We start from the raw sequence: 138762 nt of genomic DNA, 5'->3' as shown, positions 1-138762 counted from the left end.
TTCACCCATCTAATTGACCCACATCCTTCCTTCCAAATTCCCCACACAGGCCTTCTCCAGGTTATTTAACGCTTTTACTCAATTAACAATGCGTGCAAATGATGTCAGCTAAGAGGGCTTCTACTACATGTTGAAAAGTTCAATAAGATATTTTATCGAACCCAATATGTCCAAAATATTATCATTTTAACATATGATTAATATACATTATTCGTGAGGTATTTTGCATTTTTTTTCCATTCTGAGTCTTTGAAATCCAGTGTGCATTTTACACACAACTAAGCCCCAGCCAGCCACGTTTCAAGGGCTCAGTAGTCATGTGGTCAGTGGCTACCACACTGAGCAGTGCAGTTTTCAATCACTAGGAATTTACAGAAAAAAATGTTTTGTAATTCAGAAGAAACACTACCTATTTTAGGCCACAGCAGAACAACTTCAGGAGAGAAACACCTTTCATGGGAGGCTGTGACAAAGGAAACTGATCTTTTTCCTCAGGAGAAAATTATGTTTGAAGTGAGACCTGGCAGATGGAAAGTGTGTGCGTGACTGCTTAAGTCACTTCAGTCGTGTCCGACTCAGCTGGAGTGAGCTGCCAGGCCCGCCTCCAGAGACTCTTCCGGACCCAGGGATTGAACCCGCATCTTTTATGTCTCCTGCATTGGCAGGTGGGTTCTTTACCACTAGCGCCACCTGGGAAGCTTGGCAGACGGATAGGCACGAGGCAATCAGGTAGAAAAGAGCAAGGACCTGTGGGTTAAAGCGCCACCAAGGGAGCTAGTGTCCACATGCAGACTGCAAGGCCAGAGGGGCTGAAGGTGAGATGGGGGAGGAAGAGGACTGTGCAGAGAAGGCTCCTGAGGGAAGAGTGGGGAGAACCCGAGTTCCCTGGGAAGCGGACCACGGTGGAGGTTGGCAGGCAGGCCATGAACCAGGGGGTGCTCTTGTCCCCAACGCCTGAAGGAGGCGGGGGAGAAGGCAGGGTTGGGCAGAGGGAGATGCAGGCCTTGCCATCTCCATGGGGACCTATGAGGCTCCTCCGGAGAGGAACCCAGGTCTTCTTGGGCCTGTCACCAGAAATGGGCTCCCCAGGAAGGGGGCCTGCCTTGGGCCAGCATTCACCTCAGCAGAGAACATTCTTTGACTTCAGTTTCTTTGCAGAACAAGAGTCGAGGTCTTCTGAGAGAGAAAAGGAGGAATGGTTGCAGTGGGAAGCACCATCAGAGATCTTAGGAGAATAAAGGATTTCTGAAACAATCCTTGAGAAGACTGGGGAAGGGATTTGATCAGGGGCACCCAGGGGAACTGCCAGGCAGCTTCAAGGACTTATTTTAGGTTGGCAGGTGAGTTCAGGCCCTTCGGCTAGATGGGTCAAGGTCGTGATCTTTTGTGTTCACCCAGCTCTGCCCATCACCTGGGCTGAGTGCGTGGCCATAGGCAGGGCTCTGCACCAAGACATAGCCATGTGGGTCTGCCCTGCCTGGCATCCAGGCAGGGTGATCAGGCGCAGCAGCAGAGGAAGACCACAGCATGTCCATCTGCCAAATGGGTGCAGCTGAAGGACCGAGGGGCAAGGGAGTATGGAACACTATCAAGAAAGGTGGTTCGTGAACTAGGCAGGATGATACCCGCTGGAAGTCACTTTGCCTCTTCTGAGTCCTCACTGCCCCTCCCTGGTGGTTGTCATTATTTCTGTTTTTTGTCGTATCTTTTTATGTATGCTTTAATTCCTCTCCTGTATTTGCAGCTCTCTGAAGAGTTCCAGCTCCCACCAAGCCCTCAACAAATATTTTCTAAATGTTCTAGAGCAGCAGTCCCCAACCTTTTTGGGACCGGTTTCGTGGAAGACAATTTTTCCACAGACTGGGGAGGGGAGGATGGTTTTTGGATGATTCAAGTGCATTACATTTCTTGTGCACTTTATTATTGTTGCATCAGCTCCACCTCTGATCATCAGGCATTGGATCCCCAAGGCTGGGGACACCCTGTTCGAGTGTTGTCTTCTGGTTTTATTTTGCCTCACCTACACTGACTTCATTATAGGTTAGCCAAGTGTTTGTTAGTGGGTGAGGAGGGGAGCCTGGATCCACACTGTAGGTTCCTCATTCATTCATTCACTCAACAGATGTTAAACCATAACCATGAACTAGTAGAGACAGATTGGACCTGGTTCCAGTCTTTTAGGATTTAGTGTTTAGTGGGGAGAGGGACACACTAAGCAAGTAACCACCTAAAGAGTATATGACCACAAACCATGAGGAACATTCTGAGGGAAAAGAATGCCATGTTTTATGAATGTCTCTAACGAAGGGATCTGACTAGATGGGTGGTCAGGCAGAGAAGATTTCCCCAGGGAAATGAGGTTTGAGCAGAATCTCTCCAGAGAGAAATAGGGAGATAAAATATAAGAATATGAACAGAATGAGGCTAAAATTATTGGCTGGCATTTGCTATCCAGGCTCCATGTTGAACACACCTCCAGTCTGCACTCCCCCTCATCAGGCAGGTTTCAGAGGCTTCTGTTGCATCCACTGAGACACTGCATTCTAAGCTCAGAGGCCATAACTACAGGGTGTGTAGGGTGCATGCCTGAACGTGACCTCAGCATCTTTCAAAGTTTCAGGAGGTCACCTGTGGGGAGTGTTGGAAGAAGGAATGCCACCTCCCAGGAAAGCTCTTTGACTTTTCTGGTTCTCAGTTACCAACTCTAGCTGCTTCTGGCAGAACTTTCCTTCCCAACAAGTACAGTTGGTCACTATATATTGAATCTAGAAAAATCAAGCCCAACATATACTATTAGGGCCTTATCAGTTATTTTAATTGTCAACATACTGTGTTTACTATTATCGTTAAATCCCATAGAACTCTAGAGTTTATTGAAATAGTGTTGTTTTTTTTTTTCCAAATGACTTGAAAGACAAAAAAAGTTATTAGGTAAATTCTTTTGTTAAAAATAATGTAAAAAAACCCCACAAATACCCAATGTAATAATAAGTGAAGGGTCTCATTAGATTATGGATTTTTTTTAGACAATTTTAACTTCTAGGTTGGTTGGTTTTTATGACCCACCTGGCTCTTGCCCATAATCTGGTCATTCCTGCTCAAGGAATATTGAAATATTGAAATATTCACTCTCTCACCCCAGAGAGTGAATGGAAGCTGGTGGCTACCAGGATTTGAGTTTGTCCTGCAAAGCTACAGTTAGGAAAATGGCTTATTAAAACTCCTCTGCTTGTAAACTGCCTTCCCTGCTTAAGCTCATTTTCATTCTATTTTCTTTATTTTTTTCCTGTCTTTAATTTTATGCCTTCCTAGGTTCACACAGCCTAGTTGTTTTACAGGAATATGGAGTTAGCTCTTGTCCAGTGCCAACTGGCTAAGGCTGGATGGGACCACTGACCCTAAAACTGGGCCTGTGTAGGTGCCTGATGAATGACATCAGAGGATTGGGAAACTCCATCCTAAGATCCTGCTAAGTGCCTTCATTTTTGGATGTGCAGAAGTATGTAACCCAAATATACCCGTGCCTTCTCCCCTGCCTCCAATCACTTCTCCACACACCTGAGACCTCCCTGCTTATCTCATAAGTATCCCAGCTCCCTCGACTTCAGAGAGGTGAAGCTGAGACTTGTTCTCCCAGCTCTTCATTTGGCTGCCTTGTAATAAATTCTTTCTTGGCTGGGAAACTTGGCATCTCAGTCTTTGGTTTGCTGTGCATTGGCCAACAGACCTACTTTGGTAACAATATCAGCTCATTCAAGTCACTGCTAACTATTTTGGATCATAGAAGTTTGAAAGATCTTAGATCTCTCTCTGTAAAATGGGAATTAATACACTTACTCTGAGTATTAATTTCTTATTGCTGCTGTAACAAATACCACACATTTAGTCGCTTAAAACAATGCAGATTTATTATCTTACAGTCTTGAAGTCAGAAATTTGAAGTCAGTGTCAATGGACTAAAGTCAAGGTGTCAGAAAGCCTACATTGCATCTGGAGGCTCTAGGAGGAAATCTATTCCCTTGCATTTTCTAGCTCCAAGAGGCTGCCTGCATTTCTTGGTGCACAGCCCCTTCTTCGATCTTCAAAACCAGGAGTGATTGGTGGAATTGTCATCTTGCTACATCCCTCAGACATTCCTCTATCTGGACAAAATCTCCCTCTGTCACCTTTGTGATTACATTGGGTCCATCTGGATAATCCAGGCTGATTAAGGTCCCCAAGTCAAGACCCTTAATTTGATGACATCTGCCAAGTCTGCTTCACCATGTAAGGTAACATGTTTGCAGGTTCTGGGAATTTGCACATTGATGTATTGGGGGGGTGGGGTCATTAGGGTGCTATAACAGTGTGAACTGTTGCATTTGTAGCAAATATGTAGCCATGGACAAATTTTTAATAATGGAGTGAATATAATATATAAATCACACAATGCTCAGAAATTGTAGTCAATGAAAAGAAGCTATCCAGATAGCCCCTTATAAGATGAATTTTATATTTAAAAATTTTGTTTGGACTTTATCTTAAATGCTCTTTTTTTCTGTTATGGTATTTTAGTTTCTTTCTTAACTTTTTTTTTTTTTTAACAAGGTTGGGCACACTCTCCTTATTAGGAATCACTATTCATCAAGTTACACTGATGTAACCGGAAAGAAAAATCAGGTCAGCCTAACGTTTGAAGAATATGAAAGCCAAAATTCAAGATGTGGGGGAGAAACCTGGGTTGAAGCTTTTGGAAAATTTAATTTAAAATTTGAGGTCAATTTTCTCTCTAACAGAAGGCGCCGTTACCAGACGTTTTCTTTCCGTATTTAAGGACATTTGCTTATAAGTATTCAATTATCTCCAAATATTTTTAAAATATACTCTTCTTTTTTTTTCATTATGAAAGAGAAAACTGTAGTCTTAGAAAAATCCTGGGAAGTGATAGTTATGCCTCACCACCCACTCTTTAAAATCAGTGAACTGGTTTATTGCCTCCTCTCTCCAGCACTGAGGTGGTATCTCTCCCATCCTCTCTCTCATTAGTCTGATCTGCTTGGAAGATGGGGCTAAGCCTCGTAGTTAAGATCATCTGTTTGTCGTTCCCGCCCAGCGTGTCGTCCTCTGGCTCCATTCCTTCTTTCTTTGTTATATAAGGCAAGGTTACTGGAGAAGTTCTTCAGGCTGGAGAAGCTGTAACTGCAGCTTTTTTTTTTTTTCTTTCTTTCTTTCTTTTCATTAAAGGCAGAACTAAAACCGAGGTGAGTCGTTTAAAATGAGACACTTAGCATCTCTTGCCTGGTGGGGTGCCCAGGTTGTGTTTTATTTCACAGATGCCTAATTAACCCCTGTTTATCAAAGCCAGAGGATATCAGGTAAAATGCAGCCGCATGAAACCGATCCTTGGAGGGATCTATGTTGTAAAGTGTGAAATCAGTCGCTGATGGACTACTTTTGTGGTCACCTTAAGACTTTAGCATCTTGGAAAAGTTGGCCCCAGAAGGGGGTACTTTTCTTGATGAAGCTACAGGAATTGGAAATAGTTCACTGAAACCTTTGTGGGTTAAAGATATAAAGGACTGTGGCGAAGTCCCAGTGGTATGAAGGGACGCGCTTCTGTGTTGTCCAAACTGGATTTCCCTGCAGTGATTTGTAAAAGCCGAATCGCTAAGGGCGGCGGGTCCCTCTGATGAGTACGGGCCACCAGAGAGGCCAGCCCTGGCAGTGTGCACTGCCAATGGGGCGTGAAGCAGACACATCTCCAGGCTTTTGTTCCCTAAGCAGACCAGCTTGGGCAGGAAATTCATCTGAGACTGCTCTGAATTAGAAACTACAAACTTATGAATGGTCCGTCTGCTCACAGGCCAGAGCCGTTGAATCTCTTGAGTCCTTTAACATTTTTCTAATTGCATCAATGCGTCCAAAAACAAAAATTTTTTTTTTTTTTTGGCCGTTGATTTTAGAAGAAATAATTAAGCGGGATGAGCCACATAAATGATGGCTTTACCTAGTTCCTCCTTTAACTCTAAATTGCTGGAGGAATTAATAAAAGCTCACAAAATCTATTAGTCTAAAAATCCATTACGAGTGGCATAAGAAAGGCAGGCAGCAATTGTTAAAAGATGACTGTAAACTGGAAGGAAACTGGTCTCTCTGAGGAGCCGGCACAGTATACAGTGTCGCGTACCTCGCCTCCATCTCCCAGTCACTGGCATTAGAGGAATAAGAATCAGGGTGTGCAATCCCCATAGGTTCCAGCCCTGATTTCTGAACTATTTCACTTGGTCTTCACAGCAACCTTCATGGGTAGCTATTACGATTCCATTTTGTAGATGAGCAAACTGAGGATCAGAGAAGTCTGACCTGCCCCAGATCACACAGACAAAGGTAGACTTACTATAAAGTAAATGAACATCAGGGCCCCCACTTGCAAGGGCCCCAAGAGGGTGGTAGTCACATTGTTAGGGGGTCAGGACCCCAGTGGGGTGGGGTGGAAACAGATTGTAATCAGTGAGCATCTCTGCATAAATGTTTCTGATAAATTGTCTAAAGAGATCTCAGAAGGCAAGATTGAAATCTCTGGAAATGTGTTGTGATTTCCTTCTTCATTTCAAAGAAATATTCAATTCTGCTCTCAAGTTTGTGTTCTTAAAGAGAAGCCCCTAAGCTTTGGGCCCCTTAAGACCTACATCTGCCTTTGAAGATAGGCGATGAGAGGTAGAACTATGTTTTGAACTTCTGATTCCAAAGCCTGTTCTATTTTCAGACCATGTAGAAACAGAGAAGTATAAACAGAACATCAAGTTAAAAAAAAAAAAAAGCTGGATATGAGAATTGTAATTGTAATAATGTAAAGCTTTTGCTCTTATCCAAGCCCCCATCTTTGGGCTTGGAAGTCCTGTGCTCTGGGTCCACAGCTCATCTTCCTCCACATCACATTCATGTCTGCTCCCTCCCAGGACCCAGGAAGGGCAACACACCAGCGCGTGGTTGATAAACATCAGTTAGCTCGTATAAAGTAGTAAATGTAATTTATACTTTCATATTGGTTTACTGTTCACTTTCTAAAGGAGAAAGTGCATGATGTCACCAGGGAGACACACATAAATAAATGATGACATCTATACTTCCTGTAGATCTTGTGGGAACTTATTTGTGATTTTGAGTCTTTTAATCAGTCTCTTTTGCTGTTACTCTTCACGATGTAGTGATAAAGGCTTGCTGATGGAGAAAGAGTGGCAAAGGGAAGTATTTCCCTAGGCCATGATACAAATGAAGGAGATGGGGACGTACAGGCAAACACATAACCGTGCCAACTGATCTGTAAAGTGTCCATCGATGTCACCCACCTCAAGCAGCTGCTATACATCCTAGAAGTAACTCATCTCCCCTTGCCACACCTACCATGCTGCCTGCATTGGTGCTCACCTAAGCTCTGCTTTCTTTCTCCATGTGGGGGGCGGGCTGTCCTAGGAGCTGAATAGCCACCCTAGCTGGCTGCGCTTGCAGATCCTTCTCTGCCCATCATCTCTGGCTGCTGGATCACTGACTTCCTGGTTAACCTGATCATTATCATCATCCTACAACAATGTTGAAATATTTCCATGTCTGAGAAAACACGGCCCTCCACATCTCCCATTTCTTTGCAGAACTCCAGTTCCACGCTCTCCCTCTTATCCAACAAATCTTCACCTCGCCCCATTTGCTGTCCTAGTCTTATTCTCCTGACCTCTTAAGGACACGTGACAGAGCCTGAGCCAGTTCTTTCTCTCGGCCTCTGGGATCCTTCTGGTTTTTCTCCCTTCTTACTGGCTTCTCCTCGGATTGCTTTCCTGTCTCCTCCTTTATCCAATTTCTAAATACTGGAGTTCCCAGGCCTCAGCCCGGGACTCCCTTCTCTTCTGTACTTTCTCCTCCTCTAGTTCATGGCTTTAAATAGTATCTATAAGTAAATGAGAAAGTTGTCTCCAGCATTCATTAAAAACAAAATTTTTTTTGCTATACAGTTATAGAAAAATGTGTGAAAATCAGAAAATATGATCAAAAATAGGAAGATAAAATCAGCCATAAACTCAATATCCAGAAATAATGAGTTAACATCTTGGTATACATACTTTTTCTATGTACATGTATATAAATGTATGTATAAATGTATATATTTTATATAGCAAAGTAGAATCACATTATATATATTACTTGGAAACTTGCTATTTAAGAATGTTTTTGTGGATAGCCTTTGATGCCAAAAGACACAGGTCTCCAGCATTGTCTTCAGTCGCTACACGGTTGTGTGTTTTTTTCTTTTTTTTTTTTTAATAGTATGGCTATTTCCATGATCGAGGTAATCTGGAGTTGTTTCCAGTTCTCTGCTGTTGTGCAGAAAGGTGGTGCTGCGGCTCCTTAGCAGTCTGGGCCCGGGTCCTTCCTTGTGAATTGCAGTCCAGGCCGCTGGAAACTGCTGAGTCAGAGGCGCGTGCACGTGTGAATCATGAGTGCCGGCGCCTGGTGAGTCCCAGACTTCGGACACCCGCTGACATCACCTGTTGGTCTTCAGGCCGAGGGGCGCCCGGGGACCAGACCCTCGCGCGGAGCGGGCCCCAGGGACCTGACGCCCGGTGGCGGCTGCAGAAAGGCCTGGGCGGGGCGGCCGGGGGCCTTTGTGCGCACCAGACACCAGATGGGACTCGAGATGGGGAGGGACCTGTGAGCAGGTCAGATGGCAGGCTTTCCACAGACCTGCTGCTGCTGCTGCTGCTGCATCGGGAACAAGCATTTTGGCGGGAAGAGAAAATTCTTAAAAAAAAAAAAAAAACAGAAGTTTTCCCTGTGATGGGCCCTGTGGACAAATGTCTTTTTGACTCCGTGTGTGCTTGGGGGCGGGACTGCCGCTCAGAACCCGGCTCTTTCCTTCTGAGATAAAAGCCTTGTGCGCTGTCAGATGTGGACCCACAAATGGGGTGGGGGCGGGGGGGGGGGGGGCGGTTCCATCTGGCCTTTCAGGGAACGGAGCGATATCTGCGCTCCGGTGAGCACGGCTGGCCGTTGTTAGAAGGACTCAATGCACAGGATGTCAAACAAGGGGCGGGTTTGTGCGGGATCCAGGGGGTGTGCACCGGCAGAGAAAAAAGATGGTGGTGAGGAGGGAGGGACACGGGACCCCCAAGGCGGATCCCCCGATTTACATCTTAGCCCAGTGTTCATGAGAAGATGGGGCAGGGGGGCTATGTGTGTATATGAGATGAGGGGCGGGTAGAGGAAGATGGAACGGAGCCTTCTTCCTCTATCTGTAGCCACAGGCCCCGGGGCCTCCATCACCTGGGTGTCCCTTTCTAACTAGAATAAATGTGACTTACTCAGGCCAGTGGCAAAGGCCGCGTTGTTTGGGTCTGAAAGGAAAGCTGAGATCTAGCACGCCGCTGTCTTGAGTCAGTAGACAAGTGGGGAGGGACGCTGCGTGAAGACTTCTCTCTGTCTTCTGAACATCTGCTCCCCGGCCTTGCCCTCTCCAGGTCTAAGCGTCCCTGCAGAGGCCCCTGTTGTGCCTCTAGACACGGTGTCTAGACCACAGTGGTGTCCAGCACGCCCGCACACCTATCACTTAAGCAGAGAGCTGTGTCTGCAGCCCAGATGTGCTGGCAAAGGCCTGGGGGGAGGATGAGAGGACAAGCAGACCAGGTGAGGGCCGGACAGGACCCTACTGGGGAGGGGAGGCGGGGCGGAGGGGGCCAAGAGAGGACACGCATGGGGGCTCCCAAACCCTTCCCACACTTTGCTCAGGGCGAGCCCACCTTCCCACCTAACCCTGCATTTCTCAGAAATAATCCTTATCCACTGTGAGCACTTCATGGGGAGGGACTGTAGCCCCCGCATACAGTGATTCTCCACAAGGACGCAGAGGACGGAGAATCCCTCCTTCTCACCTCCTCTGGGAAGCCACCGAGCGTGTCTCACTGAGTTCCCACCGCAGAAGTGACTTCACACCAACTTCTGTGTACTTTGGCCTCGGCCAAGCAGAGTCAGTTCCGTTTTCTTAGTTTAAAATTGTCTTCTAGACAGTTTAAAAATTCCATTACATTTCTGTTTTTCTGAGTGAAAACAGGCTCTCAGAACACTCACTGGACTGGGGGTTCGGTTCATGGGTGGAGATGTCCAAGCTGGGTCCCGTAGGTGGGCTGCCTGCCTCTGCTGTCAGAGGTGCTGCCACCCCTGCGCCTCCTGGGAGGCCCCTCCTATGGTCCAGAATGAGGCTGGAGCTGGCTGTTCCTGCACACAAAACAGCCTTGTGGACAAGGTTCACAGACAAGCCCTTGCTTCCAACAAGGGTGGGAGGATGTGAGGGATCCCTGGAGTAGGCAGTGACAACCCACTGCAGTATTCTTGCCTGGAAAATCCCATGGACATAGGAGCCTGGCATGCTGCAGTCCATGGAGTCGCAAAGAGTCTGACATGAATGAGCGACTAAGCACTTTAGCTCTTACATTTGATGTATATTTAAAAATTCTCTCCTCTGGCTTGGCCGAGAGCAGCTGGACAAGTCATTCAGCCTTCCCACTAAGTAAGGGGATTGGCAAGATGGAGTCTTCAGTTCTATCCAGTCCCCAAGTTTTGTGATGCTGTTAGGAGAAAGAAGAAACAGCTGGCTGAGAGGAACTAGGTTCACAGAAAAAAAAAACAAAACAACCCAAACCTGAGCATTTCTTCTTAGAACAACAAGTACTCAGAAACAAGTACCGGTGAAAGCAGATTGCTGTCAAGTGGGGCTTCTTATCTGATCAGCCTCTCCTTTCTGATGGTAAACATGTCCAATGATAATAATTCTAACCTCAGACTTTGATAAATAGGTGGTTTAAAAACTTGTCATCAGAGCACACCCATGCTCCATGCCAGTCTTCCTGGGCACTGGGACTGGTGCCGCTTCCCAAGCCACAGGTCAGGCCTCCAGGGGGCTGGAGTCTCATCCAGCCCCAGGTAACTTTGAAATGCTGAGCTTCTGTTAACTGTGTGGTTGGCAGGAAGGTGAGGGTAGTGCTGCTCTGGGGAGATGGAAAGACAGAAAAGAAGAGGATGATAACTGTCTTCAGCTGGGAATTTGGGAAGCAATAGGAGTGTCTCATAAATTCTTCCTCCCTCCCCAGAAAAGAATGCCTAGTATATAAAATGTCCAAAGCACAAATAGGGTCATGTCATTGCTCTTCTCAAAAATTCTTGTTTGACTCCCTACTGCCCACATTTGGGCATTTGGGGCCATTTATGACTAACTCCAGGGGCTTCCCAGGTGGCTCAGTGGTAAAGAATCCACCCGCCAATGCAGGAGATGTAGGAGACATGTGTTCAATCCTGGGTCGAGAAGATGCCCTGGAGCAGGAAATGGCAACCCACTCCAGTATTCTTGCCTGGAAAATTCCATGGACAGAGGAGCCTGGCAGGGTGCGGGCCATGGGGTTGCAGAGTCAGACAAAACTGAGTGACTGAGCACTGCTTAGCAAGCAGCACGACTAACCCCAAGCCTTCTTTCCAGCTTTCTTTCCGACACTCATCCTCAGAGAAACTCTTCATCTTCCCACTGGCTTACTTTTTCTGGACTAGATACTCTTTCTCAAAAGCTCCAGTCCCAGGGGTTTCCCTGGTGGTCCAGTGGTGAAGACTTCACCTTCCAATGCAGGGGGTGCAGATTAGATTCCTGGTCAGGGAGCTAGGACCCCACATGCCTCACTCCAAAACATAAAAGCAAAAGCAATATTGTAACAAATTAATTAAAAATGAATTCATTAAAAAATGAATTTGTCCACATAAAAAAAATTCATCAGAATCTTAAAAAAAAAAAAAGCTCTAACCCCAGATCTGCCTCTTGAAATTATCATCATTCAAGGCCCAACTGGTTTGACTTCCTCCTCCTTGAAGCCTTCCTGGATTTCCTAAGCTGAAAATTCTTCACCCCGCCACCACTCCCACTTATCTGAGCAGTCATAGTCTTCAGTTTGTATCTGTCTTTTGGTACAACTTGTTTTCTATCTATTCTTCCAATTATTTCTACATCTTTGACCACACCGGGGTAGACCTTAGCTCTTGCTATTTAGCTCATGCTATGCCCTTACTTGGAGAAGGCAATGGCACCCCACTCCAGTACTCTTGCCTGGAAAATCCCATGGATGGAGGAGCCTGGTGGGCTGCAGTCCATGGGGTCGCTAGGAGTCAGACACGACTGAGCGACTTCACTTTCACTTTTCACTTTATGCATTGGAGAAGGAAATGGCAAACCACTCCAGCGTTCTTGCCTGGAGAATCCCAGGGACGGGGGAGCCTGGTGGGCTGCCGTCTATGGGGTCGCACAGAGTTGGACATGACTGAAGTGGCTTAGCAGCAGCATGCCCTTACTAGGTGCTGAACAGATGTTTCTTGGACCACATATAAAATGAAACAGGCAAAAGAAAGTGCATGTATTGGCGATGATGTAGCAGTGCAGCAGGACAGCTGCCAGGCCAGGTGAGGCAAAGATCTAAGAGCAAATGGCCTCAGACCACCTCAAAGCACACACGCTCTATTTTCCAGAACAGAATCTGCTGGCAGCTTGCCAGCCCTGTCTGCCTCCTAGAGGGGACAGATTTCTGCTCCCCCCCAAACCTTTTCCTTTCTTTTTTGAGACCCAGGCACCTGCATCCCTCTCATATAGAATAAAGGAAGAATTGGAAATAAAAGACACGCTTAAAGAAAAGAAGTACTAATTTTGAAAGATTATGCTGTGGTTAGGTTAATCTTACAATCCCAGGAGTTTAGTTTTGATCACTTTCTGCTTATCATTTGCTTAAAAAAAAAAAAGACAACCATCATATTTAAAACAAGCTATAGGACCTTGTGGGCACTAAGCCAGTGTCTTCCATGCTTGGATGAGCAAACACCCCTTCAGAGGATTCACTAAAACGCAAAACCTGAAATTGCCTGCTCCAGTGGTTAGAGCTTCATGTTGCCATTTCACCGGGCATGGGTTCTAACCCTGGTCAGGGAATTAGATCCTGCAATCATGCGGCGGGGTCAAAAAAGAAAATTGCAGAAGGTCTGGGCAGAGTTTATCATCTTTACAATTCTAACAAGCTCCCGGGTGACGCCTGTATTCTGGTTCTGTGGACTACACCTTGAGAAGCAAGGATTTATACATGATTTTCAAATTATGTGCAGTAACTAAGTTTTTCAAATCACCTTTCCCACCTTGAGCCCTTATAATATCTTCTTGATGCTGTTCTTAAAAAAAATTATATTTTGTATTACAGTATAGTTGTTACTTTCAGGTTTACAGCAAAGTGATTTATATATATATATGTGTGTGTGTATATATATATATCCATTCTTTTTCAGATTCTTTTCCCAGATAGGTTATTACAGAATATTGAGTAGAGTTCCCTATGCTATACAGTAGGTACTTGCTGATTATCTATTTTATATATAGTAATATATATTTGTTAATCCCAAACTCCTAATTTATCCTTCCCCACCCACATTTCCCCTTTGGTAACCACAAGTTTGTTTTTGAAGTCTGTGAGTCTGTTTCTGTTTTGTAAATAAGTTCATTTGTATCATTTTTTAAAGATTCCACATATAAATGATATCATATATTTGTCTTTCTGTATCTGACTTTCTTCACTTAGTATGATAATCTCTAGCTCCATCCATGTTGCTGCAAATGGCATTATTTCATTCTTTTTTAAATGATTTCTTTTTTAAAATGATTTTATTATTGTTATTTTATTTATTTTTATTTTTTGGCCGTGCCACGTGGCATGTGGGATCTTGGCTCCTCGACCAGGGATCAAACCCACACTCTGTGTGTTGGAAGTGTGGAGTCTTAACCACTGGGCCACCAGGGAAGTCCTCATTCTTTTTCATGGCTAAGTAACACTCCATTATATAGATATATAGTGGAATATATATATATATATATGTATGTGTGTATCTTCATTCATCTATCAATGAACATCTAAGTTGGACATCCATTCATCTCATGATGGACATCTAAGTTGCTTCCATGTGTTGGCTATTGTAAATTTTTTGTTGCTATTCTTAAGGCCCATTTAGCAGATTTCATTTTGTTATAGCTATGTATATGTTAGGAGCCATCACCATGGAGGTAGAAGCCGTCTCTTCCTGTTATCTCCATATTTTATAACCTTCCTAAAGGAGATGGCAACACACTCCAGTATTCTTGCCTGTCGAATCCCATCAACAGAGGAGTCTAGCGGGCTTCAGTCTGTGAGGGCACAAGAATCGGACACAACTTAGCGACTAAACTACTGCTGCTGCTACCAGCAGCACAGAGGAAGTCTTCACAAATGTTTTGTAAGTGAATGAATGGGCAAAGCAAAACTATAAAACTATTTTCAAGTGCACAGTTGTGCCCTTCAGAGAAAGCTGAGTCCAAGAAAAGAAATCAAGGTATTCTATGGGAACTGATGTCTCTCAGGAGCTGACGTCATTGCTTAGGGAGAGGGACCTTTGTGAACTGACTGAACTATATGCACTTTTGGAAGCCATAGGATCCCAGTCACACTTTGGAATGTGCTGCTAGGAAGGAGACACCATCTAGCACATGGCAGTCACCATACACTGGGTTTTAGTATTAGGAACCTCTAGGAACTTCTCACTGTAATCTATCTGTGTCATTATTCAAATGCTGATTATAGTATCCAGGCTCATGGCCTTTTTTGCTTATTTTTTCCTCCTTTTTTAAAAAAATATTTTTGTCTGTGTGTGGTCTTTATTGCTGCATGGGCGTTTTCTCTAGTGATGCATGGGCTTCTCACTGTGGTGGCTTCTCTTGTTGCAGAGCATAGGCTCTGGGGAATGGGGGCTTCAGTAGTCATGGGGCAGGGGTTTAGTTGCTCCTTGGCATGTGGGGCTTCCTGGCTCAGGGATCAAACTCATGTCTCCTGCATTGACAGGCAGATTCTTTACCACTGAGCTGCCAGCGAAGTCCTCCCTTCTTGTTTCTTTTCAGTCCCTTTTCAACATCTTGGCGCTATTCATCATGTCATATGCAGAGCTGTTAGGGAGAGCTTTCTGTAACAGAGATCTCTCCAGAGCCCTCACCTTCCTCGTCTGTTGCTTCCCCACTGCCAACCAGAATCAAGATACCTGCTGAGCCCTTAGCTGCCCACCCTGTGCCCTTTCTCCAGCTTTATCTTTCCTCCTTTCCCACCATACTCTCCACTCCCTCCAGCTGGACAATTTACCAACCCCCAAGCACATTCTTAGGCTCTGTGTGTTTGCTTATGCTGTTCATTTTGCCTAAAATGTCATCTCTCCACCTGGCAACCTCTCCTTCTCTTCGCTCCTATCCAATCACCCAATCCCACCTTCCCCTGGGGTCCTCCTCAAACTCCAGAAAGAACAAGTCAGTCTTCCGGGGGCCCAGACTCTTTGCTGCTCCTCGGTTCCTTCATTTATCCCATTGCATTGTCCTTGGAGCCCTACTCTGGCCACCTGCCTTCTTCTTGGCATCTCCAGCCCCTTGTGGGCACCCAGTTCAAGCTCCTTGAAGAAATGCAGTCACCGGGACAGCACTTTAACTGTTGCTATTGATGATAAAGTACTTCCAAAGTGGCTCAGCAGTACACAATCTGCCTACCAATGCAGAAGACTCGGGTTTGATCCTTGGGTCAGAAAGATCCCCTGGAGGAGGAAATGGCTATGTACTCCAGTACTCTTACCTGAAAAATCTCAAGGACAGAGGAGCCTGGCAGGTTACAGTCCATGGGGTCGCAAAAGAGCCAAACATGACCAGACAACAACAGTTCATGACAATCCCCTTTCCTTCCTCCTGGCCGTCCAGCAGGAATTCCCATCAATCCCGGAACTGCTGGTGTCAACTTCATGACCGCCTGTCTGATTTCTTCACAACTTCTCTACATGGTAGGTGTTAAAATCCTTATTTTATTCACAGAAATGCCTAGGATCAGAGAAGCCAAATCTCTGTCCCCAGAGCTTTCTGGTGATTTTGTTTGCAGACTTGGGACCCAGAATTTAGCCATGTGCTAAAAATTGGGGTTCTGGAAGCCCAAGTCCCATAAATATGTGCTGAAAGACTGACTCCTTAATAAGGCTGTTTGTTAGGTAGGAAGTCTGTCAATGGCATCTGAGTCACTCATTCCTGAAATAAGACTTAAGTGTGGAAAGGAATTCCCCTTCCTTCCTGCCCCTGGTACATTAATATGACTCAGGAGGTGGGCACGGTAAGCAGGGAGCTCACTGACTTGGTAGGTATGAATTTGAGGGTGGGGCAGCATTTTCTAACCACAAGTAGCCAAGTTATTTCCCCCTTTCAGGAGAGGTTATTGTGGGTCATGATCACAGAGCCACCATTTCAAAACATTTTCGAGAGGTTTTTTTTTTGCCATTGAATGTAAAGACAGGTGATTTCATGCTTGCTTGTTTCACTCTTTAAACCTAGTAATTAAACATAGTAATTGATCAATCTATGACTGATGCAACACATACTTAGTATTTATGTGAACTTGGACAAGCTCTCTGAGCCGCCACTTCCTCATTTAGAAAATGAGGTTCCTGGGGGAATAGCTGAGAGCATGCATTTGTGAAAACAGGTGCTGAGCCTAAAGTTGTTGTTTAGTCATGTCTGACTCTTTGCAACCCCGTGGACTGTAGCTGGCCAGGCTCCTCTGTCTTTGGGATTCTCCAGGCAAGAAAACTGGAATGGGTTACCATGCCCTCCTTGAACTTGAGATTCCTGGTTTGGCAGGCGGACTCTTTACCACTGAGCCACCTGGGAAGCCCGGAGCCTATAGGGCGTGTTTAGTTGCTTTAGTAGCCACTCACAAATGTTTGCTGGGACCTCGGGTCTCAGGTCACTTAGTTTTCCCCAACACTTCTTTATCATTGAAATCTGCTCAGGTACTGAAGTGCTTCAGAAATTCTAGAAACAGGTTATGTATCCATTACAAGCAGTCAGTGATGTATCTGAATATTTAAATAAGATTGCCCTTTGGAATTCTGTTTCTTCTCCAAAAAAATGTGGACCACAGAGAAATAAAAGTAAAAATAAAAATGACTGAAACTCACTCAGTGAGGCTTTTAGACCATTCACATCAGAACCCCGTTTGTTTTTGTTTTAATGCCCCTTCCTAACCTAGGATAATCTCTGGCTGAGGGGCATTACATTTTGGGTGAGTATCAAGAAAGGAGATGTAACTTTTGAGAGAGACAAACTCATCAGGTGATTTTTATAAGCATTGACTTCAGGGTGACTCAGCTGCTTTTCTTAATTCAGAAAATTTACTAACGAAAGGTGCTATGGAGAACCAGTCTCCCTGCTTTGATCCCATGCCCCCTGAATTGGAAGTCCAGAGTCTTAACCACTGGACCACCAGGGAAGTCCCTACACACAAACCTTTTAAGCCTAGAGGTGGTGAACTGCCATGACCATGGAGATGGTAGAATTACAGCACCACCATTTTAAATCACAGGCTGTGACTAGAAGCAAGCAAGAAGATTCATTCTGATAATTCTGATATTGCTATCTGGCATTGATTTAGAAAATCCAGATATTCTGATAGTCTCTACAGGGAATACAAAATGAATGAATTGGCTGTGTTTGGGTCGAATGTATTTAATCCAAGGAAACCGGTTTGTGTAGGATAGGACATGCACTGTGGGAGCCGCACCAGACAGGTGGCACTGAGTGGCCCTTCCACCTGTGCCTACTTCCATTTCCTCTCCTTGGAGCCACAGGTGTACCGGGATCCCATTAAGTGGGGGAGGGCACTTGGCATTTTGAAGTATATTTGATACAGGCTTTAAAATGAAGCCTAGAAAAAGCCTTAAAAATCTCTTATTTTTTAGTTGTTTTATTACCAAATAAACCAAGAGAAAGAGGGACTTCCTTGGTGGTCCAGTGGATCTCCTTCCTCCCAATGCAGAGACCCTGGGTTCGATTCCTAGTCGGGGAACTAGATTCCCACATGCAGCAACAAAATATCCAGCATGCCGTAGCTGAGACTCAGCGCAGCCAAATAAATAAAATTTTAAAACAATAATAAGGAATAAACAAAGACCAAGAGCTTCATCCTTGCCAGTCTATTCAGTCCCAGAACCTCACCTCCATGCTAATCTCCAGAATTTCTCTGACATAGGGATTGGGGCTAAGCTGGGGACCAGGGGTGTCTCAGGTCATCAGGGCAGGCGGTAGCTAACAGAAAGTCAATAGTGATGACATAGTGGCTATGTGCCCTCAGGAAAAGCATTGTCATCTGGAGTGTTGTCTCTATTCTGAGAATCTGGGAGTTCTTTGTCTCCAGGCCTCTAACTGGCTCTTTGAGGTACGACACCCATATTTATGACTTTTAATTGATAATATACTGGCAAATACCTCTGCTTTGTGAACTGTCTTGATTATGTCAACTTAATTATTCTTTAAACATTAGAGGGGGCAGAGGGAAAGGAAGTTTTTTGGGACACAATATAGCCCTTTTCCCTTAGGAACAGGCTCTCCAGAAAATGTTCTTTTATATTTTTAATAACTTTCTCAACACACGTTTGTATAGGTTTGTTCAATATTGTTAACTTTCCTTATGATGACAGTTTGGAGTGGGCCCTCCTATGAGACTCAGTTTGAATAGACTTTAAAAAAATATTTTCAGTGTCTTAAAAGTGGTTTTTGAAAAATTATTAAAGATACACACGGTGGGACTTACCTGGTAGTCGAGTTGTTAAGACTGTGAGCTTCCAGTGCAGGGGGCATGGGTTTGATCCCTGTTTAGGGAACACAGACATTTGACTGTGTGGATCACAACAAACTGTGGAAAATTCTTCAAGAGATGGGAATACCAGACCACTTGACCTGCCTCCTGAGAAATCTGTATGCAGATCAAGACGCAACAATTAGAACCAGATATAGAACAATGGACTGGTTCCAAATCAGGAAAGGAGTATGTCAAGGCTGTATATTGTCACCTAGCTTATTTAACTTATATGTAGAGTACATCATGAGAAATGCCGGGCTGGATGAAGCACAAGCTGGAATCAAGATTTTGGGGGGAAATATCAATAACCTCAGCTACGCAGATGACCCCGCCCTTATGGCAGAAAGCGAAGGAGAACTAAAGAGCCTCTTTATGAAAGTGAAAGAGGAGAGTGAAGAAGCTGGCTTAAAACTCAACATTCAAAAAACTAAGATCATGATATCTGGTCCCATCACTTCATGGCAAATAGATGGGGAAACAATAGAAACAGTGACAGATTTTATTTTCTTGGGCTCCAAAATCACTGCAGATGGTGACTGCAGCCATAAAATTAAAAGATGGTTGCTCCTTGGAAGAAAAGCTATGACCAACCTAGACAGCATATTAAAAAGCAAAGACATTACTTTACCAACAAAGGTCCACTGGTCAAAGCTATGGTTTTTCCAGTGGTCATGTATGGATGTGAGAGTTGGACCATAAGGAAAGCTGAGCACTGAAGAATTGATGCTTTTGAACTGTGGTGTTGGAGAAGACTCTTGAGAGTCCCTTGGACTGCAAGGAGATCCAACCAGTCCATCCTAAAGGAAATCAACCCTGAATATTCATTGGAAAGACTGATGTTGAAGCTGAAACTCCAATACTTTGGCCACTTGATGCAAAGAACTGACTCTGGAAAAGACTCTGATGCTGGGAAAAATTGAAGGCAGGAGAAGAAGAGGGTGACAGAGGATGAGATGGTTGGATGGCATCACTGACTCAATGGACATGAGTTTGAGTAGGCTCCGGGAGTTGGTGATGGACAGGGAAGCCTGGCGTGCTGCAGTCCATGGGGTCACAAAGAGACAGACGTGACTGAGGGACTGAACTGAACTAGGGAACAAAGATCTCTTATGCTGCGTGACACGCCCCCCCCCCCCCCCCCCCCCGCCCGCCAAAAAAAAGATACACACACAAAAAAGGCAAAACTATGAAAATGGTAGAATGATCAGTGGTTGCTCCAGCCTACAGGGAAGAAAGGATCAATGGATAGGGGAGAGGGGATGTAAAAGGCAGTGAGATTGTTCTGTGTGATATAGGGCAAATACACATTATTATACTTGTCAAAACCCACAGAACAGTCAACATCAAGTGAACTCTAATGTGAACTGTGAACTTTCATCACCACTTATCAATGTTGGCTCATCAATTGTAAGAAGGGCGCACCACACAAGTGTGTGACATCAGTGATGGGGTGTGGGAGCTGAGGGAATTTATGGGAATTCTGTACTTTCTGCCCATTTTTTTTTTTTTTTCCTGTAAACCAGAAACTGTTCAAAGCTAAAGTAAAAAAAAATGTTCTAGAGGGACTTCCCTGGTGGTCCAGTGGCTAAGACTCCATGCTACCAATACAGGGCGCCTGGGTTCGATCTGGAGCCTGGTGGGCTACGGTCTATGGGGTCGAAAAGAACTGGACACGACTAAGCAACTTTCACTCACTATAGGAGAACTAGATCCCATATGCTGCAACTATTAATAATTAAAAAAATATCCATCATGTCCCAACGAAAGGTCATGCATGCTACAACAAAGACCTGGCCCAGCCAAATAAATACGTAAAATTAAATTTAAAAAATGTTTTAGAAAATAAAAGATGCATATGATAAAAACATATATATACAGTGTTGAAAATGTATCTTATGGGGAGGGAGGTCTCCCCATTCCTGATCCTTAGTCCTTTACTCTTCACCCTGGAGACAGTGATGTTTGCCAATTTAAAAAATATCCTTCTGGGGACTTTCGGGGTGGTCCAGTGGCTAAGACTCCGCACTCTCAATGCAAGAGGCCTGGACGTGATCCCTGGTCAGGGAACTAGATCACACATGCCACAGTAAAAGATCCTGCATGCCACGACTAAGACCTGGCACAGCCAAATAAATAAATGTATTTTTAAAAATAAATAAAAATAAAAAACCTTCCAGATATATTCTCTCCAAGTGTTATTCACTCAGTCATGTCTGACTCTTTGCAACCCCGTGGACTATAGCCTGCCAGGCTCCTCTGTCCATTGGTTTCTCCAGGCAAGAATACTGGAGTGGATTGCCATTTCCTTCTCTAGGGGATCTTCCTGACCCAGGGATTGAACCCAGATCTCCTGCATTGCAAGCAGATTCTTTACCGTCCAAATCACCAAGGGAGTCTATTCTTTCCAAGTATAAGCACATGTATTTATGATCTCCCATCTTTTTAATACAAATATTGCATATTATATATAATTTTCATTTAAAAGAAATAAAACATAAGACTAATAAAGAACAGAAAATAATGGAATTGGCAAAAAAAACAAACAAACCCATAAATGGTTGTGGTGGGGTTGGCGCAAGGTCAGGGGTGCACAGTGGGTTTGAGGATACCAGAGTGGAGGGGATGTTTGATGAGGTGGTCCTGGGACAGCTCTGCCAAAATAGCTGCCCCTGCTAAAACTGTATCAAAACAGTCTGTTCTGTCTCTGATTAGACAGTAATGTGAAGGCTGTATAATCTAATAAGGCTTGTTCTCTTCAAGACCTTGGCAAGCGTCCGTTCATTCCAGTGACATCATCTCTGAATGTTTTTGGAACCTCTCCTTTGTAATTGCCCTTCAGAGTCTGCGGGACAGTTTGTTTTGCTGCATTTTTTATATCAAGAAAGGGAATCATCTGAGTGACCCTGAGCCCTGGAGGGTGTAAGCCTGGGGCAAATAGCGGAGCTGCCTATGCACCTGAATTTGCCAGTGTACTTGTGTTTTTGTTTGCTTTTTGTGTAACAGAAAAGCAAACATGTCAACATCCCTCCCCCTAACTTGACCCTACCTGCATTGTGGTGGGGAAAACCTGGATGCAGGGGGCTGCTTCCCATCTGAGAAAATGAATGCCAATATGGCAGCTTGATTTGTTTCTGACATTTTTCCAGATTAAATGAAATGAAACCCAGGGAATGAAGACATTAGAACTATGCTGTCCAGTATGATAGCTACAAGTCTTGTGAGTTGAGTACTTACAACTCACTAATGTACTATATCAGGAGAAGGCAATGGCACCCTACTCCAGTACTCTTGCCTGGAAAATCCCATGGATGGAGGAGCCTGGTAGGCTGCAGTCCATGGGGTCGCTAAGAGTTGGACACGACTGAGTGACTTCACTTTCACTTTCCGCTTTCATGCATTGGAGAAGGAAATGGCAACCCACTCCAGTGTTCTTGCCTGGAGAATCCCATGGACGGAGAAGCCTGGTAGGCTGCAGTCCATGGGGTCGCACAGAGTCGGACACAACTGAAGCGACTTAGCAGCAGCAGCAATGTACTATATACAATTTACTTTATTAGTTTATTGTTCACTGTCTCTCCTTGGTTCCCCCCACCCCATCACCCCACCTCACTCAACTAAAATATAAGCTCCATGAAGTCAAGAATATTTGATTTATCCACTTGTGTATCAAAAATAGCATTTGCTATTCACAGATAGGAATTAGTGAGACAGACTTCAGCTGAAACTTTAAGCATAAGCACTGATCCTGGCATCCGGTGAGAATCAAGAAAGATGTTACTCATGAGATGGATGGAAGCTAGTGTTTCAAGATGATGCTTGTGAAGCAGGGGGAGCAAAGGACTGAGACCTGTTTAGGGGGGACATCTACAGCTGGGGTGTGGGAGCAGGAAGAGAAACCAGCCAAGGGGCGAGGAGAGAGAAAGTCAAGGAGATAAGGGAACCCTGGAGCACTCTATGGTCAGAAGCCTAGGAAGCAGAATTTGAAGAAAAGGAAATGTGATCCTGAGGGTTCCGTGCAGAAGCCAGTGTGGAATATAAAGAGTGAGGGTCAGTTTTGACCCGAGGAGAGTTACTATTTGTCATCACTTGCTAGATTCTGAATTGACAGGTGTAAGTATTGCAGTTTACACAATTGCCAGTATAAGCTGCCCTGCTTATATTTGATTGTATGTATGTGCTAAATTGCTTCAGTTGTGTCCAACTCTGCAACCCCATGGACTGTAGCCTGCCAAGCTCCTCTGTCTATGGGATTTTCCAGGGAAGGATACTGGAGTGGGTTGCCATGCCCTCCTCCAGGGGATCTTACTAACTCAGGGATTGAACCCATGATTGCATCTCCTGCACTGGCAGGCATTTGATTGGTTAAACTAACTGAGAGATCAGTCTCAACATTTTCCTCTACAATAGAAGTCTCCTCTAAAACAGATATCTCCTTTGTAAAATAAGCTATCATCAATTTTTGCTTATAAAGAATGTGCTACATAATTTAGAGTAACTCAATATAGGTTAAATTCCATTGACATGAAGCTTAATTATTTTGATTAATCTTTCCTTAGCTAAATCTTGACTCCCCCCAACCCCCAATTTAAAGGGATTTTTCTAATTTAATGAAATCACACTTAGTAGAATCAAACCACAGGCTTAGACTTGCTTGAGACAGTTCCTGATTATGCCTCTCATTCTGGCATCCTGTCCAGCTTAGCATTTGTCCTAAATGTTCCTTTCTAAAGGAGGGATTGTTTCCACTGGACTTCCCAGGTGGCGCTAGTGGTAAAGAACCCACCTGCCAGTGCAGGAAATGCAAAAGACTCGGGTTCGATCCCTGGGTCGGGAAGATCCCTTGGAGGAGGAAATGGCAACCCACGCCAGTATTCTTGCCTGGAGAATCCCATGGACAGAGGAGCCTGGCGGGCTACAGTCCACAGGGCTGCAAAGAGGCAGACACGGCTGAAGCAACTTAGCATACAGCACATTGTTTCTACTAGTACAGAGATAAGCAGGGGTGGGTTTGGTAGCTTTTACTTCTTGGCAAGTAGTATGTGAGATGCAGGAGAGCAGCCAGAGTTCTCCCTTCAACATGCGGTTAAGTCTGAAACACAGCTAAGCATGCTGTCTCTTTTCTTGTAGCTTTCTAGATGCAGCAACACTCCTTTTCAAAGCAGCATGCAGAGTGTTTGCAGATGAAATGAAGTGCTCTGGACAGGGACAGCCAGGGTTAACGCACATCCTCTCATCCCGGGTGCTGGGGGTTGACGCTGCTGGACCTGGTGCTGGTCGCCGTTGCCGACTTGGTGTACCAGCCAGTTGTGCTGTGACCCACGCTTTGGTCTGTGTGATGCTGTGTCCCCAAGGTGCCAGTCTGCAGTCAATGAGGCCAATGTGAAATATGAGAAATTACAGGATAATATGGTCATGTGTGTGTGTATGACCTAAGTCACTTCAGTCTTTTCGACCCCATGGACTGTAGCCTGCCAGGCTCCTCTGTCCATGGGATTCCCCAGGCAAGAATACTGGAGTGGGTTGCCCTTCTCCAAGGGATCTTTCTGACCCAGGGATCAAACCTGCATCTCTTAGGTCTCCTGCATTGGCAGGTGGGTTCTTTACCCACTGAGCCACCTGGGGAGCCCAATATAGGCATACTTGAGATGTATTCAGGAAATAGGGGCTAAGCAGTTATGCCCCTGGGCTTATAAGGAGTATCTCAAAGTTGCTGCTACGTTGGTTGTGTCATTTATTGTATTGTGTAAATCTCATCTAGCTTTTTAAAAATTATATATTTGTTTATTTATTTAAGCTGTGCTGGGTCTTGGTCGCTGCGCAGGTTTTTCTCTAGTTGCGGTGAGCAGGGGCTACTTTCCAGTTGCAGTGCATGGGCTTTTCATTGCTGCGGCTTCTCTTGTGGCAGAGCACAGGCTCTAGGTGTGCGGGCTTCAGTAATTGTGACTCGTGGTTTCTAGAGCTTGGACTCAGTTGTTGTGGCACATGGGCTTAGTTGCCCCACGCTTGTGGTATCCTCCCAGACCAGGGATCCAACCTGTGTCCCCTGCATTGGCATGCAAACTCTTAACCATTGGACCACCAGGGAAGTCCTCATCTAGTGTATAAATTGCTTAGTGTGGTAAGCTGAATAATTCCCCTCTCCTCTTGTAGATGTTCATGTCCCAACCCTGGAGCCTGTGAATATATCACATCTCATATGTAAAAAGGTATTTTGCAGATGTGAGTCAATATGGATCTTGAAATGAGCCTGATATACTCAGGGGTCCTTATGTGGGGGATACAAGTGCTGAGTCAGTAGTAGATTCTTCCTCATCAAGAATTTGGAGTGATGAGGAAGGGGTCATGAGCAAAAGAACAGAAGAGAACGAAAGAAATTGAAAAAGGCAAGGAAATGGGTTCTCCCCTCTGAGCCTCAGGCAGAAACCAGCTTAACCAACATTTTGACTTTAAGTGGGTGAGACTGATTTTGGACTTCTGCCCTCCAGAACTGTAAGACAGACAGAACATTCATATTGTTTATAGTCTCTGAGTTTGTGATAATTTGTTTATAGCAGCAATGGGTAACTAGCCCATGTAGAATTCCTTTTTATTTTGCAATAAATCTTTCTGCCAACAGTTTTAAAAAAAAGAAAGAAAGAAAAGTTAATATATAATGAAAACAAAAAAAGTTTTTCAGCTAAAAAAGTGAAAAGTTCATATTTAATGAAAAATTAGATACTCAGGTTTCTGTGTCTCACAGTAGTAGTCAATAATGAACCCGTAACATGACCCTGATGCTGGGAAAGACTGAGGGAAGGAGGAGAACGGGGAGACAGAGGATGAGATGGTTGGATGGCATCACCAACTGGATGGACATGAGTGTGAGCAAACTCTGGGAAATAGTGAAGGACAGGGAAGCCTGCAGTCCATGGGGTGGCAGAGAGTCGGACATGACTTAACGACTGAACAGCAACATGAACAAAGCATATGTCAACATTTATTGTCCACAGTCGGGGGAACCATGGTGATATCACTGACCACAGAAAAAGCAGAAGACACACATCTGCTGAGGACATATCAGCAGCTACTTAAAAGTTTTACTCAGCTGCAGAAGATATATCTACATATTACTCAGTGAAGCGTGACTTTTCGTTTAGGTCAAATACCTTTTCTTCTAGATTAATTTCACTTATTTTCAATCCCAACTTTTCTTATATATATACAACAAGAGAAGCAATTGATATTAATGTGCTGGCTTCACTGGTAGCAGAACAAACTTTTTGTTTTTTGGTTTTTTTGGTAAATAAGTTCTCTGGTTGCTTTAAGATTAAAATCAATTTTAAATGTTTAATTGAGGTAGTCAATGAAGGAAGGGCCCAAAACTTTAGTGTTCGGAAGCTTTTAACAAACTGTAGCCTTCAAATCCAAATTACAAATAGGAAGACAGAGAAATTTATCCCTAAAAAGGGAAAGGAAAAATTGAACAGTTAAAAATCAACGGCTCCAATGTTGTACAAGATTTAATTAAAAAAATCTATACTCGTGTTTGTGCTTTGCAGAATCTTGATTTGTGGGGCTCTGTTGACAAAACTCCAACTTTTAATTGAATAAATTTAGATTCTGAAGTGGAGTGGAATGGTATCTAGAAGGCTTACAATCTACAGCATCTAGATTTGGCAAAATATTAAAAAGAATCATAAATAGATACAACTTAATTTGATCAGATTTATTTTATACCAACCTTTGTTAAAGAAATGTACTTTGGGGTCAGAGGTGGGCAAAATGGGTTAAAAGTTCCAAATTTCTGATTATAAAATAAGTCGTGGCGATATAATGTACGGCATGGTGACTTCATTTAGTAATGATGAATTGTGTACTGAAAAGTTGCTGAGCGTAGATCATCACACAAAAAATGTGTAACTGTGTTGATGACTGTTTAGATTTATCGTGATCTTTCCACAATATATACAAATGTTGAATCATTATGTTGTACACTTGAAACTAACATAATGTTATATGTCAATTTTATCTCAATTTAAAAAAAGAAAAAAAGAAATGTACTTTGACCTAAGAAAGGAGATAGTATCTATAAATATACCTGATCTGAGTTACTGACACATTTCAATGTAGAAAAAAAATTAGAATTGTGAATGCCTTCTATTTAGCAGAGTTTGTTCTCAGTTTATCAACTATTTTAACATCTGTAGAAAGAGTATTTTCCCAACTAAAAATAATGTGGTCTATACAGAAATCATTTTAAGATGTAAACACTTTAAAATTTATTAATCATATATACAACTTTGCAGAAAATTGCAGGCAACTTCATGAGATAATTAAAACCTTTAAGAGTATAATAAAAATACATTCTTCAACATATTTCAGTAAGAAAAATATGACCAAGTAACCAGTTAATGTACACAAACATGTACCAAGAATGTTTTTATTTTTACTCTTTGGATAACCCATGTGAATGCATTTTTTATCTCTCTTTTTCTTTCATATACATACATACTGGCTACTTTTTAAAAATTTTACTTTTGAAGGTATCTTTGGAATAGAACTATTTTATAAGTTTACCAGTACAATTTGTCCACTAAAAATACATATTGGAAAGTTTATATAATTTATATTTACTTTTGTGTCTGTTTTCACTTTTAAAAGTGTGTAGATTTGGGAGATAAATGGTTAGTTTAGTTACAGTGTTTCTAATTTTCTATATAAGTCCTGGGGCATTGGCTGCCTGTTGACCTCTTTGTTAGTGACATGGATTTTTATCTCTGTTGATTTATTTGAGAATCATTGATGACCTGCCGGCTTCATGATTGCACTTGGGGTTTAACTTCCTCCAACCAGCTAATACTACTCATTCTCAGTGTCTGGCACAGTTTGCTGAATGATTCGTTTATCCTGTCTTAAATCATCCTGCTTTCTGATGCTAAGCTTCTTTAGGCTCCTTCTCTTTTCTCTTTTCTCTCTGACTCCCGCTGCACTCTCACATCTAATTCTTAGCTTATTTTTGCTGGCTTGTATTTCTTATCCTAACCTCTTCCTCCTGTTGGTGGTGGTGTTTAGTCACTAAGTTGTGTGTGACTCTTCTGCGACCCTATAGGCTGTAGCCCACTAGGCTCCTGTGTCCATAGGATTCTCCAGGCAAGAATACTGGAGTGGGTGCCATTTCCTTCTCCAGGGGATCTTCCTGACCCAGGGACTGAACCCACATCTCCTGTGGTTGGCTCCTGAATTGGCAGGCAAATTCTTTATCACTGAGCCACCTAGGAAGCCCCCTTTCCCTCTTGCTTGCCCCATAATCCCAACTTTGGCACTGTTAAATTAGATGTTTCCTGAGGCTAATTTTTGCTTTCTGTTGTTTTACAGGGAAGGCAGGAGTTACATTTCAAGACGCAGTATTCATTTTTGTGGAAGATGGTGTGCTTCTGAAGTCTCTGCCACAAATCCAGGTTTCGTGCAGAGGGGAGGGACTTCCATTCTGGAGCACTTCCATTCCCCTAGCACTGCATCAATTACTTGGGAGTTAGGCCCATTGTTTTTGGGCTTCCCAGGTAGCTCAGTGGTAAAGAACCCCTTTGCCAATGCAGGAGATATAAGAGATGCAGGTTCGATCCCTGGGTCAGGAAGGAAATGGCAATCCACTCCAGTATTCTTGCCTGGAGAATCCCATGAACAGAGGAGCCTGGTGTCTCAACAGAGGAGTCCATAGGGTCTCAAAGAGTCAGACACGACTGTAGTGACTGAGCAGGCACGCATGCAAGGACCTTAGAAATGTCCTGAGGCTGGAGAAATATTCTCACATCAAGAAGCTAATCCGGTTGTTTATTTTCTGTTTTGTGCCCCGCCCCCTCCCAGCACGTATGGTGTAGGGGTTTTACGCGCAGGAGCTCGGCACCCTGACCTGCACGCACCCACACTGTTTGTGCTGTTGCCCTGGACACTGGGAGACAACCACTTCTTTCACAACCAACTCACCTGCTGAGCAATGGGCTGGCTAAGGGCCTGACTTGCTCCTCCTTGTTCTGAGAGCCCCAGGCAGCATTTCCTCCCTCTGCGAGTCAGCTGTGGTGCTGGTCAGGATCACCAAAGGAACATAGTGGGCAGACTTGTGGACTCAGCAGGGGAAGGAGAGGGTGGGAGCAATTGACAGAGTAGCATTGAAATATAAACATTACAATGTATAACATAGATAGCTAATGGGAAGTTGCTATATAACACAGGGAGCTCATCCTGGTGCTCTGTGACAACCTAGGGGAGAGGGATGGGGGTGGGCTGGTAGGGAGGTTCAAGAGAGAGGGGACATGTGTATACCTATGGCTGATTCATGTTGATGTATGGCAGAAACCAACACAATGTGTTAAGCTGCTTCAGTCGTGTCTGACTCTTTGCGACCCCTTGGACTGTAGGCCACCAGGTTCCTCTGTCCGTGGGGTTCTCCAGGGATTGAACCCGAGTCTCTTAAGTCTCCTGCACTGGCAGGCAGGTTCTTTACCACTAGCACCACCTTTAACTTTCTATTGTGAAGCACTATCCTCTAAATAAAAATAAATTTAAAAACAAAAGGACCACTGAAGGAATTTCTATCCTTCTCTGGGGCCATAGAATGAAAGGTTATCCAACAAAACAGTTAGTTCATTGAAAATGGGGACGATACTGCCTCTGCCCTGAGCCCAGAGGAGCAGGTAGGCATGCTCTTCATGCTGCAGAGGTTGTGCAGGGATATCCCCAGGCTGTGGACACCACCATCAGTCAGGTGGGCACTTTCAAACACCACTTGCCTCTCACAATGTTTCTCCATCAGTATTAACCAGTGCCTTGTGGAGAGGGAACCCAGAGTACAAGTACCATTTCTTCCATAGAGTGATTGGTAAGAGGAGAACTTGTAAGGCGTTTTTGCTCCAGGGGTTGGGTGGAAGCAGGGATCTTCTAGGCAATGGAGAACCCGCAGGTCACAGCTTGGTTCCTATGCCATCTTCTCAGCTGGAACTCCCAAGTGGAGGCCAGAGGGTGTGAGCAGACCGGGCAGCATGCATCCCCCAGGAGGGAACCCTCCACTCCTGGGTGGGGGGCAGCTCAGAGCACCTGGAATTTCTAGACAGTTTGTTTTGGGTGGGGTTAGACTCCCCAGACATTTTTCTTTAGTGCCTGTATTAGCAGAAGACTCGTGAAGATGTGCCATGGGGGTCTCCAACCAAAGAACCAGTGTTCTGTCAAGGCTCGTGTTTTGTGTGTATCTGTTTTCTATTTCATTAAAATTTATTTTTAGCAGTCTCAAATTCAGAATTTAAAAAGCACAGTGCAAAGAACACTTTTTTTTCCTCCTGAATTATTTAAAAGTTGGTTGCTTATGTATTTTTTTCCCAAAGTAACCTATATCTTACTAATATTTTTTTGACTTTGACAACCAATGCAATGAACATTTAACAACAGTATTTCTGTTTTTGATGGTGAGTACCAAAAAAAAGTTTTTATATTATTTTTTCTTAGAAATTTTAATTTCATTTTTTCAATTTTATTGCGATATAATGGACACAGAACATTGTATTATTTAAGTTGTACAACACGGTGATTTGCTAGATATTACGAAACGATCAAAGTTTAACCTCTATCATCTCACCTGGTTACAATTTTTTTTCCTGTGACGAGAGCTTTGCAGATCTGTTCTCTTACATGTGTACTTTATTCTATGAAAATACCACCTCAATAATAGTGTTGACTTCTGAAAAGGGGACTGAGATTGAAGGGAAATGGGGGAACAGTTATATTTTTAAAGGAATAGATTTGCTACTGAGTCCAAGCTTAAACAGTTCACCACAAGACAGGTCAATTAACTGAAAAGTGAGTTGTTGGGGAAAGGAACAGCTAGTGAGTTTATGCAGAATGCCAGCAGACCAAGTAGATGAGCTTGTGTACAAAAGAACATCTTGCCTAAGTCAGAATTCAGGCTTCTTTTATACTAAAAATGGAGGGAATAAAGTCAAATATTTCCTGATTCCGGTCAGCCTCCAGAGAGAATGTGTTAATTTCTTCCTTCCTGCAGTCCTTCACAGGTGGGCCTGATCAGGATGTTTCCTGTGTGCTAAACAAAGATATTTTAGCTTAACATTCATTGCCTGGGAGGCAGGGTTCCCAGAGACGCGCTATTATGTATAATTTAAGCTTATACGCAACATCCATTTAGTGATTAACTTGTAATAGACTACAAAGGTTCTTCCCCATTACAATTTCTGTATTGTTTAATGCTTTTTACCATGAGAATAAATGCATGGATTGCTGGTTTATTTTCAAAGTAAATGGAAAGGCAAAAATAATAATAAAAATTTTAAGAGTAAGTTGCTGGCATGATGCCCTCCACATAAAGAGTTCCCCTATAACCCCCTCAACAGAATCATGCGATCAGGAAACTAACATGGACACATGAATGCCATCTATCTGTTCATTTCACTCAAGTCTCTCCAATTGTTCCAGGAGTATCTTTATCTCAAAGGATCTAGCCCTCCTCCCCTCTTATCCTGCAGGGATGCCTGTGTTGCTTTGCCAGCTCAGACTACTTTGAGACTAAGTTGGTTAAGAAGAAAAAGGAAGGGAAGGAAAGAAGAAATATATGTCAGTTCAGTTCAGTTCAGTCGCTCCGTCGTTTCTGACTCTTTGCGACCCCATGAATCGCAGCACACCCTGTCCATCACCAACTCCCGGAGTTCACCCAGACTCACGTCCATCGAGTCAGTGATGCCATCCAGCCATCTCATCCTCTGTCGTCCCCTTCTCCTCCTGCCCCCAGTCCCTCCCAGCATCAGAGTCTTTTCCAATGAGTCAACTCTTCGCATGAGGTGGCCAAAGTACTGGAGTTTCAGCTTTAGCATCATTCCTTCCAAAGAAACCCCAGGGCTGATCTCCTTCAGAATGGACTGGTTGGATCTGCTTGCAGTCCAAGGGACTCTCAAGAATCTTCTCCAACACCACAGTTCAAAAGCATCAATTCTTCGGTGCTCAGCCTTCTTCACAGTCCAACTCTCACATCCATACATGACCACAGGAAAAACCATAGCCTTGAATAGATGGACCTTTGTTGGCAAAGTAATGTCTCTGCTTTTGAATATGCTATCTAGGTTGGTCATAACTTTCCTTCCAAGGAGTAAGCGTCTTTTAATTTCATGGCTGCAGTCACCATCTGCACTGATTTTGGAGCCCAGAAAAATAAAGTCTGACACTGTTTCCACTGTTTCCCCATCTATTTCCCGTGAAGTGATGGGACCAGATGCCATGATCTTCGTTTTCTGAATGTTGAGCTTTAAGCCAACTTTTTCACTCTCCACTTTCGCTTTCATCAAGAGGCTTTTGAGTTCCTCTTCACTTTCTGCCATAAGGGTGGTGTCATCTGCATATCTGAGGTTATTGATATTTCTCCCAGCAATCTTGATTCCAGCTTGTGTTTCTTCCAGTCCAGCATTTCTCATGATGTACTCTGCATATAAGTTAAATAAGCAGGGTGACAATACACAGCCTTGATGAACTCCTTTGCCTATCTGGAACCGTCTGTTGTTCCATGTCCAGTTCTAACTGTTGCTTCCTGACCTGCATACAGATTTCTCAAGAGGCAGATCAGGTGGTCTGGTATTCCCATCTCTTTCAGAATTTTCCACAGTTTATTGTGATCCACACAGTCAAAGGCTTTGCCATAGTCAATAAAGCAGATATAGATATTTTCTGGAACTCTCTTGCTTTTTCCATGATCCAGCAGATGTTGGCAATTTGATCTCTGTTTCCTCTGCCTTTTCTAAATCCAGCTTGAACATCAGGAAGTTCACGGTTCACGTATTGCTGAAGCCTGGCTTAGAGAATTTTGAGCATTACTTTACTATGTGTGAGATGAGTGCAATTGTGCGGTAGTTTGAGCATTCTTTGGCATTGCCTTTCTTTGGGATTGGAATGAAAACTGACCTTTTCCAGTCCTGTGGCCACTGCTGAGTTTTCCAAATTTGCTGGCATATTGAGTGCAGCACTTTCACAGCATCATATATATTATATACATATATCTCCTAGGACAGCAAGGAGATCAAACCGTTCAATCCTTTCGGAAGGATTGATGCTGAAGCTGAAGCTCCAATACTTTGGCCACCTGACATGAAGGGCCGATGAAGAAGGAATTCATAGGGCCTGGACTCCATCTTAGGCCTGTTCATGCTGATCATGCTCAGCCACCTTTCTAATGGACTCTGAACTCTGTTTAGTGCCTATGAAAACAACAACAGAAGGAAGGATAAGACCCTCTCCAGACCGGGGAACCTTGAAGATTGTATCTAGGTTACTCATCGCCTAAGAGAAACCATACACTAATCACCCCTTCCTCCAGACAGGCCATAAATTTTTCTTTGTCTATCGGAGTGTAACCTCGGGTTTACTGATTATTGGCTAATTGTTTGACTGTTTGAACACATGAGCACATAGCACGGGAATGATGGGGTTATTTGGATTATATTTTCCTTGGTTTATGTAGGTCTCAAGGAATTTGGAGTGGTGGCTTCAGACACGTACACATGGGGTATAAAAGATTTTCACAAATGCTGGTCGGGGTCCTTGGCTAAGAGGAGACTCTGCCTTGGGCCCGCCGGTTTAATAAACTGCACTCCACTATCTGCATTGTCCTTCGGAGTGAGTTTGTTTCCTGGAACGCGTGGCTACAACATTTGGTGCATTGGCTGGGAAACTCCTCACTTTGAGGAGACAGGTCTCATTTGAGGCCACCCCGAGGCTTTGTGGCTTGAATCTCCTAGAGAGGGGAAGGCGCCTCGGCACTCTGGAAGAATTCAGCCGTTCGACGCTGGGTTTCTTCGCTTTGGCAGGTAGTGAATGGCAGCCTTGCTGAGAAGAAATATATGTGTGTTCCTTCACACATGAGAGCTCAGGTGAAGAGGAACCCACCCAGCAGGGTGGAAGAGGGGGCCTGATCACCCTCTCTGGGAGGGACTAGAAGGGGCACGGACCCTCAGGGGCCTGGAACAGGCAGGCGGTGGCGATTGCTTGGTACACAGGTCGACAAGCGTGCTACGGTTTAGGAAGGAAATTTGTGAAGGTCATTTAGGAGGTGTGTCCACGCCGTCTCAGGGAAAATTATTACCAGCAATCACCAGGGGATTTTTAGGATAGGAAACTGGTCCTTGTATGCTCGTATTCTGCCCTCCCCCAGGAGGTGTCCCATTTGCTGTGAAATTCTTGACCCCTCGGAATTGTTAGGCTAGAAGGAAGGGGATACATAAGTGAGTATGAATTGGCTTTCCCGGAGATGGCCTGGGACATGAGATATTTAACCCATCTGTGTTTTCATCCGCATCTGACCAAGCCCACCAAGGCAGAACGGACTTTAAGGGAGAAACAGTTTTGGACCACGTGGTGTTCTGGTTCGGCTGTGCTGACTGGCAGGTGAAGGCATGCTGATCCCCCTTCTCCCTCTGGGATCTGTCTCTTCTCACCCCAATTAGGAAGGAGGCAGAATGGCAATTTAAGTGTCATTGAGTGGAAATATCAGAAGTACATAGGGTACCGAGAACTTCGTAGACAGAATGAAAAGGAAAAGTAGAAGAAGGTCCGAGAAGGTAAGCAAGATGGGAGGAAGTGAATCTAAGGCAACTGTATTGGAGTGCATGATTAAAAATTTTAAGAAGGGATTAGGAGGAGACTATGGGGTGAAGATGAAGCCTAACCACCTCCACATATGCTGTGAGGTCGAATGGCCCCCTATGGGAGTAGGATGGCCACCAGAGAACACCATGAACTTAGAAATAGTGGAAGCAGTCTATACCGTAGTCACAGGAGAGCCAGGACACCTGGATCAATATCCACATATTGACTCATGGCTAGGGCTAGCTCAAGACCCTCCTACTTGGACAAGGTTCTGTATCCAGAAGGGAAAGGGAAAAATATTAAAAATTAAATTAATTTTTAATTTTTAATTAAATTAAATTAAAAAAAAATAAAAAAATATTAATGGCACAAAACATGACTGATGATAAAAAGGAAATTCTACAGGATTTGGACCCCTCCCCCATACTGGATAATGACTCGAGTGCCTCCCAGTGCTCCACCAGGACCAGAGGCCGCCTTAATGCTCGATCCAGGGCCAGGTGAAGTCCTGCAGCAGCCGCTGCTCCTCCGCCAGCTCTCCCCGAGGTCGTAGAGCCGCCACCTAGGCAGGTTCCGATCCCGGTGACAGAAGCCTCTGGCCAACACTTCCAGGATCCGGCTCCTGCCGAACCACCCAAGTTATACCCGCCTCTCCCTGTGAGTACTGACAAGAAGGGGAGGGAGACGTTGGAATTAAGCAGAAACTGCGCTCTGCCAGAGAGCCAGAGGGAACGAAAGAGAACAGACAAGAGATTTGCAGTGCTAGCTGCTGCTCTGGGAAAGTCTATCTCCAGCCCTCAAGAAAACCTCCTCTGCCCCAGGGACAGGACAGTCCTTCAACCGGTCCCAATGGAGGCCCCGCCCCGTTACAGCCAAACCAGTGAGCTTTTGGCCGCTGGAAGAATGAATGCCCTAAGGCAAGGAAGGAAGCGGAGGCTCCTGCAGTTGTGGGGCTTGCTGACTTGGAAAGTAAATAGGGCTGCTGGGGCTCAGAGATATCAGGTCCCCGAGGGCCCATGGTAACCTTAAAAGTGGGGGACCAAAACATTGACTTCAAGGTGGATACAGGAGCAGAACTGTTGGTAGTAAAACCTGTGGCACCACTGTCCAAAAAGACTACTGCTGTAACTGGGGTATCAGGAGAAGAGATGATTAAATCATTTTGCCAGCCCAGAAAATGTCAGATGGGGGGGCACCAAGTGATTCATGAATTCTTCTACATTCCTGAGTGCCCAGTACCCGTTTTGGGAAGAGACTTGCTCTCCAAACTAGGAGCACAAGTGACTTTCTCCCCTGAGGAGAGGCCCACCTTCCAGATAGACACTATGACTTATTTGCTCTCTCTCTTTCAATACCACCACAAGATGAGTGGAGGTTGCATGAGCCTCCAAAGGAAGAACTGGGTGGGCTGGAAGAGCATGAGAGCGAGCTAATTCAATTATTTCCTGAGGTCTGGGCGGAAGACAACCCCCCCTGCCCCCAGGCTGGCTAAACATCAAGCCCCAGTGATAATAGAACTCAAACCAGGCACCATCCCGGTTAGAAAGCGCCAGTACCCGCTACCGATAGAGGCCTGGGCTGGCATACTGCCCAACATCAATAGATTGAAACAAGCAGGCATTCTAGTAGAGTGCCAGTCGGCTTGGAATACGCCAGTCCTGCCAGTCAAAAAGGAAGGAGGACAGGACTATAGGCCTGTACAGGATCTCAGGCTAGTCAGCCAGGCTACTGTGACTTTACACCCCACTGTTCCAAACCCCTATACCCTACTTAGACTCCTCCTGCTGAGGACTAAAGTTTATACTCGCCTAGATCTCAAGGATGCCTTCTTCTGCGTACGCCTCGCCCCAGCGTCACAGCCCATCTTTGCCTTTGAATGGGAAGATCAAGTCGGGGGCACCAAGCAACAGCTCATCTGGACTCCCCCACAAGAGTTTAAGAACTCCCCAGCCATCTTTGGGGAAGCCTTGGCTTCTGACCTGAGCTCATTCCATCCCAAAGAGTATGGATGCTGGCTCCTACAATATGTGGATGACCTGCTGCTGGCCGCCGGGACCAAGGAAAAATGCTGGAAAGGGACAAAAGCACTGCTCCAGCTGCTGATGGAAGCAGGTTCCCGGGTGTCGAAGAAGAAGGCACAAATCTGCAAGGAGGAGGTAAGGTATCTGGGGTTTGTTTTAAAGAAGGACACAAGGTTCCAGACCCTAGTTGGGTCCTGTATACTGATGGCACTAGCCTGATAAAACAAGGACAACGGCTGTCAGGTTAGCCAAAGCAGAAGGGGCCATCAAGACTGAAAAGGGATGGCGGGAATTGCCAAGTGGCAAATTATTGGTACCATAGGGGCTGGCATACAATCTGGTAAGCCAAACACACCAGCGACCCACCTAGGCCATGCTGCCTGCTCACAGGTTAATGCTGCCTCTCGGGTATTCGGACAAAAACCTCTGGGTATTCAGCCGAAAGGCACGCTGCCCTTTGAACACCTGGGAGTGGACTTTACCGAAATGAAACCTCACCGACACTACCATTACCTGCTGGTCATGGTATGTACATTCTCAAGATGGGTAGAAGCTTTTCCTACCTGGACTGAAAGAGCATCAGAAGTAGCCCGGTGCCTGCTTAGGGAAATAGTTCCCAGGTTTGGACTTCCTGCCAGCACTGGTTCAGACAATGACCCGGCTTTTGTAGCTGATTTAGTACAACAAGTAAGCAAAACTTTAAACATCAAATGGAAACTGCACACTGCATATAGGCCCAGAGTTCTGAGATGGTGGAATGAAACAACCGGACTTTAAAGAGACTCTCCAAGTGAATCATAGAGACTGACTACTCCTGGATGGACCTGCTCCCAACAGCTCTGCTCAGATTCAGGATGACTCCACAGTCCCAAGGCTATTCTCCATATGAAATTGTGTATGGGAGACCCCCTCCCATAATAAAACAGGTGTCAACAAATTTGCCTCAGGTAAGGGGGGATAGGATTTCACAGCAGATGGAACTGGGTAAGATAATAAATCGGGTAACTAAATTTGTACAAGAAAGGGTGCCGTTTCCCCTAGGGGAACAGATTCATGACTTTACGCTTGGTGACCAAGTATGGGTCAAAGATTGGAAACATGATTTGCTAGCCCCTTGGTGAAAGGGCCCTTCAGTCAGTTCAGTTCAGTCGCTCAGTCATGTCCGACTCTTTGCAATCCCATGAGTCGCAGCACGCCAGGCCTCCCTGTCCATCACCAACTCCCGGAGTTCACTCAGACTCATGTCCATCAAGTCAGCGATGCCATCCAGCCAGCTCATCCTCTGTCGTCCCCTTCTCCTCCTGCCCCCAATCCCTCCCAGCATCAGAGTCTTTTCCAATGAGTCAACTCTTCGCATGAGGTGGCCAAAGTACTGGAGTTTCAGCTTTAGCATCATTCCTTCCAAAGAAACCCCAGGGCTGATCTCCTTCAGAATGGACTGGTTGGATCTGCTTGCAGTCCAAGGGACTCTCAAGAATCTTCTCCAACACCACAGTTCAAAAGCATCGATTCTTCGGTGCTCAGCCTTCTTCACAGTCCAACTCTCACATCCATACATGACCACAGGAAAAACCATAGCCTTGACTAGACGGACCTTTGTTGGCAAAGTAATGTCTCTGCTTTTGAATATGCTATCTAGGTTGGTCATAACTTTCCTTCCAAGGAGTAAGCGTCTTTTAATTTCATGGCTGCAGTCAGCATCTGCACTGATTTTGGAGCCCAGAAAAATAAAGTCTGACACAGTTTCCACTGTTTCCCCATCTATTTCCCATGAAGTGATGGGACCAGATGCCATGATCTTCGTTTTCTGAATGTTGAGCTTTAAGCCAACTTTTTCACTCTCCACTTTCACTTTCATCAAGAGGCTTTTGAGTTCCTCTTCACTCTCTGCCATAAGGGTGGTGTCATCTGCATATCTGAGGTTATTGATATTTCTCCCGGCAATCTTGATTCCAGCTTGTGTTTCTTCCAGTCCAGCGTTTCTCATGATGTACTCTACATATAAGTTAAATAAGCAGGGTGACGATATACAGCCTTGACGTACTTCTTTTCCTATTTGCAACCAGTCTGTTGTTCCATGTCCAGTTCTAACTGTTGCTTCCTGACTTGCATACAGATTTCTCAAGAGGCAGGTCAGGTGGTCTGATATTCCCATCTCTTTCAGAATTTTCCACAGTTTATTGTGATCCACACAGTCAAAGGCTTTGCCATAGTCAATAAAGCAGAAATAGATGTTTTTCTGGACCTCTCTTGCTTTTTCCATGATCCATCGGATGTTGGCAATTTGATCTCTGGTTCCTGTGCCTTTTCTTTCTTTTTTTTTTTTTCTTATTTCAGTTGTGTCCGACTCTGTGCGACCCCATGGACTGCAGCCCACCAGGCTCCTCCGTCCATGGGATTCTCCAGGCAAGAGTACTGGAGTGGGCTGCCATTGCCTTCTCAGTCTGTGCCTTTTCTAAATCCAATTGAACATCAGGAAGTTCACGATTCACATATTGCTGAAGCCTGGCTTGGAGAATTTTGAGCATTACTTTACTAGTGTGTGAGATGAGTGCAATTGTGCGGTAGTTTGAGCATTCTTTGGCATTGCCTTTCTTTGGGATTGGAATGAAAACTGACCTTTTCCAGTCCTGTGGCCACTGCTGAGTTTTCCAAATTTGCTGGCAGATTGAGTGCAGCACTTTCACAGCATCATCTTTCAGGATTTGAAATAGCTCAACTGGAATTCCATCACCTCCACTAGCTTTGTTCGCAGTGATGCTTTCTAAGGCCCACCTGACTTCACATTCCAGGTTGTCTGGCTCTAGGTCAGTGATCACATCATCGTGATTATTTGGGTCGTGAAGCTCTTTTTTGTACAGTTCTTCTGTATATTCTTGCCACCTCTTCTTAATATCTTTTGCTTATGTTAGGTCCATACCATTTCTGTCCTTTATCGAGCCCATCTTTGCATGAAATGTTCCCTTGGTATGTCTAATTTTCTTGAAGAGATCTCTAGTCTTTCCCATTCTGTTGTTTTCCTCTATTTCTTTGCATTGATGGCTGAGGAAGGCTTTCTTATCTCTTCTTGCTATTCTTTGGAACTCTGCATTCAGATGCTTGTATCTTTCCTTTTCTCCTTTGCTTTTCACTTCTCTTCTCTTCACAGCTATTTGTAAGGCCTCCCCAGACAGCCATTTTGCGTTTTTGCATTTCTTTTCCATGGGGATGGTCTTGATCCTTGTCTCCTGCACAATGTCACGAACCTCATTCCATAATTCATCAGGCACTCTATCTATCAGATCTAGGCCCTTAAATCTATTTCTCACTTCCACTGTATAATCATGAAAGGGCCCTTATGTTATTCTAACTACCCCTACAGCAGTTAATGTTGCAGGTATTGTCCCTTGGATCCATCATACAAGGGTGAAGAGAACATACCACACAGACCCAAAAAACACTGAGTGGACTGCACAGAGGGACCCCGCTGACTCTCAAGAGACTAAGACCATCCTTAAGAAGAAGGAAAAGAAGATCCTGGATGAGCCCCTTCAGGATGAAGCCGCACAATCAACTCCTGCTGCTTGGCCTCATCAACGTGATTTTGAATTTAACTTCCGTTTCAACTCAGGACAATGTTTTCATCTCATGGGCACATTCCTATGCAGACTTCCACAACACCTCCAACTGCTGGGTATGTAGGGCTATGCCTCTGTCAGTGATGGATGGACTTCCTTGGTGGTGTCACCGCTCTGCCAAGGAGATTTTAAACCACTCTGCTCTTTTCTGGGATGACAAAAAGAGACTTTCCTCTCTCTTGTCAATCATAACCTCTCCTTGCTCTCTTGGTGTAAGATCTACAGTCAATAGACTTGGGTCATGGGGTTGCATTTGATATAAATGCCAGTGTAACAAAAGCCTAACCTACTTGTTGTAAATCTACTCTGGTAGCCCCGGTAAATCTACCTTATTTACATGCTAGGTGGACAAGATCTGTGTTTCAATGATATGAGTATATTGCTGCCTTATTTGTATCCTCTACAGGGACAACAGATACCATGATTAACGTAGAGGCCTTGACTAATTTCACAAAACAGGCCCTCCTAGATAGAACAAAAGCCATCCAAGCCTTAAATGAAGAGCAAATCCAAATGAGGAAAGCGGTAATTTATAATAGAATGGCTTTGGACATACTCACAGCTGCTCAAGGAGGGACCTGTGCTAGAATTAAGGTTGAATGTTGTGTATACATTCCTGACTTATCTGGCAATGTATCGACTGCTTTAGATGACATGAAAAACCAGGTAAAAGCAATGTCAAATGAAAACATTCCTTTCTGGACTTTGGTCCTATCTTGGGTGAAGGGCGGTTGGTGGAAAACTATATTTACCACTGTTATAGTTGCCTTGATAGTTCTGCTTTGTGGACCCTGAATTTTACAATGTATTATGAACTCTGTAATCCGAAGGTTGATGTCATTCTCCCAAATTGGTGGTCGGAGAGCTAGGGTGCAATATCTCCCTATGAATGATGCTCATAATATGAGTTAAGAGCATCAAGAGGTGGGAATGAAGAAGGAATTCATAGGGCCTGGACTCCATCTTAGGCCTATTCATGCTGATCATGCTCAGCCACTTTTCTAATGGACTCTGAACTCTGTTTAGTGCCTATGAAAACAACAGAAGGATAAGACCCCCTCCAGACAGGGGAACCTTGAAGATTATATCTAGGTTACTCATCGCCTAAGAGAAACCATACACTAATCACCCCTTCCTCCAGACAGGCCATAAATTTTTCTGGGTCTATCGGAGTGTAACCTTGGGTTTATTGATTATTGGCTAATTGTTTGACTGTTTGAACACATGAGCACATAGCATGGGAATGATGGGGTTATTGGGATTGTATTTTCCTTGGTTTATGTAGGTCTCAAGGAATTTGGAGTGGTGGCTTCAGACACGTACACATGGGGTATAAAAGATTTTCACAAATGCTTGTCGGGGTCCTTGGCTAAGAGGAGACTCTGCCTTGGGCCCGCCGGTGTAATAAACTGCACTCCACTGTCTGCATTGTCCTTCTGAGTGAGTTTTTTTCCTGGAACGCGTGGCTACAACACCGACTCATTGGAAAAGACCCTGATGCTGGGAAAGAGTGAAGGCAGGAGGAGAAGGGGACAGCAGAGGATGAGATGGTTGGGTGGCCTTACCAGCTCAGTGGACATGAGTCTGAGCAAACTCCGAGAGATTGTGAAGGACAGGGAAGCCTGGTGTGCTGCAGTCCTTGGGGTCTTAAAGAGTCAGACACGACCTACTGACTGAACAACAACTATATATATATATATATATATATATATATATATGTATATTTGTACAATAAATCTACAATTTATTGCTGTTTTTGTACTCACCCTCCAAAGAGAGCTTCAGGATTTAACTGAAATAATTGATCACAAAGAGTCAGGCTAAGCGATCAAATATCAACAACAGAAAGAACTACTCACAGCGTTGTTTGGAGTGGTGTAAGAGCCAAGGCACCTTAATCACTTAGCACAGTACTTAGCACATGGTAAGCACCGTCTAAGGTTCGCTCTGCTTAATACAGCTATTATCTTAATGTAAAGAAGTCCACCACACCCCGGCTGGAGGGCCCAGGAAGACGTGTGGGTTTAGCCTGTGGCTTCGGGTAGCCCCTTGCACACAGTCCTAGGCATCCGGGGGTGTGTTTTTCCCTTTTCCAAGGCCAGCCATGGCTTTCTGCCCCTCCCCTCTTCTGGCTGAAGGAGTGGGGAATAAGCAGTCAGAACAGCTGGGCATCCCTTCTCCTCCTGCTTCCTCCCCCATCTCCACCTCTCCCCACATCCCAAGGAGGAAGAAAGGAGCAGATGGGGGAAATGAAACAGGACTAGGCTCAGCGCCTTCACAGCAGCACCCAGCTCCCAATGGCTGCCAAGGTCCCCGGGGAGACGAGATGACACACAACTTTGGCTTTGTCTTGGTTTCTTTATGTGTGACAGTGGGGGCAGGGCCCTGAAGCTGGGACCCCTCCGCTGGAAGGGTGGGTTCTCCAAGTCGCCAGGGGAAAACTCCATCCTGCTTTCCAGCCAGCTTCTAAACTGGCCACCTGCTCTGTCTACACGGTCTCTGTGGGCTTTTTCATGACAAGTCAAGTCCCCAGGTCTTTTGGGGATGTGGGGTTTGTGTGAGACGCTGGGGAGCCTGCTTGTCTGATGAGGTCACTGTTCCTTGAGTTATTACCTTGCTGTACTTGGCATGAGTGAGCAGCAGGAATGCCTTGGAACCGTGTTTGTTTGTGAAACATTGAATCCCTGCCTAGTTACGCCCAAGCCGGCCAGGGGCCAGCTTGCCTCCAGACCCCAATCCTTCATATCTCTTCAGTCTTGAGTTCTAGGGACCCGTGTCTGTTTCCTGCCTTGGAGCAAAAGGGTTGGAGCCCAGAGGAGGCAGGTGGGGCAGGGGTCAGCATGTCTCCTCGGGGCCTGTGGGCTCCTGGGTCCATATGCTTTGTAGGTTCCATCTGAAGGGTCATTTTGTTGGTAGGGAGTGTTGGCAGGAGGCCAGGGCAGCATTTGGCAGTGAGCGGGCAAAGCCGTTTGAATTCTCAGTGAAGTCAAAGGAGTGGTCAGTGCCTCCACTTCCTGCCTGGGAGCCACGGCCGTTGGCCGGCACTAGCCTGGCCAGACAAGCGGCCACCTCGGGCTGTAGACAGGGTTGGGGTTGGGGTGGAGGGGAGGGAGCAGGTAGCCGGGGGGTCTCCCCGCCACCCCCCCCACCCCACCCCCGCCAGCTGGAGCCTGCCAGCTGATGACGGGCCTGGCCCTGGAGTCTGGCTCCAGGCTCGGAAAACGCTTCTATTCTGGGCCTCTGACACACTCCTCAGCCCTGCCTCCTGTCTTGAGCTTCCTGAGTCACTTCTCCCCACTCCCAGCTCTGCTTCTTTCTCAATGGAGTGGATTATCACCATACCATATGGTAGAAAAGCAGTTCCCAATTCATAAAGTCCTTTTATGCACCAGCTCTCTTCTGAACTTTCATCCGTCTGTGAGGGCCACCGGGCAGGTAATTGAATCATCGTGTCCCAGATGAAGGATAATGGAGGCTCAGAGAAATGTAAGCAGCTTGACCAACTGGGCACACATAACACACAACACACGACATACACATACACACAGACGCACTGCAAATCAGCATGGGGCTGGGTCTAGAATCAGATGAGTGCCGGGAGCCTGGCACTCATCCCCACCCCTAGGGGACTGGTGTACCAGACGTGGGCACGTGGGGCCCTGCGGGACCACCTGTGGTGGCCTCTTCCTTTCCTCCTCGTGGAGGACGTTTGCTTTTCTGGTATACTGCACTTTGAATCCCGGAGAAGGCAATGGCAGCCACTCCAGTACTCTTGCCTAGAAAATCCCATGGATGGAGGAGCCTGGTGGGCTGCAGTCCATGGGGTCGCTACCAGTCAGACACGACTGAGCGACTTCACTTTCACTTTTCACTTTCACGCAATGGAGAAGGAAATGGCAACCCACTCCAGTGTTCTTGCCTGGAGAATCCCAGGGACGGCAGAGCCTGGTGGGCTGCCGTCTACAGGGTCACACAGAGTCGGACACGACTGAAGTGACTTAGCAGCAGCAGCAGCAGCACTTTGAATCCAAGGGATTTAAAACACTGGTGGTGATAAGCAGAACTCTAGAAAAAGTAGAGAAAGTAGCCTGAATTTGCTTCCTCTTTCTGGGCTCCTTTCCTCCCTTCTTTCCTCAGCATCTCACCTTCTCCTTATCTCCTGACCCCCAAGAAACACTCTTTTCTATTCCTTCATTCACGTACTCTAGGCGCAAGTGGCTGATACAGTTTAAAGGGTTCTTCCTCCAGACTGTAGCCCACCTGACAATTATGTGGTCTATGCCTCAGCTTATAAGACAGCCAGATCCAAATACATCGTTTCTAGGAAGAAGACACAAGCACACGTTTTTGACATCTGGCATTGCCTGGGTGAAGGACCCGTGAGAGAATCAACGCTGGCCCTGGCACTGAGTTGGCCCTGTAGCCCATGCACCCTAGTGCTGGGCGTTACCTCCAGCAGCTGGTCCAGGGGGTGGTCTGCCAGGGGCCCAGGGAGGGGCTGAGTAACCAGGTCTGGGTGGGTGGGTGCTTCAGGGAGCTCTGGGCATTGATCTTTACCATGTGTGGGAGCACTGCCACGCTTTGCCACGCAACCGCCATACTGCTGCATATTGGCTGCGTATTCACGCCCACATTTCGTTGCATCTTTTCCAGGACATTTGGAGGAAGATATCACGTTTTCTCTTTAACTCCTGTGGAAACTCAGTCTCCCTGAGGTTCAACAGCTTCTCAAGCTTTCACAGCCAGTGAGCGTTTCCAGCATTTGGAGATATCCCGAGCATTTGAGTACCTGAGATGAGAGGCCTTTCCTGGGATAAAGGAGCTTGGAGCCCTGGATGGACAGACGATGCTGGGAGGGCTCAGGCTTCACTAGAGGTCAAGGAGCAGGGGGAGGGAAATGGGGGAATGAAAGACATATGGGGGGTGTGCATTTATGCAGGTTGGGAGGATGGCCGGGGTGGGGTGGGCGGGCACTGAGAAACCGAGAACAAGCTGCTGCCACCACAGTTTTACTGTGGCCAGAACTAGTCCTGACAGAAACACAGCAACCATTCCCATTGTTTGCTTTACCTCTTGCCCTCTATCTGAACATGGTCGCCCAGAGAATGCGATCTCTTGGAGCGCTGGCTGCGGCCCTTGATTTCAGAAATAGCTGTGTCTTGTTCACCAGGGGCTGCCAATTCATCCCGAGCTCTGTGGTATCTGTGAGCCAAAGCTGGCTGGTGTTGAGTGGGGTCTCTCGCTCAAGCACTCTGGGGCCTGGATGGTCGGACAGTAGGAAATTCAACCTGCTCTTCTGTAGCTGGAGTCTGAAACGTGGGTCAGCACTTGCCCAGAATTCCAGGTAGCCTTCCCTCCTGAGGGCTAGATTGCCACTTAAGGCCCGCAGACAAAACCCTGGCTGTTTGCCTCCAGGGCAGAAGGGAGTTTAGCCTCATGGCAACCTGTATTCCTAGGGGCTGGCCCAGGGCTCTGAGGTTTCCCAGAGAACAGAGGGAGGGCCTTGGGGTGAGGTGGTCCGAGCCTCCGTACTTGTCTCCATGCAGACCCAACAAGGGGCTGGACCAGGTGGGCAGAGGCCCAGCTGCCCTGTCAGTGACGTAGTCCCACGTCAGTCCTTCTTAAGTCAGTTCCCCTCCCTCGGCAGCACACGCCCTTCCCGACCTACATGCTCCCTCCCAACAAAGGACATTCCTAGTGTCGTGTGGGTTGGAAAAGCATTTCCAGAGATGAGGGCAGAATGAGAGGAGAACAGAGTTTTGGTAGAGTGCGGAGACACTAGTAGAACAGCAGGCCTGCTCAAGAAGAGTCCACGCATTTCAAGGGCTGCTGCTGCTGCTGTCACTTCAGTTGTGTCCAACTCTTTGCAACCCCATGGACTGTAGCCCGCCAGGCTCCTCTGTCCATGGGATTCTCCAGGCAAGAATACTGGAGTGGGTTGCCATGCCGTCATCCAGGGGATCTTCCCAAACTAGGGATCAAACCCATGTATCTTATGTCTCCTGCATTGGCAGGCAGGTTCTTTACCTCTAGTGCCACCTGGGAAGCAAGGGCTAGTAACCAATTTTTATAGCCTCGACAAAGAAAATTCCTGCTGGAAGGGTGGCATTAGGTAATGGGTATTTTTACCTAATATGGGGTCAGGGAGCTGGCTGGTTAAGGTCAGGGGGGATCATGGCAATGATTGCTATGTGGCTTAGTCAGTTCTGGAGATGACCGTGGTGCAAGGCCCTGCATCTGTGGCCTTGGTACTAGGCTGTACACCTGTGATCTTGGCCGAGGGCTCTACACACAGATGTGTGTCTTGTTCCACATCCAAATCGACCTCCCCCTCCACTGTATTTTTCCAGGCATGTGGCCTGGTCTGCAGTATGAACTCTCTCTCCCCCTGCACCGTGGCCATGCCTTCACCACAAACCTCTCTTTTAAGAGGCTGACATTCTTAAAAGAAAGAGAAAACTAAAATACGATTCTAATCCCTAGGAGAGTCATCTTTTCGTCTGTGCTTTTCCTTGCGTGTCCGAGGTCTCTGCCAACTTAGAGACAGCATGTCTCATGATTCCTTTTCCAATCCGACTCTGGCTGTGGCTGCGTTTCCTACCCACTGCCCATCTGCCTGCTCTAGGGGCCGGATGGGGGAGGGGCTGCCACAGAGAGCACACAAGTAAGAACCGAAGTATGTGACTGGACTTGGTTCTAACACAGGCGATTTTATTACCCTAAATGTCTTGGAATCCCTGTTGCCTCTGGCTCCAGAGGTCTCCAGTCTCCAGCATTCCCGGACAGCCATCTGCAGCCAGGCTGGGCGTTCTCCGGCAAGTGGCAGTGACGTGAGTCACGGGGGCGGTCGCCAGGAAAGCTGCCCAGGAGGTGGGCACAGAGTGATGGCCACTGGGCCCCCTGGGGTTTGTGGTGGGGACTGGGGGGCGGCATTTCAGCGAGGCGAGTGAACCCTGAGAGCCCAGGTTGGGCCAGGCCAGGGCTGGGCAGAAACGAGCCTGGTGCTGACTGCTGGGCAGGGCTGTAATATCAAAACCAGACATTGTCTCTGGATGGAAAGAGCATGCTGGGTCCTTTCTTGCAATCCTTTTCATTTAGGTAAAGGAGCAATGAGGTCCAGATACATAATTCTTTCCTTTTGTGAAAGCCCACTCCCATCCAGTGAAGAAGCCCCAGGCATACTCTTGTGGGCATTTATTAATGTCACAAACAAAGCATACTTTATTTTTATTTGAATTGGCCAATGAAAATGTTCTACATGAGGCAAACACTTCATCATGAAATTTTTAAATGAAAAATAAATAAGCTCCATCCTACATATATCTCCAGCTGCCACATACAAATAGAGGACATCAGTTGTAAAGTAAATAAGTTAAAATAAATAGTTGTAGGATAGTCTGACAGGTCCAGTGTAAATCACCTGTTCCCTCCCTATCTTTGTTCCAGGCTCCTTCATCTGTTCACTGTAAGAATATTACACAGTCCACTGTGGCCCTTATTGAAAGAGCCCTTGATGTCCACATCTCCAAGTTATGTTCTGTTGGGAGGACTGGGTGTTCAGTCTAAAACAACAGTTGAAGAGCAGAGGTCAGCAAGGTGAAAGCCCAGGCCTCTTACCCCCATGTCGTCTTACATTTCACCTGGAGATATGGAAGCGGGTAATTCCCAGAGCAAAAAGCAACACACGCCCATGAAGCAGCAGCATGTGAATAACTGTTGTGTCTGAGACCAGTGATGTTGGCAAAAGTTCCCTTTGTACTAAGAAATGGCAATTTCCAACCTGGTCTCAGATTAAATTTCACCATGAAGTCGCTGGTTTTGTTAAATGAGTTGGGTTAGTTTAAGCTTCTGAATTAGAAAACAAACCTTCTGGAAACCAGACTTGAGGCCACAAATGACAAATATACAAGGCACATCCCATTAATCAGCTCCACAGGCAGACATTACCAATTGATCACTACATTCCTTTATCTCAGATTCCAGCCCCACACAGCACTCCACGCAGCCTGTGCCAATCATTTATGTCCTGTGTTCCTGCCTTGAGAATCACAGGGACAGGGGAGCCTGGTGGGCTGCCGTCTATAGGGTCGCACAGAGTCGGACACAACTGAAGTGACTTAGCAGCAGCAGCAGCAGCAGCATTTGAGATGAAGTTTATTTACTAGCCTTGGATCTTCTCTATGTTCTGAATGTTCTGTAGAAAGGAGTAGATATAACATAGGCATTGAACCCATGATGCCAGCTATGGGTTGGGTGCCTTCAGACTTGTCATTTAACTGCTTTAAAGCTGTGTCTACTAAATGGGAAAGGCCACCTACTCAGAGTTGATAGGAAGATTGGGATAATGTATGTGAAGTGCTCAGAATCGCACCTGGCACACAGGAGGCATATAATAAATGGTAGCTGTCATAATCATGTTATTATTTTAAGGCTATTGACATTGATAATAGAATTGATGATGACATTTCCATTAAAAGAAGGAAAGCATAATATTATATATTAGGTTGAACCCTATGAAATTGATAATTATTTTCAACCTACAAAAACAAGAATTTCTTGTTCAGTGTTATACATAATGATGCATTTCATTTATATCATGTACTTGTTCTAACTTTGTCAAATTGCTTCCTTCAAAGACTGCCCCCAGAGACATATTCTTAAATCAGCTGCTAGAATAAGCAAAGAAAGCAGTCTAGTACAGAGGATGAGGACCTGTATTTAGTATCTGGTATCTAGTTCCATACCCTTTTAAGGCCTCAGCTTTCCCATCTGTAGACTGGGAATACTTGTGCTTTCTTTAACAGGAATTTTGTGAATGTAAGAAGTGATGGATGGGAGAATGCTTTTTAAAGCTAAAATAATTATACCCAAGCAAGGTATTATTAATTCCATTAGACTGTGACACTTCAGAAAAGATTAGCATTCAAAATTTTAAATCATGTTTTTCTATAGAAAAATCACATGTAAAAGAATAGAGAATTCATGCAATCATGCCAAATGATCATCAAAACTGATCTTGACGATACCCTCAAGTGGATATTAGAACTACTAAGTAAACACATAAAGCGCTTTGTCACTAAAAATCATACCTCATCAAGATGAAATAAATACAGTAACAGGAACAGTGAGAACCAGTGTGTTTACAAGTGCCTCAAATGTCAAACTCTTACATTTATACCAGAAATTAGAACAACTCCCAAGGAAGACTGAGGAATTGTCTGCTTGATTCCTTGGAGGTCTTTAAAATGGGTTGGGAAAGTGGGTTTGATTTTGGTGCCATTTTGCTTAAACATAGGGATAAACTTGATGACCTCCCAAAGTCACTTTGAGACCAACAGCTGTATCGATTCGAAGAAGGGAACATTTTCCTTTTGCCTTCGAGGGAGGTTTCTGTCCCATGTCCTCAGCCAGGGTGATTAGTTAGTATTGGAGGGTGATGGCACATGGACCAGCTACTAGCAGAGGTGAATATGTGGCTCCGTTCCGATCCGGAAGTTTCCTCCCCTTGTGCAGTGAACTGGGGCCAGCGCAGGGCACTTGGGCCGGGGGGGTCATCTTTAGTCAGCCTCGAAGGCGCTGTTGGTAGCTCCCACATACTCAGACTTCTTCTTGTGCCTGGTCCACATTTTCCGGAGGATGCTGGGCATGCCGCAGGGAGCACTTCCTGTTAGCGGGAGGGAGGCTTCTGCTCCCTGGGGGAGGGTTGGAAATTCTTCCGTCATCTTCTTGAGGTGTCTGGATCTACAGAAAAGCCGAGGTGGGCAAGGAGAGTAGTCACTCTGCTTAGCCTGACTGTTAACTGTTGCCCTCGACAAGTGTAGCTGGAACCCCCGTTCCTCCTGGGCCCCTATGACCTGTGACCACATGGAAGGTCACTGTTGGGCCTCATGCAGGAATGACAACCCTCACCCTGCCCCAGGGGGTCCTTGATGCGGAAGGGAAGGAGGTGAACCTGGGACCACCGGCGCATGGATCTCAAGTTCTGCTCTTGTTCCAAACTCTACTCTCCCACCCCTGCCCCGCCCCTCAACTCGAACGATTTTGCTGGAAAGGTCAGACGTCACCATGCGTCAGCTCTTGAAAGTGAACTTACTCTATGACCTCAGTGACTTGACCTCGGCCACCCTCAGTTTCCTCACATGTAGGATGGAGATAATTTTATCTAACTCTTGGGGGTTTTGTGAGGGGGGAAGTAAGACTATATAAAGCATCCGGCACGTTGCTGACTTCAATAAAGGTTCATTTTCCTCCTCACTTGCTCTCCTGTAGTGAAAGAAGCGGCCTTTGTTTTCTTTTCTATAGCCAGGGTCCAGGAAAAAAATGACATGAGAATATCTACACTTAGGGACACAGGGGCCATTTAGAAGAACGCTTTGCAGTAGAGGCAAACGGCTCATTTCTTGAGGGGGTTCATGTTTGCTGGTTACTGCAGCCATCAGCAGCAGCCTTACCTGCTCAGAACAACTTGCTACCAGAACTTAATACAATTGAAATTAGATTTTTGGGACTTCTCTGGTGGTCCAGTGACTAAGACCCTGTACTTCCAATGCAGGGGCTGTGGGTTCTATCCCTGGTTGGGGAACCGAACTCCCACATGCCTCAAGGTATGCCAAAAAAAGAGAAAGAAATCATACTTTTCTCTCATCATATCTCAATATGTCGATGGCTTGGTTTTTATTGTTTGTCCTAGACTGCATTCTTTCATCTAAAAGGGCTTCACACTGGCCTGGTCCTCCCTTAATTCCCTCAGCTTTTAAGGTGTGTGCCCCTTGGGCTGATATGATAGCCCATGGTCCCTCATCTGTGAGCACATCACATGTCCCCAGGCATGTGTCTTTTCCATTAGCATATTGTAAAGCTTTTTGAAAAATGATGCAATCATTGGTGCAAGGTCTCCACACATTATCTCATCCAGTTCTCACAATAACCCCTGGAGTGGTTATAATCATCCCCATTTTTTGGTTTTGTTTTTAAAGAAATGAGGACACAGAGGTCTGAATAACTTGTCTGAAGTCACAGCAAGTCAGCGTCAGTGCCAGCCACCCAGGCAGAACTGAGTCAAGAGCCCACACTCTTCGTCATCCCTGAAGCCACTTTTCTGCTCCCTCCAAGTCTGGAGGATTGTAGTGAGGGTGTGGCTATCTTAGTGTTCCACTGAAGGCAGTGGGGTGGTCCTTGGGGGTGTGGGTATCGCTCTGGCTATTCTAGCTGCTGGTTCTAGAGCAGAGTTGATAGTAATGTTGTTGTTGTAGTTTTGTCACTCAGTCTTGTCTACTCTAGCGGCCCATGGACTACAGCCCGCCAGGCTCCTCTGTCCATGGGCCTGCCCAGGCAAGAACACTGGAGTAGGTTGCCACTTCCTTCTCCAGGGGATCTTTCTAATCCAGATATCAAATCCTTGTCTCCTGCATTGGCCGGCGGATTCTTTACCACTCAGTCACCAGGGAAACCTTAATAGTTACATGCAGGTCATGAATTTGGTTTGAAACCTTTGTATCTTATGTACTTTTTACCTGGGCAGGGGGCCTGAACCTAATGTGTGAGGCATTTCAGGAGGCTCTGTGTATGGCCTGTGATTGTGTGTATGTGTGTGTGTGTGTGTTAGTCGCTCAGTTGTGTTGGACTCTTTGAGACCCCATGGACTGTGGCCCACCAGGCTCCTCTGTCCATGGGATTCTCCAGGCAAAAATACTGGCATGGGTTGCCAGTTCCTTCTCCATGCCCTGTGATTAATTTATCTAATTAACCAAAATTCCTCCCAAATGACACTTCTCCAGGTCTAAAGAGTGGCGGTAATAAAGTAGAAACCATCAAAAACACTTGAGCTTAATCCTAGCGAAACAGTCAACGAGGTGCTACAGAGACCCGGGATTATAGCCCTCATTAGAAGGTCATTTATGGCTTCCAGGGATTTTGTTTCAGCATCTCTGTGGGATCTGTCAGCCAGGCCACCTGTTACTCTTCTGCGCAGAATGGGAGCAGGTGGGGAACCCCTGGGAGCTTGCTGGAGGCACAGCACTTACCCTCTGGTGAGCACAGCTACGTTCTCCGAGCCCGGGGCTGCCGCCTCCAGGACCGTGGGGGCTTTCACGGAGATCCGGGCCACCGGAGGCATCTGGATTGTGAGAAGGGAGAGTGAGGTTGTTGCCCTGTCGCCAGCTCCCCCACTGGCTGGAGCCACTGGAAAGGGCATTGGCTAAGCTGCTGAACCGGCATCAACCTAGGGCAATGGACCTCATTCCGCCTTGGGCCCTAGGCTCCCCTAGGGGGGCATGTCAATGCAGCACTGGGCCCACCCTCGCTTCTGACTCAGTAGATCTGATGTTGGTCTGAGAAGCCACCTTTCTAGTAAGTTCTCAACTGCTGCTGGTCCCCAGACCCCACTTTGGGAACCACTCACCTAGAGAAACTTGAAAGTGAGCAACTTATTCTAGCCCAAGGCCTCTGTCCCTCAGTACCCCCGATCTGTGTCCACTTTGTTGTCAAATCCTGCAGGTTCTCACTTGGAAATGCGGCCAAGTGCAGTGACATTCTCCTCCACTGAGCCTCAGGGCCAGTGACCCGGGGACAGGATCTCCTTGTTTCCCACCAGACATGCCCCACACCCCAGGGCCCTCCCAGATTCGCAGGGCCTCCCGGCTGAGGGTGGACCAAGGTCAGCTCTGTCCCCTGCTTCATGCGTGTGTGCTCAGTAGCTCTTTCATGTCTGACTCTCTTGTCATCCCATGGACTGCAACCCGCCAGGCTCCTCTGTACATGGGATTTTTCAAGCAAAAATACTGGAGTGGGTTGCCATTTCCTTCTGCAGGAGATCTTCCTGACTGAGGGATGGAACTCGAGTCTCCTGCATTGCAGGCAGATTTTTTACCTGCTGCTCTTTAAGGTCCTCAAAACAGGACTCCCCTTATCTGCCTCTGTTTCCCCGACATGTCCCAGCAGGGCTGGTCCTGCCTTTTCTGATGCTCACCCACAACTCTGCATCCTCACCCAACCTTTCCTTCACTCTCTGGATTGAGCCTCATCTCTGCCTGCCCTTCAAGGCCACTTCCTCCAGGAAGTCTTCCCTTAGGCTGGAGCCCAAGTTGATTTATCGCCATCTCTTGTCCTCACGGCACTGAGTCCCTGTGTGTCATGTTTTGGCAACCCACCAATTCCGTGTCTTTACACTTCTGTTTCCTAATGGCTTGGCTTGGATCAGGGTCTGGGACTTAACCCTTTGCTGGCTCTCCTCTTAAAGGAGGTGGTGAATGCTCAAGAGACATGTACTGAGTTGAGAAGGAACTGGGGCCCTGAGCAGGGCCAGGTCCAGAGTTTGTTCAGTCAGTGGATCTCCCCTTTGCTCCTCCACCCCAAGCCCCAGGGAAGGCTTAAGGTCACTACATTCCTGGAATTGCTGGAAAATTCCAGGTCAAGGACACCAGGATCCACCTTCCCCTGCTCTCCCGCGCTGGCCCAGGGTTGTGGGCAGAGCCACTGTGCCACCTTGTGGCCTCTCGGGAGCTGTCCCTCCGGTCGTGCCAGTGGCCAGAAAATCGCTTCTTCCCTCTCTGTCCTCCGTCCTGTTTCCTCCAGCGCATATTAGCATCCAGTCAGATTTGACTGTGTGGGCTCTGAATTGCTCTCCCCACCCTGGGATAGAGGGCCTCTGAAGAGCTGCAGGACTCCAGCCCTAAGCTCTCAGGCCCAGAGGAAAGGGTCAGTCATGCTGCTGCTTTGCCCTCTTGCTGCCTCTCCATTGAGACTACATCTCCATCACCAGCCTGTCCCATCCCCTCTCTCTCTGACTTCCCAACTGCAGCTACCTCTCCAGGGTTGGGGGCAAGTTCATCCAAGGTGATGGACTGCCCTCTTTCCCTTAGCCAGGGCTTGCTGGGGGCAGCGGTTCAAGCTGTCAAGCCTGACAACCTTCACTTTGTGGCAACAGCCAAACCACCCTGGGTTGCCCCTGGATACCGGGTTGAGTCAGGGAGCTCTTGATTGTCCCATCGCTGCCCTTTGGGCGATTTTCCTAATACAGGGATGACCTAAATGAAATAATTGAATTAGATTTCCTGCCCAGACCAGGAGTGAAGCACTCACATCTCTGCCCAGTCTGTTCCATAAAGACGAGCAGATGGCTGAGACATTCTCTCCAGTCTGTTCTAGTTCTCATGATCCATGAGTCTTGAGATCTGATGCCCACAGAGTCCAGGACGCCCAAGCTGACCTCTCCTTCAGCTACCACTTCACCCCTTCTCTGCTGACCCTGAGGGTACCCATGTTCCTGCCCGGAAGATGATGAGGGAGATGTGTTTTCACAGGGTGATGCTGAGCTAGACCCAGACATGCACTATGTGATCCCCTTCAGGAAAGGACAAGCCATCCAGCTAGGGGTGGGTGGGCCGCAGGTGGCTTTTGGCTTCTTCAGGTGTCCTTGGCCGCCAAGAGCCACCTTGCCCAAGGTCACCCTCTCCTGGGCAGCCCGCATGCCATGACAGAGCCAGGGGAAAATATAAAACCTTGGTCAATTGGATCCATCTTGGGCAACCCCAGTGGACGGCACTTGCCTCAGTACTCCCAGAGGAGGCAGTTCAGGGTTCCCTCTGAGATGATGGTGTTTTGTGCTTTCACAGAACTCGAGATCCTTGCATCTCTTTACCCCTATAGCTGTCTCTGGGAATTGGCCAGGCACCTCCACCCAGCAGGGACTTACCACAGAAACTGCCTCCCCCCGCCCCCGTGTGAGATGTCTGCTAGGTGATACCTTCTGTTTGCCTAAGAGCTGAATATCTGGCAAGAAAGAGAGCAGCAGCCAGTGGTGTACCGCTAGTTGACAGGCTTTAGGAACAAAGAACCCTCAGCTGCAGTTTTCTGATAATCCCCAGGCCTGGGACAAAGGATGCTTGTTCTCCCTTCATGGCACAGATAGGGCGAGATGTTTAAAGCCTGGAAGATACAGCTAACCAGGCTAGATTACTTACCAAAGCTTTGCCATATGTTCGATTCCCACACAGATTTGCTGATTTGGGTTCTGATGTCCCCACTGCAAAGTTGAATGGAGGGGATGTTACTCGGTGGTACTCTTCTGGTTCTGCATCAATTATATTGTTAGCTAATCAAATCACAAATGTAGGAATTTCTAAGGGCCTTTTTACTGAGTGGCAAAATCATGAACTAGGGTCAGGATTGGGGCGACTGTCGAGTGGGTCACCTGCATTAAATGAGACAATGTTTATGTGTCTTATACTCAGCACATCACCTGACACAGTAAATATTCAAAAATATTTACTGGCACTCTTCAAGGGGCTAGAACTAAGATTTAACAAGATCACATGTGTGAAGGTGTTCAGTACAGGGTCTGCCTGTAGTAGATGCCCAGAGGATGCGCCCTTAGCTCCTCCTTCCTTCCTAAGGAGTCACATCACATGATATTATCAGGCGTTAAGTCTTTACAGCAGGGATCAATCATTTACCCTGCGCTCTTGAACGCACCTCTGTGAAAATGAGCCTTCCTCTCATGGGAGGATCAGAGGTTATCAGTGTCCTGAGACACTGGCCTGAGATGTAAGTGAGAACCTTCTTTCTGTGCCTTTATTTCTGAGGCCCGTGCTTCTGGGAATCCAGGTGTTGAGCTGAGTAGCTCAGCTAGTGATGGGTGGGGGGAAGCTGGCCTTTGATGGAGTCCCTCCTGGGGCAGATGTTCCTGGCAGAGCCCCATCCTATCAGACTATAGCATAGAGAACACGCCCATCACCCCACGGAAAGCATCTCAATGCTAATAAAATGAAGTCACAGGCTACCAAGATCAGACCACGATGTGTCATGCTCTGGCAGAAGTGCTGACAGTAGCTTGTATTTTTCAGTATTTACTGTGTCAGGTGCTGTGCTGAGTGTGGGACACACAGACACCATCTCATTTAATCCTCACTACAATCCTCACTCCTCCAATGTGCTGTGCTCAGTCATGTCCGACCCTTTGTGACTCCATGGACTATTAGACTGTAGCTTGCCAGGCTCCTCTGTCCATGAGATTCTCCAGGCAAGAATACTGGAGTGGGTTGCCATTTCCTCCTCCAGGGGAATCTTCCCGACCCAGGGATTGAACCCTCATCTCCTGCCTCTCCTGCATTGCAGGTGGATTCTTTACCACTAAGCTATTGGGGAAGTCCTTACAGGCAGACATAATAATAGGTGAGGAAATGCAGTCTTTAAAGATGCACAGCAATTATGATGAAGCTGGGTGAGGATGACTGAGGGAATGGCAAGCTGACCTCTTTGGTTGTCTTGCAGGGCTAGGGAAACTTGACCGAGGGAACCCCTAACCCATTCTGGGAGGAGTTTTTCAGGCAGAGAGACCCAGGGAGGGCAATCCACAGAAAGGACCGTGTCAGGGAAGGTCCAGGATATAGCAGAATATAATGAGTGGTCACAGCTCAGGGTTGTTCTGTGTATGGATTGGCGGGGACAGAAGTGTCACAGGAGGTGGCCCTGGAGAGGGAGCAGAAAACTGGGTCCTACAGGGCCTTGGGTGTGGTCTGGAGGGCAGCTGGGGGTGGGAGGACACAGTGTTTAATGCAGAGGGATAACAGATTCTGCTGTAGAAGGACCCTCCAGCAGCCTTGTGGAGGGAGAGGGCCTGGTGGCTGAGAACCAAGGTTTGCTGCTACACACCAGGGATGAAGGAAGTCTCACCCAGGTAGCCTGAAGTTGGTACTAAGAAGAGACGAGACCTATGTAGGAGCTGACATTGTCAGTGATTGGTAATGTGGAGTAGGGGTGGGGGAGGACAAGGTGGGAGGTTGGGGTCAACACCCCAGCGATTTACTGGAAAGATGGATAGCGACCCCAGCTGAGAAAGGAAGAGAGGTTTAAAGGTGGAAGACAATCACATTTGAACAAGTTAATTCTGAGATGTCTGAGGCCACCTTGGTGGAAAGGTTCCACCAGCCCAGGAGGTGGGGTATCCCCTTTCCTGGGCACCTAAGGTTCACCTGCTCAAAGCTGCAGGCTGAGAGGGTTTCTCAGCTGGGCCTCTGCCTTCAGAGTCCTGCTATGTCTAAGCTTCCTCAGGGCATATTTCTGCCACATGAGAAGGCTGCAAACCCAGGAGCCTCCTCCTGTAGCTCAGGAGAGAACTGGGTCTCCAGATGTCAGATCCCCGAAACACATGTCCTTCTCAGAGGAGGATGGCAGACTTGTGCCTGAGGCCGGTGCCCAGCCTTTCTGGGGAAGAGCACTTGGGCCTGGCTTTGACTCAGACACCCTCCCTCCCTCTCACCCTCCCCTGGAATCTGTCAGATTGTGGGAGCTGAGGGAGTTGAATCCATGCCCAGCTCAATCTTTTTTTTTTAACCTGACTCGCACATTCCCTGCATGAGCTGACTGTCACATGCCGGGCAGAGTCTCCTCATTTCATAACAGTGTTCTCTCCTCCAGTCCAGGCTTCCACAGGCTGCTTAGGGAGGAAAGGAGCCCCTGAAACTAGGCAGTTGGAAGACATTATTCTCTGGAGGGGAAGAGGCAATTAGCTGGGAAACCAGGAGACCTGATATTTAATCTCAGTTCTGTTGCTAATGAGCGCTGTGACCTACGGTAGGTCAGCTATTTTCCATGGTTTCCATTTCCTCTCCTGTAGATCCACAGCAGGGGCTGGCAGAAATCTGTGGGCTTCCACCTTCAGGGTCCAATAGAATCACTGGTGAGCAGGCATGTTAAGACAGATGGCTGAACCCACCCCAGAATTTGACCAAACAGGTCTTGGGTGGGACCCAAAATTTGCATTTCAAGCAAGTTCTTGGGTGATTCTGCTGTTCCTGGGACACCCTTTGAGAACCACCCATCAGATTGTCTCTAAATCCTTGGTCATCAATATGTTGTCTTGGGTCAACATTGTCAGCATCATCTGGAAGCTTATTAGAAACAAAATCTGGGGCCTTACTCAGTCCTGAATTAGACTCTGTATAAAAACAAGATTCCCAGGTGATTCTCTGGTACATTAAAGTTTGAACAACATGGCTGTAAATTCATTTTATGATTTTATGGAGAAGGTATTCTTTTTTTCTACACACAGGAACCCATCCACCCACCCACCTATATATAGACAGAGAAAAAAATTATCTCCTCTTAATTTGCAAGGCAGATTGTGGTTTCCCTCATGCTTTCATTTTCTGTAAAAAAGACATATATGTAATCACTTAACTAGAGAATATAGCTTGATTTATGGGTTCTCATACTTAGGCTCGTAAAAACAGGATCAGTGTGTTTGTAACCAAAGAAGCTTTAGAGATCTAGTCTAAGATCTATGAAGGAGGAAAGAGGGAAGATGGTTGGATGAAGAGCCATACTCAGTGGAGTCTAATTTCAGTTCTTGTAAAATACAAAATAGTTGACACTCCAAAGCTTTGAAAAGGACGTCCAAGACTTTTTGTGTATTTCTGGACTTAAAAATATGAATAACTATAGGCTGTGGGCATAACAGAAATAAACTAAACCAGGAATTAAAGGCAAAACACCATCAAGACTTCAGCAAGCTAGACACAGATTCCTATTTAACTGCTGGAGTGGGAGCCATTTTTTAAAAATAGTGTGGAAGGTAAGACTCTGTTTCCAACTTTCAAAACAAATTTGTTTCTAAATTCTTTTTATAAATTGTTGAAATAGTTTAAGCCATTCAAATTTTAAAAAGTGGGATTTTAAGATGGCAGTTGATGAGTCTGTATAATTTCATACACACACATACAGCATAATGTAAGCTTCTTTTACTTCATAAGTCGTGTCTACACCGGTTTCCTCTCCCCCAGAGTAGAATGATTTTTATCTCCTCCTGAATCCCGCGGAACTGCCTCTGGAGCTAGGTGGTAGATCAGGCAGACCCAGAAGCCAGTGGTTTAAGGCAGAAGGTGTTTTGTGGTGCGGCGGTGGGTGGGGCCAAGAGCAGGTGCATTCAGAGCGGGACCAGCATGCACTGCGGAAGGCAGCGGCCCCACCCCAGCCATAGGTGTACCGCTCACCCGGCCTGATGGAGGACCCCAGGGAAGACCGCGCCGTGGTGGGAGCAAAGCCAAGCCAGGACGCAAACACCGTTGCAGCCACTCTAAGTGGGTCACTGCCCCTCAGGGAGGTCCCAGGGGCCGCAGAGCCGGGATGCACCTACCAGGCCTGGCGGGAGTCTTGGCCGGATGAGGACCCTGCAGCCGCGGGTTCTGGAAGCGGCCCGACCAGCGGCCCTCACCGTCGCGGCGGTCGGTGCGGTGCGGCAGCAGCTCCACGGGCCGTGGTGCGTAGAGGTCCGACTCGATCACCACCTGCGGGGAGGAGGAAGAACCTGAGTCACCTTGTTCCTCTCCTCGAATCTCAGAACCCCCAGCAGAGGCCCAGGCCTGGAACCTTGTGCCAACTTGGAACTGCTGGAGCTGTTGTGGGGAGCCGTGAGAAAACCTGGGGGAGACTGGCCCGAGACAGTGAACCGTTGTATTGAACTCCAGCAAGTCGAGGGGTACCACGGTGCAGGAAGATGAGGCTTCTGAGGGTTCCCCACCAGCTGTCCCTTCAGAGAGTCAGGCCCCCAGTGGAGGCCAGCTCCCTGCCTCAGAGCCAAATATGGTTTAACAACAGGACAGGAATATTTTGGCCACCTGATGGAAAGAGCTGACTCATTGGAAAAGACCCTTGGGAAAGATTGAGGGCAGGACGAGAAGGAGGCGGCAGAGGATGAGATGGTTGGATGGCATCACCAATTCAGTGGACATGAGTATGAGCAAATTCCAGGAGACAGGGACGGACAGGGCAGCCTGGCATGCTGCAGTCCACAGGGTTGCAAAGAGTCGAACGCGACTGAGGGACTAAACAACAAAAACAATTTGAAATGGGGATGGCTCTGGAAATTGGGGTCTTGCAGCCTCTGCATCTCAGTGGGAGCCCTTGTTCATGTAGGCCATGGCTTTTTGGATGCTCTATTAGAGAGACCTAGGGAGAGGACTTGGGCCCCACCTGACACCCTGGATGTAAAAAGAAAGAAGCTGTTGGCAAGTGGAGCAGGCACGGTTCCTGGATACTCACACTTCCTCTGCTTTGCAGAATGCCTGTGTCAGGTGGAGCTGTGACATGAATTTCCGTGACTTGTGGCTGATAAGTGGGAATTCTGGCAAGCTAGAATAGAGTGCTACATGCTAAAGTGTTTTCACTACTGATCACCTGCTAAATAGTTGTTTGGGGAAAAGTACATTAAGAAGAATACCACTTTTGTCAGGGTCCACTGAGATGGGCCTTTAAAATTAAAATTAAAATATTTAAATTATTGAATAATTTAAATGTAAAACTTTGAGACAAATAGTGTTATATTTTATCTTAATTTGAGGGTGAGGTGACAAAGGGAATCTCGACAGCTTTTGGGTCTTATCCTGCCTATTTTTTATATATAGCTGCAAATGACAATGGGCTCATTCAGTCCCGTGAAGCAGGTAGAACCTCCAGCATTACACAGAACCTTCTCTGAGGTTTGGATTCACTCATTCTCTTGCTCACTTGCTCCTTCCTTGCACAGACATACTGCGAGGGCATGTTTGTGTTAGATCCTGGCACGGGGTGTATCTGATGAGGTGGACCTGTCTCAGCCCTTACAGTCCAGGCTTTGATGAATTCCCCTCTGTTGTCTGCAAAAAACAATTGTGGTTGAAGCTGAAGCAAATAAGACTGAATTTTAAATATTATAATAAGGTGATATTTTATCTTAGTGGAGGAAATTTGGACCTTTAATAAGTATCAGGCCACTAGAGAAAGTGGATTCGTGACCACACTTCTCATACCAAAATGAGCATCAGACAGGTCAAAGATGAATGTTAAAAAAACAAAAAACAAACACAAGATTATGGCCCAGTATAGCATTTGTTACAGATAATAGGGAATTATCCCTGTGTACATAAAACTCTTGCCAATCAATAAAGAAGAAAAAAACAGTAGAAAAATGGGGCCAGAAACCAGCTGGCAATTGATAATAGACATACCAGTGGCCAGTAAATATGAAAGGTGCTGGACAGCCATAATTAAATGAAAATTAAAACCAAGTTGTCTTTTCTCCTATCAGATTGTTGTTGATGAAGAAGAAGATGAATCTCCATTTGGGGTCACGCAAACAGGAGTTCAGACCCCAGGTCTGGTGTTTTGAGACTACATGCAGGGGGGTCATTCTCTGGATCATCCTTGCTGGTTGGGGCACAGTCCCTGCTGGCCGTTCCCAGAGATTTCAGGAACACGGCAGGCTCTTCCCTCATGTCGTCCGTTTCCTTACCAGTGACTGATCACGTCCCCAACAGAGGGAGGGGAGCTATCACTCTTGGCTTCCATTTATCACAAATAGTCCTTTGCTTAGAAAATTAATTTATCCCCAATTTAGTCATATCTGGCTTAGGAAATTAAATCTTCTCAGGCCCATTTTGGGAACTAGACTCATTAATTTTTTTGCCTTTGGAGAAAGCTGATGATAATTCAGGACCGTTTAAAACTAGGTCCCTTTCTCCTCTAGGCACTGCTGGAGGTGGGGTTTTTCCCTAATAATTTAAAATATTCTTTTCCACCTTGGCTTTATTGAGGCATAATTGACACATATAGTTGTATACGTTTGAGGGGTACAGTATGTTGAGTTGACATGTTTATAAACTGTTAAATGATTAGAAGGGAGGTGTTTCTGCTGATTTCTAGCAAGCCTTTTCTAGCAAGCTGGATTTCCAGCAAGCCTGGGGCAGCACTCACGGACCCTACACCAGCAATGGGTCCCCCCCGAGTGTGGACTTCCAGGTCAAACAGGAGAGATGTGAGCCCCGTTACTGGCTTTAAGACCTTTGACTGTTGGCCTCTCGTCACAGGTATTTTAGATTTTACTTTCCTGCTCTCAGCATTCCTCTAATGAGGAGTGAGAACTGGTGTGTTTTCCAACCCATTTGTAGAAGGAGGAAGTAAGGACATGAAAGCCTGTGAAGTCCAGGGAGGACAGCCTAGCATTTCCTCTTCAGAAAAGGATTCCTGTGGCTGATTCATGTTGATGTATGGCAAAAACCATCATAATATGGTAATTATCCTCCAATTAAAATGATTTAATTGGATTCTTTACCATCTGAGCCACCAGGGAAGCCCAAGAATACTGAAGTGGCTAGCCTATCCCTTCTCCAGGAGATCTTCCCCACCCAGGAATTGAACCAGGGTCTTCTGCATTGAAGGTGGATTCTTTACCAGCTGAGCTACCAGGGAAGCCCAAAATAAATTAATTAATTTTAAAAAAAGTTCCCTTTGAAAAACAAGAAAGGCCCCCTTTGCACTCCCTTCTCCGCACTGTGGAGGGGAGAGGGGGAGAAGGAAGGGGGAGGGAGAGAGTGCAGAGGCTTCAGCTATTGGGAAGGGAGCCCCGCTGGATGCAAGTTTCCTGGGGTGGGGATGAGGCTGGGTTCTTCCCAGGTCATGACCTAGGGCCCTGGCCCTCAGCAGATTATCTTCTTGGCCCTGAAGGATGCCAACGCAGCAAAGGAAAGAGGAGAGGCCTCACCTCAGGAGATTTCCCTTTCTCAGCTGGCCTTGTGCTTCTGTCTCATGCCACACAGTTGGGGAGGCTCTGAGAGGCCTCAGGACAGTGTGTTAGGCCCATGCCAGGGAATGGACAGCTGGTTCTGAAGGCTCCCAACAGTCTGGCTTATTCTCTGGTCTAAAGGACCCAATCTAAGTTCCTTCCTGCCGCTAGTTTCAGAACAAACCAATCTGAGAGCAGGCTCTTTAGCTCCTTGACCACAGGGGTGAGACTGGGGAAGGGGCAAAGGGGAGACCAGTGTTTAATGTTGGGTTTTCCTTTCTGAGGTTAGTGAATCGCCTGCTGAAAGTAGACAATGAACTCGTGTAACAGCTATATTCTGATAAGTTGATGCTCCTTGGATGGGCTCATGTCAGAGACCTTGGGGCAGGCAGGGAGTCATAAAAACAGGTGGGACCTAGATGATGGAGGATCATCATCATTAGGGGCTGATAGGATCCGTAGCAAAGTCCTAGCTCAACTTTCTAATTTTACACACAGGGAGACTGAGGCCAAGGGGAGCCCTGTGTCTTCAAGGTTCAGACCATGGTTTCATGAGCCCTAAGGGAGTGCTGACATCCAGGTAAGAATTTTCAAGTGCAAATTGTTTGCATGGTGCATTTTGAAAAAATCAGATCACCAGAAAGAAAAATCAGATCAGCCCTTCTCCACAAGATTGAAATCTGGGGCAAAAGTGACATTTGCAGTCTTATTCTTCCATCTTTCCTGTGGCGGTGCCACTGCTTATTATGAAGAGGCTGTGAATCTTGGTGCCAGTGGCTCCATTGAACCGAGAGGCCTGACTGACCCACGCTTTAGTGTAAATCTACTCCTTTAAGCTACTCTTACGTTGTCTGTAGCATCAGGATAATCAGAATGTCAATTGTTGTTGTTCATTCGCTAAGTCATGTCCAACTTTCTGTGACCCCATGGACTGTAGGCTTCCCTTGCTAGGCTTCCCTGTCCTTCATCTTTCCCAGAATTTGCTGAAACTCATTGAGTTGGTGATGCTATCCAACCATCTCATCCTCTGCCGCCCCCTTCTCCTTTTGCCATCAATCTTTCCCAGCATCAGGGTCAATAACATTGCCTAAGAATCAGAGAGGGTGCGGGGGGAAAACCTAGTAAAACTGTCTAGAGAAGGGAGAGTGTGTGACTGTAGAAGAAGAAGATGTAAATTATGAGTGGCCCACAGAGGGAGAAACTGCGGCACCAAGAATGAGTCAGAGAGGAAAGAGATATTCGTAAAGGAAGAAAACTGACATGGTATGGTATAGTCCAAGGGGTGAGACTAGATGCAAATAAGAATTTCAGGGAAAAATCGTAAATACTGGTACGTAAGAGCAGTTGCAAAAGACCTTTCCTGTCTTTTCTAATTTGAATGTATGGCTGAATGTGAGTTTTATGAGCAGAGGATGAGTCAGGCAGTTAGGGGAAATCAGAAATTCAGAGGAGAGCTCAAAGGCCAGAGAGTGTTATTAAGCTCTCTTACCTGTAGGAAGATTGCATATTTGAAGACAAGATCCTAACTTCTGTTTTGTTTGTTTTTAAATAAAAGCAATTTTTTATATGTATTCATATACTTGAGTCATTTTTTTCTCAAAGTAAAAATATTTTAGAGAGGGAGAGTCATAAACTATAAACATAGCAGTCTTTTTCAGAAATTTCCATTCCCAGGAAAGCTGAGAGCTTGGTTCTATGGAGTTTTGTTGTTTTGTCGCTAAGTCATGTCCAACTCTTTGTGACCCATGGACTGCAGCACACCAGGCTCCCTTGTCCTGCGTTGTCACCTGGAGTTTGCTCAGATTCATGTCCATTGTCTATAGAGCCTGGCTGAAGTCAGCTGGATGTTCCAGGAGGCAGTGCTCCATGTTTTGGGGGCTTCCCGTACCTCATGCCTATGTGGCTTCACCTCTACCGTGGAGAGTTGTCTCCTTTGTTTAGGTTCTGAATCCCTTGAGAAATTTCTTCCCTAGGACCCTATTTACCTCCTAAAAAGTATGATTTAGTTTCCATTTTATCCTCACAGTTCTGTCCTTATAAAGCTAGTAGACATTGGTATAAGCGGTGATTCAGACACAAACATTGTTTATGGTCAGGAATTCAAGGCAAGAACTTGGATAAGAACCAAACATTCCTAATTCCCAAAGGATCTTCCCTGAGTCATGAATGATTTGTGGTCCTTCAAATCCAGAATCCAGATATTTCTTAATTTACAATGGAGTTACGTCCTGATAAAAACCCCCAAAATATCATAAGTCGAAATGCATTTTATACAACTAATCTGCCAGACATCACAGCGGAGCCTGCCTTAAATGTGCTTAGAATATTTATATCAACCTCCTCAAAATCATCTTGCACAGTCTATTTTATAATTAAGTATTGAATGTCTCATGTTACTGGTTGAATACTGTACTGGAAGTGAGAAACAGAATGGTTGTCTGGATGCAGAATGGCGATAAGTATATCCTGTTTATATCCTTGTGATTGTGTGGCTGGTGGAAGGCTGTGGCTTGCTACACTGCCCAGAGTCACAAGCAAGTAGCGTCTGCCTGCAATGCGGGAGACCTGGGTTTGATCCCTGGGTAGGGAAGATCCCCCGGAGAAGGAAATGGCAACCCACTCCAGTATTCTTGCCTGGAGAATCTCATGGACAGAGGAGGCTGGTGGCCTACAGTCCACAGGGTCGCAAAGAGTCAGACACGACTGAGTGACTTAACTAACTGACCATGTATCGATAGCCTAGGAAACAATCAAAATTCAAAATTTCAAGTATGGTTTCCGAATGCATTTCATTTTGGCACCATAGTAAAGACAGCAGTCTTTATGAAAGTCAAGACATCATACGTCGGGGACCATCTGTAATACCAAACTTGAATCTGTTCTCAAAGTCGAAATTACACACAACCCCTCCCTTTTCCATTTTTGGGGACACCTGCTACTTCTTGAAACTCAGGAGCTCTGGACTTCCCTGGTAGTCCAGGGGTTAAGAATCTACCTGCCAATGCAGGGGACATGGGTTTGAGCCCTGGTCCAGGAAGATCCACATGCCATGGGGCAGCCAAGCCTGTGTACCACAAGTACTGAGGCCTGAGGGCCTAGAGCCCATGCTCTGCAAGAAGAGAAGCCAGTGCAATGAGAAGCCCGTGCACCTTACTAGAGAGTAGCCTCTGCTCGCTGCAAGTAGAGAAAGCCCACGTGCAGCGGTGAAGACCCAGTGTAACCAAAAATACATACATAAATAAATTTTAAAAAGCACTTTCCTTTCTAGATTGTGGTCTTAAGTTTTTCGGGATCATGAGAAATAAGAATTCTTGCCTTAACAACAAAAAAACCCCATTAAAAGCCCTTTCTTTCTTAATATATAAAAATATTCTCAAAGGTCAATTTAAAAAGGGACATACAAGTGACAGAAAAATGAGCAAAAGATATGTCTTTTAACTCATAGGGGGAAAATATAAAAATCTATGAAAAATGAAAAATGATATTAATAATTAAATAAATGCAAATTAAAATAGTTTCACCTATCAGATTGTCAAAGAGTAACAACATTGATGTCATATAGTATTGGTTTAACTGTTCTGGTAAAGGAACTTTAGAACAGTTGCTAAGAATTTGGCAACGGCTATAAAATTTTTTCAGTGTTTATATCCTTTGAGCATTTTCTTTCTTTTTAAAAATTGACATACAGGATTATGTAAATTTAAGTATAAGGTGTTAGTTTGATGACCCAGCATTTTCATATCTATGAATTTACCCTCAAAAACATTTGCATAGGAGCATAAAAATACATTCAAGAGTATTTCTTGTGGCACTATTTTAGTGGAAAAATGGGGAAAACCCATTTATTGATGATTTGGTTAAATAATCTAGAAAACTTCAGATTAGGTTTGAGTGAAAAATTATAGTGCATTCATACAATGTCATACAGCCTCTAAAAAGAATGGGGAAGGTCCGTGTGTGTTAATTGGCATGTAAAGATTTTAAAATTTATTTAGTGAAAAAAGTAAATTGCAAAACAACATATTATTGAGCAATAAAGCATGATAACTGTGTACTGTTATATGAGAAATTTTCACTTAAAAATACTAGTGTTTATTGAATGCTCAGTATGTGTCAGATTTGGACAAGAACTTGAAAGAAAGAAAGTAAAAGTGTTAGTCACTCAGTCGTGTCCAGCTCTTTGTGACCCTCTGAGCTATAACTCTGTCCATGGGATTCTCCAAGCAAGAATACTGGAGTGGGTTGCCATTCTCTTCTCCAGGGTATCTCCCCAACCCAGGGATTGACCCCAGTCTCCTATATTGCAGGCAGATTCTTTACTGTCTGAGTCACCAGGAAAGCCTGAGGACTTCATGTGTATTAAATCATTTGTTCCTTCCAATAGTTCTTGGGATATATTCTCGATTATCCCCATTTTAACATTAACAAAGCTGAGTCCCAGAATGGTGGGGCTGTTTGCCCAAGGTCACAAAGCTAGAAATGGATAGAACAGAGATTTAAAACTAGGAAATGGATAAGAACCAGGTAGTTTGACTCTAATCGACATACCTAACCACTGTGTTCTTCAGCTTCTCAGGATTTTTCTGATACTATATTTTACATCTTTTTAGTGTTTGAAATTTTGTAATGGGAACATTGGAGAAGGCAATGGCACCCCACTCCAGTACTCTTGCCTGGAAAATCCCATGGACGGAGGAGCCTCGTAGGCTGCAGTCCATGGGGTCGCTAGGAGTCAGACACAACTGAGCGACTTCACTTTCACTTTTCACTTTCATGCATTGGAGAAGGAAATGGCAACCCACTCCAGTGTTCTTGCCTGGAGAATCCCAGGGACAGGGGAGCCTGGTGGGCTGCCGTCTGTGGGGTCGCACAGAGTTGGACACGACTGAAGCGACTTAGCAGCAATGGGAACATACTGCTTTAGAAATTTAAAAAGTAATAAATATATATAAAACAATGACTGAAACCTAATTTCATTTCCAGGACACTTAGAAAGTTTTTTTTTTTTTTTTTTTAATGGAGAATAGGATTTTAAAAATTGAGATCCTTAGAAAATCAAAATGGTGTTCTACAAAAAAATTGTGATAGAAACTCCAGTATAAGCAAGAGGGAACAATTAGCCTTGAAAATAAATCTTTTAAAGTACAAAACTGTATTGAAAGCTTTTGTAAAGAAATCTGTAAGTAAAATGAGAAATTCAGCAGCTCTAAAGACGTGTAAACTAATTTTAAGGTAATGCATGTACTTATTAAAGTAGCAAAAAATAATACAAAAACGTGAAAGCCAAATGTTGATGAGGTTGGAGGTAAATGGAAAAGCATTGTTGGAAGCCTGGCAGTTGTTCAGAATTCCTGGTAATATGGGACAAAACTGTAAGCAGAAAGCATCTTTTAAAAATCACTGTTATATTGTCCACTTTAGCACAGTAGAAGAAATGCCAATGATGGATGGGTGAAACTCTTCTTTTACTTGTTAATACTACTTTGAGGCCTATGCACCACAGAATTAATCCCCAATAGTATTTTGTACAAATAAATTTATTGCACTGCTATTTATAGTAGTGAAAAAATGGAATATTACGAATGCCAACAACAGGGGAACACCTAGATCAAGGATGCTGTACCCATATCATGGATTCTGTTTAAGAAGAGAAGAAAATGTATATGTAAAACAAAAACTATCTGATGCAAAAGTGGGTCCAGTACAGAGCCTTTTGTTGTCTGGTTGACATTTGTCAGTTGTTTTGATTAAGTGGACAATGGACAGCGCAGCAGCAACCTGGGCTACAGAAAACCTTTATGGTTGTTAAGAGCATGGATGGAGTGGGGCAAGTGAAGAAGCTGGACATTGCTTTTTAAATGAAAGTCAACAAAAGGATCAAAACTGAAGTTTTCTTACATTCTTGGTTAAGAGATGTTGAGAGCTTTTGACTCTTCTTCTGGCTGGACTGGTCACTGCAAAGAGAGAGAAAGGAATTGTTTTAGAGAACACCTATGAGGCTTAGAGCTTCCTCGGTGGCTCAGCTGGTAAAGACCCAACTTGCAATGAGGGAGGCCTGGGTTTGATCTCTGGGTTGGCCTGGAGAATTCCATGGACTGTATAGTCCATGAGGTCACAAAGAGTCAGACACAACTGAGCGACTTTCATTTCCCGAGGCTGATGCAGCTACAGTAGCAATACTGAGAGGCTATGTACCTAGAGTGGCACAGGACACAGGGGAGGGGGGATGGGAAGAAGAGAAGGATGCAACTGCAATTTTAGATGTTCCTTGATCAAATGCACCAAAGTTCAGAGCAGTATTAGTCATGATAGCCCAAAGGTGAGTCATTAACAAATGAATGGATAAACTCAATGTGGCATAGACATACAATGAACTGTCATTCAGCCTTAAAAAAAAAAACAGAATGAAATTCTGAAACTTGCTCTAACATGGATGAACGTTGGGCTGGAGGAAGGAGGGAATGGAGGGTTATGATTTCATGACTACAGAGCACCAGTTTGAGAAGATGAAAAAATTCAGGAAACAGACAGTGGTGATGTTTGGACAACAATGTGAATGTACTTAGTGCCACAGAACTCAACACTTAAAAATGGTTAAATGATAAAGTTTTTATAATGTACATTTTACCACAATGAAAAAACTCAGAGTCAATTAGCCATAGAAAGTTCCTTGGTTGGGAAAAGGTGTATATTTGGTTGGAAGTGGAAACACCCAGGCATCTCTTTTGCACATTGATGTTGAGTGACTTAGAAGTGAAATCCTGCCATGTCATTACCCTGGAATGGAAATGACCTCTTGTCAGAGGTCAGGTAAGAGCTCAGGTGAGAGCTCTGTTGGTGTTTTTTGAAGAGTGAGGGCAGCCCTGAAGCCAGGAGAGCAGGGCACTGGTTGAGCCAGGGGTCTCCACTCCTTTCACTTCGGTGTGAATCCCAACTTGACCAGGGTCAGTGACTCATCCTCACTCCCTGTACTCATCTGGAAGATGGGCGTGGAATTCACAACCACCTCTGAGGGCTATGTGCAGGCATGCTCAGTCATGTCTAACTCTTTGAGACCCCATGGACTGTAGTCCTAAGGCTCCTCTGTCCATGGAATTCTCCAGGCAAGAATACTGGAGTGGGTTGCCGTTTCCTCCTCCAGGGGATCTTCCCATCCCAGGGACTGAACCTCCTGCATTGGCAGGGGAATTCTTTATCCCCGAGCCACCTGGGAAGTGCCTGCAAGGGTTACAGTGAGGATTAAATGGACTAATCTTTATCAAGTCCTTAGCTTGGTGCCTGGCAAAGAGTGAGTTCCCAGGCTTCAGGGGTGGTTATTAAGATTATCTGTCTCTGCAAGGTAAGGGCAGGTGAAAGGAGACTGTACATCCATCAGGAGTTCTCCTTCTAGAGTTTTCTCCGTTTCCTCCTGCAGTTCCCCAGTTCCCCTTGCCAACTCCGCCCCACTGTTGTTTATTCCCAAGAGAATTATTCTGAAGGCCGTTCACCCTAGAATTAAACCCACTGGTGTGCTTCAGGAAATAAGTTCTGGTATAACTTCTTGGTAAAACCACAGATTTTTATCTTTTATGTTTACTGTGAATTGTGCCTGTGAAATCTTTCCCTTAAGGGCTCCCCTTCTCTCTGGGAAGTGAAAATACACACTTGTCCTCAGTTACAGACTTGGTCTCTGTATTGTGCCTTTTAACTACTTAAACACTGTAACACTTGCTGTTGCCATATTTTTGTGAGAAATTAAGATGACTCAGCTAAATGCATAGATTTAGGTTGAACCCAGTGTTTGTGTGTGTGTGTGTGTGTGTGTGTGTGTTGGAAAGAGGGATATAATACAATCATAGGTGTGATAATGGCTCACATTGGCCTTTAGTAGGTGATGGACAGCTTCTTTCCTTCTCATTCACTTCTCATAACAACTCTGTGGGGTTGGGTCTCTTCATTAACTCTATTTCATAGGTAGACACTGAGGGTTAGGGCTACACAGATGGGGTGGTGGAACACAGCCTCTGCCTCTGAAATTTTGCTCTGTGAATGTTTGGTTCATTGCACGTTGAATATAGTAAACAGGAGCATTTGGGAAAGGACACACCAGGGAGAACTATAACCCTTGTTAGAGGAAATCAAACCAACTTGTCTTTCTAGAGGCAGGGAAGGGTGGGAATGGGATGAAGAGTTACGAATCTATCTGATAAGCAATGACTTAGGAAGACCTGGCAGGCACCGTCTTCTCCCACTGAGAGCCTGAGGCTCTGGAGGAGGTGAGATGAGACAAAACAAGGTGTAGGAAGAGGCAGGCTTCTTCCACTGACAGTCTAATATAACACTGTAAATATCCCTTTCCCAGAGAACAGCTTCCTGAGCAGTGACATGACCATGAATACTGATGACTGGTTTAATACCCGGAGGTGGCCGTGAATAAAAATGGCAAGAAAGAAATTCAAGGTTGTGTATTTATCTTTGACTAAGCATATTCATTGCTGTAAATCTGGAATAAAGAGAGAAACTACATTGTAAGTGATGCATTGGGTTGGCCAAAAAGTTTGTTCGGGTTTTTCCATAGCATCGTATGGAAAAATTCCCTGAATGAACTTTCTGGCTAACCCCATATTTAATGGTGCTTACCACCTGCCAGGTACTGTTCTAGATGCTTTACATGTCTTCTATATCTCAATTCCACCCCCCCACCCACAATAACCTCAGGAAATAAGTTCTAGTTCTTCCTTTTTTTATAAGATTGGAAACTCGAGCCCAGAGAGGTTGAGTGCCTGTCCAAGGTCACACAGCCCACACGTGGTGGTAGGTCTCTTGATGAGCCTGCTAAGCCAATGGATTCAAAGGCCCTGTTTTGAATGATTCTCTTCAGGTGAAGTATGACTTTCCTCCTGAATTGTATAAGTTTTTGATTTAAAAGGGCCATTCAGCTTTGAGGATTTTCTCCCTTAAAATTTTTTTAAATGGAAAACATTTATAGAAAATGGACATTTTAGCATTTTTGTATTTGCTTTCAATTTGTTTTCTTCTCATGCAAAAGAAATAGCAAGCGAGAGGGCAGCTCTGGTCCCCTTTTTACCCACCTCTAACTCTATTTTCCTCCCTCCCCAGAGCTACTAATCTCACTAACTTGGTGTCTTTCCGGCCTGTGGTTTTTTTTTTAATGCTTTTCTCTAGATACGTGTGTATAAACAATATATAGTACTGTTTCATATTTCCAAATTTAACAATCTTTAGCCTGCTTTATTTCCCTTTCAATGTTATGCTTTCAAGTTATTCATTGCTGTAAATATAGAATAAAAATAGAAATCACTCTGTAAGTGATGTATTTAATGGTGCTTCCTACCTGCTGGGTACTATTCTAGATGCTTTATACGTTTTGTCTATATCTCAATTTTCTCCCATATTAACCTTGGAAGATGAGTTCTAGTTCTTCCTTTTGTACGAGATTGGAAACTCAGGCCCAGAGAGGTTAAGTGTGGACCTGTGTCTACACACATAGACCCAGTTCATCCCTGTTGACTGCTGTGGGGTCTTCCAGAGTCTGGTGACACCACCTTTAACCCCTTCCCCTCTTCAAGAACATGTAGGCTGTTTTCAGTTTTGCCCTGTGAGCATCCATGTGTATTTACAGGACTGGAACTGCTGGGTCAGAGGGTCACCTTTGACTTTTCAGGTACCTTCCAAAATCTCCAGAGAGTTCCAACTTTAGCACGTGGGCAGACTCCCCAGTTCTTTTTCCTTCCCCTCTAACTGGCAATAAATGTCTAAAGCTGAATTTATGTTCTGCTGGCTGTCTCTCTGTGGCCAGACTGGGTCCCTCCCTGCCCCCCAGCAGTGGCCCTGTTGATGGCTGACATGGGAAGAAGAAAGGAGTTGTTTGAACAGAGGGGTCACTGCACCAGCAGATATTCTGACCTTTTCTTTCAGTCTGACAGTGAGACCCAGGGCTAAGCCAGGGTCCCGGGCTCTCCCAGCAAGACAGGGGCTGCAGGGAGAGCGCAGGGGCAGCAGAACAGAGAGCCGAGTCCTGCAGGTGGGGCGAGGAAAGTGTCCAGAGCCACAGAACCCTGCCTGGGACTGGACACCGTTCCCCTCAGAGCAGCAGGGCTTTTACAAAGTCACACCCTCTGGCAGTGCCAGTTCCAGGTTAAGTTTGGGAGCGTGGCCCTGGGGTCTGTGCGGAGGCCAGCCTGAGTCAGAGTATTCTTGGACCACTTCATCGGACCACTGCCAGCAGGCTCCCCCCTCCTGTTTCACGGCACAGTGAGAAATCATACTTTAGAGCCAGCTGTTTCTCAGTTCGGAACCCTCTTGTTCCCTGGAGAAGAGTCTCTCTCCAGCTGCCCTGGGAATTTTGTTTCCATCCCTGTTTCCTAACACAATGGCTCACTGTCAGTTTTACTCAGCATATTGGGTTTTGCCAGTATCGAATTCAGTGTTTAACTGCCCTCCTTTCCCCCTTGATGGATTGTTTCTCAATGACCGATGTTCGTCCATGCCCCCTCCCCTTTTCAGAAACACCCACAAACACCATCACAACAGAGGCCATCCGACCTCAGAGACCTGAGGGTAAACGTAGTAAAACAGCACGTGACTGTCTTTTACCCTCTGACCGAAACAGCCACGTTAAGGAAACAGTCAAGGGCAATTTTACTCACCCTTGGAAGGAATCACGGTGGTGAAAACTTCTATATTTTCATCACTGCAGCTGTAAATCTGATGCATCGTTTCAGCCTTCTCTCCCCAAAAGTGCCCGGGGATGGGAGGCCTCTCTCTGAACCCCTAGTCGCGAGGTCTCCTAATCCAATCTGGCTCTGGGATCATTGTGCCTGTTCACAAAAGACAGGCTGGTGCTGTGATCTCATTTCATTCCAGAGTCTTCACTGCAACATTTTCTAATCCCATCTGTCTTTTTTTTTTTTTTTTTTATGAATCCTATTATTGCAAACCTTTGATGGAGCCTAGCGCTTCAGTCCCCTCCCAGCCAGGATGTATTTAACATCTTTATTTTGCCGTGCCTGCTGCAGTGGATTTGGAAGTCTTTTGTGAAGTGGTGATGAAGTGAAATCGCCTACTCGGTTAGCGCCAAGCGTGGCTGGAGGATGATACTGAAAAGGAAACGTGATTTTTGGTACCGGCAGTTCCCCTATCATTTCAGAAATGAAGAGGTTTTTTTTCCCCTCCCCTTTCCAGAAGAACTGGCTATTCAGTAATTTGTCATGTGTTAATTTGGCTTCCTTCAAAGTTTCTATTTTAAACAAAAGGCTGTTCTTCCAGAGCGTTCTTGCCTCATGCCAGTACATGACAAGGCTGACATTTCTAGAGAGCTGTGTGTTTTTTGCATCTCCTTGTAGAAACCTGCAAGTGCTTGCAAGGATGTGGTAACAAGCAGCATCTGACACTAGAGATACCTGACTACAGGGAGGTTATATTTCATTATCCTAAATATCCTATTGTTCTCTATATATCCTGTATATCTCATATTTTATCCTACACACACACACACACACACACACACACACACACACACACACACACACAGGTGTATTATGTCAAACCCATTGGCTTTCATTGCTCTGTTACAGATTTATTTCTTCATACCAATAATGATGATGATGTAAAATTTTTTAAATTTATTTTATTGAAGTATAGTTGATTTCTGCTGCACAGCAAAGCGATTCAGTTATACATATATTCTGCTTCACATTCTTTCCCCTTATAGCTTATCACGGGGTTATTGAATGTCGTTCCCTGTGCTATGCAGTAGGACCTTGTTATTTATCTGTTCTATATAGAATAGTTTGCATCTGCTAATCCCAATTAATCCATTCCTCCCCCACCTCCCCTTTCCATTGGCAACTGCAGTTTGTTCTCCATGTCTATGGGTCTGTTTCATAGATAAATTCACTTGTGTCGTATTTTAGATTACACATATAATTGATATTATGTGGTATTTGTCTTCTTCTTTCTGACTTACTTCACTTTGTATGGTAATCTCTAAGTCTGCCTGTGTTGCTGCAAATGACATTATTTCATGCTTTTTTGTGGCTGAGTCATGTTCCACTGTATGTGCACCACATCTTCTTTATCCACTCATCTGCTGATGGAAATTTAGCTTGTTTCTACTTCTTGGTTATTGTGAATAGTACTGCTATGAACATAGGGGTTGCATATATCCTTCTGAATTACAGTTTTCTCCAGATATGAACCCAGGAGTGGGATTGCTGGATCATATGGCAACTTTAATTTTAGTTTTTTGAGGAGCTTCCATATTATTTTCCATAGTGGCTACACCAATTTATATTCCCACCAATAGTGTCGGAAGGTTCTCTTTTCACTACATCCTCTCCAGCATTTGTTATTTGTAGAATTTTTAGCGGTAGCTATTATAACCAGTGTGAGGTGATATCTCATGGTCATTTTGCTTAGTGTTTCTCTAATAATTAGTGATGTTGAGCATCTTCCTGTGTGCCCATTGGCCAGATGATGATGTAATATTAACAATGATAGTTGGCATTTGTTAGATGCTTGCTAAGAGCTAGGAAGCCTGCTATATAATCTCATTTAATGTCTACAACTAGTCAATGAGACTAGCTGTTATTTTTGCCATTTTATAGGTGAGGAAACTGAGGCCAAAAGAGATTGAGTAGTTTGCCCAAGATTAAAATACCTAGTTCATGGCAGAATCAGAATATATTTTAATACTTAGTGAAAGTGAAAGTCACTCAGTCATGTCCAACTCTTTGTGACCCCATGGACTATAGTCCATGGAATTCTCCAGGCCAGAATACTGGAGTGGCTAGCCTTTCCCTTGTCAAGGGGATCTTCCCGACTTGGGTCTCCCGCATTGCAGGTAGATTCTTTACCATCTGAGCCACAACTTGATTCCAAAGCCAATGTACTGAACCACTAAAATTGTAGTCCATTCTTCACCTTTAAATCCATCCCCCTACTTTGAACCTGGGGGGGGGATCTGAGCTTAGGCTTGGATTTGGTGACCATTGATATTTCTGTTAAACAAAGCTGGAGTGTTTACTCATCAGGTGGTTGTCAACATTACACCTCTGTCTCTGAGGACTGCACCTGGCCACGGAGGATGGCTCTAGGAAGCCATGTTTGTTCTACCTGAATCTGTTCCCTTTGATTGAAGCAGGATGAACATATAACCCAAACTACTGCCTCCTGGAAACAGAAGTTGGGCCTTAGTCTGGGCCCAGAGGGAAGGTGCTGACTTTTAAGATCTGCAGTGTCTTTCAGGGTCAGTGGGGGTGGACTTAAGGGGAAGCCAGAGGACATAAATGGAACCGTTACTCTAAAAGGGGCCTGAGGCCTGGATGCAAAGCCCGGGTAAAGAGTTTCAGGGACTTCTCTGGTGGTCCAGTGGCTAAGATGCCACACTCCCAACTCAGGGGACCTGGGTTTGATCTTTGGTAGAGGAACTAGATTCCACATGCCACAACTAAGAGTTTGCATGCCACAACTAAAGATTCCACATGCTGCAATGAAGATTGAAGATCCTGAGTGCTGCAGCTAAGACCTGGCACAGCCAAATAAATAAATTATTTTTTTTTTAAATGTAAAGGACTTTAACTGGCGGAGGGTAGCAGGTCCTTTCACCCTGGCCTACTCTCTGTGGGTCTGTGGTTCTGTTCTGGTCTGTTTGCACTCAGTAAGGGCCAGTGGGAAGGATGAGGGTAGAGGGTGAGGGGAGTGTGAGGAGAGTGAGGGAAGGGTGTGGGGAGATTGAAAAAGACAGAGGGGAGGGAGGGAGTGTTGCTCTGGCTTGACAGTTTCTCATTTCTGCCTTGTGTCTCTTCCTGTCTCGTGGTCAATAAGACACCTCCATCTCCGTTTGATAGATTCCTTTGTGCTTGAGTTTACATAGGTTTTGGTCATTCTCAGCTAAAAAGAGTAGTCTCTAAAAGATATGTCTATAGATTTTGTAACCTCCATAGTGATTAAACTTTTAGATCATATAACATTTAGAGGAGTATCTAGTATAATAAAAAGCAAGATCCCAAATTATGTAACAGACTCTTACTAGGTAATAAAAATTACAGGGTGAAACTTAACAAAACTAAATGAAAACATCTGCCTTTACATTACAAAAAATTCAATACAGAATGGTTTAGCAGCAATTTATGAAAAAGATATTCTAGATTTTTGTGAACACATTCTTAATTAGAGGTAATATTGAAAGGCAGGGGCTAAAAGATTATGAATGTAGTTTTAAGGACCAGATACTAAATTGATTAAAAAAAAAAAAAACCCACTGGACACTAAGAAGCAAATCAAGATTACCTGGATTTAATCTTAAGGGGTTCCTCCTTTGTTGCTGTTCAGTTGCTCATTCGTATCTGACTCTTTGAGACCCCATGGACTGCAGCACACCAGGCTTCCCAGTCCTTTACTATCACCCAGAGTTTGCTCAGACTCATGTCCATTGAGTCGGTGATGCCATCCAACATCTCATCCTCTGTCATCCCCTTCTCCTTCTGCCTTCAATCTTTCCCAGCATTAGGTCTTTTCTAATGAGTCAGCTCTTTGCATCAGGTGGCCAAAGTATTGGAGCTTCAGCTTTATCATCAGTCCTTCCAGTGAATATTCTGGGTTGATTTCCTTTAGGATTGACTGGTTTGATCTCCTTGCTGTCCAAGGGACTCTCAGGAGTCTTCTCCAGCACAGTTCAAAGGCATCAATTCTTCAGTGGTCAGCCTTTTTTATTGTCCAGCTCTCACTATTATCTAAGAAAGCCCAAATTTAATTCAAGCATATTGTACTGTGTCTAAGACTGAGATGTGTAAGGAAATGGCAACCCACTCCAGTACTTTTGCCTGGAAAATCCCATGGATGGAGGAGCCTGATAAGCTACAGTCTGTGGGGTCAAGAAGGGTCAGACACGACTGAGTGACTTCACGTTCACTTTTCGTTTTCATGCATTGGAGAAGGAAATGGCAACCCACTCCAGTGTTCTTACCTGGAGAATCCTGGGGAAATAGGAGCCTGGTGGGCTGCCGTCTATGGGGCTGCACAGAGTTGGACATGACTGGAGCAATTTAGTAGCAGCAGCAGCAGCAGTGTAACTAAATGAACTTATGTAAGGAAACACATCCAGAAAAAAACAATTCTTAAGAAATCATTTTTACCTGTTTGAGATGTATTTTATATAATAATACCTGCTTACTATAACAAATTTAAAATTGTAGATACAATACAGAAGATTGCAGATACTTCTATACAGAAGAAGTGAAATCTACTTCCTCCATTTAACTCTCACTTCCTGAAAACAATCATTGTTTACAGACTGGTGAGTGTATTTGCATATTTTTTTCATGTCTATATATATATATATATAATTAAAATATATATAAATAGAACTATACTACACATGCATGTATGTACAGACTCATTCATGTGGGGACATATATAGTTCCCCTCCGTTAAATGTGCAGGAGACTACTGCACTGTAAGAATTTATCCACTTTTTTCTTGATAAACCCATAGCTTCTTTCCATTTTTAAAAAATTAGAAACAATGCTGCAGAGGGCATCCCCATATTTGTGTCTTTACTTGTGTCTTCTAATATTTTTGCAGGCTATAATTCTAGTTTGGGGAGTACAGGTCATAGCATATGCATATTTAAACTTCTGAGGGATTTTTGCCTTGCAAAAATTCTGCATCCATTGACACTTTCACTAATAGGCTATGAGGGGCTTATTTGATACACCCTTGGCAAAACCTGATATTATTAAATTTTTTTTGCCAAAATGATCCTGTTTGGCTTTTGTGCTCTGAGTCCAGAATATTGATTGTAATTAATAGAGTCCTTCTAGCTGAGGTGGAGGGGTGGATGGCTGAGTCCTCGTGTTGGAATACAAAGTCTATAATCTATAATCTATGCGTGAGTACTGGTCGCCACCCCATCCAGGACCACGCTAACCCTAGGTTAGGCAGAGTCTGTCCTGCCCTTGGGCTTCTCTTCTCCCAGGTAGAGGGAAGTCACTGGGGAGAGTTATACACTGTTTTTTCTTTTTAAATTTTCATTGGAATAGAGTTGTTCTACAGTGTTGTATTATTTCCTGCTGTACAGCAAAGTGGATCAGTCATATGTGTATATATATATATATATATATCCCATCCTTTTTGGATTTCCTTCCCAATTTGGTCACCACACAGCACTGAGTACAGTTCCTTTTGCTATATAGTAGGTTCTCATTAGTTATCTATTTTATACATAATACCAATAGTGTATATTTTCAATCCCAATCTCCCAATTCATCCCACACCCCCTTTTCCCACCTTGGTATCCATGAGTTTGTTCTCTACATCTGTGCCTCTATTTCTGCCAAAAGATCCATGCACCCCAGTGTTCACAGCAGCACTGTTTACAGTAGCCAGGACATGGAAGCAGCCTAAATGTCTATCAACAGAGGAGTGGATAAAGATGTGGCACATATATACAGTGAACTATTACTCAGCCATAACAAGGAATAAAATTGTGCCACTTGCGGAGATGTGGATGGACCTAGAGTCTGTCATATAGAGTGAAGTTAAGTCAGAAAGAGGAAAACAAATATTCTACACATATATGTAGAATCTAGAAAAACGGTACAGATGAACCCATTTGCAAAGCATAAATAGACACACAGACGTAGATCCTCACATCTGTTTTCACATGTTGCTTCTGCACTGACTCAGCTGGCAATCAGTCAATGTGAGTGACTTTCTTACTTGGCTACCCTCTTCACTGGCTAATGGAAGGAGCTGAGTGGTGTTACCTCTGTATTTCTCTTTCCATCATGAGAGCTCTGGAGACCTGCCCTGGCAGAGGTGCTAGAAGATGCCCTCTCTGAGATGTTCCGTTTAGGCTGGAGCTTAAGCAGTGCTTCTCAGACTTTACTGTGATGGGTTTGCCAGGGATTCTTGTTAAAATGCAGATTCTGATTCCAATGTATTGAGGATGGGGCCTGAGTGACAGGCTTTCTGAGGAGCCTCACTGGTTTTAGGGCACCCTTTGGGATTTCAGCAGAGAGTTCGCTCAAGGAGAATGGATGTTCCTGACCAGGAGGCATTAGAATTAAGAGGAGCTCAGGTTTCTCTCTCCTGCCCCACCTACAACCCACAGACTGTTTAAACACGATCCTCTAGGGCCCAGACATAGGTACAATAAACACCCCCTGCTGATGAAGCTATGCAGCTGGTGTTTGGATGGAGCGAGGTGGTTCTCAAGTTGTCCCCAGACTGCAGCATCGGCATCACCCTTGTTAGACATGCAAATTCTCATGTCCATCCTGCCTGCTAAGTCAGAAACTCTGGGCTGCAGCCCAGCAGTCTGTGTTGTACAAGCTCTTCCAGGGCTTCTGGTTGTGATAAAGTGAGAACCTTTGATGAAGAGAAAAAAGAAGAGGGTTCTTGACTGAGCACTCTTCCGAGACTTGGATCCATGGTTTTAAATCCTGGCTGTTCATAACCCAGACTTGCCTAAGCAGCTTGATAAACACCTGCATGCCCGAGCTACACATCCATTCTTTCTGCTTCCAAAGGTCTGGAGAGTTGCCCGCCAGTATGTGGCTTTAAAAACACCTGAGGCTTGCAGATTTAGTGGCTGAACAGGGCAGGGGCAGCCCCTCAACATGAATGGTAGCCTGTGGCCACCTGGCTCACTCCATACAAAGTTCATTCATTCACATTTACCAAACCCCAGCATGAGCAAGACACCATGCAAATGACATCACTGTTGATCACCTCTTGTGTACCAGGCACTTATACGTTAGTCTTCCTACAGCCCGGCAAGGTGGGCCTCCTACTGTTTTATAGAAGAGAGTCGTTAACTGGGGGTCAGTCAGGACTCCAAAACCTGGGCTGTCCACTACCATGCCCAGGTCAATCTTTGCAGACTTGGGTGGGGAAGGGTATGCCAGGCTGTGGGCCTCTGAGAAACCTCTGTTTCATCTTCAGTGGCTTGTTTTGTGAAATTGGGGATATATTTGTAATTTTAGCAGGTGTAGCAATTCTCCTTTCAGTTCCTCAGAGAGAAAGAGAGGTGATTTCAATCTCTAACTTATGCAAAGTGATGCCCTTCATGCGTGAAGACTCTCCTTATCAGAGGGCACGTGTTTGCGGGTATAGGTAGTCAGATAAAACACAGGTTATCTTGTTGTTTTAACTAAAGAGAAATAACAAATAGTTTTTCTAGTATAAGTATGTCCCAAATATGGCATGGGGCATACTTATACTATTTGTTTTTACTGAAATTAAAAACTACTTCAGGGACTTCCCTCGTGATCCAGTGACTAAGACTCCATGCTCCTAGTGCAGGGGCTTGGGTTCAATCCCTCGTCAGGGAACTAGGGCCCATGTGCCGTGAATAAAAATCCCACATGCTGCAGGGAAGATCAAAGATCCCTTGTGCTGCAACTGAGACCTGGCACAGCCAAATAGATATTTTAAAAATTATTTGAATTACTGCCTTTGTAAAAGAGACCCCTCCAGAGCTCCTTAGTCCGTTCCACCAAGGGAGGACACAAGAGGAAGGCCCCAGCTACACAGCAGGAAGGGGGCTTTCGCCAGAACATGACCATGCTGGTGCCTTGATCTCAGCCTTTCCCATCTCCAGAACTGAGAGAAGTAAAATTCTATTGTTGACAAGCTGCCTGGTATGTGGTATGTAGCAGCCTGAATGGATTAAGACACCAGCATAAGTAAAATACATACATATTAGATAGTGATAAGATTAAAAAGGAGAAAAAAATTTAATAGGAAGAATGATAGGAAGGGTTGGGTTAGAGATTTGAAATTTTAAATGAGGTGGCCAGGGACTTCCCTGGTGGTTCAGTGGCCAAGACCCATGCTCCCAATCCAGTGGGCCTGGGGTTCAATCCCTGTTCAGAGAACTAGATCCCACATGCTGCAACTAAGACCCAGTGCAGGCAAATAAATAAAGTTGAAAAAAATCGTAGGCAAGGGAACAGCAAGTGTAAACACTCTGCAGTAGGAGTTTGTCTGCTTGTTTGTAGACTATTATAGAGTCCCAGAACAGAGTGAACAAGGGGTGGGTAGATGACCATTATATCTACTACTGCGGGCAGGAATCCCTTAGAAGAAATGGAGTAGCCATCATGGTCAACAAAAGAGTCCGAAATGCAGTAGTTGGATGCAATCTCAAAAACGACAGAATGATCTCTGTTCGTTTCCAAGGCAAACCATTCAGTATCACAGTAATCCAAGTCTATGCCCCAACCCTTAACACTGAAGAAGCTGAAGTTGAATGGTTGTATGAAGACCTACAAGACCTTTTAGAACTAACACCCAAAAAAGATATCCTTTTCATTATAGGGGACTGGAATGCAGAAGTAGGAAGTCAAGAAACACCTGGAGTAACAGGCAAATTTGGCTTTGGAATATGGAATGAAGCAGGGCAAAGACTAATAGAGTTTTGCCAAGAAAATGCACTGGTCATAGCAAACACCCTCTTGCAACAGCACAAGAGAAGACTCTACACATTGACATCACCAGATGGTCAACACCGAAATCAGATTGATTATATTCTTTGCAGCCCTATACAGTCAACAAAAACAAGACCAGGAGCTGACTGTGGCTCAGATCATGAATTCCTTATTGCCAAATACAGACTGAAATTGAAGATAGTAGGGAAAATCACTAGACCATTCAGGTATGACCTAAATCAAATCCCTTATGATTATACAGTAGAAGTGAGACCTAGATCTGATAGATAGAGTGCCTGATGAACTATGGTCTGAGGTTCGTGACATTGTACAGGAGACAGGGATCAAGACCATCCCCATGGAAAAGAAATGCAAAAAAGCAAAATGGCTGTCTGAGGAGGTCTTACAAATAGCTGTGAAAAGAAGAGAAGCAAAAAGCAAAGGAGAAAAGGAAAGATATAAGCATCTGAATGCAGAGTTCCAAAGAATAGCAAGAAGAGATAAGAAAGCCTTCCTCAGCCATCAATGCAAAGAAATAGAGGAAAACAACAGAATAGGAAAGACTAGAGATCTCTTCAAGAAAATTAGAGGTACCAAGGGAACATTTCATGCAAAGATGGGCTCGATAAAGGACAGAAATGGTATGGACCTAACATAAGCAGAAGATATTAAGAAGAGGTGGCAAGAATACTCAGAAGAACTGTACAAAAAAGAGCTTCACGACCCAGATAATCACAATGGTGTGATCACTGACCTAGAGCCAGACATCCTGGAATGTGAAGTCAAGTGGGCCTTAGAAAGCATCACTATGAACAAAGCTAGTGGGGGTGATGGAATTCCAGTTGAGCTATTTCAAATCCTGAAAGATGATGCTGTGAAAGTGCTGCACTCAATGTGCCAGCAAATTTGGAAAACTCAGCAGTGGCCACAGGACTGGAAAAGGTCAGTTTTCATTCCAATCCCAAAGAAAGGCAATGCCAAAGAATGCTCAAACTACCGCACAATTGCACTCATCTCACACACTAGTAAAGTAATGCTCAAAATTCTCCAAGCCAGGCTTCAGCAATACGTGAACCGTGAACTTCCAGATATTCAAGCTGGTTTTAGAAAAGAACCAGAGATCAAATTGCCAACATCTGCTGGATCATGGAAAAAGCAAGAGAGTTCCAGAAAAACATTTATTTCTGCTTTATTGACTATGCCAAAGCCTTTGACTGTATGGATCACAATAAACTATGGAAAATACTTCAAGAGATGGGAATACCAGACCACCTGACCTGCCTCTTGAGAAACCTATATGCAGGTCAGGAAGCAACAGTTAGAACTGGACATGGAACAACAGACTGGTTCCAAATAGGAAAAGGAGTATGTCAAGGCTGTATATTGTCACCCTGCTTATTTAACTTATATGCAGAGTACATCATGAGAAACGCTGGGCTGGAAGAAACACAAGCTGGAGTCAAGATTCCCGGGAGAAATAATAACCTCAGATATGCAGATGACACCACCCTTATAGCAGAAAGTGAAGAGGAACTAAAGAGCCTCTTGATAAAAGTGAAAGTGGAGAGTGAAAAAGTTGGCTTAAAGCTCAACATTCAGAAAACGAAGATCATGGCATCTGGTCCCATCACTTCATGGGAAATAGATGGGGAAACAGTAGAAACAGTGTTGGATTTTATTTTTGGGGGCTCCAAAATCACTGCAGATGGTGACTGCAGCCATGAAATTAAAAGATGCTTACTTTTTTGAACAGAGAAGGCGATGGCACCCCACTCTAGTACTCTTGCCTGGAAAATCCCATGGACGGAGGAGCCTGGTAGGCTGCAGTCCATGGGGTCATGAAGAGTCGGATACGACTGAGTGACTTCACTTTCACTTTTCACTTTCATGCATTGGAGAAGGAAATGGCAACCTACTCCAGTGTTCTTGCCTGGAGAATCCCAGGGACAGGGGAGCCTGGTGGGCTGCCATCTATGGGGTCGCACAGAGTCGGACACGACTGAAGCGACTTAGCAGCAGCAGCAGCAGCACTCCTTGGAAGAAATGTTATGACCAATCTAGAAAACATATTCAAAAGCAGAGACATACCTTGCCAACAAAAATCCATCTAGTCAAGGCTGTGGTTTTTCCAGTGGTCATGTATGGATGTGAGTGTTGGACTGTGAAGAAAGCTGAGTGCCGAAGAATTGATGCTTTTGAACTGTGGTGTTGGAGAAGACTCTTGAGAGTCCCTTGGACTGCAAGGAGATCCAACCAGTCCATTTTAAAGGAGATCAGCCCTGGGATTTCTTTGGAAGGAATGATGCTAAAGCTGAAACTCCAGTACTTTGGCCACCTCACGAGAAGAGTTGACTCATTGGAAAAGACTCTGATGCTGGGAGGGATTGGGGGCAGGAGGAGAAGGGGAAGACAGAGGATGAGATGGCTGGATGGCATCACTGACTCGATGGACGTGAGTCTGAGTGAACCCCGGGAGTTGGTGATGGACAGGGAGGCCTGGCGTGCTGCGATTCATGGGGTCACAGAGTTGGACACGACTGAGCGACTGAACTGACTAACTAAGAGGTAAGGTCCCAGGGTAGCAGGAAGCTCCTTCCTGGAGGGCCTGGTAGGTGGGTTCCATGTAATTGATGATCCAGACTAGGCTACTTTTGAAAGTGAAAAGCTGGGACACTAGGTGTAAACTAGAATTGTCCTAGGAATGCTGAGTCACAGCACGGATTTAGCCTTTACTCTGAGTGGGATGGGAAATCACCAGTGGGTTTGGAGCAGAGCTGCCCCATGCCTGACTTGAGAGCTTCATTCTGTTGAGAAGCACTGAAGGGTGGCTAGGGCAGGAGCAGGAATGGAGTCAGGAGGGCATTGAAGGACCACAGGTGAGAGATGACAGGGACTCAGATGAGGGCAGTGGTAGAAGGGGCAGTGAGAACTGGTCAAATTCTGGGTGTAATTTAAGGTAAAGCCAATAGGATTTCTTGTGGCTCAGCTGATAAAGAATCTGCCTGCAATATGGCAGACCTGGGTTTGATCTCTGGAGATCCCCTGGAGAAGGGAAAGGCTACCCACTCTAGTATTCTGGCCTGGAGAATTCCATGGGCTATACAGTCCATGGGGTAGCAAAGAGTCAGACATGACTGAGAGACTTTCGCTTTCACGTTCTAATAGGATTTCTGACCAATAGGCTGTGGGTGTGAGAGAAAGAGAGGAGTTAAGGATGGCACTGGGGAAGAGTGAAAGAGGAAGATATTTGTGGGGGAGAGGGGGCCCTGTGGCAGGTCAAGTTTCCAGGAAGCTGGTTCAGCTGAAGTTTGCACGCAGTAGGCCTGCCATGGTGCATTCCATGGGATTGCAAAGAATCAGACTAAACAACACGCTGACTTTGGTGCTCACAGGATCAGCCCCTGGGGCAGAAGTGAAGGAGGTGAGACAGGGCAGGGGGAGTGCTAATCTGCCAGGTAGTCCTGACGAGGAGCTCAGCTAGCCCATGAAGCGTCCTCCAGGGTTATCCAGACTGGGGCAGGGTGTTGGCCAGGCCTCCTACTCGACTAGCACTGGATGGAGGCTGCCTGGGGAAGGGGTGTGATCTTGGGCCAGGAGGTCCTCCCCAGTGGAGGCCGTAGTGCTTGGCCTGTAGGAGGTGTTGGTTGCTGAAAAGCCACAGTAGATGTTGCCTGACAACCCAGAGGTGTTGTCTCCCTCTGGGATGTGTTCCCTTCCTGTTTGGTGGTCATGGCTGGTTTGCCTTGTTAGATGCTCGAACCATTGTGTGAGCATAATTTTTTTCCTTTTTCTTAAAAGAAAAGATAGAATTAGGCCAAAATGCTTACGCTAAACAATGAAAACTTCCATATTCCCGTTATCTTGAAGTGTTTTTCTTAACCTTAACTTTTGAATGATTTAAATTATGAATGCTCTTAAACAAATATAAAAATGAAGAATATAGTATAACGAACCCTCAGGTTCCCATCACTCAGCTTTACCAATGATCAGCTCGTGGCCAGTCTTTTTTCACTTATACCTTGCCCCACTCCCCTAACCCATTTTATTTTGAAACCCATTCCAATATCATCTATTTCATTTGTAAATATTTGAATGTGCATCTGAAACTTTTTTTTAAAAACTTAGGAAAATGATTTCTGGCTTCCTTTGCTACCTCCAGTCTCTTGATGAGATCAGAATTGCAAATCAAGTCTTTAGGCTCAACCTGATGGTAAATTCTTGGATATTTAAATGGCCAGAGAGTTAATGACAAGGGCAGCTAGAGTTGCTGTTAGCTCTTGATTTATGAAGCCACATGTTCAGCCTGTGTGACAGAGGCTATTAACATCAGGCATGGCTCTGTCTCTGCCCACCACTCTCCAGGCCTGAACTCACTCAACAGATGGGGAATTTCATGGCCACAAATGGAATTGTTTATCCTCTCATTGTTCCCGTGTCAGCAATCAAACTAAATCCATTACCCACCAATAAAAAGATCAGCTGGCTGCCAGTTCAGCCATGGAAGGAGCCAAAGCTGTGTTGAGGAGATTTAAGAGTTTTAGAGGGGATAAAAAAAGTAATAAGAAGCCACATAAAAATTAAGACCCAAGAGAAGAGGTTGAGTCACTCATTCTAAAGCTGAGGTTTTAAGGGATTTGAAAGGGAAGGCCTAGTAACTCAATCTTTTCTTCAACATATAGGATACTCTAGAGACACCTGATTATAAATACTGTAGAGCTTTTATTGTGTGTTGATGGCTTTATTATTTCATTTAAAAAAGCACTCAAATGGAGCTTTGAAGAAGAAAGAAATGTCAGATTCATAATGGAAAAGCTGCTGACATGTTAATGGCCTTATTACCAGTAGGAAGATTTTCTTTTGTGGGGCTAAATAGTTGTCTTTTCTTGATGAAGTTGTTCCTTATCAGCTCAGCTGGAGGTTTCTCTGTGTTTTGATCTGTAAGAGGAGGCTCCTAAGTTCTGTGGACCCCCCAAATTGTTCTCCCAACATTCTCAGAAGACCAGTACTTTAAAAAGTGGGTCCTAGAACACTTTTTGCCAGGCTGTTTTTATCAGGATGTATTGGACAGAAGATGTTGGTTCCAGCACTCATTGGTTATAGCTAAGGATCTGGGGCTCATGGGCTTTGCATGAATTCACTTGAAAAGTTAGAGAATTTGGCCAATGACTATTCATTCTCTTCTTTCCATCCTACTGTGCAAATACTTACTGGAAACGTACTGCTATATAGGAACACTATTCTGCCAGGCAATAAGGATCTAGAGATGATTAAGACACGATTTTACCCTCTGTTACCAGATTAGAGGGGGAGATGGACTAGGAAATAAGTGAGCACTGAATACGATGTTTCTGCAGCACAGTAGAGGCACATAGAGCTTCCCTGTTAGCTCAGTAAGTAAAGAATCTGCCTGCAATGCAGGAGACCAGGGTTTGCTCCCTGGGTTGGGGAAGATCTCCTAGAGAAGGAAGTGGCAACCCACTCCAGTATTTTTGCCTGGGAAATTCCATGGACAGAGGAGCCTGGTGGGCTACAGTCCATGGGCTCACAGGAGTCAGACATGACTTAGCGACTAAATCGCCACTACCACCAGGGGCACACAGAGGATGTTAGGGAGTTCAGAGACCTCAGATGAGGGCTCTCTGACTCCCCAGGGAGAGGGTGTGATTGTAGGAAGAGTTCGTGGGGAGACAGGAGCATGGGTTGGGAGACAGTGGCAAGATCATGACAGTCCCAATGTCTGCCATGGGATGTATGCCTCCTCTTAAAGGCCAGGGAAAGCCACCGAAAGACTTTAATTAAAGGAAAGCCATGGTCATATAATTTGTGTTTTATCAAAACCATCCTGAGGGCAGGATGAAGAAGTGGTTAAGAACTGGAGCCTGGGCAGCCATTGAAGCAAGTGACTAGAGTGAACCAGGTGAGAGATGGTGGGCTTGAACCAAGGGGTGTGTGTGTGTGTGTGTGTGTGTTTGGGGTGAAGAGGAATATTAATAATAACTCATAAGGTTATTGAAATGTTCAGTTCAGTCCAGTCGCTCACTCGTGTCCAACTCTTTGCGACCCCATGAATTGCAGCATGCCAGGCCTCCCTGTCCATCACCAACTCCCAGAGTTCACTGAGACTCATGTCCATCGAGTCAGTGATGCCATCCAGCCATCTCATCCTCTGTCTTCCCCTTCTCCTCCTGCCCCCAATCCCTCCCAGCATCAGAGTCTTCCAATCAGTCAACTCTTTGCATGAGGTGGCCAGAGTACTGGAGTTTCAGCTTTACCATCATTCCTTCCAAAGAAATCCCAGGGCTCATCTTCAGAACGGACTGGTTGGATCTCTTTGCAGTCCAAGGGACTCTCAAGAGTCTTCTCCAACACCACAGTTCAAAAGCATCAATTCTTCAGCGCTCAGCTTTCTCACATCCATACATGACCACTGGAAAAACCATAGCCTTGACTAGATGGACCTTTGTTGGCAAAGTAATGTCTCTGCTTTTCAATATGCTATCTAGGTTGGTCATACATTATTAAATAAAACGCTTAGAACAGAAGTTGTTGCCCAGTCCATGCTCAATCAGTGTTAACTTGGATTTCCATTTCTCCTCTTTGGGAATGAATAATTCCCAGTGGTCATAGAATAGCACAGAGGGAAAACAGGAAGAGGAGTATGTAAAAGAGGGAATAGTTAGGGGATGGGAGAGGAGAAAGGATAGTGTACAGAGAGGAGAGCGTCCCCCACAATGTCTCTTGGCATCTCTGCCCTGCAGGAAACCTTACCTGTAGGTGAGAATCTGTGCACAAGGAGAGGCGGGCTTGGTATTGGAGGTCTTGTGAGATGGCGGGAGTTTTGGAACAATCAGGTCAAAGTTACTTGGAAAGCAAAGCCTTCCCTGGGCTGCAGTTGTGGCTGAGTCTGGCTGTTCCATAGAGCTGGGTGGGAAGGATTTGCTTTTCTTTCTGGATGGCCAGCTCCTACTACTTTTTGGTTCTGTTCTTTCAACGATGTTTCAGTCCCTTTCTTTATATTTGATAGTTTTCAGTGTGTTGCCCAGCACAGTTATGCAAACTGACCAGGATGGGTAGAGGCAGGTAGTTTTTTGGTTTAAGGAATTCCTTCTACTTCTATAAAGTAGAAAGTATTTTCTACTAGAAAGAGTTGTGCTCAGTCGCATGCATCTCTTCTGGACGGAGCCTGCCAGGCTCCTCTGTCCATGGATTTCCCAGGCAATAATACTGGAGCAGGTTGCCCTTTCCTACTCCGGAGGATCTTCCTGACCCAGGGATCAAACTAGCATCTCTTGTGTCTCCTGCATTGGCAGGCGAATTCTTTATCACTGGGCCACCAAGTTACCTTCTACATAAAATATGATTCACATTGGATCGGCCCCCCCAAAACAGATTAATGCCTGCCTTCCTTCTTTCCTTCCTTCCTTCCCTTCCTCCCCTCCTTTCTGACCACTCAATCAATAAATGTTATTGAGCTTCTCTAACACTGGTGAGATATCTCACTAACTGGGGCCATGGCTTCTTTAGGAACCAAGCTACAAAGCTGATCTGTTTCTCCTGTTCACCTGAGAGCACCTTCAGGGAAGGGAGACTCTCATCCAGCTTTGTATCCCCAAAACCTGGCACAGGAGTTGGCGGTGGGTGGTTTTCAAGAGCATGATCTGTGTCTGTGTTCTTGCTGGTTGTGTGACCTTGTTCACTTATCCAACCTCTCCAAGGCTTGGTGTCATCATCTGTAAAATGGGAATGATAGTAATAACCCTCGTCAGGTTGTTTTGAGCATTAAATGGCATAATGCATGTAAAGCACTCATAGTGCCTGGCATATAAGGGTTCAACTGTATTATCAATACTAGGTTTACAGTAAAGTTATTGAACTAATGCTATTAGGACCTAGTCAGACCCTACTAATTTGCATGTAAATTGGGCAAGTCAATTTACCTCTTGGAGTGTCTGATTTTAAAAAGCTTACGTGGGACTTCCCTGGTGACTCAGGCAGTAAAGAATCTGCCTGCAGTGCAGGAGAGCCAGGTTTGGTCCCTGGGTTGGGATATCCCCTGGAGAAGGGAATGGCAACCCACTCCAGTATTCTTGCCTGGAGAATCCCATGGATGGAGGAGCCTGATGGGCTGCAGTCCATGAGTTTGCAAAGAGGACTGAGACACAACTGAGGACTGACTTTCACTTTCACTTCCCTGGCGGCGCAGTGGATGGGAATTCACCTGGCAATGTAGGGAACACGGGGTCGACGCTTGGTCCAGGAAGCTTCCACATGCCACTGGGCAGCTAAGCCCGTGTGCCACAACTACTGAAGCTGTGCACCTAGAGCCTGGGCTCTGCAACAAGAGAAGCCATTGCAATGAAAAGCCCAGGCGCCTCCAGTAGCCCCCTCTCCCTGCAACTAGAGAAGGACTGCTTGTAGGAGTGAAGACCCAGTACAGCCAAAAATAAATAAATAAATAAAATTATATAAACATTTATTTGATAAATGAAAATTATAATATCTGCATGGATAATTATAATAAAATTATAATACCTTAATAGGGTTGTAATGGAAATAGAGAAGATTGCTTTGTCCTTTGATTACAAAAATAACCCATCTCCAATAGATTATCTAAGCATAAACATCAGGAAGTAAGAAAAGCTACTGTGTTATTATAATGTTTTTAAAAAAGATGACAGATTCTTTAACTTGATAAAAGGCATCTACAAAAGCTCTACAGCTAACATCACAGTTAATATGGAAGAGTGAATGCTCTCTCCATAGGTTCAGGATCAAGACATGGATGTCTGCTCTCTCTTCTCTTATTTAATATAGTACTGGAAGTTCTAGCAATGCAATCAGGCAAGGAGATAAAAGGCATACATATTGGAAATGAAGAAATAAAACTGTCCCTATTTGCAGATGACATAATTGTCAACATAGAAAATCCCAAAGAATCCACAGTAAACTTAAAGAATTAAAAGAATTAATAAGTGAGTTAAGCAAGTTTGCAGTGATAGGTTTAGGATAAAATCTTACCAATCTTGGGCTAGTCAGAGTTCTTAGACATCACATGAAAAGCATGATGCGTAGAAGGAAAATGTGATAAATTGAATCTCATTAAATTAAAAATTTCTGCAGTATCTTGTAAAAATTACAGGGTATAACCTAAAAATTGTGAATCACTATATTGTACACCTATAGCATATATACGGAGAAGGCAATAGCACCCCACTCCAGTGTTCTTGCCTGGAGAATCCCATGGACGGAGGAACCTGGTGGGCTGCCGTCTATGGGGTCGCACAGAGTCGGACACGACTGAAGCGACTTAGCAGCAGCAGCAGCAGCATAGCATATATAATATTGTACATCACCTATGCTGCTAAGTCGCTTTAGTCGTGTCCGACTCTGTGCGACCCCATAGACGACAGCCTACCAGGCTCCCCCGTCCCTGGGATTCTCCAGGCAAGAACACTGGAGTGGGTTGCCATTTCCTTCTCCAATGCACGAAAGTGAAAAGTAGAAGTGAAGTCGATCAATCGTTGTCTGACTCTTTGCGACCCCTTGGACTGCAGCCTACCAGGCTCCTCCGTCCATGGGATTTTCCAGGCAAGAGTACTGGAGTGGGGTGCCATTGCCTTCTCCGATATCACCTATACTTCAATTTAAAAAATATTAAAAACTTTTGCTCTGTGAAAAACCCTGTAAGAAGATGAAAAGGCAAGCAATCGACTGGGAGAAAAATATTTGCCAACCACATATCTGACAAAAGACTTATAACTAGACTATATGAACATTTTTTCAAAACTCAACAGTAAAAAAATAATCCAATTTGAAAACAGGCAAAAGACATGACCAGACATTTCACTAAAGAGGATACCAAATCCTCTTGCACAGATGGCAAATCAGTGCATGAAAACATGTTCAACATCATTAGCCATTAGAAAAATGCAAATTAAAATCACAATGAGACCTACCAAAGTGGCTAAAATAAAAAAAAAAATGTGGTAACACCAAGTGATGATGAGGATGCAGAGAAACTCACACACTTCTGATGGGAATGTAAAATTATGCAATTCCCTACCAGTGGCTTTTAGCCCTTTCTGATGTAAATCCTTCAAGTCTACCCCTCATTTGCTAGCAAACCCTTTTCATTTTTTTGCTTGGTTTTAAATTTTTTATTTTATATTGGAGTGTAGCCAATTAACAATGTTGTTATAGTTTCAGGTGGACGACAAAAGGACTCAGCCATACAGGTACATATACATGTATCCATTCTCCCCCAATCCCTCCTCCCATCCAGGCTCCCACATAACACTGAGCAGAGTTCTGTGTGTTAAACAGTGGGTCCTGGTTGGTTATCCATTTTAAATATAGCAGTGTGTACATGTCAGTCCCAAACTCACTATCTATTTACCCCAGTCTTCCTTCAACTGCAAGCTTGTTCTCTCAGTCTGAGTCTATTTCTGTTTTGTGAATAAGCTCATTTGTATCATTTCTTTTTAGATTTTGCATAAAGGGGATGTCATATGATATTTCTTCTTTTCTATATGACTTATTTCACTCAGGATGACGATCTCTAGGTCCCTCCATTTTGCTGCAAATGGCATTATTTTGTTCTTTTTAATGGCTGAGTAATTTTCCATTGTATAGATGTACCACATCCTCTTTATCCGTTCCTCTGTCTATGGACATTTAGTGAAAGAAAGTAAAAGTGTTCATCAGTCATGCCTGACTCTTTGCGACATCATGGACTGTAGCCTGCCAGATTCCCCTGTCCATGAAATTCTCCAGGCAAGAATACTGATATTCCCTAAGTTTGTATGGGAGGGGGTCAGAGAGGGAACAGTTCTCAAATTTTCCCTGAATGCCCACTAAGCGCCCCCTGCCTCCGGCAATGTGATGGGAACTGGCTGCATAAGACACCCCGCCTCCCCTCTCAAGGGCCCAAGTAGTCACCTGAGAGCAGAAACACCATAAGTGGGGGAGCACACTTAGTCTCTCCCCATCCTGGCCCCTACAAGAAACTTTGGCTTCGCTGGCTTGGCCTCCAGCCTTCTTAGGGGGGAAATGGGATACCCAGTGTGAAGGACAGAACTGAGTTTCCCCAAAATCGTGTGCTGAAGCCCCAACCTCCAGTACCTCACATGTGACTGCATTTGGAGACAGGGCATGTAAAGAGGTATAAGGTTAATCAAATGAGCGGGCCCTAATCTAATCTGTCTGGTGTCCTTAGAAGAAGAGGAAATTTGGACACAAAAGAAACACCAGAGATGCACACAGGAAGGACCATGCTGCTGCTGCTGCTGCTGCTGCTGCTAAGTCGCTTCAGTCGTGTCCGACTCTGCCATTGCCATGGAAGGATGCAATAAGACCATGCAAGAAGGCGCCGCCTGCAGGCCAAGGAGAGAGATGTCAGGACAAATCAAACCTGTCAATGCCTTGTGGTAAAGAACTTGCCTGCCAGTGCAGGAGATGTAAGAGACGCAGGTTCAATCCCTGGGTCAGGAAGATCCCCTGGAGGAGGGCATGGCAACCCACTCCAGTATTCTTGCCTGGAGAATCCCATGGACAGAAGAGCCCGGTGGGCTATAGTCTATGGGGTCGCAAAGAGTCGGACACAACTGAAGTGACTTACCACTCGTAAAAAGGAGAATTTTTGTTTTCTTTTTTACAAACAGAGGTAAGACAGAGTGATCTTACTAGTCTGTTAACCCCATAGCTGGGAGATCTTTTATTCTTTATACCAATTTTACAAAAATGAAACTCAATGCCCTGGTACTTACTGCAGTTTTTAATAGTCACATCCTGATTGCAGCCAATACCGTGGTCTTCCTCAATGCTGCAGTCACTAGTGAGTGTCTCCTTTCTGTCTGGGCTTTGATGGAAGAACCTCTCCATACCCTGAAAAGGCTTTAGCCTGAAAAGCAGGTGGAAACGAAGGAGGAAGGGGCTTCATGGTGAGGCCGGCACAGTGGGAAAGAGGCAGGGTGGTGCCTGGGGTTGGGGTCTCCCACTCTGGGGGAGACGATGTCCTGTGGTCGTGTCCTGGTCCTGTCCTGACCCTCATCATGGACTCATGGTCCTGCTCTGCGCTGGGTGGGACTAATTCCAGCTGGAATCTCCTGAATTTGAAATATGAGAAAATTGCAATCCATGGGTTCAGTGGTTCTTAACATGTGGTCTCAGGCTAGCAGCATCACCTGGGAACTAGTTCAGAATGCACCTACTAAATTAGAAACCCTGGGGCTGGGACCCAGAAACCCATGTTTTTCCAAACTCTCCAGAAGTTTCTGTGCACATTGAAGGTTGAGACTGCAGCTTTGTTTTTCTCACCACCTATGCAGAGAAGCTGCCAAACAGGTCCCAGAGCAGCCTCATTTTCCTAAATGAAACTTACCCAACAACAGATCCCTGAGTTCAAACCCAGGCTGACAAGATCTGAATTTCTGGGGGATGGAAGAAAGGCCTGGTGATCTCTATCTTTCTAAACTAGTGCCCCAGGTCATTCTTGTCCTGGGGTAAGTTTAGAGGCCCTTGGTACCCAGCTGACATCATGTAGGGGTGTTCGGGAAGGGAAGAGAACTCACAAGTGCTGAGTATAGACTGTAGGTCAGGCACTTCCTGCAGACATTTATAACAACCCTGTAAAGTGAGGTTTCTTTAGTTGCTCAGTCATGTCCAGCTCTTTTCAATCTCATGGACTGTAACCCGCCAGGCTCCTCTGTCCATGGGTTTCCCACACAAGAATACTGGAGTGGGTTGACACTTCCTCCTCCAGGGGATCTTCCTGACCTAGGGATGGAAACTGCATCTCCTGCATGTCCTGCATTGGCAGGCAGGTTCTTTACCACTGAGCCACCAGGGAAGTTCAAAATGGCCATACTTTAACGTAAAAATTCTATTTGGGGATTCATTAATCTAAGAAGTTAATTTAGAATATGAGACAAGCCACATGTACCTTCTCATTTATTCACTGTGATGGTAGTGGTAGGAGTAAAACTTTGGAAGCACTTTTGGTGCCCTGTAATATGAATAAATGACTAAATTCCTATTCAGTAAACTGTTATGTACCTTCTAAAATAATGGTCCTGAAGATTATATGGCAACACAGAAAATACTTAAAATGTCATGGCTTAAGGGAAAAGAGCTAGAAACGACACCATCAAATTAAAAAGATGGAAAGAAAATATAGCCAATGATCACAGCTGTGTTTGGGTAATGATATGATGGTAGTTTTTCTTTATTTCTTTCCGCTCATGATTATTTTAATCAGTTTCCAATTTTATAAGTTAGAAAACCAATTAAAAGCACTCAAAGAAAAAAGTCAATTTTAAAGCCAGAAGAAATGAGATGGAGTTACTTTGAAGTTGGCTGTCCCACATGTAGTTTCATGAGGGATTTCACATGGGACAAAATTACAGTTAGAGCAGTTTGGGGGGGTGGGGAGATATGCATTAATTCTGAGAGTTATTGGGGTGGCTGGAAAGAATAATAGCATGAGAAACTAGACCCTCCTACCCCCAGCTGCCAGTAATTCAACCTAAGGCTTTAAGAACCAATTTCTTCCCATTCAAAGTGTGGTTTATCCCTGGGGACCACCTTCCACAGGCCATTGTGATGGTGATGGAGCAGGCTGTGGCCTGGCCTCCTCACCAACTCCCAGAGGACCCAGCATTCAATGGAGGAGCCTGGGCAGCTGTCTCCGCTAGGGGTTGCTGGTCATCAGAGGCCCTGCAGCCTGTGCAATGTTGACCTGGAGGTGAACAACCCCCTTTCTCATACCCACTCCCCAGGGGCGACAGTCCCTCATTAGAGTACAGTTTCTAATCTAAACAACCATTAATCTTTCTCAGGGTTAAAAGGCCAGAAAAGCCGTTTTTGCTCTCTATTTTGATACTGTACTTGTCTCTGTTTTACAAGAGCAGACTCACCTCATTGACCACTGGAAAACACCCCCCAGCTGTGTCCACAGACATACTCATAAGGACAATCCCAGTACAGCCCTCCTCTGGGCACGGGAAAGGGACAGAAGTGCAACACACCAGCAGTTTATTGTGGCTTGTGGCAAAAATTAAGAAACAGGACCTGCGTGAAACAAATTGGTGATTTTGTGTCAAGAAATAAATTAGGGATGATGTATTTTAAGTGAAAATGCCACCATATGTGATAATTTTATGAAAGTAATATTATATAAACTTTTGAATAGGATTCCTTTAATTTTCCTTTCCTTAACAACTAGATTAATCCATGTAAATGGAGCTGTGACCCCTAGGAACAGTTTGATCATTTAAGGAAATCAATCGATAAGTAGAATCCAACTTGAAAAAATGTATGTAATTGTTGTTTCAGATACACAAATATGTTTGGTTTACAGAAATTGACATGATCTCTTGTGTCATACTCTTAAGTCAAGAAATACATCTCTTCTGTATTCTCAAATTGTGAGGACTGAAATGATGGGATTAAAAACACGAGGCTTCCTAAATCTGTTTCTTCATGTTTGACCTTTAAATCCTTCCTCTAAGAGTCATCTCAGCATGAATACCAAGCACCCCTCCTGGTGAGTCACAGTGAGACATCTGTGTACTGGTGGAAATGGCATGGAACATTTCAGAGAGATAACGAATGCATTTTCATATCTCAAATGATTTTAAATTTCCCAAACTCAAAATCTCACATTAAGGACAGGGTAGTACCTGAAATCCAGTCAGGGCATTTTCAAGCTTGCAGAGGACTTGGTTGAATAAAAAGTAAGACTCAGATAGAGCGAGGGGCTGGAAATGGAATCCAGGGTTCTAATGATGCCAAATCATCTTACAAAATACATTACAAGAGGCCCCAAATTTTCCTGGATGTTCTTGGTGGGGGCCATATATATTTTTGCTATGCCAAATGTACTTTTTTTCTTTCTTTTAATTAAAAAAAATTATTTTTAATTAGAGGATCATTGCTTTACAGAATTGTATTGGTTTCTGCCAAATATCCACATGAATCAGCCATAGGTATACCTAAGTCCCCTCCCTCTAGAACCACCCTCCTACCTTCCTCCCTGACAAATGTATTTTGAAATATTTATTAAACATTTATTTGTTTATTAAAGTTTCCTAAAGGACTCAGATGGTGACTGCAGCCATGAAATTAAAAGACGCTTACTCCTTGGAAGGAAAGTTATGTCCAACCTAGATAGCATATTCAAAAGCAGAGAGATTACTTTGCCAACAAAGGTCTGTCTAGTCAAGGCTATGGTTTTTCCTGTGGTCATGTATGGATTTGAGAGTTGGACTGTGAAGAAGGCTGAGCGCTGAAGAATTGATGCTTTTGAACTGTGGTGTTGGAGAAGACTCTTGAGAGTCCCTTGGACTGCAGGAAATCCAACCAGTCCATTCTGAAGGAGATCAGCCCTGGGATTTCTTTGGAAGGAATGATGCTAAAGCTGAAACTCCAGTACTTTGGCCACCTCATGCATAGAGTTGACTCATTGGAAAAGACTCTGATGCTGGGAGGGATTGGGGGAAGGAGGAGAAGGGGACACCAGAGGATGAGATGGCTGGATGGCATCACTGACTCGATGGACGTGAGTCTGAGTGAACTCTGGGAGTTGGTGATGGACAGGGAGGCCTGGCGTGCTGAGATTCATGGGGTCGCAAAGAGTTGGACACGACTGAGCGACTGAACTGAACTGAACTGAAAGGATCTCAGATTGACAGAGAGTTTCACTGTTCTCTACCTTATTTACAAAGCTTCTGCTCTCAGAATCCACGATTCCCCTAAAAAGCTGGAGGGAATTTTAGCTAGATATAGTCTGCAAGGTAGAGCTGAAATTCTATTGAAACTCTCTTGTGCTTGCCTTTTGGGCACTTGGCATAAAGAATTTGAACATTCATTCTATAGGAACTAAAATTACACCTCAGTGATTCTAAGTTAAAAAAATATAAATACATATGTATACATATAATTATCTATAACTATATATGTGCACAAATTATAGGGAGAACATATATTTTAAATTTTTGTTATTTTTTAGTGGTGATTATCTTCTGGTTGGCACATTGTGAACAAATGTTTTCTTCTGTGTTTCTTTGTGTTACCAGGTTTTGGTACTGAACATGTTTTATGTGTGTAATTAGAGAAGACCACCTGCCCAATAAACAATATTTAAATGTTATTTTTAAAATCCCAAGTAAACAAAGATGTTTAAAGAGATAAACCTGCCCCAGGCAGGTTGAATGGCACAGTAATGCCCTTCTCATCTGTTTTTTAAAAAATCTTGATGTAATTATGTACTTCACTTGATTAAAACTTTAATCCAATTTAAAATACAGATAAATATGCAGGTACACTGAAACCTAGAGCTTTCCAGGTGGTGCTAGTGGTAAAGAACCTGCCTGCCAATGCAGGAGATGCAGGAGATGCAGGAGAATCGGGTGTGATCCCTGGGGTTGGTCAGATTTCCTGGAGGAGGAAATGGCAACCAGCTCCAGTATTCTTGCCCAGGAAATCCCACGGACAGAGGGGTGGGCTACAGTCTATGGGGTCGAAAAGAGTTGGACACGACTGAACAACTGAGCACACATGATGTATTTATCTATACACTATTAATGAATACTTAAGTTCTTTCAAATATTTTATTATTAGAAAATGTGCTGCCAGAAACACTCTTGCCATATTTCTTTATACACTTGTGCTAGAATTTTATAGAATACATTTCTAGATGTGGGGTTGATTACTGGGCAAAGAGTACATGCATTAACATTTTTGGTAGATATTGAGTATTTGCCCTTTTGATCCATGGAGCAGGGGCAGTCTGCAGGGTTTGGGGTAAGAACATGGATCCCTGAAGTCTGTCTGAGGGTCCAGCGTGGTGGGCGTTTGTCCAGGCTGCCCTATGGAAGTAGCTGGATTTGGAGCATCAGAGAATCTTCTACAGGATAAATTTATATCACATTCAAGCTGGTAACGAGGGAGTTATATGTGGAGGTGAAAAGACAAAATTCTTGCTAGATCAACTTCTGTTATCAGAACTATGATGGCCAAGGGTAGTTCTTTCAGTGAAAATGAAAATTAATACAGTTTCATTGATGCTTCAAACAGAGCAGATAGATCCTCTTCTGACTGAGGGCGTGGTGCAAGCTTGGTGACTCTTTCCTGAAACAGTAAACAAAAATAGTTACCCAGGGCTTTGCAAAGACAGTTTGTAAAAGCTACTTGTATGTAAATTAACTCAGTCATGAGAAACAGTGACTTGATAGTAGTCATAGTTTTGAAAGTCATATTTCTTATTGGCTTCGTACTCGCTGATTCCCAACTCAGAATTTATCAAGTGAGGCCTCTTTCCCACAAAGCTTTCAAAAGCCATTACTGTTGCCTGAGGGCCTTCTACCCAAATATTCAGAAGCTCATCAGCTTCGGGAAAAACACCACCTACAGTGACCAAGTTATGTGGATCAGGCACCCCTGCCAGGCTCTCCCTGTGCAGAGGGCACGGCCCCAAGCCCTGCATGTGCTGCCAAGGAAAACAGAACAGGGTCATCCTTGACTTCAAAGACTTTGCAACTTGGACTTAAGGTATACTAAGAAGGACTTCACCAGGACATTAACTTTCAGGCTGCGGGCAACAAGTGACTTAAAAAAAAAAAAATTAACTAAGATTTTATCTCTACCTCCTCAAACAAATTCCATGATTCCCTTAATTTCTCCAGTGATCATTGAGCCGAGTCAGCAAAGACACCAGCCCCTCCTACTGCTATGGTCAGTCCTGTCAGTGGCTCCTTACCCCCAGATTTCCAGGCCTAAATGAAATTAAGAAACATGCCAGTGTTTGGTTGGGTTTTTGTGGGTCTCTGGGTCTGTTTTCTGTGATGAGCACTGGTGTGGGGGCACACCTGGTAGAAGGGGGAAGGTCCAGGGGGCAGGGCTGCGGCCAGCACCCCACACAGCAAACAGGTGCTCAACAGTTACTGGATGAATAAAGATAGCAGGAGGGGACACTGGCATCTCAAGGTTCACATGTACAAGATAGGACCTGACTCCACCTTCCACTTTTCCTTAGGCAAAAACCTAGAGTCATCCCTTTAAAAAAAAAAAAAAAAACTATTTGGCTGCTCCAGGGCTTAGTTGTAGCACGAAGGATATTTAGTTGCAACATGTGGGACCTAGTTCACTGACCAGGGATCGAACCCAGGCCCCCTGCATTGGGAACATGAAGTCTTAGCCACTGGACCACCAGTGAAGTCCCTAGGAGTCATCTTTGATTGCCCTTTCTGTTCTCTGCAAGTTCAGGCCATCAGCAAGTCTGTCAGATTTACCTGCCAAATAAATCCCCAGACCACTTCTCACCTCTCCGTCCATCACAGCCTGTCTTACTCACTGCATGCTCCTGTCCTACTTGAAAATCCTCTAAGAGCTACTTCCACTTTTGCTCCACTCTCATCCTCTTCAGGTCATTCTCCCCCATGGCAGCCAGAGTGATGGTCCCGCATTACAAGTCTGATCACACCATTTCCTTGCTTAACGCCCTCCAATGCAATTAGAAGAACAAAACCATATCCCCTAACCCCAGCCAGACCTGGCCCTGCTTCTCACCCCAGCTCTGATTCTTCTCACACTCACTCGACTCACGTGGACCCACCATCCCTTTTCAGTCCCATGAAAATGCTGTCTTCACCGTATCTCAGGGTCTTTCCCCTCTGCCTGAAATGCTTCTCTCAGCTCTTCACCCAGCTGCCTCAGCCTCCAATCAGAGGCCTTCTCTGACCACATCCGCTGGAGTTCCCGCCACAGTCCCATGTGAAATCACTATCTCATCACCCAGGACTCCTTCAGACTGCTCATCATTATGTGAAGTGATTTCATTCATATCTTATTTATAGATTTGATCAGATGTCTATTGTCTGTCTTCCTCACTAGAATGTAAGATCCATGAGGGATGGAAGGGACTTTTATTTTCTTAGCTGTATCCCATACAATTCATGATATATATTAAGATGCCAATAAGTATTTGTCAGGTAAAAGTAAGAATGAAAAGAACGAAGGATGCATTAAAAAAAATTAACTTTAAAGCATCTAAATATAAAGACCTAAATGTAAGAGCTAAAACCTTAAAACTCTTAGAAGAAAATGGGAAAATGTTAATGACTGGGTTTGGCAGTGATTTCTTGGATATGACATCAGCAAACAGGCAACAAAAGAAAAAAGAGATAAACTGGACTACATCAAAATTTAAAACTTTTATGCCTCAAGGGACACTATATCAAGAGTGAAAAGACAACTTTACAGAATGGGAGAAAATATTTTCAAATCATATGTATATCTAATAAGGGGTTAGTATCCAAAATAGATACATAATTGCTACAACTAAATAGCTAAAAACTCCAAACAACTCAACTCAAAAATAGACAAGGGACTTGAATAGATGTTTCTTCAAAGAAGATATGTAGCTAACCAGCAGATGAAATGATGCTCAATGTCATTAGGAAAATACAAGTGAAAACCGTGAGTTACCATTCATACCTATTGGGATGGCTATCCAAAAAATGGAAAATAATGGTGAAGCTGCAGAGAAACTGGAACCCTCGTGCATTGTTGGTGAGAATGTAAATGGTACAGCCATTATGGCAGCTTGTCAGTTAAACACAACACGTCTATTCCTTGGATATATACCCAGGTGAACTGAAAGCAAGGACTAAAACAGATACTTGTACACTGATGTTCATACTTGCAATATTCACAATAGCTGAACAGTGGGAACAACCCAAGTGCCCAACTGCAGTTGAACAGATAAACAAAATGTGGCCTATCCACATGACGAAATGTTATTCAGCCATAAGAAGGAATGGCATTCTGACACACTGAAGGCATTATGCTAAGTGAAGACATGATGCAGACACAAAAGGACAAATACTGTATGATTCCACTTACATGAAGTACCTAGGATAGGCAAATTCAGAGTGCTAGAAAGAATAGAGGCTGCCCCAGGCGGGGACTCTTCCTCTGAGTGTGGGGAGTTACTGTTTACCATTCAGCGATAGAGAAGAGCTGCTATCTGGCCTGACTTAAAAATTCTGGGGGCTTCCCTGGTGGTTAAGAATCCGCCTTGCAGTGCGCAGACACCGGTTTGATCCCTGATCTGGGGCACGCCCACGAGCATGCAATGACTGAGGCCACGTGCTACAACCACCGCAGCAGTGCACCCCAGAGCTGGTGCTCCACAACAAGAGAGACCACTGAAACGAGAAACCCGTGCACTGCGGTTAGAGAGTAACCCCTGCTTGCTGCAACCAGAGGAAACCTGCATGCAGCAAGGACAATCCAACGCAGCCAAAAAATTCTGAAAATGAAAAAATAAAAGTCCTGGAAATGGATAGTGCTGATGGTTGCATACCACTTACGTGTACTTAATGGCATTGAGTTGTATACTTAAAAATGATTAAAATAGTAAATTTTATGTCAGGTATGTTTTACCACAATAGAAAAAAAAAGGAATGGATGGACAGATAGAAGAAGGCTCAGGGACATTGCTGAAGAGCATGGGTGAAGCCAAGGTAAAGCTCTTATCCCAACACATCTTGTACAGATGCTAAAGAATTTTGAAAATCCACAGCAAGGCAGAGACTTGTTCATGGTGACTTATGTACATGCTTGTTTGTGGCAGGTCCGGGACTGAAGTTGGGTATTTGCTGTGGCTGAAAATGGCCACATTCTGTTCATAACAGCAGAGTCTTATCTGATGAGCTCAAGGGCCCTTGTGCGTGAGTGCTCAGTCGCTTCAGTCGTGTCCAACTGTTTGCAACCGTAAGGACTGTAGCCTGCCAGACTCCTCCATCCATGGAATTCTCCAGGCAAGAATACTGGAGTGGGTTGCTACACCCTCCCCCAGGGAATCTTCTTGACCCAGGGACAAACCCGAATCTCCTGCATTGCAGGCTGAGCCACAGGGGAAGATTCAAGGGCCCTTAAAACAACCCTGTTCATCTTGGGTGACATAGTTCAGGACTCTTAGCTCAGGCCAAGCTGAGCTCAGTTTCTTTTTCACATTTCTGACTCCCAACAATTGGTTCCAGGCTTCCCTGGTTGCTCAGTGGTAAAGAACCTGCCTGCCAATGCAGGAGACATAAGAGACACAGGTTCGATCCCTGGGTTGGGAAGAACCTCTGGAGAAGGAAATGGCAGCCCACTCCACTGTTCTTGCCTGAGAAATCCCATGGACAGAGAAGCCTGGCGGGCTACAGTCCAAGGGGTCACAAAACAGACATGACTTCACTGCTAAACAACAACAACAAACAACTGGTTCCATGGGGGTAAGGTCTGTGATATTTCCTTGCACAGATCAGCCGTGCCCTGTAAAAGCTAATATCTGAGAAATCAGACATGCTCCGTACCATGCTCTTATTTATAGACACACAAGACTGAAGGACAAGTGAGTAACGCAGACACCGAAATAAATTCAGACTACCACTTTTAGCTCATTCATAAAGCAACATTTCAATGGGCCTGTCTGCCAGGGAGTGGAAGTGCTCACTTTGGTCCCCAGCTCTTCTCAGTAATGAGATGTTTTGATTTGAGATGTAAATGTTACTTTCCAGAGGTTTCAGAAATCCAGCCCGGAAGATTCATGTATTTTTGCCTGCCCCCGAGCAGCCAAGCCATGGTGACTGGACACCTCTATCCTCCGGGCTCCTGTGTGTTGCCATCAGTAGGGGCTGTGGTGTTTGGTCAGGAATGACTGGCCTGGTTGTTCCTTCCAGCGAAGACTGATTCCCCTTTGCTGAACATAAAAGAAGCCTTATCGAGTATCAGCTACACAAAACATCCTTTCTGGTGATGTTCTCTGCAGCAACCAGTGTATCCCTCCCACCACCTTAAGTCCTGTAGACACTAACGAGTGAAGATGAGTCTGTTGAATGCGTACCATTCTGAAACTGCCATAGCATTCCTGCAAAATGTTCACGGCAAACCTCCCCCCGACAAAATCCAAAAACTAAACAAAAATCCAATAGTAATTCAACTGCAAAATAGACAAGCTTATTCCTAAGATTCCTTTTAAAGTCCTATGACTATCCCTCCTTCCCCTTATACACATATAAATCTCTCATGTTGACTTCAAAATTGAACGAGCGCCAGTGAATTCAAACGAACTGTGTTTCTCCTAATCGTGAAAACATGATCAAAGGGAAAAAAGGCAGCATCCGGTTGGGGGCTGCTTTATGAACACAGCTGAAGGAAATCCTGGCTTCCTACTTTACAGACATGACTTGTATTCAAAAGATTCAATTTACCTCGCATCCTTTGTGAAACTAAGAAATTAGTCTGCTATCTGTCATTTCCCGGTATGGCATGTGCACTGAGGCTTTCAGAATGATACCTAATTAACTTGCTATTTTAGCGGATGGTCTTGAGTGTTAGTCTGGACCTGTTGCCATTTGGAACAGCTTTTGCAAGTGGAAGCCTGGGTAGTAGAATTAAAACTGTCCACACCTGCTGGTGTGTGCTGATGGCTAGAAGATGCACGGTCACTAGCAATTAAATGGCTGAGACTATCACCCAGTTTTGGGCTTCCCTGGTAGCTCAGCTGGTAAAGAATCTACCTGCAATGCAGGAGATCCTGGTTCTATTCCTGGGTAGGGGAGATCCCCTGGAGAAGGGATAGGCTACCCACTCCAGTATTCTTGCCTGGAGAATCCCCATGGACAGAGGAACCTGGCAGGATACAGTTCGTGGGGTTGCAAAGAGTCGGACATGACTGAGTGACTAAGCACAGCACAGCACATCATCCAGTTTCATCTGAAAATGATGGATACTATTCTTAGATAGGGAAACAGTGGAAACCAGGGTCAGACTTTATTTTTCTGGGCTCCAAAATCACTACAGATGGTGACTGCAGCCATGAAATTAAAAGACGCTTACTCCTTGGAAGGAAAGTTATGACCAACCTAGATAGCATATTCAAAAGCAGAGACATTACTTTGCCAACAAAGGTCTGTCTAGTCAAGGCTATGGTTTTCCCTGTGGTCATGTATGGAGGTGAGAGTTGGACTGTGAAGAAGGCTGAGCGCCGAAGAATTGATGCTTTTGAACTGTGGTGTTGGAGAAGACTCTTGAGAGTCCCTTGGACTGCAAGGAGATCCAACCAGTCCATTCTGAAGGAGATCAGCCCTGGGATTTCTTTGGAAGGAATGATGCTAAAGCTGAAACTCCAGTACTTTTGGCCACCTTATGCGAAGAGTTGACTCATTGGAAAAGACTCTGATGCTGGGAGGGATTGGGGGCAAGAGGAGAAGGGGATGACAGAGGATGAGATGGCTGGATGGCATCACTGACTCGATGGACGTGAGTCTGAGTGAACTCCGGGAGTTGGTGATGGACAGGGAGGCCTGGCGTGCTGCGATTCATGGGGTCGCAAAGAGTCGGACACGACTGAGCAACTGATCTGATTCTTGGAGGCTAATGAACAACATGTATTCCTGGACACTTTCCTGGGATAAATAAGCACAGCTTTTCAGAGGACCTCCTGAAGAGTGGATACTATTGTTGTGACCATGCTATAGGAACTATAAGAGCCAGTCATCAAAATCACAGTGACCACTTGATCTCTGATGTCACTGAATGGGCTTTCATGGATCTTTGTCATTGGCTGAGTCCTATTAAGTCTAAGGAAATTGCTCAAAAAGTGTCCACCATTCAGTCATTAAGCTCATATGGACAGGAGAGGGCTGCCCCTTTAAGATGTTTGTGAGCTCATGTCAGGTGCTGTAGAGGATGAATGAACAAAACAGGGTCCTAACTTCATGGAACTTTAGTAGGTTTGGATAAAACAATTGTGATTTTTTTTTTTTTTTTTTTAATTTAGTCCCTTGGACTTACAGGTTAGGACAATGGTTTAGAACCAGGGTCTCTTAGAGATTCCTCTTTTTCTCATTCATTTACATTTTTGGTTGCAACTGAGCCTACTCTGGGCCTGACCCTAAATCAGGAAAACTGGTGCCCATGGGCCATGTTTTGTTTGTGCACTGGGAAATCAGGGAATTCAATACAAACATCCCAACTGCTGACTTCTCTTAAAAATTGCAATTTCTGCCATCACTGGGACCTGAATTTATGTTTGGTGATAATAAATTGTAGCTGAAAAGCTGCTCACCCAATGAAATGGATTGTGTACTTTCCAGTTCACCAAAGTCCCCACCATTCCCTAGTGAACAAAAAGTACTTTGTTCACTGCTATTATTTACCTGGCTCCTACGGACAGGTAAGTCTGTGAACCCAATCCATACAAACATGATATTATGGTATTATGGGAGGTCTTCGACATTCTCAGTACTTGCTAAGTGGAGAAGAAGCAAGTCTGAGGCCTTTGCTTAACTGAAATGGGCTGAGGGAAAAGCATTGCCACTGTGGTCAGCAGGATGCTATATGAGTGGAGAGTCTAGCTGTTCACTCTGTTCCAATGTCAGTGATGGAGAAGGAAATGGCAACCCACTTCAATATTCTTGCCTGGAAAATCCTATGGACAGAGGAGCCTGGAAGGCTATACAGTCCATGGAGTCGCAAGAGTCGGACATGACTTAGTAACTAAACAACAATGTCAAGGATTGATACATGAATGTCATGACTTTGGGGAGAACTGCCTTATCCTCACAGTGTTTTTTTAAATAGGAGTATATTTGATTTATAATATTGTGTTAGTCTCAGGTGTATAGCAAAGTATATATGTATATATATATATATATATAACTGAATATACATACGTACACACATGGGGCTTCCCAGGTGGCTCAGAGGTAAAGAATCTGCCTGCCAATGCAGGAGACATGGATTGAATCCCTGGGTTGGAAAGATCCCCTGGAAGAGAGCATGGCAACCCACTCCACTATTCTTGCCTAGAGAATTCCATGGACAGAGGAGCCTGGTGGGCTATAGTCCGTGGGGTCACCAAGAATCAGACATGACTGAAGCAACATAGCATGCATGCATATATATAAACACAGATAACTTTCCCGTAGACTATTATAAGATAACAAATATAGTTTCCTGTGCTATACAATAAATCCTTATTGCTTATCTATTTTATATATAGTAGTTTGTATCTGTTTGGAGAAGGCAATGGCACCCCACTCCAATACTCTTGCCTGGAAAATCTCAAGGATGGAGGAGCCTGGTAGGTTGCAGTCCATGGGGTCACTAAGAGTCGGACATGACTGAGCAACTTCTCTTTCACTTTTCACTTTCGTTCATTGGAGAAGGAAAAGGCAACCCACTCCAGTGTTCTTGCCTGGAGAATCCCAAGGATGGGGGAGCCTGGTGGGCTGCCGTCTATGGAGTCTCACAGAGTCGGACACGACTGAAGCGACTTAGCAGCAGTTTGTATCTGTTAATCCCGTATGTCTAATTTATCCCTTCCTCTTTCCCTTTCCCCTTCGGTAACTATAACTTTGTTTTCTATGTCTGTGAGTCTATATCTGTTCTGTATATAGATTCATTTGTATTGTTTTTTTATATTCCACATATAAATGATATCATATATTTGTCTTTCTCTGTCTGACTTACTTCACTTAGTACGATATTCTCTAGGTCATCCATGTTGCTGCAAATGACAATATTTCATTCTTTTACAACTGAGTAATATTCCATTTTATATATGTACCACATCTTCTTAAGCCAGTACATCTGTTGATGGGCACTTAGGTTTTTTTCCGTGTCTTGGCTACTGTGAGTAGTGCTGCTATGAACACTGGGGTGCATTTATCTTTTTGAATTAGAGTTTTTATCTTTTCTGTGTATCCTTACAGTGTTTAAGTGATCCTTGCTTTTCCCATCTTGGATAGGAGGACTTAGTGAGTGCTCTGGACCTGGTAAGCATGGTGGCATCTCATGGCTCTGAGCTCTCTATTTTATGGTAAATTACAATGAACAGGGTCTTGGGCTATTAGGTTCTGGTGCTCTACCACCTGGGTATCTGATCTTAAATGGAAACATCCAAAGGGGAATAAACTCTCTTCATAAGAGCCTTGAGAGGGGAAACTTTACATCTGTTATGGTTCTACCACGTAAAGGACAGCTGCTAGGTTTAAATTCTTCAGGAACATAAAAATAAGACCCAAAGTGACACAGATATGTATACATATGTATATGTATAGAATCTACAAGATCTAAAATAAGTTAAAAAGTGATTTCGTCATCATCTTCATTTAAAGGCCATGTCTGTTCTTCACAAAGTAGTAGAATTTGTAACTCTATACTGGCAAAGAACATTAGTGATCCTTTTAACTTCATATAGTTTCATAGGGGACTCTTGAAAGAGCAGAAATGGAGAAAAGGGAAATAAATTCTGCTATACTCGAAATAAGCTTGGTTGTTTTTGTCTTAAATTTTTGTAAAGGATCCCTTCGTTACATCATCAAAGCTTCACACAAGCCACAGTTTATGGAAGAAGAAGGGTGAGGGGGCCTTGACCCCTTTCAGTGGGGAAATGGGGAGCTGTTGCCTGGTGTGGGTAGATCTGGGTTTCCATCTCCCCCTCTAAGATGTCCCAGATGGACCCCGTCTCTCCTGCAGCTCGGTGCTTCTCAGACAGGAGTGAAGATGGCTGTGTCTCTTACCTGGGGCAGCGTTCCTTTCACCAGCTCGGGGATGTCGGCCTTGGAGTAGCCAATGGCAGCCAGGCCGTCATCCACATCCAGATCGAATAAGAATTTCCGCAGCGTGTCTGCCAAGACAGGCCCAGCATCTGGCCTCCTGGCAGTGCGGGTGTCAGCTCCTGGAAGACACAAAGCACTGACTGTAGCGAGAGGGGGAAGCCAGCCCTGGGTGTGATTCAGCCCCAGGCTCGCTGAATTCATAACCTGCTGCCGGCTCCCTCACCCCAGGACAAGGGCGCCGCTGTGCCTCCCCGTGGAGGACCGGCCCAGCGGCCAGCCCCGCCAGAGATGGGCCAGCCTGGGAGCCCCTCCAGAGAGGAGCCGGGGTACGGGCTGCGGGCTCACTTGGCTCTCACATCTCCAATGGGCAGCTGGCCCGCTGTGTGGTGGGAAGAAGAGGAACAGAGCCAAGAAAAGAGGCACAGGAAGGAGACCAAGAAAGAAGGCTGGCGTTTGGCTGAGGAGGATTGAGAAAATCTGTAGGAGAAAACAGTTTATATAACTTTCAGGACTTGGAATCTGCTGACATCTAGAGGTCTATGCTTTCAGTGTCCCTTCTCACAGTCACAGCTGAAGAAAAGACAAGCCCTGTGCAAACACCTTGTGAGACAAGACAGAAGTTCAAAAAACTCTGCCACTGACTGCCAGAAAGGAGGAAAATGAGATGACAAATGGATTCAGTATGGCCAGAGAAGGAATATATCTCCTGTCTATAGCTAGAGAATTGTTTTGGGCTCTGTTGCCAAAGGGCAAGTTCCTTTAAATATCTTTTACAGAACCTTTCAGGCAAATTTAAGAACAAGGAGTCTTTTAGAAAGCAGTATTTAATATGTAGGAATGGCAACCCACTCCAGTGTTCTTACCTAGGGAAATCCCATGGACAGAGGAGCCAGGTGGGCAACAGTCCATGGGGTCACCAGGAGTTGGGCATGACTGAGCAGTGAACTTCAATCATATCAGTGAATAAGGAAGGAGGCTGCCAAGGGTTGGAGGTTTGCAAGGGCAGAAGATGGTTGGATGGTATCATTGACTCAATGGACATGAATCTGAGCAAACTCTGGGAGACGGTGATGGACGGGGAAACCTGGCGTGCTGCAGTTCATGGGGTCGCAAAGAGTTAGGTACGACTGAGCGACTGAACAACAATTTGGACATGGTTACTAATTAATGCACACAATCATAGAGATGTCAGTCTGGAAGGGCCAGGGGGTTCTGCCCTCAGCCAGGGTGGCAGTGACAGTTCTCAGATGAAGAGAACCAATCCCAAACCCTTAGCACCCTTGTCCCTCATCTATCCCAGCTAGACACATTCACTGCCAGGAAGGGAAGCAATCTGCGAACAGATTGTAGCACTATTTATTATCCAAAATGCCCCATGCTATAGTCCAAGTCCACTTTCTCTGTATTGGTCAAAAAGAAACTAGTATGTATGGTGTGCCTCCATGTAGATTAGGTTTAGCCTCTCTGTTCTCTGACAGAGAGAGCTGTTTAAGAAATCCAGGAAAAGGTATAAATAGAACGAGATACAGAGCTAGTTGGGAGAGCAGCTGGACAGAAAGTAGAGCTTGCCTGACAAGACCAGTCTGTATTACATAGAGGTAGCTCAAATGTGGATTAAGTGGAGGGTGACACACGAAATGGGGTTTATGAGGTTTTTATGTTCTCAAGATTGCTGCCATAAAACACACCATCCAAACCTCCAGGTTTTCATAAGAAGTGTTTTAGAAAAAAAGAGAAGGTAGGAAAGAGAACAGATGGGTATAAAGTTAAAATGATCTAAGATACATTATTGATTTTGATTACAGGGAATCAAAGTATATAATGGCTAATTTCCCAGATGGCTCAGTGATAAAGAATCCGCCTGCCAATGCAAGAGGGGACGGTTTGATCTCTGGGTCGGGAAGATCCCCTGGAGGAGGAAATGACAACCCACTCTGGTATTCTTACCTGGGAAATTCCAAGGACAGAGGAACCTGGTGGGCTACAGTCCATGGGGTCACAAAGAGTCAGACATGACTGAGCGACTGAGCACACACAAAGTGATCATAAGTGTATTTCTTGTAAGATTCAAAAGGCACTGTGGGTATCTTATTATAGACATGATTTATCAACAGAATAGCAAACAGATTCTTCTCTGGGGAACTTTTTATGAAGTTTCTAGTTGTTTAGGTTCTCTATAATTGGGAATTTACTGTTACTTCCTGATTTAGACTCACTTTATTTCCTATTAAAACAAGAATCACTAGTAACATGAATAGTATACAGAATTTAACTTTCCTTGGAGATAAAAACAGTGGAAATATTATTACTATAAACTTAAAGTAAGAAATACCTAGTTCCATTTCATTGCTAATAGACTCTTAGAAACACAAAATTACAGAATTGTAGTGCTAGATAGGAATCTGGGAAGGTCGCTGGCATTTTATTATTAGATTATCTCAAATCAGTATTTTTGGTATTAGTCTTTATGGCTTATCTTCAGAAACAATCTTAGGAAACGCTCCATAGATGTGGGTCACAGAGTTATGATGAACGGTTCATACCCAATATTTCTGCCACTTCCAAGTGTCGCTCAGGAAACATCTGTGATGTAAATGTGAACACTGCTGGGGAGGTGAGCACCACAGAAAGGCCATGAGGCTGGGGAGAAAGGAAACATGGTGACTGCTGGGGCAAGGCTGGTCTTCAGCCTAATATTCTAGATATTAAATTACTTTATCCTGTATTCCAAACAATCAAGAATTGACAAAAAACACTGATGGCAATTGACAGGAATCTAAGATTAAATTAAGGCATTTATTATGATTTTACCACCAGGGGATGATCCACATTGTAATCCTTTGCTTTATAAGTCTTCACTAAGCCAGAAATTGGGTAAGACATTCCATGGCTAGAAAAAAAATAAAGTCCTTATATTGATATATATCTAACAGTAATTTAAGTTAACAATACAAAGATACTCTTATGGAAGAGCCCCTCACAGTCTCTTGACAGTATCATTAACCCACAAGGTTAGATGTTCTGTTTTCTTTGATTCCTATAAGGATATATTATTATGCAATTGATATTTGGCATATTCATTGACAAAACTACTGAAATGTTCAAAATCAAATGTTGATAGAACTACACGCCATTAAAAAGTACTGACATAGAAGTTGCTCCTTGAGCACATTGGTTAACCTTATGATCTTGAAGAAATCAAGAATTCACTTTGAAGTGTTTTTTTTTAAACAATCTTCAGGGTATGCATTTTCTATCTTGCTCGGCACAGCCTTGGCAATGTGCTCCTTCACAAACTGAATATGTTGGTGGGAGTTTTATGAACCAAGATGTACTGTGCTAGACGTGCAAGCTTGTTCTGCCAGCGATCCATCTTGCCAGTGATTAATACGTTCTTTTAAATGCTACGTACTAATGGGAACTGAGTCATACACGATTATTTCAGTCTGTAAGGCTATCGAGAAAAGGCACCATGGTTTTCATTTGTGGGGATTTTTTCTGTTTGTTTTAATGGGAAAACTCTCAAATTCTTAGTGAACAAATAGGACAATATAATAGTTTATAAGATGACCCAGGAGATAAACACTGTGAGAAGTTAATATCTTTACAATTGATATTTTGAAAATGAAATGCTTTACAATAGTAAAAGGGTCTGTTAGTCTGTTAATGTGGGTTTTATTGGATTACTTTGTTCTTAGTAAAAAATTTATATTTCATAGAAAGATGAAGTGTTTTGGTGAATTGTATGGTTATCCAAAAAAAAGATGCCCCATGCCTGTCATCACTCATAAAGCAGATCAGAAGGTATAAGCTCTCTGAGTTGTTGGATAGGAACGTGCTTTACCATTTTCAGGCTCCATAGTATTCAGGAAATTATGGCTTGGTGTTCTTCCACTATATGAAAGGATTCATGTAGCTTTTAAAGTACCTTTCTAACAGTATCCAATATTTTAGTTTGATTTCTCTTAACCATTGTATATATATATTTGTTGTAAAAAATAAAAATGATCCATAATCCTATTTCTTCAAGATAACCATTATAGAATATTCCCTTCTAGTCTTCTTACACATATCTTTAATTTATGATTGCATTGTGCATTCAGTTTTAAACACTGCTGTTGACTTAGGGCTTCCCAGGTGGCGCTGGAGGTAAAGAACCTGCCTGCCAATGTAGGAGATGTAAGAGACACAGGTTCGATCTCTGGGTTGAGAAGATCCCCTGGAGGAGGGCATGGCAACCCACTCCAGTATTCTTGCCTGGAGAATCTCCATGGACAGAGGAGCTGGTGGGCTACAGTCCATGGGGTCACAGAAAGTCGAACATGATTGAAGCAACTTAGCATGCATGCATATAGTTACTTATTATTCTTTAAAAATACTTTCCCATATAATTTTTACTCTTTTAAAACATTACTTTTGATGGTTTATTCTTTGAATACTGAAATTTAGTTAACCATTCCCAAACTGTTGGGAATTTACGTTATTCTTAAAATTTTCAATTATAAATAACTTTTTAGATGAATATCCTCATAAGGAAAGTCTTTGATCATATCATGAGTATTTCTTTCAGCTACATTCCTAAAAGTAGAATTCATGGGGCAAAGGGTAGAGACATTTTCCAAGCTCTGGGTAGATTTTGCTCATTTGCTTCTTAGAAAGGTGCCAATCTGTGCTCCTCTCAGCAGCCGAGTTTGAGGGTGACCATTTCATTGCACTTCCCTAGCAAAGGCCAATTCTTTTAAAAAACTTTTTATTTTGTATTGGGATATTGCCAATGAACAATGCTGTGATAGTTTCAGGTAAACAGCGAAGGGATGCAACGATACACATACATGTATCCATTCTCTTCCAGACTCCCCTCCCATACAGGGCAAGGGACAATTCTTAATTTTCCATGTTCACTGGTTTTCAATTTTAAAGCAACATACCAATACATTTCTGATCAAACAGATTAATTCTGGGCTATCAACAAATATTCTAATTCCTTTCTTTTTGAGAGAGATCAGAAGAAGAAAATCCTACGTTTGGTGTTTGAAAAATCCATAACAGGTGCCAAAGATGTGGAGAAATCATAACCCCCATCCACTGCTGGTGGGAATGCAAAACAGTACAGCCTCTTTGGAAAACAGCCTGGCAGTGCCTCAGAATGTAAACACAGAGTTACCACGTGACCCAGCAATTTCACTCCTAGGTATATACTCCATAGATGTGAAATGTATGTCCACAGGAAAACTTATACATGATTATTTATAACAGCACTATTAATAATAGCCAAAAAGTGGAAACAACCCAAATGTCCATCGTCTGATGAGTAAATAAAATGTGGTATATCCATGCAATAGAACATTACTTGGCAAGAAAAAGGAAAGAGGTACTGATAATGTGTATGGGATGAACCATGGAAACATGATGCTAAATTTAAAAAGCCAGACAGAAAAGACCACATATCATTTGCTTCCATTCTATAAAATGTCTGGAAAAGGCAAATCTATAGAGACAAAGTAGATTAGTAGTTGTTTAAGACTGGGGGTATAGGAGGATTGGTGGGTGACAGTTAAGATATATGGGATTTCTTTCAAAGGTGATAAAATGTTCTAAATTGATTATTGTAATGGTAGCACAACTTGTGAATATACTAAAACCCACTGAATTATAAATTTTTAATGGGCAAATTTTATAGGGTATGAATAATATGTCAATAAGGCTGTTACCAAAAAGAAAAAATAATCTATGACCCAATAAACTGCATTTGAGCTAAGAAAATATTATGGGACCCTAAGTTAAATTTCTTTTTTCTGTAGCATGTTTAAAATCTTACAACACATCCCAAATGATAGACACTAAAATAAAATTTTAGAGCAATAGCTTAGGTGAAGAAATAAAATCTCAGATTTGCTCACCATAGATGAACACCAGCATTTCCAAAGCCAATGCCAGCAAAAGCACTTGCCAAGTGCATATTAGACCTTGCTTCAAGATCATCAGGATTTCTGATAGCCCTGTGGATGATATAAATACATAACAATAACATATCAACATTGGCATTTCCTACTGAAATATAGAGCCACCTTAGAGAAAGATCTGGGGGAGGAAAAAAAAAACACTACTCAAACTGAAGAAAAATTAGGCAAGTTATTCAAATGACACCTTGTCTTCTAGATGAAAATTGAAGGGAAATGTATTTTCTCATCAGTGGCTGGAGCAAAGGCATATATTATGCCGTCAGGCTGCTCATGTGATAAGAGTACCAAGGGAAGAAAGCACTGACCCTTAAACTGCAAAAGCTGCTCTAGAAAAGTGCCCTGAGACTCATTCTTCTTCTTCACTTGTCAATGACCTTGACTGTGGTTGTGAGTGGACCTAGAGTAAACACATGCTCAGGATGCATGGGTCTAGGCTAGTTAGATGAAGTGAGTCCCTGTCGCCTGGGGGTACCCACAGGCCTGACGAGCTGCCCAGACATCATGCTTTCTGTGGCACCACCCAAACTGGACCCACTGGAGACCTCTTTTGGTATCTGCAAACCGCATGTTATTTTTATACTTTTTACTGTGGAAGTGGCATGTTATTGTAGGGCGAGCCTTCGCTCACTCTATCCCTCCCCAGTGCCATATGGGAAAGGCAAATTCTCAAAGGCCGCTTTCAGATGTAGTTGAGCCTTCCTGCTTCCAGGACCCTGCCCCAGGGCGGAATGCCTGAGACAGCCAAAGGAACCACTTCCCACTTGCTTTTCTGTGATTCTGCCTGGAATAAGGGTTCCTGCTCTGAAATAAAAATGCCACAGCCTTTCTCCTTCTTTTATCTGGAATAGTCAGGCAACTGTCTCTTTCCAAAATCCAGGGTCAGTTCCTTATTCCCAAATAGCAAGATGAAGTAGTGGATGGTGGAGTTGTGGCCTCTCCTCTGTCCGTTTTGCCCCCTCACCTCCCACTACTGCTCTGCCGAGCCTGTGTCCCTTCCATACATGGTGACCGGCCATAATCTGTATCCGCTTCTATGCAGACAGATGTTCCCTGATGCCCCCACGAGTCCACGATAGTTCGTGATCCTCTCCCAGATCTGTTGCAAAATGTGGTCCTAGACCCCACCCCTCCAGCCAGAGGAGGCCCTGTAGTTACATCTAGACCAAACCTGCCCTCTTCTTTCCCTCCGTTGTGTATAAATACAAAGATGAGTTTGACTTTGCCTAAGTCTCAATGTCTTAGGGATCACTTTTCATCTCTAAGTGTATCTTTGCTCTCTCATGAGCCTATTAGGGCTGTTTCATGCATAAATCTTTCAAAATCTTGTGGGAATCTTTTCAGGAAGACTTTTCTGTCTACACATTTTTTTCTTTTTTCTTTTTGGTGTGCCATACAACATGTGGAATCTTAGTCCCTTGACCAGGGATCAAACCTGCACCCTCTGCAGAGGAAGTGCCGAGTCTTAACCACTGGACCACCAGGGAAGACCTGACATTTATTTCTTAAACTGAGGTTCATGTGCATTTGCTTATGGGTCGACCTTGTGTGCTCCTGGACAAGGCCTGATGGGGCAGGACCAACATCTGTCTCGTGGTTCTCATTTCTGCCCTTGGTGACCAAATCTCAAAGGACCTCCCTCAGCTTTGGTTTTGAGGTTTTGATGAACAAACCTTCTGCATGTGCTGTGCTAAGTTCCTTCAGTCGTGTCTGACTCTGTGACCCCATGGACTGTAGCCCGCCAGGCTCCTCTGTCCATGGGATTCTCTAGGCAAGAATACTGGAGTGGGTTGCCATACCCTCCTCCAGGGGATCTTCCCAACCCAGGGTTCAAACCTGTGTCTCTAATGTCTCCTGCATTGGCAGGTGAGTTCTTTACCACTAGCGCTACCTGGGAAGCCCCGTAAAAAACCTTCTAGCTGCATCCTTTATAAATCAGGCTCCCATGTTGTCCCCATCCTGGGCTTTGCCTTTCTAGATCGAGGGATCTGGTTTTCATCTGTCCCCTTGGGGCTCCCTCCAGAGGTTGCTGGTCTCTGGTACTTCTGTATGCACCGTGACTGCTTTTTTGGGTGAACAGGCTTGCTCAGGACATTTCAGGATCTAGCGAGCCACATTTCATGAAGGTGGAAACTGGTTTTTTTTTGCCCTGTTTCTGTCCCTTCTGGACAACATACCTCTTCAGATACTTGGCAACGATCCGCAGTGCGTGGACTGCCCAGATGTCACTGATGGGGTTGCTGCCCTGGTAGGCTGGCCGAGTGATAGGGCTTGAAGGGCAGGGGCTCCGCATGTGATATGGGAGGGCAGTGTAGGACTCCAGGGCGTGGCTAGCAGGGAATAGTCAAAATACACAGTTGAAAGCATCCTCTTTTTCCTTCCCTTCATTCAGATCACAAACTGCCTCGGAATGCTTGGTTCTCACTCCCCCGTGGATATGCCTTTGTAGTGCTGATAATCACAAGGCCTCTCACTAATCTGTCTCTTGTCCATGACAGTCATCACTTATTATAGAAATTAACACAGTGACAGAGGATGAGATGGTTGGATGCTATCATCAGCTCAGTGGACATGGGTCTGAGCAAACTCTAGGAGACGGTGAAAGACAGGAAGTCTGGCATGCTGCAGTCCATGGGGGTAACAAAGGGTCAGGCACAACTGAGTGACTGAAGAACAATGCAGTGAAGTTGACATTAACAGCACTACTGTGTTTTTGACCAGAATGTGTTAAGATTACATATGGTTCCTTTCTAGTACCAATATATCTTTATAATGTTGAATTTTTAAACATTTAAGTTGTGTTAAGAAAAGCATTAAATCTGAAAAATGACTTCCTTCTAAAGTATATTTACCATTTTAAATCCTCCCTTTATCAGATCCCATATTACTTATCCAAGGAGGGTCATAATAGTTATACTAGCCTCCAATAAGAGTGTAGTGCAGTGGGTCAGCTCCCAGGTGTGAATTCTGGCACCAGGCTTTCCCACTGTGGGCCTGGGACCAGCAGAGTCACCATCCACCTCGTGATTCTAAGATGAGGATAGCTCATAGTATGTCTTTCTTCATGGTGCTGATGTGAAAATTGACACATGTAAATTACTTAGCATATCGTAGCAGCACTTTGTAAAGTTTATCATTCACCATTATTATTAATGCTTGGCCTGAAAAAAAATCTACTTCTTTTTCCTATAGGCCCTAAATTCAGGGTTGGCTATTTTAAGAACAAAGTATCAGAGTTTTCTTTACCTACCAGCCTGCCATGAATTCTAGCTAATCAAGTGCAGAAGATGGGAATAAACATAATCATCCAGATCAGTGACTCATCGGGAACACAGTGTAACATGAACTGTGTGTGTGAGTAACATTCTCAGTCTTAGAATGGAGAGTTTACTCTCCTCTACATGTGAGAGGCAGATAACATCTTTTGAAACAAAGTATTAGAACTTCAAAAAGAATTAGTTGGTAGACAAAAGCTATGGGTTTGTGGTTCTAAATAGGAAATGTGGGCAAAGCAGTAAGGAGGTGTCCACGTGGGGGGTGGAGGGGTGGTAACAAGCCTGCCAAGGTGGAGAGTTGAACCTCTGCCCATTGTGTATCTGGATTCTGGGCCCAAGACTGGATCTGTCTTTCAGGGGTAGATTCACTGAACTGAGCTCACAGAAGTGTTAGTCGCTCAGTTGTGTCCAACTCTTTGCGACCCCATGGACTGTAGCGTGCCAGACTCCTCCATCCATGGGATTTTTCAGACATGAATACTGGAGTAGGTTGCCATTTCCTTCTTCAGGGGATCTTCCCGACCCAGGGATCAAACCCAGGTCTCCCGCATGCAGGCAGACTCTTTACCACCTGAGCTACCAGGGAAACTGTGTAAAACTTGGAAGTCTGATTACTGATTTCCAACAAGAAATAGAACCTCTGTCCATGACTGTCCAGTGCTGTGGGTGGAACCCACTAGGTGTCCACTGTGGTCAGCATGGTAAAGAAAATCATTTCCTTGGTGGAGAGTATTCCTATTAGCCTCTTTACACTGGAGACGGTATTTTTGCTATGACATATCTGCTCATTTTTTTATAACCTGTCAGGGCTTACTTTCTCTCTGGAAAGAAACTGCTTCACTTTAAATTCCATATGCCATTAATAAAATGTATTTTGAAAGAAAAAAAAAAGAGAAAATAGAACCTCTGAGGGGGGCAGACATCTGAGTCTTCTAGATGACATCTATTCTCCCTGTTGTCAAAGCTGTGGATGCTAATTTATGATCACAAGGCCCATGGAGCCCTAACCAGGGTCACTGCTTCTAAGGTTGAATATATGGGTATGTCCATCTTCAGTACAGGCCACTGGGCCTCGGGGGCAGACTTCTCCTTGGACCATGTGTGCTCTCCAGTGGTCAGTCCTTGGAAGGGCCGCTGCCATCACTGTCTTTTGTTCTGAACTCACTCCCCTCCCCTCTGATTGACAGCAAAATCTTTGGGTCTGTGGGTCATTCACTTACACGTGACTGCTTTGGTCTGTTATATTAATATATTTATTATGCAGTTCCCAGCTAGGGAGGGTAATCTCATTTCCCTTATTTCCAAGTTATTAGAGGACAACTCTCCAAAGCACTGACAACATCGACCAGGATGGAGTTGGACACAGTTTTCTCCCATTTCTTGGCAGGCAGCGTAATGCAGTGAGAAAAGCAGACCATGGACTGGGATAGACCTGGACATGAACCCGAACTCTGCTGCCCCCTGCTCGTGTGAATTTTACTCAGCAGGTGTTAACTGAGTACCTATGACGTGACAGCCCCTTTGCTAAGGGACAGGGATGCAGAAGTCTGTAAGATGGTCCTGTCCTCGCCAAGCTCACAGTACGGTGAGAGAGACAGCATGCAGAGAGGGGCATCTCCAAAGCAAGGCACAGCCCCCCAGTGGGGAGGAGCAAAGCAGAGTGGTTCTTGAGGAGGCGGGGCAGTCAGCAAAGGCTCCATCAAGGGCAGGATGCCCCAGTGGAAATGAAGGATGACTTCTCCAAGCAGATAAAGAGCTGAGCTGAGCACTGGGGACAGTCCAGGGCCAAAGAAACTTGGCTTTAGACAGGAGGTGTGGAAATGCAATGAGAGACTGATAAGGTAGAGGGGCATGTGTGTGTATGTGTGCAGTGGTCATATTGCATTCTGGAAGCTTCTTGAGGCCAGTATGGAGGACAGATGGAAGGAGTATGGGATGTGAGCAGAAAAACTGATGAGGAGGCTGCTGCACTGGATCCAGGCTTGAACTGAGGTGGGACCATAAAGCTTGAGAGCAGGGAGCAGATGGGAGAGATTCAAGCAGATGAGGGTGAGCTCTGTGGCTAGGTGTAGGCACGAGACAAGGGATAAGCTCATACTATGTCCTGCTGCTCACTAGGGTAAGGAACCCAGGAGGAGAAGCTGTGAGGGGTAAGGGGGTGGTGGTGAGAGAATGGTCAGATTTCATCAACTCCAAGATGCCATGCATTATAAGATGCACCATTTTTAAAAAGTACCACTGAAGAAGAAAACCATACTGCATGCCGCAGATATACAGATATGCCCTGATTTCAGAGATGTTAAAATGGGGGAAGAAATATACATGTGTAAATGGATGGTAGTCTTTTGGGGCCGGCTGAATGTGAAGTGCCCGTGGGTCCCTGTGATGCCACTGGAACAGAGTGCCCAGAACTTGAGCAGAAACACGGATGTGGGAGCCATCAGCACATGGCAGCTAAAGCCAGGAGAACACAGGCTGTGGCTCTGGGCGAGTTGCTAAACGTCTCCAGTTCAGTTTTCTTTTCCGCCTGGCACAGAGATGTGGGGAAGTGATGATGTGTAAGTGCCGACAGTGAGCCTGTCCAGCTCAGGAAGTGGACACTCCTGTCCCTGCTCTCTTCCTCTGGCTGCAGCCCGGGGGCCCTGGGTTGATGCAGCAGAGGCGGTGCTGTGGGCTTGAGATGCTGCATACCTGTCTCTCTGATCCCATGGTTGCAGCTGTGGCTGGCCCGGTCCAGCAGCTTTGTGACTCACCCAGGACCTCACCTCCTCTCTACAGTTTCAGCCTTGTCATCCAGGCAAGGAGATAATGACAGCCAAAGCCAGGGTGGTTGTGGAGCACAATCACTGAGAGCTTAGTAAGTGCTTTCAGCAGTCAAGTGCTGTGCATTGACCCGAGTCCCCGAAAGAGCCCCTGCAGGGGGCCTGGGTACCTACCAGAGCACATCGAAGCCACTGTTGGCGACCACCCGCTCAGGCATGTGCAGGGTGTGTAGAGGATCAATCAGGCCGAGTGTGGGTTTGATGGCTCGCGAAGCAATGCCTAAGACAGGGATTTGCAACACAGGCCACAGGTATGGACACAATTTTTTAAAAAATCTAATAACTTTAGGGTAACAAATTATCCTAAAAAAATCAAAATATGAGATAAGATTCGGTCTTATTTCTGCTTCCAAGGAGCAGCGGAAAGAGATCTGGAGTCAGAAACCTGGGAATTTCAGGGCAGCTGAAGCTCCCTGCAGTTTACAAAAGCCACTATCCCATCTGGTCCCAGCTCCAGGTTGTAACTATAGTGGAGTATTTATACCACGCAAACACTACAACTCAGGGCTTATTTATTCATAAAACTCCAGAGAACTGGTTTACCAGCACACTGCTGGTTTGGGTCCTGGCTCTGTGACTTACTGCGTGACACTGGTACATGTCTGTGCCTTTCTGAGTTCTCTCTCTGAGATTCTCTGAGTTCTCTGTAAGAACAGACTCTGGTGACACAGGGCCTCCATCCCTCCCAGAGATGTTGTAAGGACCACATTAGATAACATGATGGGGAAGTCTTTAAAAAAAAAATGTAAGGGAGAATTTAAGTGTTGCTTACTATTATTAGTATCTTTAACAAGGTCACAGGATAATATAATTTAATTTAAAAAGAGAAGTTACCATAAATGTGCAGTTCATTGCCAGTTTGTTCTGCTACAAAGCCCTGGAAGAAGGATGCTGAACCATCTCAAGGAGAGGGACATTTCTCCCAGATCAGCTGAGAGTTGGAGAAGATGATAGGAAACAGATGACAAAGAAGGCAGACGGCAGAAGAGTGGGTACTTGGGAATGGAGCTGGAGACATTAACTGGGAAGAAGCATGAGGGAACTTTCTGGAGCAGTGGGAATATCTATATTTTGATTAGGGTGGTGGGTACATGTGTGTATATATATTTGTCAAAACTCATCAAACCAGATTCTTAAAATTATACATTTTATTATTAAAAATCACATCTCAAAGAAAATGAGTTAGAATGTAAAAAAGCTGGGAAAGGGAATAACCATTTGTCATTGATATACAGTCACTAACTTGGGCAGAAAAATGGCCCTGGTTCATCGCATTTCAATCTGCTTTTGTAGGTAATTCTCAAAAACAAGATTATTAGACTGCTTCATACTCTTATATGTATCTGGGAAAAGAAAGAACATGTGTCTATGTGCATACTCTTTCTTTAATTCTGTAACTCTTTGAATTTTAAATATTAGGATTAAAGAAAAGGGTGTGGAATTGAAAGCTAAGAGAACTAAAAAACATTTATAGAGGAAGTTCTTACCAGTTTTTACTTTCAAGTGTTCGTAGTCAAAAATGGCAACTCCGGTAGTTTCGCTCCCAGTGCCTGAGGTAGTTGGAACTTGAACAACAAAAAAATTAATTTTAATAGCGCATCTAAATAAAGGTCAGTGGAGATATTTAATTCAGCCTCAGAAGATAAGGAGCAAAGTTAGAGAAGAAAGCTTTGTTGCTCTTGTCTACTCGCTTGATGTGTATCTGTGTTAACATGTATGTATGCTTAATGTGGATGGCTTCCCGGGTGGTGCTAGTGGTAAAGAATCCACCTGCCAATGCAGGAGACATGGATTTGATCCCTGGGTCGGGAAGATCCCCTGGAGGAAGACACGGCAACCCACTCCCAACCCATGGCAACCCAAGTATTCTTGCCTGGAGAATCCCATGGACAGAGGAGCCTGGCGGGCTATGGACCTTAGGGTCACAGAGTCAGACACCACTGAAGCAACTTAGCACACACATGCTTGATGTGTATGACTGTGTCTGCATTAACATGTGAGGAATAGCTCTGATACCTGTGCTGGCATTGGCTTTCTGGCATCTGTCTTTAATGTGTGTGTGCTGGCATTAATACTCAGTATATGTGAGGTACATGCCTACATTAACATGCATGTAAACCTAATGCATGTATACTTGATATGTATGCATGATGCTTGTATCTGTGTCAGCATGTATGTCTGATGTCCATATGGTGCTAACATGTATGTATGCTCAGCATGTATGTACCACATCCACGTTTGTATTATGCACATGTGTGTTTAATGTGTTCATGTGGTATCTGTTTCTGTATTAACAGGGAGGCACTCTGGGAGCCCTGGTCTCCCTCAGGGCTAGAGTTTAAGCAGCTGCAGCTTGGAATTCAAAAGCAGACCTCTTTCCATCTCTGGGAAGAAAGCTCATATTTGCCATCTCTAAAAGACATCTTTATTCCCCCTTGGCAGCAAGCACAGTGACACCCTGCCTTTGCTGGGCTCTGCGGTTTTGCAGTTCAGTCAAGTTTCTAAACTTTACTAATCACCCCTCTGTGTGATACTGACACAGTTTCACCACAGGGCTCCAATCTCCAGACATCAATTATGCTGCGCCCCACTGATCCCTTGTTCACGTCAAAGCCGTTCATCTGCTGTCAACTCACTCCTGTCCCAGCACAATGGGGCTAGGGGAGGAGTGGGGAAGATAGAAGACAAGACTTTATGCTGATATTTTCCAGTTAGGGCATTTGAGCTGTAAGGCTTTAAACAGTGATGTGCCGACAGCAATAAAATGGAGGAAAGAAAAGACCAAAAGATCCCCAGGTCTGTGTGGATCAGACGAGGGAGCATGATTTGGGTTTGCGTGTCTGTGTCCTGTGTTGCCACCGAGCAGATGTCGTCCAGCGTGACAAGGCTATGCTGGCCACATGTCCCGGGGCAGACAAAGCCCCAGGTCAGCTGAGGAGCCATCATGTGGAAGAAAGGGTTGAGTCAACACCAGAGAAATGACAGCAAACATTCCCCTTAAACTCCCAGATGCCAAAGTGGGACAAAACAGAGAAGGGCTCAGAAGACAGGCCTGCCCAGAGAGGGGTCTGAGCATCTATAAACACTGACCTTCCTTATCCTCCAAAAAGTGACTTCATAGCTGAGCTCTGCAGACCCCTACCATTGACCCAAACTGCCTCTGTCTGTGCAGTAATGAAGACCAGAGACTTCCCAGGTGGCTCAATGGTAAAGAAATCTGCCTGCCAATGCAGGAGATGCGAGTTTGATCACTGGATTGGGAAGATCCCCTGGAGAAGGAAATGACAACCCACTCCAGTATTCTTGCCTGGGAGAATCCCATGGACAGAGGTGTCTGGAGGAGTATGGTACATGGGGTCGCAAAAGAGGAGGACACAATTCAGCACCTAAACACCACAACCAACATTTTTCCTAAGGCCTCTTGTCAATTGCAAAATAAACAGACAGTGTTTACCTGCGATCAGAGGTTTCAGAGGCACAGTCACAGGCTTTCCCTTCCCAATGGGGGCATTGACGTAGTCTAGGAAGTCAGAGTCAGGGCTGGATGAATACAGATTAGCGGCTTTACAGGTGTCTATGGTGGAACCGCCACCCACGGCCAGGAAGGCATCGAAAGCTCCCTTTTTGGCAAATTCAATGGCTTCCATGAAGCTTGGAGAAGGGAAAATGAATGCCATTATGTCAGGACTTCCAGAAATAAATTGCCATGCCATTAAATAGGGCTTCTCTGATGGCTCAGACAGAGGAGAATGCACCTGCAATGCAGGAGATATGGATCCGATCCCTGGGTCGGGAAGATCCCCTGGAGAAGGAAATGGCAACCCACTCCAGTATTCATGCCTGGAGAATTCCATGGACAGAGGAGCCTGGAGGGCTATACAGTCAGGCCTGGGGCAAGTTTCAATCAGCACTGATATGTATTGGCTTCCGCTTAAAGTAAATTTAACAACAATAAAAGAATACCTTGTATCAGTTGGTTCCACTCTCACATGATCATAAACCTTAAAGTTTATGCCATTCTTCACTAGGGAATCCATCACTGTCTGTACAGGAGGGAGTTGGGAGAGGTTCTTGTCTGTCATCAAACAAACATTTTTAGCACCCATGCTTTGTAGGTCCTACAATAAGAAAAATAACGTATAAGTTAAGTTTGATTGCACAAGAAATGTAATAGACACTTCTCACAAAATTAACATTAAGTCCAAAATAAAGGACTCCCATCCAAGGACCAACCAGGCCTGACCCTGCTTAGCTTCTGAGATCAGATGAGATTAAAACAAAGGATCAACAGTTGTTAATCTGTGCTTGTTGTAAAATATATCTAACATTTACAGTAGAAGACTGTAGAAATCTTAAATACTTGCCATGCCCACTTCCTTTGTAACTCCTGCTCCATATCTAATAGTTGAAACAGCCATCTGAGGAAAAATAAAAGATTTAGGTGACAGGTGTTTGGAGAGTTGATTATTTCATTTCTAAAACCCTGAAACACTTCCTCATTGTCTAGATAATAAAGTATATATGCCCCAGCATGGCCTTCTAAGTCACCCCAACTGGCCTCACACACATCACACTTCTTTAAGCAAACATTCCTTCCAGATACACTAGAATTATGTATTTTCCCCCAAACATTTCATAATCCTCATTTGTTTCCTCAGCTTGACATGCCTGTCTCTTCTTGCCTCCACACCTAAATTAATTCTTCAGTATCTTATTTTCCAATGTTAATGTTGTCTTTGTGTATTTTTCATGCCTTCATCCACTCATCCAACCATTCATCTCTCCAACCCCTATTGCATGCATTTATCTGTCCCTCCATCCATCCATCCATTCATCCAACCAACACTGCTGAGTGTCTGCTATGTTCCAGGCATGTGCTAGGCTCTGGTAATACAGCTATGAAGAAGACAAACATGGCTTCATAGTTTACAGCCGAGAGAAGAGCTTTTATACTGATGGATGATGGGTTACTTTTGGCCTGGAGACATGCTTTGTTTGAACCATATTATGTTTAGATTTCTTTTTTTGGTTTGGATAGTAACTCTCATTATCCAATTAAAGGAAAAAAACAAAACAAAACAATATGACCATCTGGATTTCTCTCTCTCTTGAATAATCAGGCAGCGTGTATGCACGCTAAGGTGCTTCAGTCATGTTCGACTCTTTGCAACCCCATAGACTGTAGTGCACCAGGCTCCTCTGACCATAGCATTCTCTAGGCAAGAATACTAGAGTGGGTTGACATGCCTGCCTCCAGGGGATCTTCCCTACCCAGGGATCGAACCTATGTCTTTGATGTCGCCTGTACTGTCAAGTGGGTTCTTTACCACTAGCACCACCTGGGAAGACCTCAATCAGGCAGTACTGGCTGCATTCCAGTGTGGCAGCAACCAAGTGGGGCTAAGGGCAGATTGCACCCTTCAGATGGGCCTGTACTCTCAGCCAGCTCAGCCCCATCGTCCCAGTCTGCGCCTGGAATGATTAACTGTCAGGCCTCTGGTCACATTTTAATTTATGATCCCTAAACTAGGAGGAGACAGAGATTTAACATATAATTATGTAATCACAGTGTGATAAAAAAATTCATCAGAATTAATTGTTCTTTTATTCCTGCTTCAAAGATTACTTGAACCTCTTTGGGGGGCTGTTATAGTTACAAAACTAAAGAAGATTCATCATACAACATATATGATGGAGTCTGTAGAAACGGGAATCTGTCCTGTTTTAATGGCTGTACAGAAGACAGTATTCTAGGCATTACTCATGTTACCAGAATATTTATATTCCATTATCCTGACAAAATACTTTGCTAAATAGGTGCTGATCAAACAATAAGGTTAGGGAACATCAATTAATAACAGACTTCAAATGAGATAGTAATGCATTAGGGAAATACTCTGGTTGTATTTTTTCAGGTCATTCATAAAAGAATGAATGAATAGGGACTTCCCTGGTGGTCCAGTGTCTAAGACTCTGCTCTCCCAATGCAGTAGGCCTGGGTTCAATCCCTGGTCAGGGAACTAGATCCCACATGTCAAAACTAAGAGTTTGCATGCTACGACTAAAAAAAGATCCCACTTGCTGCAACGAAAATCTGGCAGCCAAATATTATACATACAGAAATAAATATTTTTTAAAAAGAATGAATAATTAGATCTACCTCGAAGGCATAATCTGTTGTTTTCCCAGAAGGTGAAAGTCCAGGAGCTAGAAGTACAAAAGTTAGCATCAGAGTAGGCCTTAGAAACAGAGCAAAGATATTGCTATTTGATAGTAAGTTGGGATTTCAGCAGTTGAATGTAAATATCTCCTTTGAAGCCTTACTTAAAATACATTTCTCAGTTTCATTGTTGCCTATTCAATTCAAATTAAACTCTGCATTTTAAGACAATGTAATGCTAACTTGATGCAGACTGTGAAAATAAACTTATTTAAAATCTTTTCTCCATTGAAATTAAAATATACTTTTAAAAACATAATGAGTAAAAATCTGCTAGAAAAAAATCCTCTAGATGCTTGGAGTTTGATTATTATTAGAGAACAACTATTAGTACATTCATTCATTAGAGTCCTGCTTACACTTCTTTAATAACTGTGATTATTTAAATAAAACTTCTCTCTATGGAGGGTGCTTATCACACTAAGATATTTTTCAAGCTTATGCCTATGAACTATTGAGTTTTCTCTGGGAAATTTAATAAACATTTTTATAAATGGATATTTCTTTGCAAGGTGCCAGGTTTAGCTGTGGCAAAAAAATTTTTTTTTGTCTTATTGGAACAACAAGAAGTCTCTAATTAGTGGATTTTATCTTTGTTTTCATCTACTTATTGTTATCAGTCTTGACCAGTCATAAGATTGGAAAAAAGTCTATGGAACAATTTTCACTACCATTTTTTTTTAACAAGACAAAGAAAGGAGACCACAACTGGATAACAGTCTACCTTTGGTAGAGGGCAAGGGTATCCTTAATCGTATTTCAAATTTCTTTGATACTGACAGGCTTTAAAGAAATTGTCTATTACTCCAGTAACTAAAATTTAGGAAAAGACATAAACTGGATCTTAGAAAACACTGAGATTATCTTTCTCTAAATTACTAATTTTATTGTCCCAAATAGGAAACATTACTGATTTGTTGTTGAAACTAAGTTAAGAATTGCAGAAAAGCAGCTGAAGACAAAATTCTGCATGTGTCCATGAGGGCTGAAAAGGCATAGCATGCTTCTGCTTGGTAGTTGGCTGTTAAAGACTGGGGTGGTCCCTTGGCTGGTCCTAAAGAATGAGTCACTCTCATGGCAGGAAATAGTCCTTGGTTAGTTACTCTATCTGTTCTACTCCCAATCAGCTTCTTGGTGAATTTCTGCTTAGGCTCCTTTTTCATCCCTTACAACTGTTAGGATGTGACCTTTTCTCCTAAGAGGTGAAATCAGTTTTTGTGGCACTATAATTCATGTGACATTCTGGGGACATGTTGAACTTACAGTGAGCTCCTGCTGTTCACTGTGGACAATGGACTTGGTAAGGATTAAGATGTCTGTAGGAACCGAAAACTTTTTGTCATTTTTAATTATTAAGAAATAGTGTTATTTTAAACATCAATACAATTTTTTTTTCCTTCTGGGAACCACACTGTTCTTTAGACTCTTTTTTGCAATGTATTAGAATCTTTCGAAGATTTCAACTTAATTCTATTTGATGAACTCAGACCATCCTAATATCCTATTTGCATTACCATTTTTAGCTTTGGCACATAATTTTATTTCAAAAAGAAAGACATTATAAATAGCATTCAGCTGACATAATTAGAACTGCGGTTGTTCAGTTGCTCAGTCATGTCCAGCTCTTTTGCGACCCCATGGACTGCTGCCCTCCAGGCTCCTCTGTCCATGGGATTCTTCAGGCAAGAACACTGGAGTGGGCTGCCGATCCTTCTCCAGATAATTAGAACTACATGTTACCAGTTTCAAGAGCAAAGCAACCATCTGCATCAGTCTTCCTCTCACATGCTTTGACTTTGTCCAAATGCATTGCCAAATGTGGAAATTGAAATTGCGGCTAGACACAAAATGTATTATTACCTTGGGAATAAGTATGAGAATGACTCGGGCACTGGCATCTAGGGAATCAGAAAAAGAAAAAAGAGAGTGAAACCAGAAAATCTGAAGCTAGGAAGTTTTAAAGTAACATACATTGCATTCTAGTTTTAAGATGCTTTCAAAGTAGCGGCTATTGACAAACACTGCACGATAGAAAAAGCCAGAAATCACTATGGACAAAAAGCCAACTCAGAGTCTTTCCAGCATTGTAGGGTTATTCTTCTGCAGCAGTTAATGACGTGGGGAACTGAGATGAGTGCTCCTGGGCTACAATAAAGTTTAAGATGAGGTCTCACTTCTTACTAGGTTAGGAGCCTTGGCCAAATTGACCCAGTGTTAAGGACTCGCACCTCAGACCCTACTTCTCTCCTCCTGAACTTTCCTTGTATTTTCCCATTGTCTTCAGGGTGTTCAAACAGGCTCTGGGCTGCTTCCTCTGGAAGCCCTCAGTGGCCAGTAGGCCCCCTCTGGTCACCACGTGGCGCCTCTGGCCTTTCTCGGCTCCAGGATTTCCCGCTCTCCGTGTCCCCCTAAACCGAGATCACACCTGTCACCTTCTTCTCCCCAATCCCTTACCTCAGTCCGCTCCTCTACAGATATCCCATGTGTTCCTCTTTCTAGAGGTTCCCTCCCTTGACTTCCACATCTTGGTCGCCTCCTAGTCCTTGGTCAGTCCCATCTCTGGCTTCCTCTTCTGTTTACCACCATCCGATTGAGCCTCGCAAAAGGGTTTGTGTTTCTATTGCCCACGGGACCCTGTCTTGGTGGGTCCCGCAGGTAAGCGCGTGCATACCCCCCACCCCACCATCCCCGACCGCCGCCTGCAAACTTGGACTGAAAACCTCTGAGAAGGGAGAGGGCAGAAGGGAAAGGGGAAGGAAGGAAAAGCGTTAAACTCAATGATAGTCAAGATCTCAAAAACTCAATTAAGTGAACACGGGCGTGGTCGGGTGTGAGTCGCCAGCGTGAGTTGAGGTTGCCATCTGGTGGGCGCCGCGGAAAGCGCCACGTGTAAGGGTTTCTTCTGGAGCATCCCGGAGGGCCTGAGTCATCTGCAGGCTCCCGCGGAGAAAACCGAATAATGCAGGGTCCCAGAGTTGTCCTTCACTTGGCATTACCTTCTAGGTCCTTCGCTGCTTTATGCCCCTCCAGGACAAGAAGAGGGGCTCAAAGGGAAGGAAAATTCGACACTGTGGGAGGACACTCCGCTTCTCTTTTTGTTATATAATTTCCAAGCTCTCAGGCTATCTCAATTCATCATTTCTACTCCTCAGTTGTAGTCTGAATTCCACCCCCTCTTGCCTTCTTTGGACCTCCATCTGTCCCCTATGTCCCATCCTTCCCCTTACTTGATCCTTGTTATCATAGTTAAGAGTTTCATGCTTAAAACTCTCACCCTCCTCTCCCCTCTGGCTTGCTCACCCTCTGGTTTCTCTCTTCCTCACCCACATCCTGTTGACTTCATTTCCTTGGCCTCCTGAACTCTGCAAAGTTACAGCCAGGCTCTCATCTACACACCTTCTGGGTCTGGCACAATAATTTTGACTTCCTTCCTGGTATCACTGATAAACTGACCATATCTTAGCAAAGGCCAACCTCTCCCCTGCACACTAAATCTCAGCTCTGCTCAGCTTCTCAAAACATCACTACCAACAGTTCTTCCTTTGCTCTCCTGCATCATCAACCCCCTCACCCACTACCCCCTCCCCCCACCCCAACCCAGTTTGGGATTGACATGTACACACTGCTGTATTTAAAAATGATAACCAACAAGGACTTAACGTATAGCAAGTACATAGAACTCTGCTCAATGTTATGTGGCAACCTGGATGGAAGGGGAGTTTGGGGGAGAATGTATGCATGTATATGTGTGGCTGAGTCCCTTGCGGTTCACCTCTGTCTTCACATCCCTCCCTCTCTCCTGCACCCTCTGTCCTCTGCGTTCTGCACAGACCCCTTTCACCCGTGCATGTGCTCAGTAGCTAAGTCATGTCCGACTCTTCGTGACTCCATGGACTGGTCCTTGGGATGTTTCCAAGCAAAAATACTGCAGCAGGTTGCCATTTCCTTCTTCAGGGGATCTTCCCCACCCAGGGATCAAACCCGGCTCTCTTGTGTCAGCATTGGCAGAGATTTCTTTACCACTGTGCCACCTGGGAAGCCCCAACATAAGGACATTGCATTGGCCAGGAATCAGAACCCAGACCTCCCACGTGGAAGGGAAGAATGCTACCACTGAACCAATACCTAACTTCACTGCTATCCCCTCATGCAAGTCTCTGCTAACTTTAAACTGATCCAAAGCCTCTTGTCCTTGTATCCCCAGCACCTAGAATAGTTTCTGATGCATTACCATACACTCAGTATGTGCTGGTTGGATACATGCATTTGTCTTGGTCACTGTGCCAAGCTGTCCTCTGTCTGCCTCGACTGGGACCTGGAGCTCTCCTCTCTCGACCTTAGTTTCAACGGTAGATCAGACGAAGTACAAGCGGCTGCTTTTGGCTCCTTGGCTACTTGGCACACTGACAGCGGAGTCCAGGCCGCCGCGCTCTGCGGTACCGCGTCCCGGAAAAAGATCCGAGGAAGAACGCGCGGGCCCGGGCGGGTCGCTCCCCGGGGGCTGCGTGGGCTCGGCCGCACCCTCGGGTCCCCTGCCTGCCCGCCGCCCGTCCGGCCCCGCACTCACGCTGCGCGTTGCAGAAGCCTCAGCAAGTGCACTACCCGAGAGCGAGCGGCGGCCATGGCTGAGCCGAGTCTTCCTCCCCCCGGCGACGCCCCCTCCGCCGCCGCCGGCCAATCCCGGCCTCCGCTTCTCCTCCGCTCACCCCAGCCACAGCGCTTGGCGGCCGAACATTTTCCCACTAGTTGAAGCTACGGCTGCCCCAGCTGCAATGTCTCATCGTCCACCTTTGAAATTGCCATACAGGTAACTGCTCTGTAGGGTTTTGATCTGCTCTCCTGTCTCTAGATAAAACGCTCTATTTCACAAGGCAAGGACGTGGGGGAGGGAGAAACAAGGGCAGCGCCCCCTCACCCCCTCCCTAAATCCTTTAAAATGCTCTTTTGCCTTAAGTGTATTTTCAGAATAAACACAACTGCATTTAAATTTAACGGTAAATAAGAACTTTGCAAACAGCCCCCCCCCCACCCCGACTTTTTTTTTTTTAAACAAGACTAGTTAGAGAAGGAAATGGCAACCCACTCCAGTGTTCTTGCCTGGAGAATCCCAGGGATGGGGGAGCCTGGGCTGCCATCTATGGGGTCTCACAGAATCAGACATGACTGAAGCGACTTAGCAGCTAGATCAAGTCACAAAACAAAAGCCAGAAAAATTCCCAAACAAAACAAACAACAAAAAATCCCAGACAGTTGAGAAGAATTTAAAAGGTGTTAAATGCTCTATTAACGGTTTGGTTTGGAAGAAGCTGTTCAGGATACCATTATGCTTTCTTTTTTTAATCAACGGTTAAAACTTGCCATGGTTACATGAGAAGGGAGGGCTTACAGCACCAAGTGCTCCAGGCCCCAGTGGAAACAATGATCAGTGATGGCACAGTTCAGCTTTGTCAGAAGGTATGAGACAGTAAGTTGAACATGTGTTTTTAGTAACCTATTATGAAATCGGAATTAATCTCATCTTCATAGCAATTTCTAGAAGTAACATATAAAAATTGGACAATGGAAAAATGAAACAAACTCTCAATTTCCTATCAGGTGTCAGACCAAAAAGCAAGAGTAGGGTGGCTCCCCAGAGCTATAACAACAGCAGAAAAGCTCCCCCATTCTAGATCTGTATACTGTGAATCCTTTTCAGGAGGTATTTAGTTTTACAAAGACGAGTTACTGAAATCTGTTAGGGAAAGACATCCAGGATAACTGTAAATGTTTCACCTCCTAATCAGATCAGCTTAAGGCAATGGCACCCCACTCCAGTACTCTTGCCCGGAAAATCCCATGGACAGAGGAGCCTGGTGGGCTGCAGTCCATGCGGTCTCTAAGAGTCGGGGACGACTGAGCGACTTCACTTTCATTTTTTCCTTTCACGCATTGGAGAAGGAAATGGCAATCCACTCCAGTGTTCTTGCCTGGAGAATCCCAGGGATGGGGGAGCCTGGTGGGCTGCCATCTATGGGGTCACACAGAGTCGGACACGACTGAAGTGACTTAGCAGCAGCAGGTCAATTTGACAAATGAATCAAAAGATAGTAGTAATATTGCAAGTAAGGATTTTGTAGGTTTCTTTCTCTCTTCCCCAAACAGATCCCACTTGAAGCTTTAAAAAAAAAAAACCTGCAATATAAATACTGATAAAGATTTAAGTATAAAATTAGGATTAGGACTTCCCTGGTGGTCCAGTGGCCAGGATTCCACACTCCCAATACAGGGGGCCTGGGTCTGATCCCTAGTCTGGGAACTAGATCCCACATACTGCAACTAAGACCCAGCACAGCCAAATAAACAAACATTAAAAAAAAAAATTACGATTGAGGATTATTACCATTATTTAGTGAAGCCCAAATTTATCATTTACAGCAAATTAATGTTTTCAGTGTTGAAAAGCATCAAATTTTATTTTTGAAAGAGACACACTTTCAGTATTATATCTGACACCAAAAGCAGGATGAGTTTTTCTAATAAAAGTTGTCTTGCTGAAATCATAATTTAGCTGCTATGTTTTCTAGAAAGTAAATGAAAATAATCTGTACCAGGTATCCAGGTCATTGGTTTTACTTAAAATGTAACCTTTCTGTTCCCACATGCTTTAGTAAATACACAAACTTGTCATCAAAATGATGCAAAACCCAGCTATTAAGTCTCTCCCTTAAACCCCATCCAAAGTTTAAAGAGAGAAAAAAAAAAGGCTGTTTAAAACTCATTCCTAGTTTTCACAGATTCTTTCCCTACTTCAGATGTCCTTAAATACAACCTTTAATCTCCAGCCAGAGTTTTGGTTGTGGTTAATACATTAATGTGTCCAGTCCAATATTTACATATCATCTTCAGAGGAGGGTAGTCCTGGCCCTTTAACCTCAAGCTCAATGAAGGCAGTGGCCAAATCTTGTGCATCTGGGTACTGTATCTAGAACTTAGCATAAGTACAGTTCTTGGTTTAGGAGAAGGTCCAAGGATGAAATTTACCTCCTCCTCTTTCCTCCTTGGTGTTGCCCCCCTTTTCTCTTGCCACTCAGGCCGGGAGGCCCGGAATTCATCTTGCCTCCCAGACCCCCTTTCCTCTTCCCTCCTTGGCTGGGAGTGCCCCCTTTCCTCTTACTCCCGGGACCCTGTCGGCCCCCCTTTCTCTTGCCCTTCTGACTCATTTTCCTCCGCTTAGCCGCCTCCTCCTGGTCCTCCTCTCTCATCTGCTTATTGGTGGCCCTCGTAATGTCCATCTGAGGCTTTTTGCTGTTCATCACTCGCAGCATCTCCAACTGGCTCTTTCTCTCGGCCGCAAAGTCCCCGAAAAGAGGCTGAAACTTCCTCTTCTTGCCAGAGCCCCTGGGCGCCTTCTCCTTGGGCAGACGCTCCTGGAAGCGCCCCACAGAGGCTGTGGAGACCTTGGCCACTTGCATGGCGCGGCCCAGCTCCTCCTTACTCTGGTGTCCAGTAGGGTGCATGCCGGCCGCGCTGGGCAGCTGCATCTTGTGCGCGCGGGCCAGGTTACGCAGCCGGTTCAGTTCGTTTTTGGCCACCCGTTCCTTCTTAGCCTGAATCCGCTTGGCGAACTGGTCCTCCATGGGGTCGGCATTGCCCGGCACCTCGATCAGCCACTCCTTGGTGTCGTCGCGGGCGCGCTGGTAGCCCCAGCGGCGGCGCCACTGGCCGCTCACTTCGTCCCACACCAGATTGGTCTTCTTCTTGGGACGGATACCCTTGAGGCGCGCAAACTGCTGCCAGCGAGTAAGCGGCCGCGGCCTGGGCACCGGCTTCTCGCGCGGCAGACGAGTGCTGGGTTCCGGCAGCCTTGCCACCAGCGCCTCCTCCACGCGCTCGGTAGGCAGCTGCCACAGCTGGTTGATGAGCAGCTGCGTGTTGTCCCGCGCCAGGGCCCTCAGCTCGGCCTCCTGTGTGGGTCCCGCGAGCCGCAGGCCGGTCGGGGGGTTCCGGTCAGAGGCCAGCAAATTACCCAGGTCGAACTCCAGCTCCAATTCCTTCTGCACCGTGATGCGCTGCAACTTCTCTGCCTCGTCCCGCTCCGCCTTTGCCAGCAGCTCTTCCACGCTCTGGCCCTCCATGGCTCCGGTTCGGCTCGCTGCCTCTGGGAGACAGTTCCAGTCACGTCTCCTCCCACACGGGTTAAAGCCGCGCACCACAAACACGTGCGACTTCCCGGACGCTCGACCCGGAAGAGAAAGTTCCGCTTCCGGGGCACCCGGAAGGGGCTCAAGGAGCCGGCTACCCGAGGAACGGCCGGCAGAGGGCGGTGTTAGAGAGCAGATGAGATTAGAGGCGGCCTTTGGGGTGGAGGCCGGAGGTAGGCGGAGCCGAATCTACGAATTCCGACGCCTGATTGGGACCTTGGCTCCCAGGATGCAGCTGCGGGAGGGAGTGGTCCTGTGCGAGCTGGGCAAGTTTGGGGGCCGCGGATTAAGGGGGTCCCGGAGCGACTGTTAGTTTTAGTGTGTGTAGAAAGTCAGTTCTCAAGATGTTTAGCCAGTCATTTTCACCAGAGCCCTGACACCTGTTCATGGTGTGCCCCTGGGTGTGGGCACTTCACCCGGGGATGTACAGAAAGCTAAGTGGAGACGGAGACTTGGTTTTATTTGGGAGCGAGCGGGCCTGGAGGTTAGTCCGCCCTGAAGGGGCGCGGCTGTGCCCCCATCCCGGCGATCTGGTCCCCGGAGTCCGGGGCCACTTCCTCTCCTGGCTGATGGCAGAAGAGCGCGGGGCTCAGCTGTTAAACCGCCTGGGTTCCGACCTTGACCGCTCTGGTGTTGTGACCTTCGGCTGTGTAACTTGTTTGTGCCTATTTTTAAACCTGTAAGATGGGATTGCAAATATTACCTCCCAGGTCTGCCGTGAAGATAAATGAGTTAATATGCTCCCAGGGGAGCTTACACTGGGGTCTTGAGCATATGAGTGCTCAATAAATGTGAGCTGAATACGAATTATTATTTAATTCTCATCATGGCTCTGGGAACTCTGCTGAAAAGGCAGTCTTATACAGTGATTAAATACCAGGTTCTTGAATCAAGCTACCTAGAATAAGATCTGGGTTTCTTGTACCCACATTGGTCAGGTTGTTTAACTTAAGTCCTATTCATAAGTTGATGAACATGAAGCATTAGTTCCTGGTACATTGTAAGCATTCAGTAAGTGTTGGCTATTGTTATTCACTATATTCCACTGATGACAGAAGCAGGCTCAGAGAAGTAAAATGACTTGTCTAAGGTTATACAGCCAGGAAGTGTGGGAGCAGGAGAGATCTGAACTCTGGCTCTAAGACTACATACATATTCTCTGCAATGTGTTCCAGATTCTTGATACTCGAAAAGTGTGATCTGTTGACCAGCAGTACAGTATCATCTGGGAGCTTGTTAGAAATGAAGAATCTCTGGCCTTAGCCCAGATGTTATGACTCAGAACCTTCATTTTAACAAAATATCTTAGTGATGAATGGAAATGAAAGCGGTTAGTTGCTCAGTGATCTCCAACTCTTTGCGACTCCATGGACCTCTGTCCGTGGAATTCTCCAGGCAAGAATACTGGAGTGGGTTGCCATTCCCTTCTCCAGGGGATCTTCCCAACCCAGGGATCGAACTAGGGCCTGGGTTTGCACAGCAGGCAGCTTCTTTACCATCTGAGCCTCCGGGGAAGCCATGAAAGTCAAAGTGTTAGTTGCTCAGTTGAATCCAATTCTTTGAGACCCCATGGACTGTAGCCTGCTGGGCTTCTCTGTTCATAGAATTCTCCAAGGAAGAATACTGGAGTGGGTTGCCATTTCCTTCTCCAGGGGAACTTCTCGACCTAGGGATTGAACCCAGGTCTCCTGCATTACAGGCACCTTCTTTACCATCTGAGCCACCAGGGAAGCCATAGGTGTAGTCAATTGTGGGAGGCACTGCTGATTGTGTGGTTGACAGGTTTTGTTTTCCTTTAATGGGAAGTTGGGAGTAGGTTAGGTTGGGAAGATCCCCTGGAGAAGGGAAAGTCTACCCAGTCCAGTATTCTGGCCTAAAGAATTCCACAGACTGTATAGTCCCTGGGGTTGCAAAGAGTTGGACACGACTGAGTGACTTTCACTTCACTGGGAGTAGTGAAGAAGGGGTTAGCTGAAGAATTAACCCATAGAAATGGACATTATAGCCATTAGGAAATAGATTCACTTGAGTGTCTGCTAAAGAGGGCTTTAGACACATACCTGTCACACTTGCTCCCTAAGATTGGGCTCTTCTTGAGCTGATTGACTTATCTCAGCTCTGCTCTGTTCATTCACTCAGCAGACATTTCGTGACCGCAATTTATGCCTCAGGAATTTAGCTCTAATATTCTTTCTTCCTCTTTTTTAAAAGCATTTTAGGATTTGCTGGGGGATTTTCTGAATGTTTGCCTTAACACTCAACACTAAGTCCTTAATACCAATCATCCCATGGGGCTGAGGCCAGGTCATAGGTCTTATTAGGTAACCTTCTTGGACCTTAAAGCTCTTGGGGTTTGCCGTAGGAGAGCGTTGAGGACACTGATATAACTATTCTGGGCTTGGCTTAGATTCATTCATTCAACAAACATTTGAATGACTACCATGTTTGAGACACTAGATGCAAAGATTAATGAGACCTTATGGAACAGTGGAGAAGAAAGAAAGGTTAAGAGAAATTTACAATATGGCATGATTAAGCCTTTAACAGGAAGTACAGCTATGTAGAATTGAGCTCTTTTGTCAGTCTTTTGAGTTAGGGAAAAAAGAGCAGGTGTAGATAGACGTTGAATGGTATGAATTCTCACTGGATGAAATGCTATTTGGTTTGAATCATATAGGTCAACTCTTCATTGAACTTGAATTGTTTAATGTTTATAATCCAAGTAAATTTTAATTTCCTTGATGACTGGAAACTGATTTTTACTTTCACTTTGCTGAGCCTAGCACTGGATATATAACAGGTGTCCAATGCACACTTGTTTGAAAGAATAAGTCTAGTTTCTAAATTAAAAAGGGATTAATGTTGGCTGTTCTAGTCAAGGTAAGCAAAACTAGTAAGACCAGGATTTGGAGCTTTAAGGAATATTAATCTTATTGAGGCAGCTTGCATTTGGATCATGTTTATGTTGGGCAAGACTGTGCAGTGTTAAGAAAGAGAGAGCCTACCAGGGATGTGCAGATATATATGAATATGCTATAATAGTATGGCAAAGGGTTGTACATATTGTCTTTTCCTCTTACTGGTTTTCCCCTTTGTCTTTGCTTCTTTATCCCATAATGCAGCTAGATCCCAAGTTCAGTCCTCAGACCCCTCTTCTTTTCTCTATATACCGACTCTCAGTGCCATTTCATCCACTTTCATTGTGTCAGCCGCTACCGCTGTGCAGATGATTCTTAGAGGTACATCTTTACCTCTTTCCTTCTCAGAGCTCTAGACTCTAATCTCTGATCACCTGCTGGGCCCTTCCACCATAGTCTGAATTCAGTATGTCTAAGACTACATAACCCATCATCTTCCTGAAAATGTGCTTCCATCTTCCATCCAACTACCTTTTTCCCCCTCTCCAACAAATGTTTATAGAAGGCTTTTATGGCCAAAACACTGTTCTGAGCTTTGGAAATGCAACGATGAGTAAAACCAGGCTCACTAATGTAATCATCTGCTCTGGTCTAGTAAGGCTTGACACTACGATATCATCCTTGGCCTCTCTCTTCCCATCTCTAAATTCAGCCAGTCTGTTGGGCTTCCCTGGTGGTCCAGTGGTTAAGAATCTGCCTTGCAATTCAAGGGACACAGATTCGATCCTCGGTCAGGGAAGATCCCACATGTGGCAGAGGAACTAAGCCCCTGTGCCGCAACTACTGAGCCCAAGCTCTAGAGCCTGTGAGCTGCAACTGGAGCCCGTGCTCTGCAA

General features: G+C 44.8%; 3 protein-coding genes across 4 annotated transcripts; all 3 read right to left on the bottom strand.

The window, feature by feature from the left end:
- Positions 1-47148: 47148 nt before the first annotated feature.
- Positions 47149-73667, bottom strand: VXN (vexin). The gene is made up of 6 exons (XM_019974137.2): positions 73153-73667; positions 68402-68457; positions 59102-59252; positions 54930-54991; positions 51993-52084; positions 47149-49710 (listed from the first exon to the last, which is right to left on the bottom strand). The coding sequence occupies exons 1-6, from the start codon at positions 73217-73219 to the stop codon at positions 49527-49529; spliced, it is 612 nt and encodes a 203-aa protein (XP_019829696.1). The 5' UTR covers positions 73220-73667; the 3' UTR covers positions 47149-49526.
- Positions 73668-98532: 24865 nt separating this feature from the next.
- ADHFE1 (alcohol dehydrogenase iron containing 1) lies at positions 98533-131496 on the bottom strand. Of its 2 annotated transcripts, none has more exons than XM_070802614.1 (14): positions 131396-131496; positions 128689-128726; positions 126769-126815; positions 124973-125026; positions 124572-124726; positions 124063-124259; positions 122096-122173; positions 120723-120828; positions 116689-116841; positions 114452-114550; positions 111363-111441; positions 111095-111191; positions 108513-108670; positions 98533-99066 (listed from the first exon to the last, which is right to left on the bottom strand). In XM_070802614.1, the coding sequence occupies exons 1-14, from the start codon at positions 131449-131451 to the stop codon at positions 98983-98985; spliced, it is 1401 nt and encodes a 466-aa protein (XP_070658715.1). In that variant the 5' UTR covers positions 131452-131496; the 3' UTR covers positions 98533-98982. The 2 variants fall into 2 exon arrangements, with proteins under 2 accessions (XP_070658715.1, XP_070658716.1); XM_070802615.1 differs by lacking the exon at positions 131396-131496 and adding an exon at positions 131060-131334.
- A 1756-nt stretch (positions 131497-133252) lies between these two features.
- On the bottom strand, positions 133253-135059 carry RRS1 (ribosome biogenesis regulator 1 homolog). Its single transcript, XM_019974033.2, has one exon. It carries the CDS (start codon positions 134940-134942, stop codon positions 133845-133847), a length of 1098 nt encoding a protein of 365 aa, XP_019829592.2. The 5' UTR covers positions 134943-135059; the 3' UTR covers positions 133253-133844.
- Between the last annotated feature and the right edge of the window lie 3703 nt (positions 135060-138762).

The sequence above is a fragment of the Bos indicus genome, chromosome 14 (genome assembly GCF_029378745.1).
Source record: "Bos indicus isolate NIAB-ARS_2022 breed Sahiwal x Tharparkar chromosome 14, NIAB-ARS_B.indTharparkar_mat_pri_1.0, whole genome shotgun sequence".
NCBI classification, from domain to species: domain Eukaryota; kingdom Metazoa; phylum Chordata; class Mammalia; order Artiodactyla; family Bovidae; genus Bos; species Bos indicus.
This window is presented reverse-complemented; position numbering and strand designations above follow the sequence as displayed.

Excerpts from the sequence above, each read along its gene's own strand:
- ADHFE1 (XM_070802614.1), bottom strand. The coding sequence starts at position 131,451 with ATGGCCGCCGCTCGCTCTCGGGTAGTGCACTTGCTGAGGCTTCTGCAA. Across the intron at positions 124,260-124,571 it reads GTGGAACCAACTGATACAAG|CTTCATGGAAGCCATTGAAT; the intron begins GTATTCTTTTAT and ends CCCTTCTCCAAG. Across the intron at positions 111,442-114,451 it reads AATGCTGGTGTTCATCTATG|CCATGGAATGTCTTACCCAA; the intron begins GTGAGCAAATCT and ends TTTTTTTTCTAG.
- RRS1 (XM_019974033.2), bottom strand. The coding sequence starts at position 134,942 with ATGGAGGGCCAGAGCGTGGAAGAGCTGCTGGCAAAGGCGGAGCGGGAC.
- VXN (XM_019974137.2), bottom strand. The coding sequence starts at position 73,219 with ATGCATCAGATTTACAGCTGCAGTGATGAAAATATAGAAGTTTTCACC. Across the intron at positions 59,253-68,401 it reads AACATCTCTTAACCAAGAAT|GTGGTGATCGAGTCGGACCT; the intron begins GTAAGAAAACTT and ends TCCTCCCCGCAG. Across the intron at positions 49,711-51,992 it reads GTAGCTGTGCTCACCAGAGG|ATCCAGACACCTCAAGAAGA; the intron begins GTAAGTGCTGTG and ends GCTTTTCTGTAG.